General features: G+C 37.3%; 4 protein-coding genes across 6 annotated transcripts; 2 read left to right on the top strand and 2 right to left on the bottom strand.

The window, feature by feature from the left end:
• The first annotated feature begins 14,695 nt into the window (after positions 1-14,695).
• On the top strand, positions 14,696-24,545 carry LOC149811521 (ER lumen protein-retaining receptor). The gene is made up of 6 exons (XM_089993421.1): positions 14,696-14,922; positions 20,802-21,067; positions 21,287-21,402; positions 23,790-23,863; positions 23,953-24,016; positions 24,114-24,545. Exons 1-6 carry the CDS (start codon positions 14,832-14,834, stop codon positions 24,148-24,150), a joined length of 648 nt encoding a protein of 215 aa, XP_089849547.1. The 5' UTR covers positions 14,696-14,831; the 3' UTR covers positions 24,151-24,545.
• A 1,315-nt stretch (positions 24,546-25,860) lies between these two features.
• Positions 25,861-29,654, bottom strand: LOC149811520 (small ubiquitin-related modifier 1-like). Its single transcript, XM_089992820.1, has 3 exons — positions 29,475-29,654; positions 26,571-26,720; positions 25,861-26,155 (listed from the first exon to the last, which is right to left on the bottom strand). Exons 1-3 carry the CDS (start codon positions 29,556-29,558, stop codon positions 26,066-26,068), a joined length of 324 nt encoding a protein of 107 aa, XP_089848946.1. The 5' UTR covers positions 29,559-29,654; the 3' UTR covers positions 25,861-26,065.
• Positions 29,655-53,326: 23,672 nt separating this feature from the next.
• LOC149811519 (ubiquitin carboxyl-terminal hydrolase 5-like) lies at positions 53,327-125,074 on the top strand. 3 transcript variants are annotated; one of them, XR_016428610.1, is made up of 14 exons: positions 53,327-53,496; positions 65,089-65,349; positions 69,258-69,402; positions 72,397-72,456; positions 72,544-72,639; positions 73,356-73,766; positions 76,380-76,520; positions 76,601-76,771; positions 103,430-103,687; positions 103,792-103,940; positions 104,431-105,000; positions 124,040-124,313; positions 124,414-124,645; positions 124,739-125,074. XR_016428610.1 is itself a non-coding variant. In XM_089993808.1 (13 exons), the coding sequence occupies exons 1-13, from the start codon at positions 53,372-53,374 to the stop codon at positions 124,591-124,593; spliced, it is 2,841 nt and encodes a 946-aa protein (XP_089849934.1). In that variant the 5' UTR covers positions 53,327-53,371; the 3' UTR covers positions 124,594-125,074. The 3 variants fall into 3 exon arrangements, 2 of the variants coding, with proteins under 2 accessions (XP_089849934.1, XP_089849935.1); XM_089993808.1 differs by having other exon boundaries at positions 124,414-125,074; XM_089993809.1 differs by lacking the exons at positions 124,040-124,313; positions 124,414-124,645; positions 124,739-125,074 and having other exon boundaries at positions 104,431-104,542; positions 104,763-104,955.
• A 4,269-nt stretch (positions 125,075-129,343) lies between these two features.
• On the bottom strand, positions 129,344-134,778 carry LOC149811518 (uncharacterized). The gene is made up of 9 exons (XM_089993553.1): positions 134,686-134,778; positions 133,826-133,927; positions 132,925-133,066; positions 132,569-132,826; positions 131,376-132,498; positions 131,043-131,272; positions 130,879-130,952; positions 130,006-130,097; positions 129,344-129,778 (listed from the first exon to the last, which is right to left on the bottom strand). Exons 2-9 carry the CDS (start codon positions 133,867-133,869, stop codon positions 129,738-129,740), a joined length of 2,004 nt encoding a protein of 667 aa, XP_089849679.1. The 5' UTR covers positions 133,870-133,927; positions 134,686-134,778; the 3' UTR covers positions 129,344-129,737.
• Between the last annotated feature and the right edge of the window lie 9,401 nt (positions 134,779-144,179).

Here is a 144,179-nt window from a genome sequence, read left to right as displayed (position 1 = left end):
TTAGGCGGGTTCGGGTTTGGCTTAAACGGGTTTGTGTCGTAAACGGGTCGACCCGCCTAACACGTTTATTAAATGGGTCGGGTTCGTGTTAGGGGTATGCCAACCCGGCTGACCCGTTTAATAAAAGGGTTAGGCGGGCGGGTCAACCCGTTTACTCGAACCCGACCCGACAACCCGCCCACCAACCCATTTACCCGACCTTGACCCGCTTGCCAACCCATTTACCTGTTTACTCAAACCCGACCCGCCAACCCGTTTACCCTTGTGTGGGTCAACACCCTCTCCTCTCCTCTCCTCTCCTCTCCTCTCTCTCTCTTCTTAAAAAAAACACATCCTTCCACCCTCTCACGGTCTCACCCATGTTTTCTCCTTTTCTCTCTCATTCTTTTGGTTCACGAGGACACCCCACCGCCTCTCACACCTTCCTCCAACTACCGTCAGGACACCGGGACCCCTCCCTCTTTTTCTTACTTGTTGTTACTCCCTCATGTTTTCCCTTTCACGAGAGCCCTCTCTTCTGCCTGTGACGCCTAGCCACTATCGGACACCACAGGCCACCCTTCATGCCACCGGTCACCACTACACATTGCCGAACATTGGTCGCCACCCTCCAATAGGTCACCCTCGAGTATCCTCCTCTCTCTCCTTCTCCCCCTCGTTCTCTCTTTCACAAAACCCTGAACCAACCTCTATTGGCCACCCTCTTTTGTCGACATAGGCACCTGACCTTTGTCGGGTCAACCTTGTCAGCTGGGAGCACCAGCCGCCGCCGGACGCCATCCACCGACATCCCTCCTTGTTGGTTCTCCACCTTCCTTCTCTCTTTTCAATCCCTACGGTAGGCACTGGCCTTTCTCCCTTTTGCTTCCTTGTTTCGGGTATACTAGGGAACTAACAGGACCCACCAACCGGTTGGCGTTCACCGATCATCGGCATAGGCAACCGCTAATGCTCTGTTTCCCTTTTTATCGAACCTCGCGGTTGTTAGCCATGAGGAAGAGAAGGGAGGAAAGTGATCTGCCCCTTCCATCCGTCTGATCCCTCTTCTCTGTCTTGATTCAGGTTTCACTAAACCCTGAACCTGACCCGCCAACCTGTTTACCCGACCCGTTTATTAAACGGGTTAACCGTGTCGGGTTACCCATTTAATAAATGGGTTGGGTTCGTGTTTGCCACAGTCGACCCATTTAATAAACGGGTCGGGTTCATGTTGAGGTATGCTGACCCGCCAACCCACCGACATAACTCGATTGCCACCCCTACACGCAAATGTTCCCTGCAACACAAGAAAAAAAATAAAACCAAACAAAGAAACAATACCAAAATCTAATGTTAGTTAAATTCAAAACAAGAAACAAGAATCGAACAAACTCTAACAAACTTATAACAAATAAACTAACATGTAACAAACTACATAACAACTATGCTAACAAACTAACTAACTTGAAACAAAAAAATCTGACAGCACTAACTAATTTAACATCTCAATGAAATCTAACTAAGCATGAAATAACTAAAACAAATTGTTAATTCTAATTCAAAAAAAAAAGAGAACTTAAAAACTACCAATTAAAACTATGAACTAAATGAATCTAATCTAATTGATTAAGCTAAAAACAACTAAGTTTAACAAATCTGATTGGCCTAATGCTGAATTAACTAAATTAGCTAATTACTAACAAAACAAAACAAAACTACTAATGATAAAATTTGGTAGAACAAATCAACTATTCTTTCATGCAAACACTAATTAACCTCTAATTTAACCAAAGACACAAATTGCAATGACACTAAAACTATTGAACGAATAAAAAAAATATGCATTAGCCTGAGTAGTTAGAATATATTTGTTGAAAATAAAATAAATAAAATAAAAATTAACATAATAACAAAGTCAGCGTCAATCACGTTGGTTGTGTGTTTGACGTTAGGTGCCTGAATGTGAATAGTGGTTCACGCTGGTTCACGCTATTCTTGCTGGTGAATGATCTGCTAAAAGTCTAATATGAAACTTTTAATAACTTGTTCAGCAAATCGTAAAACACATATCTGAATCCAAACACTATGGATCTGCACCAAAATAATCATGCAAAGGCATGGAATATGATTGGCATGATTCAACTGAACTGCGTGATCAGAAAGTCACACAGCTCGATGCCCTTGACTGCAGATGTGATATCACGACCACGTTGGATCGTGATATCTTATTTTTGTGGTGGATGATCTGCTAGAAATTGTGGAAAAGCACGTCCACCTCAGTCTGAGTGCTTAAGGAGATCACGCAGACTAATGTTCTTTTAGGCAACCAAAAAAAATAATAATAATAATAAAATATTGAAAAGAAGAGAATAACTTAATTGTGCATCTACTTCTAACCGAAAACTAATGGATTAAAAGAATTGAATCTACGATGCAATATGCGTTTAATCTAATATGTTGAAAATAACACAAGAATCACACTATCCTAAATGTGATGTTGGTATCATGCATGTCATTCAAAGAAAAACAAAACAATAATATCTAATGTGCAAAAAAGCAATGAAAAAGGGAGAGAAGAAACGTACCTCACGATCTGTTTCTGACAGAGGGGTTGAGAAGAAGAAGCGATCTTTCTTTGGGCTGCACGTGCCTCCGATGATGGAGAAAAGAAGAAGTCGGCAATGGCAAGGGTTAGAAGTAAGACGAAATGAAGAAGAAGGAAGAACCAAGGGAGAAACCGACCAAGAGTGAGACGGGGGAAGAAGAAAGAAGAGAGGAAGGAAGGAAGAGGTTGGGCATGAATCTCTAGAGGAAAGACGCCCCCTCTTCTTGAAAATTTGATTTTATACTAAAAAAGTTAGGTCAAAATATTATTTTCTACAAACTCCAATTAAGTTTCAAAAATTCAAAAAACTACAATTCTAAAAATATATTTTTAAAAAATAATCAATCATAAACTAATTAAAACACTAATTAAAAACTCGTAAAACTACTGAAACACTGTAAAACACGCAGAAGAAGGTTTGAAATGTGCAGTTTTCCTAATTTTGATTTAAAAAAATCTCTTAAAAATATAGACAATAATAGGTTTTTAATGCATTTTTTCGACAAATCATGCATAAAAATATGTATAAAAAATGCAGAAATTATGCATAATCAAACTTTCTCATGCTTATCAGTTACTAGTCCTAGAACAAACTAGCCTTGAATAGGAAAAAGCAAAAGCAAACAAACAAAACAAAAACCTAACTCATTTTTGTAGGAATTACGGTTGCATTTAGCGTATGCAACAAGCCCTTTAAACCCCTGGGTTACTTCAGTGGATGGGTAATGTCTCGTGAGGGTTTGCAGTGATACTACCCACAAACATCTCTATCATGTACACAAATGATTCCAATTCAATAAGCATTAGGCAGGTAATGAGTTTGTTTTCATGAATATTTCATGTCATTATACTTTTAAAACATAATTAGAGTCTTTACATGCCACCATAGAGTAAAAGTTTTTTCTTTTACTTCTCTAAATATTGTAATCATTTATGCTTTATTCTCAGAAAATTGAATATACACGTCATTGTTTATTTATCCTCACTTATATGTTTTATGCACAGGTTTCTCAAGAATTATTTCTAAGCAGTGAACTTTATTTTTATGCTCTTGATTTTCTTTCTTTCTTTTTATTTTTTTATTTTTTTTATTTTTTTATTTTTTTATTTTTAATATTTTTTTCTTTTTTCTTTAATGAAGCACTATATCAAATTTCTAGTTTTTGTGACCCGTCTAATGAGCTTTGGGTCAATGACTCCCAAGCCAGACGACCTTAGGGCACTAAATATAAAGTATCCCTCGGACTTAATTACTCAAGTCGCTAGACCTTTAATTTTTATAGTTTTACGTATAGCTTGTTTCTTGTCATATGCAATGTCAACATCTATTAGGCTCTCTATAAAGTTCATGTAGCGAGCTTTTAGGTCGATGGCTCCCAAACCAGATGGCTTTAGAGCACCAGGTGTAAACACCCCTCGGGTTCTACTTGATCGAACCAAATAGGTCATAAATATTAACTTAGACAAAGAAGTGATTTCCTTCGTTCTCCTTTTTTACATGGAAATCAAACACTTCAACTTGTGTTTAAGCTCTGCTATTATGGAATACGAAGACATCAAAAAACTAAATGTATGCTCTTTTTTGCTTTTTTGAACTCTTATTTTCAATGTTGTTCATTTACTTAGTTTTTCAAAAATAAACTGTGCATATTCATACTTGTGATTCAAAATACAACTCTAACATGCATCTATCATCATTTCTTTAAAATCCACATAAGTGACCACGTTCTTCTATATTAGTGTCAGAAAATTTTTTTGTGGGGCTTAAAAAATCCTCTAAAATGTTAGATTATGTAAGGCATTCATATAGGTTAAAACTCATTCCTTAAAAGCCTAATTGTTATGAGTTTTCATCAGTGCAAATATATAGACAGAAAGAAAAAAATTGGGTGTGCAAACTACACCCTCCTTCATACTTGAATGGCATTGTCCTCAGTGGCACTCCCCCATGCTTACATGAAACTAGATGAATGCATACTATGAAACAAAAGGCATGCAAGGGAAGGAGTAGAAGTCACCTTATCCGTGCTATAAAATTTGTTATGTTACATGTAACTCCTAAATTATAGCCAAAAAGAATGAAATGTATACATGATCTATTATAAATGCTCAGAAATCAAAAAAGAAAGAAATATGCAAAAGACTCTAAAAAATTATGAAAGAAATCAGCCTAAATACTAATGGTATAACATACATACACTATGCACTGCCTTACACATCAACGATGTCAATGACCTCAATGTCCTTACTAGTAACGACCTCATAAATGTAGGGCTTCAGTTGTTGCCCATTGACCTAGAAATTGTTGCCCGTTCGTGGGTCCAAGATATAAATAGCACCATGCAAAAAAACTTCCTAGACTATAAACGGGTCATCCCATCTAGACTTCAACTTCCCTGAAAATAGTTGGAGTCGCGAATTAAAAAGCCAAACCTTCTGACCAAGCTCGAACTGTTTTCTTAAAATATGTTGATCATGAAAATGCTTAGATTGAGCCTTGTAGATTTTAGTGCTTACATACGTATCATTTTGCAACTCCTCGAGCTCACTCGATTGGAGTTTCCACTCTGCTCCAGCCTGGGCCATATCAAAATTAAACTTATTAATCGCCTAATATGCACTATGTTCCAATTCAACACGAAGTTGACATGGCTTCCCAAAAACCAATCGGTAAGGGGACATGCCAATCAGAGTCTTGAAAGCAGTCCTATATGCCCATAATGCATCGTCTAAGCGCTGGAACCAGTCCTTTCAGTTTGGCTGGACTATCTTTTCAAGAATCTGTTTGATCTTCATGTTGAAGACCTCGACCTGACCACTCATCTATGAATGGTATGACGTAGGAATCCGATGATGTATTGAATACTTCTTGAGTAAAGAAGCAACATGTACATTCTTAAAGTGCTTACCTCCATCACTAATCATGGCTCTTGGGATGCTGAACCTACTAAAGATGTCTTGATAAATCAAATCACCTCTTTGTGATCATTGGTTTGGGTGGACACAACCTCGACCTACTTGGACACATAGTCGACCGTCACCAAAATATAAACATAATCGAACGACGGTGAGAAGGGACCCATAAAATCGATGCCCCAAACATAAAAAATCTCAACTACAAGAATAGGGAGTAGGGGCATCATATCACGCTTATAAATACTCTTTTATCTACTGACAACGTAAACATCTCCTACAAAAATTATGAGAATCTTGATGTAGTGTCGGCCACCAAAATCCAGATTAGAGGACCTTTGTAGCAGTCTTTCGACTAGAAAAGTGGCCTCCACAGGCCTAGGAATAACAGAAATCTAAAATGGACTTGAACTCCTCTTTGGGGATGCACCTTTGAATCATTTGGTCGAGACATAATCTGGATAATTTTGGATCCTCCCATAAATAATGTTTCACCTGTGCCATAAAACGATCTCTCCCATTCTTGCTCCAATGCACAGGGAACTTCCCAATCACCAAAAAGTTGGTAATGTCCGCAAATCAGGACAGACACTTGACATGAAGGAGTTGCTCATCTGAAAATAAATCATCAATCTATCTCTGATCGGTGGATGTCTCTACCGTCAGTCTGGACAGATGATCTGCTATAAGATTCTCGCATCCACTCTTTTCTCGAATCTTGAGATCAAATTCTTATAGCAAAAGGATCTAGCGAATGAGATGTGGTTTGGTATCTTTTTTACTCATCAAATACCACAGGGTGACATGATCCAGAAAATGATAACCTTGAAGCCCAAAAAATATGATCAAAACTTCAGTAAGGCAAACACTACAACTACCAGTTCCTTTTCAGTAGTCATATAATTCATCTGAGCCACGAAAAGGGTCCTACTAGCGTAGTAAATGACATGAGATTTTTGTTTAATCTTTTGCCCAAGAATGGCTCCTACCATGTAATCGGATGTGTCGCACATGATTTCGAAGAGCACCGATCAATCGTGAGATCGGAGAATGGGAGTTGTGGTCAAGGCCTCCTTCAGAGATAAAAACGCCTTCAGACATGCATCATCAAAATAAAATGGTTGATCTTTCGATAGTAGGTTACATAACAGTCTAGAGATTTTGCTGAAATCTTTAATTCATCTGGGCCTCAGAAAGGGTCCTACTAGCGTAGTAAATGATATGAGATTTTTGTTCAATCTTTTGGCTAAGAATGGCTCCTACCGCATAATTAGAAACTTCACACATGATTTCAAAGAGCATCAACCAATCTTGAGATCGAATAGAAGTTGTGGTCAAGGCCTCCTTCAGATATAAAAATGCCTTTAGACAGGCATCATCAAAATAAAATGGTTGATCTTTCGATAGCAGGTTACATAACGGTCTAGCGATTTTACTGAAACCTTTAATGAATCACCGATAGAAACTTGCATGCCCTAAGAAGGATCAAATTTGTCGTACTGAGGTCAGTGGAGAAAGCTTCTCTATGGACTCCACTTTGGCCTTGTCGACCTCGATTCCTTTCTCGGACACAATATATTCAAGAATAATCTCTTGTCTAACTATGAAATGACTATTTTTTTCAGCTAAGTACGAGATTTGTCTCTATGCATCATTTCAGCACTCTCGCTAATTTTTAGAGACAATCATCAAATGAAAAACCATAAACTGAAAAATCATCTATGAATATCTCAAGGACATCATTCATCATGTGGAAGAAAATTGCCATCATACACCTCTAAACTGTGGTCGGGGCATTGCAGAGCCCGAACGACATTCTTTTAAATGCGAAGGTGTCATATGGACAGGTGAACGTAGTCTTCTCCTAGTCCTTGGGGTGAACGGCCACCTGATTATATCCTGAATAACCATCCAAGAAATAGAAATAATGCTAGCCGGTCAGTCTCTCTAGGATATGGTCAATGAACGGCAACGGGAAGCGATCCTTATGTGTTGTATTGTTCAACTTTCGATGATCAATGTATACTCGTCACCCTATGGTAGTCCTTGTGGGGACGCTCTCTCATTTATCATTGATGGTGACGGTGAACTCAAACTTCTTGGGGACAACCTGGGTTGGGCTCACCCACTGACTGTCGGAGATGGGATAGATGATCCCTGTTTCAAGACACTTGACTACCTCCTTCTTCACCACCTCCTTCATGTGGGGATTCAGCCTCCTTTGCTTCTCTCTAGAGGGTTTGGCGCCTTCTTCCATGATGATCCTATGCATGCAAAGACAAAGATCTATCTCCTTGAGATCTGTCACAGACCAACTGATCGCCTCTTTATGCTCATGCAAGACCTGCAGAAGCTGGCACTCCTGAGTGTCAGTCAGGTCTACTGAAATGATGACCGGTAGAGTTTGATCCTTTCTTAAGAAAGCGTACTTGAGCAAAGCTAGCAGAGGTTTTAGCTCAAGTTCAAAAGGGCTCTCAATAGAGAGTTTGGCAGGCTGGTCTACCAAATTTGGGAGGGGATCAAAGTGCCAGGTCTAATTCAGTTCACCTGACCCTATATCAATCAATTCAAAGTTATCTCCCTCGAGTGATTCATCATCATCATCCTAAGGTAGATCACTCAACGTCCATATTGCCTCTTCTTCCACCAGGTCCTAAACAAAATCGACCTGAAAAGAAGCATCTTCTTCTGCGAGACCCATTATTGCATTGAAGATGTTCAACCTCATATTCTTGTTACCAAACAAGACAGCCATTGCACCAGTACGGCAATTGATGCATGTGTTGGCAGTAGTCAGGAAGAGGCGACCTAAAATAATGGGTGTCTACCTCACATCATCCACTCCCTCCATATCCAAAATAATAAAGTCAATAGGAAAATAAAAGTCCTCCACCTTGACCAGAACATCTTCAAGAATTCCTCACAGAACCTTGATGGATCGGTCTGTCAGTTGTAGGGTCATCAGTATCGGCTTCATCTTCTTTAGACTGAATGTGTTATAAAAAAAATCCAACAAGATGTTCACACTTGCCCCGAGGTCAAGCAAAGCATGCTTGACTGTGATGTCTCCTATGATGCAAGAGATAATAGAAGCCCCTGGTTCCTTAAGCTTGGGTGGAGTTTGGTGTTATAACATCACACTCACCTGCTCAGTAAGATAGATCTTCTTTAGAATATTAGATTGTAACTTCTTTTTTTGCGTACAAAGCTCCTTTAAGAACTTTGTGTATGCAAAGACTTGCTCGATGACGTCAAGCAAGGGGAAGTTTATCTGAACGTGCTTGAAAATCTCTAGCATCTCTTGCATCTTCATCCCCTGCTTGCCAAATGACTTTGATTTTTCAAGTGCCTCGAGAAAGAGGGCTTTGGGTATGTAGGATTTGGAAGGCTCAGATGGTGGATCCCTCCCACTTTTCTGGGGCATCTTAGTAGGGACCGACTGCTTATCACTTGATCTTTCGCTTTCTTCAGCAGCCTCCCTCGCTCTATACTCCTTCCCACTCCTAAAGGTGATAACTACTTGAGCCTTCTCTTGATAGACATTTGTCATATGTCGGCCATGTATCAGCTCCTTACCCATAGGGTTAACTACTGACTGACTAGGCAGTGTCCTCTCGCTTCGCCTGCTTAGTGCCTCGATGAGTTATCCCATCTACATCTCTAATTTGGCAATGGATTGTGTATAGGAACTCATGTTTGCCTTGATATCTGAGAAACACTGAAGCATCTTATCCTCAAAGGACTAGATGAAAGTAGGCTCTTGGGATGAAGGCTGACTAAAGGAGGGATGGGCTGGAGGATAGCTGGGTCTCTGAAAATTTGATGGATATTCGTCTTGCCTGGGTTGGTTCTGGGAAGGGATGGGGGGTTGTTGTGGATTTCTTCATGAGAAATTTGGATGGTTTTGCCAACCCAGGTTGTAGATGTTAGAGAATAGATTGGGTACGGGTTTAGCAAAACCTTGCACCATCTAAGCTTGCTTCTAAAAAAACTTAGAATACTGTGATACTGCAAAACTGTCAAAACATGGTGTGCCGGGCTAGCACACAATGTACGTACCTGCATAGCTGGTGAGGAATTCAACAACAATTGATCCAATTTTTGGGTCAGCAGATCAACCTTGTTTTACAACTCAAGGTGTGTTCCTAACTCGAAAATATCAGCCTTATTCGCTCCAACAGAAGCAGGTGTTGCCCTTTCAGTGCGTGAGGTTGAAGCGTGGTGTATCAAGTTTTTGCTAAGGGTCTCAAACAGGGCCCACACTTCATCCTCACTCTTCAGAATGAAAGTTCCTCCATAGGCTGCATCAACCATATGACGATTCTTCTCAGTTAGCCCATTATAGCAATACTGCAGCAGTTTCCATCGAGGCACCTGTTGATGGGGACACTTTTGGAGAAAATATTTAATCTTTTCCCAAGTCTCATGCAATTGTTCTCCCTTAATCTGAAAGAAACTAGTAATAGCCTTTCGAAACTAGTTAATCTTACCAATTGAGAAGTATTTCTTGAGAAACTCTCTCTACATCTGTTCCCAAGGGATAATATGAATTGTATCTAAAGACTTAAGCTAGTGCTTGGCTTTATCTTTGAGGGAGAATGAAAACAAGGTTAACATCAACGCATCATCTTTGAAATTGTTGATCTGCACCATAGAGCAGATCTCAAGAAACTCATCGAGATGACAGTAGAGGTCCTCATTACTAAGGCCATAAAATGAGGGTAACATTTGTATAACACTCACCTTGATTTTGAATTGATTCGCTCATATATTAGGTCTCGCGATGCAAGAGGCAGGAGTATAAGCATTGAGAATAAAGTACTTCTTTAGGGGATGGGTCAACTGTTGATCCTCAATCATAGGGCCTGACCTACAAGCTCTCCTAATGATGGACTTGGGGTCTTCTATTGTCTCTACAAACTCGGGGTCAAGTGAGTGTCGCCCTTGCATACACCTGAAGTAGAGACCGGTCCTAGGAATTGGTTTTCTACCTACCTAGCTTGCAAACATGATCAAACCACACCATGAAAGCAAGCAAAAATAAAATAAAGACTAAAAGCAGTAAATAAACAACCACATACATGCACCCAAGCAGTTATTGTGCAGAAATCAAACTCTGTGCAAGGTATCAATCATGCACATTCACCTATGAAAGGATAAATTACTAGGTGGGTCAGGCAGAAAAAGTAAACTTGGCTCTAGGGCTTACAAGCAACATGGTTCTACAAATCCTAAATACAAAAGCAAACTAGCAATCCTAATTAATGAGCAAGAAAAAGAAACTAGCAATCTTAAATAATTTGCAGAAAATAAACTAACAATCCTAAATAAAGCGTAAACAAACAAGAAGCAATAAAGTGAATAATCATTTTTTGATCGCTATTCTCCGACAATGGCACAAAAAATTTGATATAAGTTTTTATGAAATAGATTTTTAAATGTATATTTTTTATAAAACATTTTGTAAAGGCCAGACACCAAATAATAAAAATTGGCTCGCACTAGGGTGATATTCAGGTTGAACTTAGGGAACGGAATGAACAACTTTATATTCCACAGAAATGCAGTCTTTATTACCTTAAAAAAAATAACTAATTACAATGAGTTACCCTCTTGCATAGGGCTAAAAAAATAATAATAATAAATGGCCTTATTACAAACCCAAATTAAAAATAAATAAACGTAAAGCTAGAAGAAAATAAAAAGAATAAAGGCAAGGATCTTGTTGCTTGAGCTCTAGTCCCTTGATATGCATTGCTTCGCTTGAATCCAAGAGAGCTTCTAGTATTTTATTCCTATTTAAATGTCTTGGCTCTTCTGAGGGCTCTCTTGAGGGGCCTTTAGGGGACCTTCTAAGGGCTCAAAAGGGCCTTTCTGAGGGCTTATCGCACACGCAAATATTTTCTACAGCACAAGAAAAAAACAAAAAAAAAATAAAAAAACTAACAAACAAAGAAACTATACCAAAATCTAATGTTAGTTAAATTCAAAACAAGAAACAAGAATCAAACAAACTCTAACAAACTTGGAACAAATAAACTAACATGTAACAAACTACATAACAACTATGCTAACAAACTAAATGACTTGAAACAAAAAAACATGATAGCACTAAATAATTTAACATCTCAATGAAATCTAACTAAGCATGAAATAACTAAAACAAATTGTTAATTCTAATTCAAGAAAAAAGAGAACTTAAAAACTACCAATTAAAACTATGAACTAAATGAATCTAATCTAATTGATTAAGCTAAAAACAACTAAGTTTAACAAATCTAATTGGCCTAATATTGAATTAACTAAATTAGCTAATTACTAACAAAACAAAATGAAACTACTAATGATAATATTTGGTAGAACAAATCAACTATTCTATCATGCAAACACTAATTAACCTCTAATTTAACCAAAGACACAAATTGCAATGACACTAAAACTATTGAACGAATAAAAAATATGCACTAACCTGAGTAGTTAGAATACATTTGCTGCAAATAAAATAAAAATTAACATAATAACAAAGTCAGTGTCAATCACGCTCGCTGCGTGTTTGATGTTGGGTGCCTGAATGTGAATATTGGTTCACGTTATTCTTGCTGGTGAATGCTATGAATCTGCACCAAAATAATTGTGCAAAAGCATGGAATGTGATTGGCATGATTCAACCGAACTGCGTGATCAGAAAGTCACATAGCTCGATGCCCTTGACTGCAGATGTGATATCACAATCATGTTGGATCGTGATATCTTATTTTTGTGGTGGTTGATCTGCTAGAAATCCTAGCATTGTAACACGGAAAAGCATGTCCACCTCAGTCTGCGTGCTTAAGGAGATCACACAGACTAATGTTCTTTCAGGCAACCAAGAAAAAAAAATAAAAAAAAAAATAATGAAACGAAAACAATAACTTAAATATGCATCTACTTCTAAACGAAAACTAATGGATTAAAAGAATTGAATCTACTATGCAATATGTGTTTAATCTAATATGATGAAAATAACACAAGAATCACACTATCCTAAATGAGATGTTGGTATGATGCATGTCATTCAAAGAAAAACAAAACAATAATATCTAATGTGCGGAAAAGTAATGAGAAAGGGAGAAAGGAAACGTACCTCACAATCCATTTTCGACGGAGGCATTGAGAAGAAGAAGTGATCTTTCTTCAGGCTGCACGTGCCTCCAATGATGGAGAAAAGAATAAACCGATGATAACAAGGGTTAGAAGTAAGAGGAAACGAAGAAGAAGAAGGAAGAACCGAGGGAGAAATTGACCAAGAGTGAGATGGGGGAAGAAGAAGGAAGAGAGGGAGGAAGGAGGAGGCTAGGTGTGAATCCCTAAAGGAAAGATGCCCCCCTTTTCTTTAAATTTTGATTTTATACTAAAAAAATTAGGTCAAAACACTATTTTCTAAGAACTCCAATTAAGTTTCAAAAATTCTAATGACTACACTTCTAGAAATATATTTTAAAAAATAATCAATCATGAACTAATTAGAACACTAATTAAAAACTACTGAAACACTATAAAACACGCATAAGAGGATTTGAAATGTGTTTTTTTTCTCATTTTGATTTTAAATCAATTTCTTGAAAAATGTAAATAAAAATGGGTTTTAATGCATTTTTTTATGGATCATGCATCAAAATATGTATAAAAAATACAAAAATTATGCATGATCATAGTTCTTATAAGGGTATGGTTTTTCTTATAGTGGACCCAATTAGACCAAGATCCGGACGGACATGATATCATACTAAAAAATCTGGTCCAAGTCTGGTTCCAAATCAAACTCGGCCCGTTGACACCCATAGTAGTGACTAGTGGCCGTCGTGAGTTGATGTCATGACTGGCCGAGCAACCACTTGATGTTGTTGATTGACGACCAAGAACATAGTTGATATGAGAACCCGTTTGAGTAGTCATAAATCATGACTGATTGATTGATATTGCTTTTCGAGTTGATCATTGGGTGAACGATGAATCCAACAAGATTGCTTATCGAGTTAAGGGTCGCTCCTCGAATTGATGATGATGACACTACCAAATGATGTAATTTACAGGGGAAAAAAATCTACTAACCACGAGACTAAGAAAAGCAAGAAATGTAAATGAAATTGTAGGAAAATAAATAAAAATTAAGGAAATAACAAGAAATTAATAGAAAATTGTAAATTAACTAATTCAATATCCCAATGAACTGTCTGACTAGATGCATCTCTCATCTATTTATAGATAAAGAGTTTGTAATCTTATATGATTGAGCTTCTTCTTTTGATAAAGATAAACTACTCAATTTGGATTTTAATCTAATTAAACTACTCAATTTGGATTTGGACCTATTACATAAATCCAATACCCATTACAAATGATCCAAAATAAAATATGTGAATCTAAAATGATCCAATGACCTGGTTCGTGATTTGTTCCTGGTCCTACGCCACCCAATGGCAGCATGGCACTTTCCTACCATAACGATTTGATGTTTGTTTCATTCATTGTTAGGGAAAGAAAAAAAAAAGGATTGTCAGGTTAGCATCCAATTATAATCGGATTCAGATATTTTTACATGTTAACATATTCAGATATTTTTTTTTAGTAAAAAAAATTAAAACTATATCTGCATCCAATTATAATCAGGTAGAGTTTTGGCTCACCAAATGCAACTAAACTAAATCCAATTCAGTCCGACATCAGATAAAATATGCTTCATTGACATCCCTGTCTCCATGTACTATCCGGACCATTGAGTCCGACCCGCATTTTTAATCAGACCTCTTTTATCACCGAGCTCGGATCCTACCAGATCTTATATGGTCGAGATCGGGTCAACTCTACCCGCCCCTGATTAATAAAATCTTATTCACAGGGACACGCCATTTTGGTGGCATGTCCTCGGTGACACGAGCAGATACGCTCGAACACGTGGACATGGTCAATGACGCATACAAATAATATTTTATTATTATTTTATTATTTTTATTGTTTAAAAGTTTATTTGAAATGCATTTTTAACATTATATGTAAAACAGTTAGTTTTGTATTGACTAAAAATTCGTGTCCTCGTGTCTTATTTTTGAAAATTTTGAAAAAAGTTTTCGAACTCGCTCATCGTGTCTTTGTGACATTCAGAGCCTATCTATACAACCCATTCTCTCTCTTCCGATGGAACTATTGCAGCAGCGCCTCTCTCTCTCTCTCTCTCTCATTTCCTTCGTTTCTTCCTCTTTACGGACTCCGGAAGCCCTAGAGAAGATATAGGCGGAGATCATCTCCGCCACAATTCTTTCGCCCTATCTTTTGTTGGTTTTTCGTCGGATTGAAGATGAATATATTCAGGTTAGCGGGCGATATGACGCATCTCATGAGCGTCCTCGTCTTGCTCCTCAAGATCCACACCATCAAATCTTGTGCAGGTACGTTTTTGTTATCTTGTTGTGTGTGTTTTGGTTGAATTGTTGGAATTATGCCGAGATATGGAAGAATGCGTGCCTGAGATTCGGCACATTCGTGTTTTGGATGGGTTTCGTTCGTCGAATCAGCGAGATCTGTGCGAATTTTGTGCCCGATCTTGCAAATTTTGGATCTTGATGCCGAGATCGTCGTAATTGTGGATCTACGTCGATCTTGATGGCGAGGGATGTGTTCTATTGTTCTCGTATTCGAAATGAGGGAATTTTAGTATCGATTTTTTTTTTGCGAATTGCTAGTCCTTACAGTGCAGGGTGAGGTGAAAGTAAGAGATTTGATCATACTGACCTCAACTGCGTCTCGTTTTCTTAGTTCTGTGGATTGGTGCATGGTGTCTGTTGTAGATGTGCTCGTTGAGAATGAGATATGCTCTAGATACACTGCCGGCGAAGAATTAAAAGGTGCTTTGTTTCATCCTAGTCGGGTTTTATATGAATAATCAACGTTGCATTGGGGAGATTTAGTATTAGAGCGTGTAAATTGCTAATACATGCAATATAGGCAAAAGATGAGAAAAGGAATTAGGAATGATGACCTGGGTGGTCCAATTTTCGTTCCTGTAAACTTTTACAGAGAATTGGAACACAAAATTCTTCTGTGAGTTTGTCGCCTTGTTGATTTGATTGATACTAATCGGATCTAACATCTTGTCGACAATGACATCTGCTATAGGCATGGTTTGGATGTAGATTTAGTTATATGTTCTGCGCAGGGGCGTAGCTAGGATTTATGTGAGGGGGGGGGGGGGGGGGACAAACAGGGGTGTAGCAAAAAAAATGGTGTGATAGTCTGGGGTTCGGGGGCAGCGCCCCCGAAAAAAAATTTTTTTGAGATAAAATAAAAAATGGCTACAATTATTAATAAAAATCTATTTCATATGGACAAATCAAACTATTTGCTGCAGTCAAGGCTGGGCTGGGCTGGGCTGGGCTGGGCTACAAAAATGGATAAAAATCTATTTCATATGGAATCAGGACTGGGCTTTTAAAAAAAAATTAACTGGGCCAGCCCAATTCTGCGGCGCCCCCCAGCTCCGCCTTTGGTTCTGCGTAGCAGGATGCTCCATTTTACTTCTATAAAGCATCCCCTTATACACGGCATTCGGGCAAACTCCATAAACGTTGCAGTATCCTGGCATCTACAGCCGTATCCATGTGAAACAGGTTATGTTTTAATCAGCTTTTACCCACCTGTCTTTGTAAGCCTTCTTCATCTTTGTTGTAGGTTAGATTTATTTCTGTTGTAGAGACAGTTTTGTTTTGGGTTCACGAGTTTTTTCAGTTGGTTGCTTTCCAATCTGGTAACGTGATTGGCAATGAGAAGGTTTACCAGCAGGAAATGTCCAACATTGTGTACTCTAGTCATTAAACACTAGGTTTTACACTAGAATAGGATGTTTGTTAGTATTTGCTACATAAGAGATTGGTTGTGTTTGATTTGCTAGCTAAAGACTCCACTGTCAAATGTAAATTCATTTCTTTCCAGTTCTGTCTTTTATCCTCATGGACGAGAGCCTGTGTTGAGAACTCTTCTGGAAGTCTGTGTACATTAGCTGGCTAAAAAAGACTGCATGGTGATCTTAACATGGAAAACATGCAAAAATCTGTTCAACCTTCATCTTGCTTGGAAAACGTGCAATACCTGGTTTTTTAACCTGGGTATGGATCCATAGAGCATATCAAGCTATGTCACATGGGTGCGGGTGCAGGTACAGGGGTGCAGCACTTTCAAAAACCTTGGGTGCGGGGGTGCGGCAATATATATATTATAATTTTTAAGTTTTATCAGTTAACAACCAGGTAGCATCCCTCGTAAATGTCGCAGCACTGGCCCGAAGGCCGCGCAACTGCGAAGCGTCATCCGTCGATTCCGACATTGAAAATATCAGTGCAGGAAGGAGAACTGTTTTGACTCCCCACCTGAGCCAACACATACCGAAAGCCCGCATAGTGGCAAGGGAACCAACAACTACAGAACGTTGCAGTGTGGCCTGCCAAACCGCATGTCCAAGCCCTCTAGCAAGATGCACAAGGAACCTTGCACTTGAGCCGTTAGCACCGAGTAGGGACACGATTCCTCTGCGACAAAGGGAAAGCAAACATAGAGACCCAAAAAAGCACAAGCCGTGCGCACAACCATGTGCACAATGGACATGTTGAGAAGCCGAGCACCCAAGCACCTCGTGGCAAATTAGCATTGCTCGTAGCCACGACGACGTCGGGACCCTCCCTGACATTCTAAGAGGGAGAGAGGGAAGACGAAGAGGAAGAGGAGACGAGGAGAGCAGAGGGAGTCGGGGGCATACCTGAAGAGGTCTGACGGAGCGGGCGGCGGCGGCAGCGGGGTCGACGGAGAGCAGAGGGAGTCAGAGAGGAGGCGAAGGGAGGATTAGGGCAAAAAAAAATTGCCCTAATCCTCCCCTCTGCAGCCCATTTCATCAGGCAGAATTTTTTTTTAAATCTAAAAACTGGACCAAAATGACCCTAGGTGTGTTGACCGCACCCAGGGTCGGGTTGACCGCACCAGGTGCCGCACCCACACGCACACCTGCATCGACGCGACGACGCAGGTGTGGCACCTGGTTGCTACATAAGAGATTGGTTGTGTTTGATTTGCTAGCTAAAGACTCCACTGTCAAATGTAAATTCATTTCTTTCCAGTTCTGTCTTTTATCCTCATGGACGAGAGCCTATGTTGAGAACTCTTCTGGAAGTCTGTGTACATTAGCTGGCTCAAAAAGACTGCATGGTGATCTTAACATGGAAAACATGCAAAAAGTTGTTCAACCTTCATCTTGCTTGGAAAGCGTGCAATACCTGGTTTTTTAACCTGGGTATGGATCCATAGAGCATATCAAGCTATGTCACATGGGTGCGGGTGCAGCACTTTCAAAAACCTTGGGTGCGGGGGTGCGGCAATATATATATTATAATTTTTAAGTTTTATCAGTTAACAACCAGGTAGCATCCCTCGTAAACGTCGCAGCACTGGCCCGAAGGCCGCGCAACTGCGAAGCGTCATCTGTTGATTCCGACATTGAAAATATCAGTGCAGGAAGGAGAGTTGTTTTGACTCCCCACCTGAGCCAACACATACCGAAAGCCAGCATAGCGGCAAGGGAACCAACAACTACAGAACGTTGCAGTGTGGCCTGCCAAACCGCATGTCCAAGCCCTCTAGCAAGATGCACAAGGAACCTTGCACTTGAGCCGTTAGCACCGAGTAGGGACACGATTCCTCTGCGACAAAGGGAAAGCAAACACAGAGACCCAAAAAAGCACAAGCCGTGCGCACAAGCCGTGCGCACAACCATGTGCATGATGGACATGTTGAGAAGCCGAGCACCCAAGCACCTCGTGGCAAATTAGCACTGCTCATAGCCACGACGACGTCGGGCCCCTCCCTGACATTCTAAGAGGGAGAGAGGGAAGACGAAGAGGAGAGCAGAGGGAGTCGGGGGCATACCTGAAGAGGTCCGACGGAGCGGTCGGCAGCGGCAGCGGGGTCGGCGGAGAGCAGAGGGAGTCAGAGAGGAGGCGAAGGGAGGATTAGGGCAAAAAAAAAATTGCCCTAATCCTCCCCTCTGCAGCCCATTTCATCAGGCAGAATTTTTTTTTTTTTAAATCTAAAAACTGGACCAAAATGACCCTAGGTGTGTTGACCGCACCCAAGGTCGGGTTGACCGCACCGGGTGCCGCACGCACACCTGCATCGACGCGACGACGCAGGTGCGGCACCTGGTTGGCCGAATCCCTGTGACATAGATATCAAGTAAAGGGCCCTTGATACAAATGCAATCTTGGCAGAAAGGGATTACCAAGGCAACTGCTACTGAATATTATCAAAATTTAATCATGAAGCAACCTTTGCTATGCAGGTAACAGCCTATAACCAATCTCTAATTGAACATGTATTAGTGTCATGCAAGTCAGTGTCATTACATGTCTGAGTATCATATGTCATTCCTTGAGTGAAGTAGCCTTCCATGCCCTCAGATTTAATCAAATCCCCATCCTTGTCCGAAATAATTGAAAACACAGTTGTTGGTCCAACATGTAGTCTTTTCATGTGTAATCTTTCACTGGTATTACCGTATCACAATGGGCATGGTGACTATGGATGATTTTGAAATATATGCTTCCAGGGCCTGAACCTTGCTCTGACAGTCTCCTACTCTTCACTCCCATCTGGCCCTCTCTGGTCAATATTTGTGTAAGTACACAGCTTTCCCAATGTAATTTATTAAGGTCTGTAATGATTCTTCATTATCTTTATTCAGCTGTCACAGTATATCAATGTGATAAGTGAATCCAATCACCATCTTGCTTACTAGTCTTTTTTTGCCTTTCTTTTTCCCAGAGGTCCATATATTAGTTTCAAGCAATGTTGTCCTATCGGTATCGACCCTGTATCGTTTGGCCAACGATTCAGGTGAATCGCCCGATACTGATACTCAAGTGAATCATTCTGATTCGGCCAATAAATAATTAAAAAAAATATTATGTGCCAATCACAACGTGACACATGTTAAAGTCATTTAAATAATATTAAAAAATAATTTTAAGTATTTTTTACATTTATTAAAAAATAGCCGATTCAGGGGTGAAGTGTATCGATTTTCTGCCAACACGATACGTATCGGCAGATACACACTGATACTGACAACATACTTTCAAGCCTTCAACTTCGGTTTCCATGACTTGAGCTAGCTTGCAGATGGACACAAAATACAAGTGTGCTAGATAAAACTGCTCAAATTGGGTACAGTTGCACTTCTTTGTTTAATAAGCATTTTTCTTTCTGGTTACAACAAGATGCTATTGTTTTTGGTAGTAGAGAAGGTAAGTTATCTAACATTAGCTTGGTCATTATGTTTTCATGTTTATTATGTTTCAATTATTATTCATTTTTTCAGTGTAAAGGTATTTCTGAGAATGTCCAGAAATTCCAATATAATCCTGACGATATTGGTTCTTGTTACCTCAGATTGCTGAAAACAAAAAGTCTGTATAGAGGCTGCTGACATCACCTCCCTTGCACGAGCACACTGTTGCAGCACCCTTAGATTACTGAATGAAGGCTGATGAGTCTCTCACACTGATCGTAATCCTCCCTTCTTGGCTGTGCTTCTATATGGAAGCCAAAGAAAGGAGAGGAAGAGCTCAAGAACGAAAAGAGGCACAATGAGAAAACCCTTGCTTTATTAGTTTGCAAAATGAGAGCAATACAACTTAAGGGTGACTACCCCTCTTGGTTACATAACAAGACAAAATTAGTTAACTACCTTAACTTCCTACAAAAATACAAAACCATCCCTCATAAATAATCATATGTACAAACATGAGTGAGGGTAGCATAAAAGGCTAAGAATACATATGGTACAACCCCATATCACCTACACTTCTCAACACAATATACATTTATGTTCATTCTAGGTGCTGCATTTTCAATACGTTACAAATGATTCCATGTTGCTCTTGTAATTAACTCTGTTGTATTCATCCTTGTTATATATTATCTTTTATTCTAATTCATATACTTGTGTTTCTGGCAGAAAACTAAGTAGGTTTCCTCAAATTTTTGTCACAAATTTAGCTTGGGTTATCTTCTCACAGAACCACTCACTGGTAGTTTGCACTTAGCAGCTGTATTTGGGCATATAAATAGAGAAAAAGGCTCCTTTTGCACTCAGAAATCAGAACTTTTGGATGTTCATTGTTTTACTGCATGATGTATATAGCCTTTTTTAATTTATATGTGCTAATCAATCCAGTCTGAAATTTGTTTTTACATGCTTAATGTAGAAGGTACTTTTTATGTGCAGGTATATCTTTGAAGACACAAGAGCTCTATTTTCTGGTTTTTGCTACTCGGTACTTGGATATATTTACAGATTACATCTCTCTATATAATACGGTGATGAAGTTGATTTTCCTGGGGAGCTCATTTTTAATTGTTTGGTACATGAGGCACCACAAGATTGTCCGAAGATCTTATGATAAGGATCAAGATACCTTTCGCCATTTTTTCCTCATCTTGCCATGCTTTATTTTGGCCCTTTTCATTAATGAGAAATTTACTTTCAAGGAGGTACTTTGACTCTTTTCTATTATGACCCCTTGGTCAATGCCTGTCAAAGGAAATTTGTCATTTTGTTCTGTGTATCTTACAATTGTACTTGAGGCAAGTTGCTTCATAGTAACTCTAGATGAAAGATGTCATCAACAAGCTTAAATTTTAGCTTTATGCTTTATGATTTGCTTCTATTTCTCGTTTATTGTACTAATTTCTAAGCAGCAATAATGACAGGTAATGTGGACTTTCTCCTTGTATTTAGAAGCTGTTGCCATACTCCCTCAGTTGGTATTGCTGCAGAGAACGCGAAACATTGACAATTTGACTGGAAAATATGTTTTCCTTCTTGGGTGAGCTTTTATACCTAGTGTACTGAACACCAATTTAAGTATTATTTGATCAGTGAGATGCATCTGACAGGACACTTTATGTTTTCCTTCTTCTGTGAACTTCCATGCATGATTAAGCCAAGGTTGCCTTGCACTTTTCTTTCTAGCTTGCTTTATATATTGTCCTATCTCCTCTGCATCCTTGAAGTTGGTGTGATTCCTTTTCTCACCCATTGATACATTTGCTTGGTTGAGAAGGTTGCTTAAGTTCTTTGTGTGGGGGCATAAGTATGGGATGTTGGTGCAGGTTGTTTCTTTTGTAACATTCTGTGTACATTGCTGAACATGTATATCATCCTTGCTCCCACGTTCTCTGACTGTTACATGCATGTTGATGCATAACCAAATATAATAACAAATTTTCCTAGTGTGTGCAATAGATCAATGTTTAGTTGATATTCATGTGTTACTAAAAAATGTTATCTTATTACTTTGAATTCTTAATCACATAACTAAAGATAGCTATGATACTGTCTAAAGAATCGATAACCTCTCTTGAAATTGCAATTTCCATCATATCATGCTTGGTGAAACTATATGCTTGCAGACAGATAGACTTAACCCACAATTTTGGTGGCACCGAGCAGAATCTCATATACTCGTGCACTTTAAATAAATTGGACCACATAGATGAGTTTGTCATGATTCCTTTGCCACTGAGCATGCTTTGAATCAATAACACCAAACATTAGTAGGAAAAGAATGTATTGCTCAGATTGCATACAAAGGTTGCTGTGAAGGAAAAGAGTCTTCACACACACACACACACACACATAGAGAGAGAGAGAGAATGGGGATTGTGCTGCCGCCTTTTTTGTTAGGTCACCCTTAGGATCCTCCAAAAATCGTAGTTTTAGGTGTTTTACTCTAGATCTGAACAGTTGGATGTGTTTATCATTGTTTATTCAATAGAATACATGTTTTTTATTAAGCATCTTTATGCTCAGATGTGTATTTTAAAGAGGTAAAAAAATCAATGGTTGATATTGTACTAAAATGTAATGATAAAATATTCACATATTTACATCAAATCAATTTGAAACAACGGTTGCTTCTTAATAAATAAGCCAACACATCCAGTAGTTCGGATCTAGCGTAAAACACTTACTAAAATATGATTTTTGGAGGGTCCTAACGGTGATCTAACGAAAAAGGGGGCAGCACAATCCTCATTCTTATATATATATAACATGGGTAGTTCTACTAGGCTTGTAAGTGCCGTACCATGTTGACATGGGTGCTGGTACCGAGTGCTTCTGATTATGGGTCAATTGGGTTTTGGACCTTCACTAACTTATTTTATTCATTTTATGATCCAATCAACCTGTGGGCAATGTGGGGGATCAAAAGTATCCAATATTATCTAATTTTTTTTTATATTACTGTTGATAAAGTGCGAACAAACAACTTTTTTATCTGGGGATTTTGTCTAATAATTTATATTATTATATATTAAACATAAGTACAAAACCAAGATTGATCGGTATAAGTACTACATCCCTTATTAATAGCTTTCTTTTTTTTGCTTGGGGATAATGGATTTTGAAAACATGGTTACATTATTGGAATGCCTTCCTGTGGACATCTATCTAGGTGGGTTTCACATCTACAATCTTTTGCCGTCATAATAAGATTATGGAATAAGGCTTCATTATTTGGTTGACCAGTGGGCCCAATAGCACTTAAGGCACCCATGGGGAACAATCTGTATTTTGGGTTAAACCTAATTCATCAAATTTCAAATTCAAGAGAAATTCTGCTCTATTCAATGTTCAGGCTAGACCTCATCTTGTTAACATCGGTATTGTGAAAGAAATAGTCCAGAGAATTCTTATGTCTTTTTGCTGTTCTCCTGTCTAGGATTAATAATACACGACCATGGGTTAACGAGACTATATCTATTTCCAATTAATATACATCAAAAAATGACAGATTAAGACCAGAGGCTCACAAGCATAAGCTGTTTTCAAGCTATAGATATAAAATGAACAGTCATGTCAGAAAGTTAGGTCATGTGTAGAAAAATAACACAACAGGTAAAGAAACGCACAAGTTTACTTCAGTATTTCCCCCATAAGGAGAGGTAGTGATTATTATGTTACACTTGATAACAAAGCCAAAGTTTAATCTTTGACAGCAAATGCTACTAAAGTCTTATCATTAAGTGCATATGAATGGCAGCTGTAGGCGTGGTCACTATAGATGATGTTGAACAAGGATATGATAACGCTCAAGGATACAGTTCAAGGCCTTTTTTATGCATATATCATGAGCGATACTATGTTATTATGATGTGTTATGCTTTTGATGCTCTCCTGAACACCTCGATTTCCATGTATTTTATGCAGTGGTTACAGAGCTCTATACATTCTCAACTGGATCTATCGCTATTTCACAGAAAAGCACTATGTGCACTGGATAAGTATGGCAGCTCTTAAGATTCTTATAATTTTCAAATTTTAATTGATTTTGTCTTTCTCATCTCCATTTTGGCAATCATCCTTCCTGCAGCTTGGATATCTGGACTGGTCCAGACAGCACTCTACGCAGACTTTTTCTATTATTACTTGCGGAGGTATGTCTTTGGTTTCGCTATCTTCTGCTAACATGTTAAATGCCAGTAATTTGATCTTACAGGTTGCGATCTTCCCTCGTCTCTTTTGTGCTTGCAGCTGGAAGAATAATGTCAAGCTCGAATTACCAGCCTAAATCAGTTTTTGCAACCATTCTCGTGGTGGCAATGAAAAAATCAGTAGCAAACATGCTGTCTGCTACAGGTGTAGTTTAGCATTCATTCTTTTTTTATTCATATTTACCCGTTCTGGCTTCTCTGCTTGGTTTATTGGATCAAAGAATCATGTCCCTTAAGGGGAAATCTCCATTAGGGAGCAAAGCGGAGGGCCATTTTCTTTTTCTTGGGAAAGAAAACTCACTGATTTAGAGCCAACTTAGATCGATTATGTTAAGGCAAGATGATATAGTTGTCAGAATTGTGAAGCCTAGGCATTCAAAAACTGGAAAGGGCATGTAAAAACTTCCACCTCTGTTTGAATGTCTTTGCTTTCATTATCTTAACAAGGAGCGCACATACTTTTTTTTTCTTCTATGGACAAGAGTACATATTTTTCATAGGCCTTTTTCTATAATCTTTGTGTAAAGCCTTGCACTTCTTGAAGTTACCACGTCCTTTCCTCTCTAGCTTTCGAGTTCCCGGCAGTTTTGAACTGCTACCCACTGTGGTCTACAGACTCTAAGACTAATTCAAAATTCAATGTGAGAGAGAGAGAGAGAGAGAAACTTTGTAGTTCACTCAAATCGTTCATCTATGGTGGACGGTCCCATCCGGTCCCTCGATAGGACCTTCTAGACTTGTGTTTCTCCTTGCGGCTAAAAATGCAGTGAAATTTGTAGGTCTTGATGGGTCAAGGCATTTTTCAAATTTCAATACCACCAAAAAAATTAAATCTCAGCGTTTTGGTACTCTTGTTGGCAATATTAATTCAAAATAATAGAGGGACACGATTTTGGATGGCATTAAATCGAGCACTGAGATAAGAAGCAAAAAAAAACACTAAAAAGGGTGTCTGGGAGAATTGGAGGCAATTTAACATTTTTTGGAGAATTGAAATTGTTCAAAAGAAAAGAATTGGGGAGAAATGGTAATGTGAGGGAGTTGCCAACTGCCAAAATCGTATTTTTTTCGTTATTTGATGTACTTCACAAACTAAGAGATAATTGTACATCCTTTCGCCAATAAAGGGTGATTTTTTTTAACACCGTCCCAATCAGATACTTATAGAAAATTCACTTCTGTTCACTCAATTCCTTCTGCTGCCCCATACTAGCTTTCATAACTCAAGACACCAACTGGGGCTCAGCTTGTTTGGTAGGAGCAGCTGCTAGTGCACTTCACCTTGTGTTAGGACGTTGCAAGTTTGAATCCCAATGGTATCTTAACCCCCAGCTTGCCATTCCAAAAAGAAAAACTACCCCCACCCCCAAGGGGTTGGTGCAGTGGGATGGAGCCTTGGCCACTAGACAGGTGGTCGGGGTTCCATTCTAATGGGGACTCCGTAGGGGGCGAAAGATGCACCCCAGTTTTCCGGACCGGAGAAGCAACCATAGGCTGGCAGGGTTGACCAGCACAGCCAGGTCTCTTAATCCGGGGGTGGGTTTCTCCAGTTCTCAAGGAAAAAGGAACCCACCCCCCTATCCCCACATGCCAGAAGAGTCCATACAGGCTTTGTGGGATGGCCGGAAGTCAATACATCACCACATTTTTATGCCACGGTATTAGGGGTTCTCCTTCTTTCGGAATAGCCAGGCCTGTAAGACAAATTAGCAACGATATCGGACTCCTTCATACTAGAGATCAACACAGTTATGTCCATACAATGTATTGCCAAGATAGATAACATGTTACCACTAAACCAGCCACCCTAATGGTAAGGCGCATATATTTTTCAAAAATCAGGAACAATGAGAACAGTAGCTAAAGGCACACCAAGGCCTTTCAGTGCCTAAGAGAGTCACTTGCATATGGACCGAGACATACAGGAAAATCCTTTACACAAAAGTCACCATGGATAATAACAAGAATGGAAAGAAGGGTTGATGATGGTATCTATTTCAACCCCCAGTTTGGTGCAGCGATTCCGCGACCCCCAGTTTGGTGCAGCATTGCATCTATTTCATCCCCATCCTCCATCTCAAGCTGCAATTTGCAATATGTAACGTCTTAATAGTTAATAACGGCTAAAACGCAAGTAGAAATCATAGCTACAAGTGCTATTCTTGAGATTTTCTTGGCAAGGGAAAACTCACAAGATTTTAAAAAATATAAAAGTACCAGGTAGCTTAAAAATAGGTAATAAACTGAATATTTATTAAACTTATCACAATTTACCAAAAAATAAAAATATCACCAATGCCTGTGACTATGGAACAGAACTGCATAATAAAAATAAGATGCAAATAAAAAAACACATGCAGGTGACAAGAGACAGACAGCCAAAAGCTGCAAGCTTTGTTTCATGAATATGCCCCTCCCCACAAATATTCACAAGGAGTCATCTGAAAATGTTGGCCGACCATTTTCCTCACCCTAACCAAAAAGTAGAATAAATTACCTCATCAGGGGTTTGTTCACCACGCAGCCTACGCCCATCGAATAAGAATGCAATGGAGTTGAAGTCCACAGATTGTCGATCACAGTATGCATTCATGAGCTTCCGCAGCTGAGTGCTGCGCTTGATCCTGAAAAACACTTCATTGCCATCCTATAAAATGAAAGTTTAGCAGGTTTAGAACTGTCTACATCAAATTTTCTTGACATTTAGCTTCACAGCTTTATTTATAAATTATTGCAAAAGAGTTGCAAAAGAATTTCAAAGAAGAGATTACAAGGTTAGGCATCAAATGCTGGGATGTAAATGCTGTCATGAAACCGGCAGAGATTCCATAACTAAAGGTTTCTGCAGGAACCAAACAAGAACTCTTTTTGCCTTTGCACATCAAGCATAAAAATTAAGTGAATTGAACACTTTGCATAGTAGTCATTTACCAAGCAACAAATCCTTATGTATGCAAAGGACAACCCTGATTGAAAATAGAGAGAACAAAAGATAGAGTTCAAGAGCACCCACATGATGCTTAACTTTCTTCCCAGGTCATATCAACAAAACCAAATAAAGAATAACGCATAATGTTCAACTGATTTATGGAGGTTCTCATTAAGCACTCAATCACACATCAAAAAACACTACAGACTTTGACAATAGATCAGACCACCTCTACAAAACGGTAACTATAATATAACAATCAAAAGACTATAAATAAGCCCGGATGGTGTTACAACAAATATGGGTTTGCTGGAATTTTTCTTTGGAGGAAAGATCGATAACAGCAGCAAATATGATTGGGAACAGTTGCAAAAAAAGAGTTAGATGCTGAAATAGGTATTTTAAGGAAGAAGAGGAAGAGAAACAACGGACAGAAATTGAGGAAAAACTGAAAATAGGCAAATAGGTAGATGAAAACCCAAGATCTCTTAGAACTTACCTTGATAGACGCAATCAGAGCAAATAGGTAGATGAAAACCCAAGATCTCTTAGAACTTGATAGACGCAATCAGACACGCTCCTGCTCTGATACCATAATAAATATGGTACCTATGTGTGTCCAGGACAGCTACAAAGAAGGGGAGACGGTGTAGTTTGGGATTGTTGTTTCTCTGTTCCTACGATTCCCAATGGGGAAATCATGTGATATGCTCCATTATTTATATAATATGAAATATAGACCTTCCAAAATACAATAACTCTCTACATAAGAGAGATACTCAAAAAGAAACCTTGTACAAGTAGGGAACCTACATAAGTAGGAAACCTTACAGAAATAGGAAACCTTATATAAATATGAAACCTAAACAAATATAAGGCATACATAAACAGGCATATTCTTGTATGCTAGATCTGAATATTGGATATGGATCTGGATCCAGTATCCAGATAGAGCTGATGTTATCTCTTAATACTATCATGCCAATCAACTTGATGCATGCAGATACCGGCATAAACAAAGGTCTAACGGATGAGACGAGCAATAAATAAGCAAACCAGTTTGGTTCCACAAAGGCCCATGAGGCTACAAATCCATTGCAACCAAAAACCATCAAAATCTTTATTGCATGTATTTCCACCATCTTATATAGATTGTAGACTAACACACAGAACATTGGGACCAAAATCACCAGAGCATTACGATATGTGTGTAAATACACACACGCAAACACGATGAGATTCAGCCTTTGCAAGCAATGATCGAAATCTAATAAACCATTAATGGGCAAGAGACTCAATAAACATTATAGAACTTGGTTTCGCTGAATGCTCTAAGGGTTACAAGCTATTTAGAAAATATCGGCAATATTTTGAGAATACCGCAATTTTACCATAATATCTCCAGAAAATAAAATCCTGAATTGTCATGATAATTCCAAAAATATTGTTTTTTAATATCAGTACAAGTGAATAAACAAGCTTTTAAATCTTTGCATGTTTTTTTACTGGGCATTCTCTTTTATTTTTATATTTTTTTGGATTTCCCAAGGTTCTAAATTTGCCAATATTTTTTAGAGAATTTCTCAAGGAAATTTTTTTAATTTATCGCAAGAATTTTATGACATTTATTTCTAAGACTGCAAGTCCATTAGAAAAAAAACATCCAAACTTGATTATGTCCACTTCCATGATCATTATACACTAGCATGTGGATGACATTAACAACAAAATCAGCAAGACCAGAAAAGTGACCTATACAATGCATTTCCATAGGAGTGACGACCCTTCTTGGTCTCTTCATTTGGAAGAAGGAATAAAAGTTTGCAATGAGGAGAAACCATGTCCTTTGTTTATGCTACTCAATCTTTGTATCAAAGGTCAGAGTACAACTCTTCCTTTGCCATAGCATTCATATGGCTTCTCCAACGTTGTACTTCAATCAAAATTTCCAAGGGTCATGAAACAATCGACACCCATCAGGTTGTAGGTAAAGAGCATATCCGTGGTCACTACACAAACAGATGCATGGAGAACAACAAGACCAGGATCACCGTCATATTATCAAAACTACAGAATCATATTCACGCTCATTTCCCAATAATCGAACAATATGCAGTAAAACCCAGTAAGACGAAAAGAAGGGGAAAAGCATTGAAAATGCAACGATCAAACCGTATACACACTAAAATTGAAACTACAACGAAACAAACAACAAAACGAGCATGATTCCTTATTTTCTAACGCATCTTCACAGTGAAAACAAACACAATTCATACTAAACCCCAATAAAACAGTTCTGAATTGAAACAAGAACCGCAAACATCTAGATCAAACTACAAACGCAGCAAGACCGAAGCTACACCAAAATAAACAACAAATCCTAACGCATCTAATCAGATATTTGGCAAGATGATAGATCGATTCATAAAGAAAGAGGCTAAAAGACCGAGGGAAGGAAGATCGACGACGAACCTGACCCTTCACTTTGAGATTGATATGGGCCGATTGATCCGTCGGCTTCTTGTCTTCCTCCTGAGTCACGGCAGCTCCAGACATGGCTAAAAACCCTAGACTGCTCCTCCTTCCTTCCCTTCCCTCTGAAGCAGAAAGAAAGATTCCGAAGAAGAAGACGAGTGAGGGACGACGACGAAGTAAACGAGAGAGGCAATAAAAAGGAGGAAAAATAGTGGGGCCCTTCCCCCTTTTATAGGGCGCGTCTGGTAAGGGAAAAAATAAACGGGATTTTGAATTTTCGAGCGAATCCGCCAGGGGAGCGATGCCCTTTCCGCCATCTCTTCATCTGACGGCCATGATTCGAAGGTACAAATCGTGTGGTCGTGAGGGCGTATCAGAAAAGGAGTAGGAGCATCGCGCAGATTCATAGTTATCTGATGAGTATCTTTCGTGTTGAAGGGAAATCCAACTTGGACAAATTCGGGTTGGTCGTGGTCCATGGACTGGCTGTCAACGGGTCGGGTTTGTGTGGGATCAGGGTTTACCCATTGTCGCGCAAATAACACTCAACGGGGTTCACGTAGGGCTGGGAACAAGCTGGGTTCAGCTTGACTTGTATAGGCTCATTTATATATATATATATATATATATATATATATATATATATATATATATATATATATATATATATATAATGCGCATATTATATATGTATTATACTTATATTATATTATATATATTAACAAGTTTTAAAAAATTGCTTAAAAACAAATTTTAAAAAACTCTTCAGCTCATAACAAGCTCGAGCCCAGCAAGAGCAATCCAAGCTCGGCTCATGTACCAGCCCTACGTCCAGATACCTAACTCAAATTATATTGAAGCATGAAAATGAATCTCAAACTCGACCTGTATAATTTAAAGAGTATTTGTAATGTGGATTATGCTAAAATGCATGAATAGTCAGGTCAGCTTGGTCAGGTCAAATATTCAAGAAAGTTTGTATCTCAAGCTATGCATGTAAGGTACTCATGTCAAAAAATCATAAAGGGGTAAGCAATAGTGGGTCATTTAGCAAACTTACCCGGTAAGACCCCAAATTTGTATCAAGAAATTTTTTGATAACAGCAAAAGTGCTATACAAAACATATGTAAACCCGATTAAACTTGAAAGTTACAATCAAACCACAACACATACAAACAATTGAAATAGATGTTTAAATAAAACCATTCATTCAAATTCAAAACATTAAATTGTTAATTAAATCAAAGTCTTAACAAAACATTAACATTTAAAATATCTTGATTGCCAATAACCAAAAAACAAGAGTTGTGTATTCGAGAATAGAGTTATAATGTTTGTCTTGGCACCACCCCAAGTATGCCACATCACTAGCTTACTCATTACCTTCAAAAATGATAAAAGTAGGGAGTCAAACTGTGTTTCCGTAGGTAATACTCTATCTTATAAATAAAAAAAGAAATCCAAATAACATGAAGCATACAATACATACACCACTCAACGCAATACATGATGTTCATGCCCATAACATATACCATTAATGTATCACTCGTGCAATTTATCATCACATATGGTTCGTCTCATTATAATATATCACATCAAGTAAGCATAGGATTCATCATAATCATTATGGATAAACATTTAGCATGCTAACATATACCAATTGCCTAAAAATTTTAATTTGTACACTGGTTTACACATTCATAACTTTCATATAAGCATGATATGTATCACATAGGATAGGTTCACAATCAATGCATAAAAATAGCAATTAACAGAAAATATACTTATGTTTTAGTTTATGCCATACTTCCTATAGATCCCAACATGACTATAAAAAATTTTAGGTGATACCTACATGGGTTCCCTAGTATCTCTAAGTGACACATCCAAAAAATCTATCATATTTTTACTATAGTAATTTCTGAATCAAAACTGGTTTTCTATCAACATACACAGTGCATAATGCACCCTTTCTTAAGGCCTCTTAATTCCTTCATTTTTTTGGAGATAGTCATATATATTACCTTTCAATAAATTTCACTCTTGTTGCAAAACCCTATGTTCATAATGTAAAACCCATGAATTTTTTATATTTTTATAAGAAATAAAAGTGAATTTAAGGCTAAAGTATTATTTGAACTTAAGATGAAATTTAATTATAATTTGAGCTTTAATTAGATTTGGAATGAATCTCAAACTATGAATTTATTTTAAATCGGGTTCTGAATTTTAATCAAATTTAATCTGAATTTGAATCAGATTTAAATTTAATTCAGATTTAATAAATATGTCTCAAATATTATAATTGGATTTGGGTTTGATTCATATCTAAATTAAGATTTAATTGAATGTCAATTCAAGTTTGAATTATGCAATAATTTGAATCTTTGTCGAAATTGAACACGGAATTTAAATTGAATTTGGATATAATACCTGTGATTTTTCAAGGTATTTTCAATAAATAAATAATATTATTAATAAATTTTACGAGAAAAAAGCACAAAAATTAAATTTAACGTAAGATGAATGATAAAAAATGTCTTATAAAAAATTAAAGTTGATTGAAGCTGGTTTTAGTGAAATTCGTATTCAGAATTAAATTTATGAAAAATAAAGAATTTAATAAAATAATTGATAAATTTTGTCAAAATAAAGTTGAATATGATTTCAGATGAATTTAGAATAATTTGATATGAATGTAATATAATTTCAATAAATTTTAATTTAGTTTTATGAATTTGAAATCCAAATTATAAAAATATGTTAATTAGTAAATTAAATTTGTATAGAATGAAAGATTATATTTAATCAAAACCCATAAACTAATAGAGGTCCATAGGTGGGGGTGTCCCTTATGGGGTCCATCCTATGTGGCACCTCAACTTAAATTCAACTTAAAGATTTAAAGTTTGAAAACACTAAAGAGGTTTTAAAAGTTTCCAAAAAATAAAACAAGTAAAGAAGAAGAATAAAATAAAAGAGAGCTAATTTAAAACTTGTCAAAAGCCAACACAAGGCAACTTGGGTTGATTTTTTACCAAGTAAATCCCTCCCAAACGGGGGGGGAGGACGTGTCTCATCCTAGAATCTTCTGGGTGGGGTTGTCAAACAAGAAAAAATTTGATAAATAATATATGAAGTATATGGTAAGTATAAAAAAGAAAGAAAGAAAGAGAGCAAGTCAATTTCTTGTTTAACAAATAAGTTTAGCTTGCCTTGGAGATTTAGTAAGTAAGCCAAGGGGGAATGACCCATGCTTGTGGGTCCCATGGGCTTACTTGAGCTCATATAATATATATAGTATATATGTCACGGGCCTATTTCCTTCAATGGGCTAGCGCGGCGCGACGGTCCTTCCTCACCACCGCAAGCCTACTCGTCAGCTCACTTGCCGATCGCGGAAGCTTGTAAATAGAGTGCAAGAGAGCAAGAGAGAATAGAGGGAGAGAAATTGCAATCACAAGAAGCAATCACAACGAGGGTGAACAAAAGAAAGCTCAACGCATTTACTTCATTCACAATTTTGCCCACAGGCTATTACAGTTCAAGTATACGGGCTGCCCCTTCGGGGTATTGATTCACCTGAACCGGGCAGCTTACATCAGACTCAACAAAAGCAAAACAGACTCTAAGCGCAACTGTACACTGTAAGTCGCAAGGGAACATGCTCCCCCCTTCAAATCATGCATCGTCCTCGGCGCCATCTGTTTCGTGGTAAGCCCTGACTTCAGCCGGGTAGCGGTTGTTCATTCGAAATGCAGGCTCCCACGTTGGTTCCGTTGTTTTCTCCCACTGCACCAAGTATTTCTTCGCTTGTCCCAAGTAGTTGACCTTGTGGCGAAGGATCTGACTGAGGTGCTTCTCAGCCCGTTGTGCTGCCGGGGCCCTCTGCATGATGGGAGCGCATTGTGGCACACTGTGTTCTGGGTCTCCATCATCTGGATGGAACTGCTTGAGGTTGCACACGTGGAACACCAGGTGCACCTTGAAGCCTGGGGGCAACTCCAGCTTGTATGCCAGCTTGCCCACCTTCTTTGTGATGGTGAAGGGTCCCTCATACTTTCTGAGTAGTCCGCGGTGCCGCCCACGGAAGATGCTTGTGCGACCAGGATATAACTTCACCAACACTTGGTCCCCAACTTGGAACCCTGCGGGCCGACGGTGTTTGTCCCCCCACTTCTTCATTCTCTTTGCCGCTTTGTGTAAGAATGTCTTCGCCAACTCATTTTGCCTGTGCCAGTCGCGAACAAACTGATAGGCGAATGATGGTCTTCCCTTTTCTTGTGTGACAAGAGTGTGCGGGGTCAGTGGCTGCTGCCCCGTGGCTATCTCGAACGGACTATGGCCTGAAGACTCGTTCTTCTGCAGATTATAACAAAACTGTGCCACATCAAGGAGCTTCACCCAATTTTTCGGATTGACACTAACAAAGTGCCTAAGGTACTGCTCTAATATCCCGTTGATACGCTGTGTCTGCCCATCTGTCTTCGGATGGAAGCTTGTTGAAAATAGCAACTCAGAGCCAAGTAGCCGAAATACTTCACGCCAGAACTTGCCCGTGAAGCGAGCATCGCGATCACTCACAATGCTCTTTGGTATGCCTCAGTGCTTCACCACATGCTTTACGAACAACTCTGCAGTATTTTCTGCAGGGCACTCCTTGGAAGCTGGGATGAAGGTGGCATACTTTAAGAAACGATCCACCACAACCAAAATAGAACTGAGGCCCTCTACCTTCGGCAAACTAACAATAAAGTCCATGGAGATGCTATCCCAAGGACGTTCTGGAATTGGTAGAGGCTCAAGGAGACCGGCAGTCTTCTGGTTTGTCCCCTTATCTTGTTGGCATATGAGGCATGTCCGCACATACCCCTCAATGTCGTTTCTCATATGCGGCTAATAGTAGCCGCGCTCAAGGAGTGCTAAGGTCCGCTCCTGACCAGGATGGTCGGCCCATAGTGTATCATGGCACTCCTTAAGTAGCTCTGGGCGAAGACTTTCCCACCGTTGTACAAAGATGTGTCCCCCTTTTGTTACGAGGAGGCCATCCTGTAGCCAAAATTGTCGAGTCTTCTCTGCCTGCGCCAGAGAAACAAGGTGTTGTGCGGTCGGATCCTGTTGCGTACCCTCGCGGATGCGGCTCAGCAATGCACCCTCCAAATGCACTTCAGAAGACTCCGCGCGCGCAGCTGCCAGTTCAGCCCTACGGCTCAGAGCATCCGCCATAACATTGGTCTTTCCAACCTTGTACTCCAAGGCAAAGTCGAACTCAGCAAAAAACATCTGTCATCGAGCTTGTTTAGGCGTCAACTTCTTTTGTGTCTGAAAATAGCTCGTGGCCACATTGTCCGTCTTGACGACGAACTCGGCACCCAAAAGGTAGTGCCGCCAGGTCCTGAGGCAATACACAATGGCGGTCATCTCACGTTCGTGCACTGTGTAACGCCTCTCTGCATCCTTTAGCTTGCGACTCTCATATGCGATCGGATGACCATCTTGCATAATAACTCCGCCAATGACAAAGTCTGAGGCATCAGTGTGGACTTCAAAGGGTCTCGAATGATCAGACAGTCGCAGTACTGGCTCCCTCACTAAGGCTTTCTTCAAGCCATCGAAGGCATCTTGGCACGCTCCTGTCCAGAGCCATACCTGATTCTTCTTTAACAAATCTGTGAGGGGCGCAGCAATGAGGGAATAACCTTTGATAAAATGTCGATAATAGTTTGCCAAACCGAGGAATGATCGCAATTCTGGCACTTTGTTTGGCGAAACTCATTCGTGGATGGCCCTTATTTTCTACCCATCCATACGCAGCACACCACGCCCCACAATGTGGCCAAGGAAGCTGATCTCCTCCTGCCCGAAGAGACACTTCTCTTGTTTGACACAGAGGTCATTCTCCTTCAGCACCTGAAACACTGTTCGCAAGTGCTCAACATGTTCTTTCATGTTGCTGCTGTAGATCACGATATCATCCAGGTAGACTACCACAAACTTGTCTAAGTAAAAGTAGAAGATCTGGTTCATTAAAGTCGTGAACGTGGTTGGAGCATTTGTCAACCCGAATGGCATTACTAGAAATTCGTAAGCACCATAGCGGGTGACGTAAGTTGTTTTCGGCTCATCACCTTCGGCAATCCTCACCTGCCAGTAACCCGATCGCAGATCTAGCTTGGAAAAGATACGGGCACTGCCTAGCTGATCGAACAAGTCCGCTATCAATGGCAATGGGTACTTATTCTTCACCGTGACCTTGTTCAAGGCACGATAATCCACACATAACCGTTTAGAGCCATCATGTTTCATCTGGAAAAGGACCGAGGCACCAAATGGGGCTTTTGATGGACGAACAATGCCTGCGTCCAACATCTCGTCTAGCTGCCTGCGCAGCTCCTTCAACTCAGCTGGCCTCATACAGTATGCAACCATTGCAGGAGGCTTCGCTCCTGGGGTCAACTCAATCTTGTGGCCGACCTCGCGTCTTGGCGGAAGACGCTTTGGCAATTCCGGAGGCATCACCCCCCGAAACTCTTCCATTAGTGGGGCTAGGGTTGGCGGCACTGCTGCTTCTACCTTCCCTTTATCTGCACGCACTGCAACTAAGAATGCCTGCTTCCCATGCTTGACACCCTTCTTCAGTTGCATTGCCGATAACACGGAAGACTTGCCTTTTTGCGTAATGCACTGCACTGTGTGTGACAGGTCTGACCCCATGATCGTCAACGTGTTAAACTTTGGGAGCATCATAACATTCTGGCTTCGCAGAAACTTCATACCCAGAATCACCTTCAAATCGTCCAGGGGTACTACAGAGAAGTTGGCTTTGCCGACCCAACTCCCCACTTGAGTAGCCACATCTCTTGCTTCACCGAGGATGGGCTTGGTCTCAGAGTTTACTGTTTTAATAGTCCTCTGCTTTGGCCCAGTTTTCAAGTCCAATCGCTCTGCCTCTTCCCGCGAGACAAAGTTGTGTGTGGCCCCCGAGTCTACCATTGCTGAAGTAGACTTTACATTCATAATGACTTCTACGTACATAAGTTCCTTACTGACCAATATGTTTTTAGCTGTGCAACTTCTAGCTGCGTTAATCGATCGCATGGCCCCCATCCTTGGTTGTATGGTCTCAGTGTCACTGCATTCAGTATCGCTGCATTCTTTTCGTGCAGCATTGGCTTGCCCGTCGTCCTTTACAAGGCACTTTGGACACTGTCTGGCGATATGTCTATCGCCGCAGAACCAACATGTCACAACTGCACCCTTGTTGTTGTTGTTATGCTTTGTGAAGTTCTGTTTCTTTTCGGATTGATGGCGTGTCGACGCCTCACCTTTATCATTGCGCTGCTCATCCTTCTTGCCTCCGTGGTCAGGCTTCTTCCCAACTTTGGTTGATGGGGTGAAAGGCTTGCGATGAGTGTCAACTAGGCGCTCAGCCGCCACATATGCATCTTCCAAAATACGGGGGTTGCTCCTTTCCACTTTAGACTGTGCCCATGGCTAAAGTCCCACAATGAATCAGTTGAGCATGTCGTCTTCTAGCATGTTAGGTATCTCTAGCATAAGCTTCTGGAACGTTCTGACATAGTCTTGCAACGAACCAGTATGTTTGAGCTCACGAACCATCCGGTAAGCCTGTCTCTGCGCATTTCTTGGCATGAAGTAGTTGCACAACTCTACTTTGAAGTCATCAAAGGTGTCTATCACACATTGACCCCTCTCTATGTCATTGCGCTTCTGCCTCCACCAAGCGATAGCATCCCCATCAAGTAAGGCCGTTGCAGCCTTGATCCTCAGATCTTCGAGGGTCACATTCTGGATATCCAAGTAATCTTCTACTTGGAACAAGAAGTTCTCAATGGCCTTGCTATCGCGAGAACCATTGAATTTTGCGGGTCTAGGTACATCAATCATTGATGGTCTCTCACCATTTCCGCCATTTAGGGTCATCGTCCGATGCAACGTACGATTCTTCAACTCAAGATCGGTCACTGTAGTCATCAATGAAGTGACCTGCCCCATTAGTAAGTTCACCTACTCTTGCAGGCTCGCCACCACATCATTCAATCCATTGAATGATTTGCATGCGCGTGAAATTGCTTGATCATGCGAAGCCACATCTTCCACCAGCTTGTTAACAGTTGCAACCAACTCTTCTTGGCCTCGAGGTGAACCCATCTCCTCAGCTTCGGCAACTGCCTTGCCTTTGGTGTTGTGCAAGTGTTGATAAGGCGCCACGATGTCTTGCTCATAAATCGCAGCATGTCGGCGTGTCTGTCGACACCGACTCCAGAGTCCCTTCCCCAGCACGATAACGGGCTCTGGTACCACTTGTCACGGGCCTATTTCCTTCAATGTGCCAGCGCGGCGCGACGGTCCTTCCTCACCGCCGCAAGCCTACTCGTCAGCTCGCTTGCCGATCGCAGAAGCTTGTAATCAGAGTGCAAGAGAGCAAGAGAGAATAGAGGGAGAAAAATTGCAATCACAAGAAGCAATCACAACGAGGGTGAACAAAAGAAAGCTCAACGCATTTACTTCATTCACAATTTTGCCCGCAGGCTATTGCAGTTCAAGTATACGGGCTGCCCCTTCGGGGTATTGATTCACCTGAACCGGGCAGCTTACATCAGACTCAACAAAAGCAAAACAGACTCTAAGCGCAACTGTACACTGTAAGTCGCAAGGGAACAATATATGTTATTCATATAGTTAATGTAACTATATTATGTAAAGTTATAAAGCATTATATATATATATATATTATAGTACATACGGTTAGAAAAAAAAGAGAAGGAAATAATTGCGAAAAGGAAAAACGGGATGGATACCTTGAATTAAAGGGGCTCATGCCCCCCTATTTGTTTTTTATGAAACTTCTCTCTCACCTCTTTATCTTTCTTCCTCTCTTTCTTCTTTCTTGAATTCTTCTCTTTCATAATGTAGGGAAGATTAAACCACAAGTTGGATTGAGGTTGAGCATAGGGTTGCAACCACCATACGAAAAAAAGAAGGTTGAACAATAGAAGAACCGCTTGTTCGACGATCGAATTTGTTATTTCACAAAAAAGTAGGGGGTTCTATTCTTTTCCCGTAGATCAGAACTCATATGCACAAGTTCATTCCAATTTGAAATAAATAAATCATATATTGAATGAGGATTTGATGTCGGATCTATCATATTTAGAGTAGAGATGGTTTTTGAGATCGAAAATTATTTTAAAAAATTGATTCTCACTTGAATTGGGTTTAACGATTTAGACTAAAGCTGGGTTTTATACACATATTTATGTATACATATTGAATCTAATATGTATACACACATATATGTATGAAACAGACTTTGGTCTAGAGTATTAGCCCACAAAAAAATAGATTTAATATATGTCTACACGTTTTAGCCAAATACGGACAAATCGGGTATAGCCAATTAGCCAAAATTCGATATATGAAGTGTTTTCGAATGAAAACCTTTCATGGATCAAAATGTGTGTTAGAAAAGTAGGGACTAATCAAATCCCACAATGGGGTCGGTTCACTCCCTAGGAAAAAAATTGTTGTTGGGAATGCATAGGATGGTGCAAAATGTGTATGTTAGCTTAAATAAAAAAAATAGCATTTGTATTCAATATGGGGATAGGCAATTATTTTTCGTAAAATAAATGAGCATTCTCGATTTTTCTCTCTCATTCGTGGTATATGTTGTCAATAAAATAAAATAAAAAATATACAATGTTTGTTGCAAAAAATATATATATAATGTAAATACATGAAATTAGGAAAAATACTAAAAACTTTTGCGAGGAAATTGTTTTTGAGAGAATGGATCGATTACCTAGTTTTATGGATGAGGAAATTAGATTTTTTGCAAGAAAATATATGTTGTTAGGATTTGAAATTTTTAGAATGATGTATGACATGTTGTTTGTGAAAAATTATGAAAAATTTAATTCAGCTTGCTTATTTCGCCTCACCATAATGCATATTTCACGTTATTGTGCATATCCGACCTCACATATGTGTGATAAAACATGTGTATCTCTCTTGCCCAAAGGCTTTCTTATTAATGATTTGTTGCATTGGAAAGCTAACAAAATTTTAAATAATATGTGAAATTGTGGGATTTGCTCTTAGAATGTGCCAGAAACAGTGATAGTCATAACAAAAAAATATAGGTAAACACTAAACTTGTTGTATTTCTTTTGTTTGAAAGAAATCTTATGCATAACTTGCGGCATGTGAAAGCCAACAAAATTTCTTATAATATATCAGAATTTGAGCTATGTTTGCATAATGTACATAGTTTTATAGCAGTTGTAACAGTAAGACAGTTTGAGGGTCTAACGAGTTCTGAACCAGCTAAGGACCGGGATAACAATTAATGCAATACCTTACCCGTATTCGAGTATAATCTTATTCTGAAATGAATGGTACTACTTATGTGATTACATCATTGATTTTATGCAGGTATTGAGTGTCCAAATAGAGGCACGATTTGAATATAGTGTTTGTTGCATAAAATGACTTTCATTGCAAATTGATATCGAAGTGGATGAAATGTGCATAGAATGTGAATGTTTATGGATGCATCTACTTGTGTATGACCATTGCCTATTGATGAATGAATGTTAGTTAAAGTAAAAAAATTATAAATGTATAATAATGCATGACTTAAATATGCATTTGAAGTATGTGCATCCATGAGCTTGGAAGGAGCCCAAATCTTTAAATTTGATTCATAGTGTGAATTTCATGAAATTAATGAGTTAAAAAGGTTAAACATGTGACACTAAAATATGATGCTTACAAGGAGTAGGCAAGTGTTTTGTATGACTTTGTGGATAAAGTTTTTGAGCACAGAAAGTTGTTCCTCTCCAGCCACGAAGATAGAAAAAGCATCCACAATATACTGTAGGGTGAATGGTAAGAAACTCATAACTGAAAGTTTGATACATCAGGATAATGGTGTTAGGGCCACTCTCTTGATATGGTCATCCCTCACCCAAGACTGGTGAAAGGTGTTTGACCAGGCAAAAGTTACAACTATATGAATACAATGCTTGCATCATAACCTTTATCTAGGTGTCTGCCTATGTTCATACCCATAGGGATAAGAAGTAAAACCTAAATTGACTAACATTTAGTTAGTAATGGCATGCATAATTTAAAAATAAAATATAATTAATGATAATAAAGTTTATCATGCATAAATGGTTACTCATTCTGCATTGGTAAGTACATGCATTATTAATTGTTTATGCATAATCGTGTAAAGCATTATATTATACATATCCTTAAATTAATGATTGATGTCTGCATGCGTGAGTATAGGAATATCTTTTTGTATACTTGTTTTAACTTACAAGTACTAAATAACATTTTCTACCAGGCTTTCATGAGTCTGACCCATTTTATGGGTTTCAGGTAAAGTACGATAGGCAACTACGGAGCAAATGTGGAATGCTTAAGCGACATTGAGAGTCAGTCTTTTTTATTTCCCATAGATAATTTTTAAAAAATAATTTTGTTATTTTGGATTGAAAAGACTTTGATATATATTTTAAACTATTGAAACTGGATTTAAATTTTGGTAGTAAATATGATTCAGTTTTTAATTCAATAAAGATGATTGATCTTACTGTAACCCACTAAGATGTTTAACTCTAAGAAAAATATAGTTTTTTCTATTTTAAAAAGAAAAAAATATATTAAAAATTTAGGTTAATTTTTGGGGTGTTACAAATTGGTATCAGAGCATGAATAAGATCATTTGGTGGTACCAATTTGTCTTTAGGTAAAGACAATTTGGTATTAGAGCGAGATAAAAATATTGGGTCATGACTCATCCAAAAGTTTGACATTGCTCGGTGAGTAGGTTATATTTGTTTATTTAATTTAACTATGGTGTTATTATTTGATGAAAAATTTATGTATGTTTACGAGCTTTTATGTATGTCTATGAGCTTTCGATAATATATGTATGAATTACATATATATTACTTGAATGACATATATAGAAAATACGCATGTGTAAGGTTTAGATGTTTCATATTATTAAATATACATATTTTAAATTATGAGATATAATTGATTTACTGAATCAAATACGCATGTTTCGAGGTTCAATTTATGAATATGTTGATTTTAAATAATATGAAATGTGATGTTGCATTGGCTATGTTATGATGTCAATGCATATAATGATGTGCCCCTATGTGATATTTAATGCCACATGAGTAGAGGTTATAAATGCATGCAATAAAAGTTTAAGTTCAATGATAGAGCTATTGGGTTGTAGAACCCTATTTATATGTTAACATGTGATTATATGTTGAAATGTCATATGATTATAACCTATGATGTGATGCATGTTGAATGTATATGCGCTTGTGCTGGTGTTGGTGGCTATTGACCCTAAGAGTGGTCAATTGTATTAATGCATATATGGCAATTGATCCATTGAAAAGCTGTCAAAAAAAAATAAATATTTGTGAGGGTGTGCATGACCAAGATCGAATGATTTGACTAGGTTGATAAATCATTGTAAGGAAGTGCATTGTTCAAGACCAGGTAATTTGACTAGGACGATAAATCATTGTGAGAAAGTATATTGTCCAAGACCAGGTAATTCGCCTAGAGCGAAGGCTCTATGAGGTTATACATTCCCAAGACCAGCAGATTCAGAGTAAAACTTATTTTTTCAAGATATGATGAATTTCTGAGGCTAAATACTCAAAGTAAATCCTGATATACCGGATTAAGGATGCATGATAGAAGGTTTAATATGAGATATTGCGTAGTAGGAGCATGATGATTTATATTTTAAATTTATCAGGTTCGATGATTTGATATTGAATTTCGAGGATGAATTTCCTTTTTTAGGAGAATAATGTAATACCCATAAAAAAATTATAGTTATTAAACAAATAAATAATAATAAATAAAATATCTAAAATTTTGTCGATAAATGTCTCTAATTAAATTTTGAGGATAACATTTCTTTAAGGGGAGAAGGTGTAAAACACTCAAATTTTTGATATTTTTATGAGGAATAAAAGCAAATTTGAGGATAAAATATTTTTTGAACTTAAGATAAGATTTGATTGTAATTTAAGTTTTAATTGGATTTGAAATGAATCTTAGATTGAGAATTTATTCTAAATCAGGTTTTGAGTTTTAATAGGATTTAATCTGAATTCGAATTTAATAAATATGTCTCAAATATTATAATTGGATTTGGTTTTGATTTAAATCCAAATTAAGATTTAATTTAATGTCAAATCGATATTGAATTATACAATAATTTGAATCCTTGTCGAAATTGAACTTGAATTTTAAATTAAATTTGGATTAATACCTACAATTCTTTAAGGTATTTTCAATATATAAAATAATATTAATGAAAGTTTTTATGAGAAAGGATTACAAAAAAAAATTAGCCTAAGATGAATGATTAAAAATATCTTATAAAAAATTAAAGTTGATTAAGTCGATTTTAGTGAAATTCACATTCATAATTGAATTTATGAAAATGTTAGAATTTAATAAAATAATTAGTAAAATTCATCAAAATAAAGACAAATATGATTTTAGATGAATTTAGAATAATTCGATACAAATGTAATGTAATTTCAATAAATTTGAATTTAATTTTATGAATTTAAAAAATAAGTTATAACAATATGTTAATTAATAAATTAATTTTTTATGTAATAAAAATAAGATTTAATCAAAGCCCATAAACTGGTAGAGGTCCATAGGTGGAGTGCCCCCTATAGGGTGCATTCTATGTGGCACCTTAAGTTAAATTCAACTTAAAGATTTAAAGTTTATAAACACTAAAGAGAATTTAAAAGTTTTCAAAAACAAAAAAAATAAAATAAGTAAAGAAGAATAAAATAAAAGCGAGTTAATTCAAAACTTGCCAAAAACCAACACAAGGCAACTTCTGTCGATTTTTGACCAAGTAAATCCATCTCAAAAGGGGGGGGGAGTCCCATCCTAGAATCTTCTAGGTGGGGTTGTCAAACGAGAAACTTTTTTGATAAATAACATATTAAGTATATGATAAGTATTAAGAGGAAAGAAAGAAAGACTAGAAAAAAGAAAAAGAAAGAGAGTAAGTCAATTTCTTGTTTAACAAGCAAGCTTAGCTTGCCTTGGAGATTTAATAAGTAAGCTTGGAGTGGGATATCCCATGTTTGTCGGCCCCCATGGGCTTACTTGAGCTCATATAATATATATAGTATGTTATTCATATAGTTAATGTAACTATATTATATAAGTTATAAAACATCATATATATTATATAGTGCATAAGGTTAGAAAAAAAAAAGAGAAAGAAGGAAAGAATTGCAAAAAGGTAAAATGGGATGGATATCTTGAATTAGGGTAACCATTATAAAAGGGTTGGGAGGGGCTCACGCCCCCCTATTTGATTTTTGTATGAATTTTCTCTTTGTCCTCTCTATCTCCCTCTTCATCTCTTTTTTCTTCTTCTTATTCATCGATTTATTCTCTTTCACAGCATAAGGAGGTCCAGACTATACGTTAGATCGAGGTTGAGTATAGGGGTGCAGTCACCATACGAAAGAGAAAAGGCGGATCAATAGAAGAACTGGTCTTTCGACGATCAGATTTGTTATTTTCGCAAAAAGGTAGGAGTTCTATTCTTTACCAATAGATCGAAACTCGTATGCACAAGTTTATTATGACTTGAAATAGATAAACTCTGCATCGAATGAAGATTCAATGTTGGATCTATCATATGTATAGTAGAGATGATTTTTGGGATCAATAATTGTTTCAAAAACTCAAATTTCACTCGAATCAGTTTTAAGGATTTAGAATAAAATTGGGATGTATACACATATGTGTATATACATATCATATCTTATATGTATACACACATATACGTGTGAGGAAAACTCTTGTCTAGAGTATTAGCCATTGAAAAAAAAAGATTTAATACATGTCTAGGCATTTTAGCTGAATATGAGAAATTCGATCATAGCCGATTAGCCTGAATTTGATATACGAAGGGTTTTTGAATGAAAACTTTTCATGGATTAGAATGTGTGTTAGAGAAGTAGGAACTGACCAGATCCCATAATGGGGGTCGGTTCAATTCCTAGAAAAAAATTGTTGTTAAGAATGCATAGGATGGTGCAAAACGTGTGTGTTAGCTTAAATAAAAAAAATGGCTTTCATATTCAATAGGAGGATATGTAATTATTTCTCACAAAATAAACTAGCATCCTTGTATTATTTCTCTCATTTGTGGTATATGTTATCAATAAAAGAATATTTAAAAGATACAATGTTTGTTGCGAAAAAAATAACGTAAATGCATGAAATTAGGAAAAATACTGAAAACTTTTATGAGGAAATAATTTTCAGAAGAACGTATCGATTGCCCAGTTTTATGACGGCGAAAATGAGATTTTTTTGCAAGAAAATATATATTGTTAGGATTTGAAATTTTTAGAATGGTGTATGACATGCTATTAGTATAAAATCATGAAAAAATTAATTTAGTTTGCTTATTTATGCTCATCCGAATGCATATTTTCCGTTATTGAGCATATTCAACCTGACATTTGTCTGGTAAATTGTTTGTATCTCCCTTATTCGAAAGAGTTTTTATGAACAATTTGTTGCATTGGAAATGTAACAAAATTTCACATACATTGTGAAATTTTGGACCCTGCTCTCGGAATGTGCCCAAAAGAGTGACAGTTGGATTAGAAAAATATAGGCTAACACAAAACCAATCGTATCTCTCTTGTTTGAGGGATTTTTATGCACAGTTTATGGTATCGAAAAGCTGACAAAATTTTCTACAATATATCAATTCTATCCATAGAATGTACATAGTTCTATGACAGTCATAATAGTAAGATAATTTGAGGGTCTGACGAGTCCCAAATCTGCTAAGGATCGAGATAGCAATTTATATGATACCTTAACCATATTCGAATATGATTTTTTTTTTGAAATGAATGGTATTGCTTATATGATTACATCATTGATTTTTTTCAGGTATTGAGTGTCCAAATAGAGATACAATTAGAACACGATCCTTGTTGCACAACATGATTTTCATTGCAAGTTGATATTGAAGTGAATGAAATGTGTATAGAATATGAATGTTTATAGATGCATCTACTTGTGTATGACCATTGCCTATTGATGAATGAATGTTAAAGTAAAAAATTTATAAATGTGTAATAATGCATGACTATTAAATGTGCATTTGAAGTATGTGCATCCATGAGCCTGAAAGAACCCTAATATTTAAATTGGATTCGTAGTGTGAATTTTATGGACTTAATGAGTTAAAAAGGTTAAACATGTAATACTAAAATATTATTCTTATAAGGAGAGAGCAAGTGGTATGTATGGCTTTATGGATAAAGTTTTTTAGCATAAAAGGTTGCTCCTCCCCAGCCACAAAGATTGGGAAAGCCTTCATAATAAATTGCAGGGTTGATGATAAGAAACTCATGAGTGGAAGTCTAATGCATGAGGATGATGGTGTTGAGAGCACTCTCGATACGGTTGTCCCTCACCCGAGACTCTTGAAAGGTGTTCAGCCAGATCGAAGCTATAATTATATGAATACACTACCTGCATCATGTCCTTGATATAGAATTTTGTATGTATTCATACTTACAGAGCTAAGAAGTGAAACCTAAATTGATTGTACATTTAGTTAGTCATTGTATGCATTATTTAAAAAAAATAATAATTAAAGATAATAAAGCCCCTCATGCATAAATGACCGCTCGTTTTGTAATGGTAAGTGCATGCATTATGAAATTCTCATGCACATTTAAATGTTCATGGATATGTAACTGCTTATGGTTGAAAAAAACATGCAAGTGTATATGATTGATAATCGTGTAAAGCATTGCATTATATGTATCCTTAAATTAATGATTGATGTTTGCATGTGTGAGTGTAGGAATATCCTTTTGTATACTTATTTTAATTTATGAGTACTGAATAACATTTCCTACTAGGTTGGGTTTCAGGTGAAGTATGATATGCAACTTCAGAGCGGATGTGTAATGCTTGGGCGACATTGATAGCCACTATTTTCATTTCCTACAGAGAGTTTTGGAAAAAAGAATTTTGTTATTTTGGATTGAAAGGTCTCTAATATAATTTTTAAATGATTGGAAGTGAATTGAAACTTTAGTAGTGAATATTATTTGTATTTTAATTTAGTAAAAGTGGTTGATCGTATTGTAACTCGCCGTGAATGTTTAACTTAAATAAAAATGTTGTTTTCACAGTTTTAAATAGGAAAAAATAATATCTTGAAATTTTGACTTAAAATTTTGGTGTGTTACACGTAATTTAAAAAATAATCTGAACAGAACCCCTGTCAGGAGACTGCACAGGTCTTTTTTTCTATATTCCACAAAAATTCACCAACTTGGATGGAATTTTGGCAATTATGGCAAGAGTTCTGGTTTTTAAAATATTTTTTCTGGATTCTATCGGATGTTTAGCACAACATATAAAAAATTCAACTAAAAAATCCGTATAACCGAATTACTGGATTTTTTATGACAAAATCTATCGGATCTTGCTCTGCACATCGGCCAAAATTTCTGACACCCATTATAACAGTTACATACCTTAGATTTTTGCCACCACTGAGCCCTCTTTTATTTTTTTTAAGGTCTTATTAGGTGTCTAAAAGACCCACATAAAAAGAATTGGTCAGAATCTTTGTGGTTTAGGCGTTATAATTTTTCTACAGATGGCAATTGGGTGGAAAAATCGCAAACAACACATACTATTTACATGGTTCATGCTCTACATGGGAACACATGCACTAAGACATATATCATGAATTTCTAAGTATGATACATACATGAACAATCAAGCATGATTTTTAAATTTGAAAAATAAATTAGTGCATGCATTTAAATCACTAATCAACACACATTTTTGCCAATATCTCAAAACTACATATTTAGAAAAACACATTTTCACTCATAAATGTGAGATTTAATATAACCAGATTTTTATAACTATTAAACCCTCATACACATCATGATCAACATCATTCATACATTTAAACATGTACACAAACAATAAATACACATTAAAATTGGTTTTAGGAAACCAATTTTAACCAAAAGGTGTGGGCCCACCTGGGAGGGGCATCCCACCCTCTTGGATTGGCTTACCACATTAAAATAATTAATACATTTTATTAGTTTTGATTAATTCTAAAAAATTTATTTTAGATTTTATATCTAGTTTAGGTTTTGCATTTCGTACCTAATTCAAACCCAATTAATTTTCAAACCTAATTTGGATCTAAACCCACTTACCAAATCCAAACTTAATTGAAATTTAATCTAAACCCAATTTCATGGTAAATTCTATTTAAGTTCTAATTTACATGAAATTAACCCTGAGTTAAATTCAAATTTCATTTTAACTTTAGTTAAAAGTCTAATTCACTTGAGATTTAAGTTTGAATTAATGTACACAATCAATTCTAACTCACATGCATATTTAAATAAATAAAAATCTATATTTAATACATAAAATGTGTCTTTATTTATTTAAATAATTGCTAAATTTTTCATGGGTATTACATACCCATATTGGAGAAAACAAAGGTACCAAACAATTTCCCATATGAAAATATTCTTACCATAGAAGAGAAACCACCATCTTTGAAGATATTTTTTTATGGATCTAAATGTTTAGGGAGCTGGCATTGAAATTGTGTTGGTCACTTCGAAAGGGATTAAGATACCTTATTCTTTGAGACTATAATTTATATGAACCAACAACATTATTGAATATGAAACTTTAGCTTGGGGAATGAAGGTATTGATAGAAAGAGTCAAATAAATGAATATTGTAAGTGATTCCTTATTAATCATCAACCAAGACAATGATAAATGACAAACCAAGCAAAAAATACTAGTCACCTAAAACTACCTAACATTGGACCTATATAGGAATTTTCATAGCTGTCAATCGACTGTGGATGGTAACCATTTTGTCGATAGCCTAGTCAATCTATCCTCCAATATACCAATGAACTCATGCCAAATGTAAATGATTGATATAGTAGAAAGGCTTAGAAAGCTCACGTTCAAAGATAAACAAAACCCTGTAGAACTGGTCAACTCGATAGCACCCAAAGAAGAAAAACCTTGGTATTATAATATCAAGAACTTTCTTGAAAATAGTAAGTACCATGAAAATGCATTTTTCATAGACAATAAAGCTCTTAAGAGTGTGACATCACAATTTGTCATCATAAGAGGAGTACTATACAAGAAAGAGTTTACCCAACAACTTTTAAGGTGTGTAGTTTGGAAGAAAATCCAACAAATTCTTAGCAAGTGTCATGAGGGTGTGTGTGAATGACATATTAGAGCTCAAACAATTGTTAGGAGGATCTTGAGAGCCGGGTACTAATGACTAACCATGGGTCTAGACTGTCATGAGCATGTCAAAAGGTGTAAGGCATGTCAGCGTCATAGGCGAGTAAATCGCTTCATCTTTAACATTGTGTTATGTTGTTTAATCTTTAAAATGCTATGTATGTGTGTGTGAAGCATGTATATAAGATCACTATTTAGAATAAGTAATTTATTATATCTGTGTGAAACATGTTTTTAGGATAACCAGTATGAGTTTAGGTATTGATTCATTAAATTGTCATTGTATGTGTGTGTGTTAAGCATGTTTATAAGACAAGTAATTTGATTATTTTAATTCAATTTTTAAAATGTTATGGATGTGTGTGAAATCTGCTTGTAAGATGACTAGTTTGAATATTACTATTCATTGATTAAGTTTTATGTGAATTTGAGTTTGAGTTTGAATTTTAAATTATTTTTATATTATAAGTTTTAATAACATTTTAATGTGGGTATAGAGTTTCATATAAATTTAAATTTATATTTATATTTGTTAAACTAAGTTTGAATTTCAAATTGATTTTTTTTAAATGCATAGTGTAAGAGTCATTTTTTATTTCAAAATCAGTGTATCTACTTCTTTGTTATAAATCAAACTTCACACAGTTGACAAAAAAGATGAGCATATGGGAAGCGGATCAGGTCATGCTGAACATGAGCGTTTTTGCTCATGCTGACATCGTGGCCATCCGATTTGCATTTTAAAAAGCTCAAAAGTCAACAAAACCACATGGCATTCATCCAAAATGCCAACAGACGGCCACGATGTCAGCATGAGCAAAAACGCGCATGTTCAGCATGACCTGATCTGCGCCCGAGCATATGTATACACCCCAAATTGACATAATAGTTTTCCAAAAAAATCTTATGAAAATAAGGTGTTTCAGATTATTTTTCATGTAAAAAATAGGTTAAAGTGCATTATTGACCTTCAAAGCAATATATTATAAGGCCTTGACCAAAAGATGAATTGAACTATAAAGGACAAAAAATGAGGTCAATCCAAACATTGGAATAAAAAGTTATGAGAAAATAAGGTGACTTGTTTGACCAAAATTCTGATTTTATGTAGGCCTCACTTTGAGTGCATTTCTTACTACAAAAACTACACAATTTGGTTTTGAATTTAAAATATAAATTAAAGTAGAAGATATTAGTTTTTCAACACATTAAATTGTGTATCAACCTGACACTCAGATAGATAGTTAAATTTCTTCTTATTTTAATTATTTTGTTTTATTTATAGTGTGTTTATCTTTGATTTTCATATATTTGTTTTTGTACATGTTTTTTTGAAAGTTAGTGGTGTCTCACACTATTAAACTCGCCTTTTTTATAGGATTCAAGTACAAAGTATGAGCCACTTTGCAAGCCACAACCTAGTTATCAAGGATTTCGAATCCTTGGTGCGGTTGATCCATGCTTAGCAGAGGAGTAAACACCTATAGCTTAAAGTGCAAAACCCGCATATGTCTCTTTGTTTTCAAATTTCGGATTAATTTTGAATCAAAATCTATTTTCTAATTTACCTTATTTTTCATTTTAAAAATTTGGGGATCCATAATTAGAAAATCATATTGTTTACAAATAAAAAATACAATCATAGACTTGATACATAGGAAACAAATAATGTTGAATGCATATCCATGGTCAGATTGAGTTGACATAGATTGCACCTATGATTTACAACTCAATAGTTCTATACTTTCAATAGTACCAAACACGTGCCCTTAAGAGAAAAAAGGTGGTCCGTGTGATTGTTCATTTGGTCTAACTTGGCCGATCGAGTCCAGGTGCAACCACATTGCACAAAAAATAGATGTGATTTACCATTTGTTGTACGTTACATGACATGTCAGGAACCTGTTAATGTTTATGAAGCCTATAATGTGAAGTGGAGCAAAGCTCAACTCTCTTAAGGCTCTGTTTGAGAGGCCACTGCTGTAGGATATGCTGAACAAGATATGCGGATTCCTACAAATTTTTTTTTTAAAGGCAAGCTTGGGTTAGGCAGACTCCTATCAGATATCTCTTAAGCCCCATGTGGCAGAGGGATTCGAACCTGAGCCTTCAGCTTGGTACAAGACCCTGCTTACAACACGGTATACCACCTTGGTGGTGAGGATTCCTACAACTACCAAGACAGTTTGGGAGGAAGGTGTTATAAGAATCATGGTAACAGGCATGGCATTCCACGCAATCAAAACCCACTAATTTCCTCAAATTGACTGCTTTAATGAGGTGTCCATTACCAACGGGGGCGCCGCGTGGTTGGTCGGAGTTATATGTGCCCGTCTCCTTGTGGTGGGACGTTGTAGGTTCAAAACCCAATGGTACATTGAATAATAACTGATGGGGTCTACCTAACCCCAGCTCGCCTTTAAAAAAATAAATAAAATTTCAATGTTCATTCCAATCCTCCCACTGCCTCCAAAATTATCCTTTGTTTAATTGGCAACAACCACTTAAGTTATTTTGATGTTTCAAATGTGTCACCCAAGCCAGATTATTGAGGGCACTCTCAAACAAGCATGTGGAAATACTAATTCCAGAAGGTTCAACTGGTGTCTTTACAATTTTGTTGATTCATTATTTCCTATCCCAACTATCCTCTCCCAAACAAAGCCTAAAAAGAAAACCTCTACTCGAGCTAAGACTATTGTCAATAAACTAGTAGTTATAAGTTTTTGAGGGAGTGGGATTCAACCCCACCAACTCTTAAGCTATGTTTGGGAATTGACATTACCGTGGGCACTATTACTGGTACACCAGAGGTGCGTCCTTCTCGGTCCTCTTATACTAAGGAAAGGTCCTCTTAATGATTAAGAAATAACGAAAAAAGTAAAAGTGACCGATGTTCGACGAATCCTCTTCCTCCTCCTCTTCTTCAAAATCAGAATCGACACTCCCATAGTATAATAGATCTATGCATCAATGAGTAAAATCTCCTTGTCAAAGAGAGTTTATGCATTTAGAAAAGTAGTGGTAGTTATCAAATCCATGTATTAGTGCAAATACAAACAGTCACTATAATATGAGAATTGGAAAAAATGAGAACTAATGTGAATCGTGATTTGTATGATTTTTTTGTTCTTTTCTCTTGAATCTAACTACGTAGATGCGATCTACTTGCTTGGTTTTATAAAACCTGCTCTTGAATCATCCAATTTTGATTCATAAACAAGATTTTTTTAAGGCTTTAAAATCAATGGCTCATAATCTTCGTAATTATTCAAGTATTAAAAAATCAGTAGGTTTTCACGGAAAATACACAAGTAGGTTTTCACGGAAAATACACAATCCAATCGTTTGATTCCTAGCAAATTCATCATGCCAAGCACATCCACACCGTTGGATTTGAAAAAAACGTGTTAGAAATGCTCACATTTCTAGTTATCATGTTCTACTCACTCAAATGTAAATCATTCCGAGCTACCGGTCCCCAAACAAGTTTAAGTTTTTGTTTTATGTTTTGTGATTCCTTTTTCTCCTACCTTTCGTGTAGGATATGCAATGTTCTCAGTATCCGTATCGGCCCTGAATTGATTTTCAAAATGGTTGCCGATTCTGATTCTGATCTTGACTGATTTTCAATCATGGGATGACACGTGTCAGAAAAATATTAAAATATTATTTAACGTTTTTTAAAAGCATACTTGAAAAATAAACCGAATCAAACCTGTTTCATATCGATTTTGGACCGATACGATAGAAATCAGCCGATTCAATGTTGAGGACCCGTATGTGGTGACTTTGTTCGGTCTTTCCTAGGGGTGGCAATAGGGTCGGGTTGGTGGGTCAACATACCTCAACCCGAACCGACCCGTTTAATAAACAGTTCGGCTGTGGCAAACACGAACCCGATCCGTTTATTAAACGGGTAACCCAGCACGACCTGCCAACCCGTTTAATAAACGGGTTGGGTCGGGTAAACGGATTGACCCGCCCGCCTAACCCGTTTATTAAACGGGTCAGCCGGATTGACATACTCCTAACACAAACCCGACCCCTTTAATAAACAGGTTAGGCGGGTTGACCGGTTTATTAAACGGGTTAGTTTAAGCCAAACCAGAACCCGCCTAAGAGTTGGCAGGGCGTGTCAGGTTTTGCCACCCCTAGTCTTTCCACATACTCGATCAAGCATATCATTTATGAGCCGAAACTGGGCTTCGTCCCTTGGGCTAGGCTCGTTGACACTCTTCGACGATCCCAGGCCAGGCTCAAATGAATCGAGCCTGGTCTTGCCGGACTCGTTGTGCAGGCCTAGGGCCAACACTTGATACACCCAAACCAACCGAACCGGTCACCTCATTCTCAATCCTCATCCTTCGGTGTATTCCGCTTCCTCTCACTATAAAAGGGGAGCCATCGCCCGCTCGAAACTCGGGGAGAACGAATTGCAGAGAGAGAGAGAGAGAGAGAGAGAGAGAGAGGCAATGGAGAGCTCATCGTGCGGCTCGGAGCTGTCGCCGGAGGAGGAGATGATGATGATCAGGGAGATCATCGACTCGTCGGAGCCTCAGATCAAAGAGGGCGACTCTTTCTACCTCATTACCCTAAGGCAATCCTTCTCTCTCTCTCTCTCTCGCTTCCTCTCTGTATCGATTCCGCTTCTGTATGCCCTAATTGGTTATCGAGTTGGAAACAGAGAGGAAAAGGTTTTTGGACCATTTAATTGTTTAGTTTTTCTACATGTGTTTATTTTATAATTTGATCGGTAATGTGTGGTATCTTGTTGTGCAAATCGTCTCTTTTAATGATTTTTTTTTTATTTTTCGACGCATTAAAAGCGTTTGTAGTATCTTGTTATTAGGAAAGGGTGTATCCACAGTATCTAAATGGGATCCGTGGTGGTTTCGGTAGTTTAAGCTATTGTTGATTGGAGGAGAACTTCCGTTTTATATGTTTGCTCAAATGCTGTGAATGACCGGCTGTTTTTTCGTTCGAAGGGGCTCTGGTATCTTTAATTTAATCTGTTCCTAGAGGCTTTTTAGTGGCAGGCTTGCGTCGGCGCTTCTGTGCGGGTGTGGAAGTGCTCAAATTGCATGTTTGAGCATGTTAAAGGGTGAAGAGTCTCTTGGAGGAAGAGTCGTTTGGGGTGTAAGAGACAGGGAGGATAGGAAGTTGTCCAGCAAAAAGGAGAAGCTGAAGGGGTCTAAAAGCATTACCAAACAAAGGCGGCTCTTTGCATAATGTTTGCGCTCACAGTTAATTATTCAACCTTTCACTGTTAGGCCTATTCTAATGAAAGGAAAAGAATCTTTGATTGGAGTCCTCTAACCTTGAATCTACATCTTACTGCTAACATGCGCATACACAACAAAAGGTTGGTTTACTGTGAAAGGAAAAGGGTCATTGGTTGGCCGAACTTGCTCAATGGAATGTTTGGGCATTGGGGACCACTGTTTTCTCAGCTGACTAAGTGCCGAATGCCACTCCATCTATGCTGAAAAATATGTATATCTTGTGTGCATGTTTATATGTATGTATATATTTATGGGATTATTTTTGGTGCCATTAATTCGACCATACATCTGGAAGCCTCACTATTTTTTCTAATCTTTGCATTTCTTGCAGATTGATCTCCATAGTTTTTAGGTGGAGAACATGCATGACATAGGGCGATTTTGATGTTCAAACTTCAGACAGGTTTTTAGAAGCATATGAATAATTTAACTGCTCATAATGTACCAAAATTTTCCAACATAAAGAAGAGCAAGTTCTATGTCAGAACCTATGTAACACTGACTCTTCTAACAGGGCAACACACCCGCACTGATGCGGGTGCGACACTTGGACATGGCTTCTTTTGTGTTTGGTGAAGTTAACCACACTGCGGTCTATTTCTGTCCAAAAGTAGATTCCGTTAACCTTAACCAAGTCCAGTTTTATCTATATTATATATATATATATCCACACCCCCACACCCAAGTTTTTTGAAATTGCCGTGTCACACCCTTCCCACCCGCATCTATCTGACATAGGTTAGAACAAATTAGAACCAAAGCATGTTTCACAGCAAACAAACCACGGTAAGCACATCAGCAAAATGGAGGTTGTGTTACTGAGAAAGATCTCTGCACGCGCGTGTGTGTGTATAGGGCCACTAGAATATGTTAACTGAAAATATGTGAAGTAGATTGTGAACTAGACATTTCTGACACATTTTTTTTGCAAATCCTACCATGCAGATGTGTTCGACATGGTGCATTTGTTAAAAATAAACCATTGGATTGTGTGTTTTCAATGAAAAAACACAATTCAGAGCCATTGATTTTCAATCTTTAAAAAATCTTGCTTATGAATCATAATCGGATGATCCAAGAGCCTGTTCCTATAAAACCAAGCATGTAGATTACATCTGTATGGTGAAATTTAAGAAAAAAAAACAATAAAACTCATAAAAATCTCGGTTCACACTCTAGTTCACATAAACCATCTTGCTTTTCTCCACAACATGGTTCTTTGCTACTTCCTCAGGGATTCACGTGAATAGAAATTTCTCCTGAAATTTACACACCATGGCAGATATCGTGTATTTGTATTTAAGTTTTGGATCCGGATCCGGATCCAAACTACCTTTATATAACATGTCCAACATATATTGGACATACTTGTAAATACTTGTAACTTATTAGGGTTACTTGTAAAAACCATGTATTAGGTTTTGTTTCACATATTAAAAGGAAGAGATCACAATTTTTCCATTAAGGAAAAACGTGATTAGTTGCAACCTCATTCTCTTTCATCTCTACAGTTTCCTGTTCATCGATTTTGGAGAAGTCTAACATGGTATCAGAGCAAGTCTGATCCGAGGGCTGAAAGTTTTTCCAACAGGTGTGTCTCTAAGAGGTTTTATTCCCTTTCTTATCTTCTCTCTAATCTTCTACTGTTCTGCGTCTTTTCCTTTCTGTTTCCATTCTTAATATTCTGTTTTCTATTTCTTCTTCTCTAGATTCTTGCTCTCATTTCAGATCTGACGTCTGACCTCCCTTTTTTCATTCAGATCTTATACACATATCAGATTTGACGTCTGATCATTATCTTGCGTCAAACTAATTTGCATCAAATTGATTTCAGTCTTCTGGTTTGCGTCCAAATCAGTTTCACAACATTCCTTTTCCAGATTTGCGTCAAACTGATTTGGGTCAACCTCTTTTTTTTACCCAAATCAGTTTCGCGATAATATTTTTCTTCCCCAAATCAATTTCACAATATTTTTTTTCTCAGACTTGCGTCAAACTGATTTGGGTCGAGTCACTTTCATTCTTGTTGATCTCTTCATATCGGGTTTGTTCACCAGATCGGGTCTGTTCACCGGATCTGTGTGACTGATCTGACACCTCATGGTATTTCCCAGATCTATGCATCAGATCTGACGGCTGTTCTTCTTCCTTAATTCTCTTTTTCACTTGTTACTCTTCGTATTCATTACTGCTGTGTGCAATTTTACATATAAAACTTTTTCATAATTTTCACTTCCTTGATGAAATCAGATTAGATCTTTGTATCAGATCTGCCTTTTCACATTCACGTTGAATACTCGAGCTTTCTCCTTTAAAAAAGAAGAAGAAGAAAGGAGACGAGTCTTATTTGTTGCATCGTGATCTGTGAAAATTTTTCATCCTGATTGCACACGCCAAACATTTTTAAGTCATGGATTCTTCCTCTTAGTCATTTCTCTCATCTAATTTTCTTGGCCAACTCATTTATGAAAAACTTACCAATTCAAATTTTTTGATCTGGAAAAGACAAATTCTTCCATTCATTAAAAGTCAAGGTCTCTCTGGACATCTAAATGGATCAATTTCAGCTCCTCCAGAATTTATCATACAAGAAACTAAGGATGAAAATGAGGATGATTTTATACAACAAATTTTAAATCCTCAATACGAGAATTGGATAAAGCGTGATCAAGCTGCAATTGCTTTTATTATTTCTACTATCTCTCAAGAAGTATTGGTGGGAATTCCAAACGAGTGTTCAACAAAAGAATTGTGGGACAGGCTAGTGAAGACATACTCTCAGATATCAGAGGCTAGAATTTCCTTTTTTCAGCGTGAATTTCAACTCCTGACTAAAGGATCCATGTCCGTCATGGAGTACTTGAACAAGGTTAAGAGCATCAGTGATCAACCAACCGTTGTAGGGTATGAAGTGACCAATAAAGACAAAGTCAGGCAAACCTTGAATGGATTGGCACCGGAATTTCATGTCCTTTCGACTTCATTGCTATGTCTACCCGACTTACCGTCATTTGAGGACTTGCAAGCAAAACTACTTCAATATGAGATGACTTTGAAGGGGATGTCACGTGAGATTGGTGGACAACTATGTCACATGGGTGTGGGTGCGGGGATGCGACACTTCCAAAAAACCCATGTGCGGGGGTGCGGCAGGGGCAAAAATGTAAAAAAATTTATATATATATATATAATTTTGAAGTTTTAACATTTAACAATAAACATTGTCATAATATGATTCATCATTCATGCAATATATCAACCTAAATATCAATCAAATAAGTAAAGCAATTACATAAATCAACCTAAATATCAATCAAATAAGTAAAGCAGAAAAGAACTAAATTACATACCAAAGTATATCCTGGTGAAGTAATTGATGTTAAAAATTTTCTTCATCATCATCAAATGCATCATTAAAAGGAATATTGGGCTCAGCTAAATCCATGTTTATGTTGAAATCATTCTCTCCCTCAAAGTCACACTCTTCTGAGTTTACATCCCAAAATTTGGATGTTTCTTGTTTGCGTTACAAACCCAATTTGAAAATGTTAAATACAATACAAGTATATTTAAATGAAAAACTAAGAAATAATCAAATAACTAAGAGGGCAAATTAATACCTGTATTCATCATTGGTTCGCGAAAGTAATCGAAGATTTGAATGAACATAGACTAAATCCTCTGCACGCTTGCTGGTGAGTTTGTTTCTCTTTATGTTGTGGATTTGAGAATATGTGCTCTAATTTCTTTTACAACAAGATGAACTAGCAGACTGCGATAACAATCTTAATGCAAGACGTTGGAGAAGAGGTGTTTCTGATCCAAATGTTGACCACCATGGGATAGGATCTATATTATCCTCTTCTCTCGCGAATAATGTCGGTCCATATAATCTCGAAGATAAAATTTTTTCAAACTCTTGTGTGACTTGATGTAGAAGATATGCTTCTGGAAAAAGTCTTGTCATACACATGTTTCTATGTCTTGATAGCTCTGGGTCTAAATTTGGAGGGACACGACCAATACCACCAGCCTGTCACTTATTTGCATAATATTTTGGATTAAGAGAATGTGCCATGCAATGCAAATGAGTGTTGCTCTTATCCCATATTCTGACTAAAATTGAATGAATATGATTAAAAAAATCTGAATCATCCAATGCAAAATTTTTTTCTTCATGCTTGAAAACTATAGCTTGTATTTCTTCAATCATATTATCCCACATTTCATAAACTCTGTGAAGCATAAACTCATCCTTATCAACTTCTCTTAACATTTCTCAAATAGGTTGCGTAAATTGAAGGAAGTATACCACTCTGTCCCAAAACTCATCATCAAGAATGAATTTCTTAATTTCCTGAGCCTTGATATCATCATCAACACGATAGAATGTCCAATTTTCATCAGTCATCATGTTAATCAAAGCATTCTTTACTTTTTTAATCCTCTTCATCATCACAATGATAGACGCAAAACGTGTTTCAACGACCTTCAACAATTTCAAATCAGAATGCCTATTAAATATACCATTAGCACGATGGTGGTTAACAACAAAATTCCTAATGCTTTTGACATTTCTTTCTAAATCTTCAATCCATGAACATAAAACATATGCTTGTGAATTTTTTTCTTCTTTGGGTTTGCAGATGCTCTTTAGGGCTAGATTTAAGCTGTGTGCTACACAGGGAGTCCAAAAAACATGAGGGTACTCACTCTCCAAACTCAATGTTGCACTTTTACAAACTGGAGCGTTGTTTGTAATGATTTGTACCACTTTTTGATCACCCACTTCTTTTATCACTTCTATAAACAATCCCTTCAAATACTATGCATTTTTATATTCCCAGATGCATCAACTGCTTTCAAGAATATTGAGCCACTAAGTGAATAAGCAATGAAATTGATTAATGGACGCCTTTGAATATCTGTCCATCTATCAAACACAATAAAAACTCCATTTTGCTCCCATGAATATTTTTTAATCTCTAGCAACCTCTCCACATTTGCCCTCTCTTCTGCAAGAAGTGTGGTTCGTATTTTTTCTGAACTTGGAGACACATAACCACTCAAATTACAATTTGCCAAGGATGTTACTAAATCCTTCTAATAAGGATTTCTAGTCGCATTAAATGGGAGTGAACCAGAATAAAAATACCTCCCAACTTTTCTATCAAATTCTTCTCTTCCATATGTATTGAATGCTGCTTGTATTGTTCCTCTACCTCCTACATTGACTTTTCTTTTTTTTTTCTGCATCTTCTTGGTGGCTTGCAAATGGCACACTGACTGCAGAAGAATCGGCCATTGCCTTTCTCTTCTCATATTCTTGTATTGTCTTCGCATTGCCTCATCAACTTTTTTGCAAGCTGAAATGCTATGTCCTGGTATCTTTAACAAATGAGCCTTCACTCTTGTGTAAGACCTAACAAAATCTCTTTCGCAGAGCTTGCATCGAAATCTCTTGTTTTCACCACCTCCTTCTCCAATTTTTGCAAGTTTATCTACATGTACCCATAGTGGCCCCACATCATCAATCCCACTGCAACTATCAACAAAACTAGCAGCAGAACTCACATGTTGGGATGAGGATGACGCAAGTCCTTTCCCTTTATACGTCATTTTATCCTGAAAACACAAAAAAAATACATTAAAATTTTCAAATCAATTATACTCGACCCTTTCCCCCTGTCGAAAACACAGGGAGAAGGGGGGGGCTCAGCCCCTCCCCTGCCAACCCAACAAGAGAGCGAGAGCGAGGGGGGCTCGACCCCTCTCCTGCTGAAAACAGAGGGAGCAGGGGGGGGGCTCAGCCCCTCTCCTGGCGACCCAAAAAGAGAGCCAAAGGGGGAGGGGCTCGACCCCTCCCCTGTCGACCCAAAAAAAGAACCGGGGGGGGGGGGCTCGACCCCTCCTTTGTCGACCCAAAAAGAGAGCCAGAGGGGGGAGGGGCTCGGTCCCTCCCCTGTCGACCCAAAAAAAAGAGCCAGAGGGGGGGGGGGGGTTGGCCCCTTCCCTGTCGACCCATCAAGAGAGCGAGAAGGGAAGGGGGTGCTCGACCCCTCCCCTGCCGACTCAAGAAGAGAGTGAGAGAGGGTACATGCCTGCGAAAGGAGAGGAGGAGCCGAGAGGAGGAGCTGGGGCGGCGATGGGAGAGAGCTCAAGCTCAAGGGGAGAGGAGAGATTAGGGATTATTTTTTTTGCCCTAATCCTCCTTTTCATCGGGGATTTTTTTTTTTGGTTTTTTTAACGCCCAAACAGTGGACAAAAATGAGGGTCGTGTTGACTGCACCCGGTGCCGCACGCGCACCCGCGTCGCGTCGACGCGGGTGCGACATCTGTTTTGCCGAGTCCCTATGACATAGGTGGACAAGTTCATGCTACTGACATTTCTTTTGGTCAGGGACGTGGGGATAGTAATTTTGGGGGAGGTAGAGGACGAGGGCGAGATACTCCAGGGGGCGTGGGTTACTGCCTACCCCGAATGCTACACTTGTTTATAATGTGAAAAATGTACCCACATGTTATCTCTGCAACAAGCGAGGTCACATCAAAGCCAATTGTTGGCATAATCCACAGAACAAAGGAAAGTTCCAAAAGCGTGAGAGTTTGTCATGATGAAAAGAGAACTCTTCAAAGTTTGGTGGAGATGTGAAAGACCTCTTGGCCACGTTGTCTGAACTTGATCTGAAGCGCAATGATAAAGGGGCGTGGTACATTGATTCAGGGGCAACTACTCATGTCACAGGTAATGCGGGTAAATTCTCTACTTTAACCTCCTATTTTGGAAAATGTAACATCGTCACTGTAGATGGGTCACACCATCCCATCACTCACATTGGAAATGTTTCTATTCCCTTGTCTAAATCCCCACTTCATCTTTCCAAAGTCCTTCATGCCCCAGATATTAAAAAAAATATAGTTTCTGTTTTTAAGCTTGTTGATCATGCCAATTCTTTCGTTGAATTTACTCCGTCTTTTGTTTATGTCAAGGATCTACAAACGAAGAGACGTTCGTTAGAGGGGAACGTCGGAGAAATATGTATGTCTTCCAAGAGGATCCTTCTACTTGTGTCCGACCTACCTTGAAGTCCTCTCCTTAGTTTATGTCGTCAAAGAGTATTCGTGTGTTTAGTTTGCAACCTTCAAATAAATGTAATAAACCTGATTTTTGGCATTCTCGTCTTGGTCATTGTGGTCGAGTCTTTGTTGAACGACTAGTATCTAATGGGCTTATTCCTGAATCTAGCTTGAATTCTAGATCAGATAATAAAATATGTTATAGTTGTCAACTGTGTAAGAGTCATGTTCTTCCTTTCCATTCAATAAATGATAGAGCTTCAAGGCCTTTTGAAATCGTTTGTTCTGATGCGTGGGGACCAACTCCTGATTCCTCTAATTCTGGCAGCAGATATGTTATTTTTATCGATAACTTCTCTCGTTTCACTTAGATATATTTCATGAAGAATAAATCAGAAGTCTTCTCTATTTTCCGTCGTTTTCATGCGTTTATTAAAACTCATTTTTCTTGTAATATTTTACATTTTCAATGTGATGGTGGTGAGAATACTCCTCAAGGAAATTTATCAATTACCTCCAAGATAGTGGAATAAATCGTAGAGTATCTTGCTCACATACACCTCAACAGAATGAAGTTGCAGAACGGAAACACCGTCACATTGTGGAGAGCACCATAAGCATGATGCATGAAAGTCGTGTTCCCGTAGGATTATGAACAAAGGCTTTTCATTCTGCTGTTTACATTATTAATCACCTGCCCATGAAGATTTTAGAAAATAAATCCCCTTATTTCATTTTATTTGGGAAGCATCCTAATTATGATGAACTAAAATTTTTTGGCTGCATGTGTTATGTTCATATTGACTCCTCTCTGCGAAACAATTTTCAGGCTAAGGCATCAAAGTGCAGATTTGTTGGATATGCAAATCATCATAAAAGGGTACAAATGTTATGATCCTGATAGCTGGCGAATCAAGATATCTAGAAATGTAGTTTTTGATGAAAATGATCTTGGAAATGGAGAATATGTTTCTGCCCAAACCAATATGAATGCGCTCTTTTATGATCCATGGCTCGGTGGAAAACTTTTTCCTGAAACAAACAATGAGTGCTCTTCCTTTTATGCTCAAGGGATATCCTGTCAAGATGAAAACAATGGAATGCAAGAACTTGAAATAGAAAATCCTCTAGAGATTAATAAGTTTGCTGGGCAGGTTTATAGGAGAAGAGAAAGGGGCTCCCTCTTGACTCCGAATGATATTGAACAAGAAGTTCTTACATTTCATTCGTCCAATGACACCACTACTTCTCCAGTTTCTAATATTGTGGCACTCCCGATCAGACGATCAGAAAGGGCCCGACATCCCATTGAAAGGTGGGTTAGTTATGAGAATTTCACCATGGATTTTCAGTTATTTTTATCACAGATTGAGAAAGAGACCGAGCGTAGACATTTTCATCAAGCTATTAACTCCAAGAAATGAATTCAAGCCATGAATGAAGAGATGAAAGCTTTGTATCAATGTCAAACATGGACAGTTGTTCCTCGACCTTCAGATAAGAATGTTGTTGGGTCGCGATGGGTTTACAAGATCAAATACAAATCGGATGGGAGTGTTGAGCGATACAAAACTCGTCTCGTAGCAAAGGGATTCACCCAAGAATTTGTACAGGATTATGATGAAACTTTTAGTTCATTCGTAAAATTGGGCACAATTCACATTGTTCTTTCATTGGCGGTAGATTATGGTTGAAGAATAAGTCAGCTAGATGTGAATAATGCTTTTATTTATGGGATTTGAAGAAAGAAGTATACATGGAACAACCGTCGGGATATACAGAAGGTGATTCAAAAGAGTATGTATGCAGATTAAATTGAGCACTCTCTGGCCTGAAACAAGCGTCTCAATCTTGGTTTGAGAGTTTCTCCCTAGAAATTCAAAAACATGGTTTTTATCGATCGCAATTAGATCATTCTCTTTTTATTCTTCGAGGTAAGGAGTTTACTACCTTCTTATTGATATATGTTCATGATATAATTATTACAGGAAGTAGTGAGAACCATGTTCAAGAGACTAAAGATCTTCTGAGCCAATGATTCAAAATGAACGACCTTGGAAACCTTCGGTATTTTCTTGGAGTAGAGATGGATAATCAAGGAAATAAGCTTACTTTGACCCAACATAAATACACCCTGGATCTGTTAGAAAAGGCTGGAATGAAGGACTGCAAACTTCTTGCTACTCCTAGTGTGCTTAACCAGAAATTAAGTACGCAAGACGGAGACTTGTATCATGATCCCACCAAATATCAGAGTTTAGTGGGGATGCTTCAATACCTTACTTTTACCAGGCCTGATATCACATATTCAGTCAATCAAGTTTCTTAATTCGTGCATGAGCTAAGAACGGGACACATGGATGCAGTAAAAAAGATACTAATATACTTGAAGAATACTTCTGGAGATGGACTTTTGTATACCAAAAGCAGATCCATAAATACTGCTCATGACATCATTGCTTATTCAGATGCAGACTGGGCCGAAGATCATGATGATAAAAAGTCAGTTTCAGGATAGAGGGTTTTCATTGGTGCCAATATTGTTTCCTGGAGTAGTAGAAAACAGAAGGCAATGACTAGACCTAGCACGAAAGCTGAATACAGGGCGATGGCTGCTGCTACGACAGAAGTAACATGGACTAGACATGTGTTAACAGAGTTAAAGGAGCTCATTGCTAGTGACTTTCTCCTTTGTGACAACCAAAGTGCTATTCAAATATCTCTTAATCCTATTCATCAGAGCAAGACCATGCACATTGAGATTGATCATTATTTTATCAGGCAGAAGATTGAGGAAAAAGAGATTGAGCCTCATTATGTTAGAACTGAAGACCAAGTTGCCGATTTGTTCACTAAGGGACTCACAAAGTGCCGTTTTTGGTTCCTAAAGAGCAAGTTGTCCATGATTTAAAATCATGCACAACTTGAGGGGGACTATTAGACAGGGCAGATATCGTGTATTTGTATTTGTATTTGTATCTAAGTTTTGGATCTGGATCCAGATCCAAACTACCTTTGTATAACATGTCCAGCATATATTGGACATACTTGTAACTTATTAGGGTTACTTGTAAAAACCATGTATTAGGTTTTGTTTCACATATTAAAAGGAAGAGATCACGATTTTTTCATTAAGGAAAAACATGATTAGTTGTAGCCTCATTCTCTTTCCTCTCTACAGTTTCCTGTTCATCGATTTTGGAGAAGTCTAACACATTATGCACTCCAACATCTCTCTGATCTTGGGGAAATGATATGCTGCATATGGAAAGATAACCAGATATACCATGTTTCAGGCACTTACACACAAAAAAAGAAAAGAAAATAAAGAATATGACAAAAAACAGAAGATCAAAGAGACAATGAATTGCCTAGCCAAGAAAAGAGAAAAAGAGAAAAAGGGAAACACCAACACTTTAAGAAAAATGGAAAATAATAGCTTTTGATCCAAGTTCCAACATTTAGGTGGGAAATTGGAGGGTACGTTATCTAGAGCACGCTGCATCTTTAAGGGTATAAGTGTTTACTTCATGTCTGTTATGGTGGCACTATTATTAATGCATTACCCAACAAAATACCTATAGAGTGATACTGTCCACTGCCCATCATCTTTACACATATATATCTCATTTAAAGCTTCCCATTGCTTCTCACTACCAATGGCATTTATTAGCACAATTCAAGATATGCTGTTGCATACTTCTTAGTTGCAGATTTGTTTGGGATTTAGATGGTGTTTGATTGTAGAAAATTTTGCTATTGTAAGTCAGTATTTTATGTTATTTTTTGGAGTTTTGCTCCTAACTTTTGATTGGTGTTGATGGTCACAGGTGGTGGCAGGAGTGGCTTGACTATGTTCAGCACGATATGCTGAGTGTCACAAACAATGGCTCCTCTTTGTATGCTGATGATTGTAAGTTGGAAGGGTCTACTACTTGGAAGAGGCCTTCATGCATTGATAATTCAGATTTAATTTACGACATGGCATGTGAAGAGGACACCGAAATAGGTGCAGAATTGCAAGATAGCCTAATAGAAGGGCGTGACTATATACTGCTGCCTGAAGAAGTTTGGAAGCAATTATATATTTGGTGAGTGTAGACACTGCTTATGAGAATCAGTGACATCTATTCCAAATGCATATGTTCAAATTACTATAGTTAAACATTTCATTCTGGAAAAGTGCTGATGTCTTCAATATCTTATTCGGTTGCTAGCATGTTGTGGCATATTCTTGGTGTCTAAAATGCAGATATGTTTTACAAATTTGGATTGCTTGTATTTGTGGCTGATAATGAAGTTCTGTTGGTTGCTTGTTGTGATTCATTATTGCTGATAATGAACCCTTGCTAGTTGCATAATGTTCATTTTCATATAGATTATGATGTAGTGTTCCTGTACATATGATGTATGATCAACTATGTCGCATGGACTATTCTAACAGGGCACCACACCCGCGTCACACCCTTACCCAGGCGGGTGTGGACACAACTTCCTTTGTGTTAGGTGAAGTCAACCACACTGAGGTCCATTTCTATCCAAAAGTAGATTCAGTTAACCCTAATCAAATCCATTTTTATCTATATTATATATCTAAATACATAAATGCACACAAGTACATGTAGTGTTAACTTAAAACCGTCATATATATATATATATATATATAATTGCAGAGGCTTTGGAGAAATATATGATAGCAAAGAAGGAAGCTAAAAAAGTAGTTCGGAACGTGAGAGATAAGGTATATAAGGAGGTTTATGACAAGTTGGATACCAAAGAGGGTGAGAAGGATATTTATAGGCTTGCAAAGATGAGAGATAGGAAATCGAGGGATCTGAGTATGGTTAGATGTAGTCAAAGATGAAGAGATTAAGGAGAGATGAAAAGATTATTTTGATAAGCTATTTAATGAAAGTCATGCTCAGGATCTTGGAGACTTTTCAATTCCTTTTCATGAGATGAATCGTGACTTTATGCGCAAGATTCAAAAGAAAGAAATTGCAGAGGCTTTGAAGAAAATGAAATCAAGAAGGGCAGTTGGCCCAGATGGTATACCTATCGAGGCTTGAAAATGCTTGGGAGAGAAAGGTTTAGAATGGTTGACAAATCTTTTTAACAAGATTTGGCGGACAAATAAGATGCCTAATGAGTGGAGGAAGAGTACTTTGGTGCCTCTATATAAGAATAAGGGTGATATACAAGATTGCACAAACTATCGTGATATAAAACTCATGAGTCATACTATGAAACTTTGGGAGAGGGTGATTGAGTCTAGGTTGAAGTAGATTGTCATGATATTGGAGAATCAATTTGGTTTTATGCCTGGAAGATCAACTATGGAAGCTATACATCTTCTTAGACAACTTATTGAGAGAAATAGAGAGAGGAACAAAGATTTGCATATGGTTTTTATTGATTTGGAGAAGGCTTACGATAGAGTACCTAGGGACGTTCTCTGGTGGACAATGATGAAGAAAGGTGTTTGTCTCAAGTACATTAGTATAATTAAAGATATGTATGAAGGAGTAGTAACCAATGTCCGCACTTGTGGAGGGGTGACAACCAATTTTCCTATAACGGTTGGGTTACATCAAGGATCTGCTTTAAGCCCTTTCCTATTTGCTATAGTGATGGATGAGCTTACGAGATCAATTCAAGAAAATGTGCCGTGGTGTATGTTGTTTGCTGATGATATTGTTTTGATTGATGAGTCTAGAGTTGGGGTTAATGCTAAGTTAGAATTATGGAGACAGACATTGGAAGCAAGAGGTTTTAAGTTGAGTAAGAGTAAGACAAAATACATGGAATAGTCGATTTAGTAAGCAACGAAGTAGTGATGGGAGTGTAGTGAAGCTTGGTGAGCACGAAATACCGGTGGATGATTCTTTCAAATATTTGGGATCTATCATTCAAAAGTATGGAGAAATTGATGGAGATGTAAATCATAGGATAAAGGTTGGGTGGATGAAATGAAAGAGTGCAACTGGAGTGTTGTGCGATCGTAGAATGCCATTGCGGTTGAAGGGAAAGTTTTATAGGACGACTATTAGGCCCGCTTTACTATATAATACGGAATGTTGGGCTGCCAAGAGACATCCTATTCAAAAAATGAGTGTAGCTGAGATGCGTATGCTGAGATGGATGTGTGGAAATACAATAAAAGATAAGATTCAGAACGAGGAGATACGTAAGAAGGTAGGCGTTGCACCCATTGAAAATAAGATGAGAGAGAATCGTTTACGGTGGTTTGGACATATTTGACGAAGGCCTAATGATGCTCCGGTTAGAAGGATGGAGAAATGGGAAAATATATTAGTTAAAAGAGGTCGGAGTAGGCCTAGGAAGACATGGATGGAGGTGATAAGAAAGGATATGAATGCTTTGAACCTCACCGAGGACATGGCATTGGATAGAAATGAATGGAGGAGAAGGATTCATGTGGAAGACCCATAATGATTTTCTTTGTTGGTTCATATCGCCAACCCCAATTGTTTTGGGATGAAGGCGTAGTTGTTGTTGTTGTGTATATATATATATATATATATATATATATATATATATATATATATCCTCCCCGCACCCAAGTTTTTTTAAAGTGTCGCATTTACGTCCGCATCCTCATCCGCACCTATGTGACATAGATGATCAATCATTTATGCTTTTTAACTCAAAACCCATTGTTAACCAATGCCGCAAGTAATAACAAAATGTCAAGGAGAACAAAATTGTGACCTCTACCAACACCGCTTCCAACAAGTAGCCAATCATACCATTTACATTTTTTGTTAAATGTTGTGAATGAAAAATGTCTCTGTAATATGTAGAATAATGTATTATTTATGGTACTTAAAGATCTTTAAGCATGTTTTGTGTGCATGTGCATATGAGTGTGCATCTAAAATCTAAATCCTTTTGAAGGCTTAGAAACAAGATCAATCATTTACAAAGTATCTCTTGTGATATCAACATTTTTACGTGGGTGTAGGTGACATAGCATGTCACGGACAGAGAGTCTTATTTCGCCCATTTTTGCCCCAGAAAATAACTGATCAAGATATACCAGATTGTGAGTTTCAAATAGGGTTACCGGAAACGCTATATGACTTGGGTGCGAGGAAGCGACCCTTTTAAATGGGAAGCACGCTTCCCATTATTGGGAAGCTCACTTCCCACACACTTTCCACACTCGTTTCCCAATATCGGGAAGTGAGTTTTATTTTTTTGACGGTTTGGAGCCTTTAACAAATTTTTTGCCCAATATCGGGGAAACTCGATTCCTATTCGCTTTCCACTCGAATCTTATGTTGCTTCCTTCTTCATTTCCTCTTCGCTTCCCTTCTTGCTTCCGAGACGATTCCCGGTTTGCTTCTAAGTCGTCCCGCGCTTCCCGCTTCTTAAAATTTTAGAAGTGCCTCACTTCTCGCTTCCCGCTTCCCGCTCCTGCATCCTTGACTTACAACTCTAGTTTCAAACACCAAATAAGCCACATTTCATCAAACCACTAATAATCTGGGAGACATAAAGTTATAGCAGATCATTGGATCAGGATATGGTTGTAGATGGATGCAATTAGGAATAGGCTGTCTTCTTAGCAACTTACCCATTCTTGTTTATATTGTTGTTTTGAGAACAGCAGTGTTGTCGTGGCCTTGATTTATGTACTTCATGTGTATCTGTGTAAACTTTGGGTGTTAAATGTTCCAACTTCTATTAATTTTTTTTTGGGTTGCTCTTTCAAAATAAAAAACTAGTCTTAACAATTAAGATGTTTTGTTGCTTCTATGAGGGATTTGGAAGTTATATGCTAGATTCTGTTGCATTTTCTTCCCTTTCCTGAGAAACAGTATGTTGCAAAATGGTATGATTAGAAATTTAGAAGCGATGAAGTTCCTGATATGGAGAACTAGAAAGATATTTCAGAAAAGAAAGGGTTAGCGGGTTCATGGAACATTTTTGAAAACTAATTCTTCTCAAACTTTCTTTTGTCACATTCTTGCAGGTATGGTGGGGGGCCAACTTTGTCTAGAAAGGTGATTGGTTCAGGTTCACCTCAGAAGGGATTGTATGTAGAAGTCTATCATCTTCGTCTTCAGCTAATTCTTATGCCAAAAGGTGAACAGGAATTCATAAGAATAAGCAAACAGGTAAGTCCTGTTCATTCATTTTTTTTTCGCTTTTTATCATTTTATTTTATTCTGCATGGTCATAGTTATTAAAAGTCTTTTTTCAAAACCCTGCAAACACCTTAAAAATTGAGGCCTATTAGTTAAATGAAGTTCAGCAAGTCTTTGAATTAGCAGTCAACTTTAAGGGAAAGAATGCCAGATGGTAGTGGGGCTTCACTGGAATTCACTAGCATTGCAGAGGGTTTCAGGAAGCATCATAATAAGTGAAGCAGATGATTAGTTTTAGAAAATTTTAACATCACCATGTATAGATTGTATGCTATTATTCAGGTGCTCTAGAGTTTATAATCTTATCATCAATTGCATTGGAGCAAGAAACCAAATTGGCAACAAAGTCCATGTTGCATTAGAAGCAGCCCATTCAAGAGTTAGTGAAATTGGTCCCACTAAAGTTCTTGAAGAGTTGAAGTGACTCATCTTTCATCTCAAACTATAAATGAATATGCAAGCTTGTCAGGTTAATGATGAAATCATATATATGATGGCTGCATGCCACTTATGGGACTAGATTAGCAACATGTCCAAAGGATGAGCAGCCATCATGAGAAACTGTATTCCTATAGTTATGAAAGCATAAAAAAGGGGACTCTGATTGGTCCTGTTTCCAAGTGAAATAGCGAGTTCAAATGAAAAAAGGTCCTACAAGTTGCAATTCCAAGAGGTTTCACTAGCGACAAGAGGGAAATTGGAAAGTCCCCTTCTATGTCATAAGGACTCTTCAGAGTTGCCAGGTTCGGGGCCATTTCGTAACTGAGGAAATCAATCCCTACAAATACAAAGTCACAATAAATATCTAATTGCAAATAATACAACAAGAAAAGTTGAAACAGAAAGAGTCTCCATCATACATAACACACTCTTAAAAACGTAATTCTTAGGCAAAAAATTGTTTGATTAGATGCGAGGAATGTCAAAGTGATGCATGAAAGTGTATTTAAAAAAGTAAAAGCTAAACTTGCCAGTGTAGCATTTGGTTAGAACCTACAAATGCATGTTAGAGTCAAATTAATGAAAAAATCAAGGAAAAAATGATTAGTCAATGATTTTACTAAAGGTTGATCTAATTGAGTGCACAAACGTTTAGGCAATGCATGAAGTCCTAGGCAACTAGCTTTAATGTCATATTGTCAAATTGAATGCTTTGAATCACGTAATGATTCCCATTGGTTGAGTTTGGTTTCTTCTGAGTGTATGGCTTTTGTGATCCTGGTCATAATGGAGTGGATTGAGCTATGAGGACTCATGCAAATCTATATTTCAACTCAGAGTTAGGGGTCCAATTAGCAAATTACAACTTAACTCTTGTAATTAGGCCTTGAACCATATTATGGGACCAATCTTGTAATTTGGGGTGAACAACATCATGGGATCCATTTTGTAGAGCTACAATCCACTTATGGGTTAAAATGGATTTGGAGAATCGATATATTATTGGGAGGATTAATAGGATATTGGGAACCAAATGAGTCAAGAACAATGACTGACGGTCTTTGACAAAGCATTGGAGACTCTGGAGTCTGGACACAACAAGATCAGTGAAGATCCTCTCTTGGCAAAGGCCAAACAATATGGAGCGACTTTAGGATCCATACAAGGTCCAAAAATCTAGTTTGTGGTTGGTCTAGGGGACTTGGAAGATTTTTGGGGGAAAAGGAGATTATGGGTCTTAGATCGAATTGCTACACTCGATCCATAGTAATCCCAAGGGTCACCATGGTTGGGTATGATGTATGAGAGGACACATGGCATGCTACAGGTGTACTCGGGGAGCTCTGAGAGACACTCGGATGTTAAGGGCTATCTATAAGGACCCCACTCACCCTAGAAGGACATGTTCATGAATAAACTCATAGAGATGTGGGAAAACCCAAGGCGTGCCTAAGTAAGGTCAAAGGGTGCGTAGGGTTCCTAATGAGCCTTGCATCATTATGACTTGGGGTCTACATATAAAGGAAGGGCTGAGCCCTTTGTAACCTTGCTTGAGAACGAAACGGAAAGCCTTAATTGGCGTGGAGGTTGGACCCACCTTGAATCCGGTCACATCTGTCTCCTTTTCTCTCTCTCTATGTGTGTGTTGTATCGCCTAGTCACAGCATGTGTAGTACATGTTTTGTCTAGCCCATCTCTCCCTTTTACTCCCCCCCTCTCTTGTCCCACAGTACCACCTCCTCTCTCATCTTCCCCTTCACTTCCCCACCACCCTTCTCATCTCTCTACCCCCTTGTCCCTCTCTTCTCATACCTTCCATCTCTCTCTCTCTCTCACACACACACCTCCACACTTCCTTTCTCCTTATTATCCTTGTCCCTCTCTATCTCGTCTCCCACCTCATCTCTCTCTTCGCTAATCCCCCACTCTTTGTATATCTCGTGCGTCATTCCTCTCTCTACTTACCCTCTCACTTCCTCTCAAATGACACTGAGCGCCACTCCAACTCTCTCTCTTTCCCTTCATCTGGCCATCTCTCTCTCTTTCTCTCTCTCAGTTTTCCCCTTAGTATAGTGAGTTCCCGTCTAGTTGACCATCACCCCTTCCCACTGTCTTCCTAGCCAATCTGGGCACATCTAGTGGACCAGACACCTCTTTCTTCTCGCTCTATAACCTAATCGGGCCATCAAGTGGACTGATCATAGCCCCCAAAAGTACGGGTTGGACTGAGCCTTGATCAACGTAGATCATAAGTTGGATTGGACCCAAGTAGCAGACCCATAACAATGGGTTTTTATAAAAACCGATTGCTTGTGCTTGAAGTCCATAGAGAGAAAGGCAAAGACAAAGATACTTGGCCGCATTTGCATGGTAACATGTTAATAACAAAGCCATTTGCATATTGTCCCCCTTGTTGGATAGACTTGCTTATTTGTTTATTGTGGTCTGGGATGAGTGCATGTTGCTGGTTTGTTGGGTATCATTGGCAATTGCTGATGTTATGACACGTATACTTTTTTGCAGGAGACCGTGGGAGAACTCTGTAGAAGGGCTTGTGACATATTTGATCTCACAGCAGACCAAGTAATAGTTAACTTTCTGAAAAAACATAAAAAAGAGAACAGCCAATTGCTATTTGATGTTTTTGAACTGATATTATCTTTGTTGCAGATATGCATTTGGAACTATTACGGGCATAAGAAGCAAGCCTTGATGAATGACATGGATACAACTCTCAATGATGCTAATATAAAGATGGACCAGGAGGTAAGTCTCCCCTCTTTATTGGGTATGACTATATCTTGCTAGCTTCCAACGTTCTAGGTTGTTTAAGATTTGAGATTTTATGGTGGACTATTTCCTTTTTTTTTCTTTTTTAAATATATCAGAATATCATACGGAACAAAGTTCTGTCAGTTCAGCCTGAGCCCATGACAAAGCCCAAAAACTCATAACGTTGGCTGAAGCATGACCAATCATTGCCTCTAACCATATTATTGTACTTCTTAGCACTTGTCTCACATTTATTAATAGCCATATATTGTATTAAATGCATGGCTTGCATTCATTTGCTTGAGTGTGAGTTTTATCCTGATGGTATTTGAGGATTTTGTCTTCTTGGATCTGTAATTTTTTTTGGATAGGCATTCATATCATTGTTTATCTACATATCTAAGCCACAAATCTATTGCCAGACATTCTTTTACCTTTTCTGTTCAAGTTATATCTCTTTGTTGAGTTTATTTTCTAATTTCCTAATGGAATCATGTTTTTGGTTGTTCATTTCAAGTTTAAAGCTGCAGACTGATCTTATGAAAGCTGGTTAAATCCATGTATTCTAATTGGCAATCGTAATTTTGTTGCATATTTTCCGTGCTAGAAAATTTTGGTTAAATATCTGTAATTTAATTACAGTTTGCAGCTTTGGAATCATTCAGCCCTTATAAGTATTGGTTATCTGTTAACATTTTCACTTGTTGCAGATTCTGTTGGAGTTGCACGGTGATGGTGTGACTTGTGGTGGCATGAGTTCTGTACAGGAGAATGGCTCTGGTGGGAAAGAATCTGCTTCTCTCTTGGTGGAACCTTGCAGATCAAGTGTATCTATTGCTGGAGGTTTGTCCACAAGCAAAGGTGTTACCAGAAGTTGCAGTTCAGAGTTATCACAAAGTCAGTTTCTAGCTTCCCCAGTGAGAGAAGTTGATTGTTCAGATGGAACAAATGGCGTGGTAGTGAGAGGGGGCACATGCGGTTTGACTGGGTTGCTGAACCTTGGGAACACTTGTTTCATGAATAGTGCAATTCAGTGTCTTGTACACACACCAGAGTTTGCTAGATACTTTCGGGAAGATTACCATCAAGAAATAAATTGGCAGAACCCGTTGGGAATGGTTGTAAGTGACCACTGGACAAGTCATCTAGACTTTATGCGTATTTTATTGTCCATCAAGCCTGTTTTTTGAAGAATTAAGAGTTCTGTCCTGGAAGTCCCAATCTGCTAGCTGATAGATCATTCACTCGATTGGATAATCAAGTTCCAAATAAGTCGGCTGCTATTTTACTTGGGGGTAATCTGTCATTGTTGGATATGTTGTACATCTTGAAGTATAGTTGTGTACTGTGTGATAAAGTTTTGTTGAGTCAAAATGTTTCTCTTGGTCTTTTGTTGTTTATGGGCATATTTATATATTTTCTCATTATTATCTGATTTAATCTGCATCAAAATGTTTAAAATGGATCCTTCTTTTTTCTAAGTATGTAATGTTGAAAATTGCTGCCTTTAGTCTGTAAAAGTTAACTCAATTCTAAGGTAAAGCACTGAGACCATCAATATTGCTGCTGAACAAAAAGACATTCAGCAAGTAGGTTCTAATGCCGAGTGAAGTAAAACCAACTGTCTGCATGTCCTCATTGATAGAAATGCTATTGAAATGCAACAATGTTCCAAAAGACTACAGTGCATTCTAGGACACATTTCATTTGAAGAGTTTGAATGTGTAAACGTTCTGATGGAATGAAGCTCTCCACTTTTCTTTTTCTGTCATCTTTGATCAGTATGCAAGTAATACATGCCTTTGAAATGCTGAACTAAATTCATTAGCAGAGCTAGGGAGAGACATTGGTCTTTGTCCTGGAAATTTGGTTGGAGCAATAAAAGAGTATGGAATTGTAATTCTATGTGGTGAGCAATTGTCTCCTGGTGGGAAAAAAAGCATATGGGTACTTGCTGTTACTGTAGAAGTGATGAATTCCTAGAAATTTTGCATCTGATGCGGTCCATTATTAAAAAAATTAGTAAACCATTCTCTGGATCTTGTGGTTCTCAAAATGCTAGTGAAGGCAACCTTTTTGTCATCTCATTACCCTTTTAGATACACTTCTGGTTTTGTGGTTATAGTAATTGTGAGCTATGTCACATGGATAGGGCCTTTTTTCTGAAGTTTTCAATATGACTAGTATATAAGGGGACATAATATGGTGGCCAAAATGGTGTATCTGTGTGATATAGATTGTGAGGGAACAATTGGATGTTATCTTATTCATGGTCACAAATATCGGTATCTGCTATATATCAGCAAGGCTATTTCTTGCGTAGGTTTGGTGATAAATCTCAGGGCTTAAAAAATAATAAAAATAAGTAAGAAAATATCATGTTTAGACAAAAAATACATAAATAATAAAATAAATAAGTAAAAAATGTAGAAGAAAGAAGAAAAACATATTTAAAATGTAAAAAATAAATAAAAAAATAAAACTAATTGATAATATGTAAAACTAATTGATAATATCGTGATAATATCTCAAGAATAATATTCTATTGATAATTTCGTGATATTGTCAATTTGGCGATATTTTTACCTATATTATCGTTTGCTGAATTTACAGCGATAATATCACAATATTTTGAAAATATCACTGATATCTGTGACTACGATCTTATTACATTAATGCCGATGAGCTAATTATCCTAATATATGGCATTGTAGTGGAATTACCATATTTTGTTAATAAGGCAAGTGTGATGTATAAATAACCAGCATGGAGGAGATGCACGGAACACCTGCTATGATAAGGTACAGGTTAGAAACTAGAGATGCCCATGATATGCATATCCATCCGCTAACTCATTCTTTAAATTCAGGATCATTGAAATGATACTGAACATTGGTGTAAGCTCACAAAATAACTAAGGCTGCTACTTGGTAAATAAGGTATCTGTTTGCAACTCCAATGGGATGAATGAAAGGGGTTGGTGTTTGCAAACTGATGACTGCAATGCATGGTAATATGGTTCCTCTTCCTCAGAAACTTTTCTTTAGTGTTAATACGGCTTAGCTTTTATTGTGACAAAGTAATGAAGTGTGTGAATCAAGAGAGATGCACTTAAAATTTTAAACATTTCAACTGCAGCATGAAAAGTTTTTCATGTGATATTTCTAATTTCTAATATTGTTTCAACTTTTCAGGAAAATGTGGGAATAAAGTATGTCACATGGTTCTATAATCTAACTAGTGCAAATTGTGCCACACTTTTATAAATTGATCTAAGCTCTGGCTTATATAATACACGTTAAATTCTGCATTAGGCAGTCCAATTGGATGACTGTTGTAATAAATGTAGTCAAGTTCCATTCTATGGATACCTAGTCCTATGTTCTTAGAGTAATGTGCTTGATGAAGATATCATTTGTGAAGGGCCTTTTTGGACAAAAATTCAAGTCTTCTAGTTTTTTTATCATGTTATCAGAAATCTTTGCATTTTTACCGATGAGATCATCAGTGTAGGGGGGCTTCTATTAAAATTGATCTATCAGTGATTTTCAATTGGTTTCTGTATTTTGCTTGTACTGTATTTTACTGCAATATACATTCACTTACAGGTCATATTTTGCTTGCACTTTATGTTGGGCATTTTATTTTGGCAGAAATTAATAGTTTTGAATTAATAGAATGCCTTAGAACAATTGCCGTTGTTTATTCTGTGATCCTGCTTGGTTACTGTATAGGGTGAACTTGCCATGGCATTTGGGGAGTTACTGAGAAAATTGTGGTCTCCTGGACGAGCACCTGTCTCTCCTCGGCCTTTTAAAACAAAACTAGCTCGCTTTGCACCTCAATTCAGTGGGTACAACCAACATGATTCACAGGTACAGTTTCATGCTATGAATTTTCTTAGCAACTCTCAATTTCTTTGACAAGTGGTGTGGCTGACTGAAATCCATTTCAGGAGCTTTTGGCCTTTCTGTTAGATGGACTCCATGAAGATTTGAATCGTGTAAAATTCAAGCCTTATATAAAGTCAAAGGATGCTGATGGTAGGCCAGATGAGGAAGTTGCTGATGAATATTGGGCAAATCATATTGCTCGAAATGATTCTATAATTGTTGATGTTTGTCAAGTGAGTATATTATATGCCTTGGTTGTGGGATCCAAGTGCACTTGTCTTCAATTTAGCAGCAACTGTTACTGCAACCATTTAGCGCAGGGAGGGTTGTACACTTTTCTCATACACCTGCCAGTATTGGTTAAAAATCATGCTTGTGGTGCAGGAGTTTAATCACTCTTACAAGTACAAATTCACATATTAATGAGTTGTATTAGTTTAAAATTTTAAATAGAGTTATGAATGTTGAGTTGAATAGTCAATAGAGCTGTTGGAACAGTCCAACAACTCTACGGAGACTACCTCTTGTGTATAAATAGGGGTAAAACCCCTACATTTGTTTCCAATGCTTTTCCTAAGCATTCTACTCAATAAAGATTATATTTTTATGTTCTTGTGTTATTGTTTTGACTCTTTGAAGTCTTGTATATGCACTTTGTGCTTGTATAGTGCCTTAGTGCTTTTGTAATGTTCTTTATTGGTCTTGTGACAGTGTTTGTGTACTTTGTATCTGTTTTTTCGCATATTTCATTACACGGTATTAGAGCCAAGTATTTTTTCTTTGTATTTTGCCTTTTGGGTCTTGGAATTCTTTGGTTCGGGTTTGTGCTTTGTGAAAGAATTGAGATCGATGTATGGCTTGGATTCAAGGGAGATCTTGACCTGATGTCTTAAATCTTTATTTTTACTTGAGTTGTCTATCTTATGCATTATTCTTGAGAAAACACTATTTTTTCTTATCTTTGAAAAATTATTCGTTAATTTTGTTAAAACTAAATCTTTACATGCTTTTCAAATTTATTTTTGGATTTGTTTTTATTAAATGTTTTATAAGGTTTATAATAAATCTTTACATGATTTATGTGTATGCTTTTATGAGATATAGTTTGAATCTTAGGTTTTTGAACTTTCTTTATTTAATATATACATATATGTTCTAGTATTCTTGTGCATGTGTTTTTTTGCACTTAGATGCTTTATTCGAGCACTTCATGGTTATAAATGTTGAAACATGTTCTTATGTATGACTTTAAACTTATTGTGTTTTTTATTGGACTTTGTTTTGTTTTTTAATATGATTTGAAATATTTATTTTAAAATGGTTTTGTGTGTCATTCGCAAGTATGCTTTTATGAGATTTTGCTTAACTTGTGTTTGAATTTCTTTCTTTTCTCTTTGATGTATTCTTATGTGAAACATAAAATACTTTACTTAGTATTAAAGATTATATGTGGTTAGGGTCTTAGTGATCATGGATATCTTGTTATTTTGAAATTTGAATAAATGATTTTTCATATTGTTATATGATCCTTGTTCACTTATGATTGTCTTACATACATATTGATGAATGAGTTTGTCTATTCATGCATAAGGAATTGAACATGATTTCTTCGTGCAAAACTTGTTCTTTTATGAGAAATATGCACTCATCCTTGTGGAATTTATGCTAACTCTTCTATGAGGTTTATGAATGCTTTTTAATTGTGCTTTTTAAAATTATCAAAATTATTTATGTTATTGTGTGTTCTCTTATTGGCCCTTTTTGTGGCCCTTGTGATTGTACTCATTTGGGAGGTAGTTTTATTGCACTTGAATGGTTTGTGCGTTGTGATTGTGATACTTTTTAGACTCATGGCTCCTTGTTATCTTACATGTTTTTTTCATGTTACCTCACATGCGTTTTAAGTATTATGTTTCTTCATGCTTGTGATACTCAATAAAATATTATTTTTTATATTGTGAGTCTTCTTGTGTGTACTTTTTGTGGGTTTTGTGAGTGTGTTCCTTAGGCGTTGTTTGATGGTGCGTCTTGCGTGATGCGCAGGACGGAAAGAAAAAAAAACAGGCTTTGTGACAAACATTAGACGCAGCGGACGCGCGGAACGCCGTTTGCCGCATTCATAAAATCATGTGAAAATTGTTCTACCCCCTACCCTGTTACAAAAATTACAGGAACAAAAAGAACATATTTACTGTTTCTTGACGGGTGCACCCGGCCCCTCTCTTGTGCATCAGGCGGACGAATGGAGGAAGACCCAATAAAAATAAAGAAAAGATCGAGGGTCATGGAGGTGCTGCTCGTGGTTGCCTCAGCAGGTACACCAGGTTTCGGTGGTGCACCCTGCCAATTATCTCCACCTCTGTCTGGAACTGCCTCTCACAGTGACTTTCTTCCCATCTGGCAGCTGCCCCCTGTAGAGGAACCAGAACCCTCCCTCTTTGATAAGGTTCTGCGCTGCAAACCCGCTTGGCGAGCTCCCGGTAACTGAACATATACCTCCATATCCACAAGTCCGCCGGAGACAACACCGCTCTTTCCGGCCGCAACACCGCGATGGTTGAAATGAACCATTAGGGCGACAATGGTGAACATCTCCCCAATTTCCAACAAGATGTGGGACAGTAGAGCCAACACCCTTCTAAACACCTTCTTAATGAACCCCAACATCAGAATTCCATAGGTCTGCTTATGTTTGGAGCCCAATTCTCCATCTCCGCCGCTGGTTTTTGATACTGAAGGCATCGACGACGGCGAATTCTTGAGGTTTATCTTGGTGGTGGCCTGACTTTTTGTTGCTTGGCCAGTTTCTTTGGGAGTTTTGAGTTGGGACCATGTTTGAGAGGGGGCATGGTGGCGTTGGCCTCTGGTTATGGTGGTAGCCCAAATGGGTGGTTGGTTTGAGGGTGGATGGGAGAAGGGGAAGGGCGGTTTGGGTCCTGAGGATGTAGGGGGGCTTTGAAGGGTTGAAGAGGGCTGCCATTAACGAACTTGGAGGACCATTCAGTTGGAGTTCTCTCCCAGGGGATTGAATGAGAAGAGAGGGAGAGATAAGGTTGGTGGATATTTTGGTGCCCAAGCTGGTAGGGGATGGGATTCAAAACTGAGGCCTCGAGGTAGGACGTATATGGTCGGGCTCGAGTCAGATCTGGGTATTACCAAATCTGACCTAATCAGTTCTAGCATAATCGGTTCTGGATTTGGATTTGGATTTGGAGCCAGATGGAGATATGCTAAAAACATATTCAAATTCGACATTTACATGTATTTGGGTCTGGATGTTACTTGGATTCGGATGCAACATTGGGTTGTACCTAGTCTGACCTAATTAATTCTAGCATAATCGGATCCGGATCCTAATTCAGATAGAGATATGAGCATAGTTTTGGTTGTGGGGAGGAGGTTTTCAGGGGAGGCAATAGACGAGGGGCTTGTGGTAGATTGGGGGCCTAGAGAAGGTGAAACTTTTGGGGTGGAATCAAGGGAGAGGAGAAGGAGAGGGTGAATTGTGGACGGACAAAATTAAATTGGGTCATACAATCCAAATGAAGTAATTCAACCCATTATTCATGACTGTTCAAGTTGTTCGCACATCGTCATCAAACAACAAACATTTGGAACATAGCATCTGAGTACGGTTCAAACAAACGTTGGACTTGAAACAATTGTTATAGAATGAACATAACCGATGTTCTGTTCTGTCTTTTTTGTTCATTTCGTCCAACCCTGGACAAGCCATCAAACATACCCTTAGAGAACACTTTTGTGTTTGTTCACTTGATATGGGTGAACATTTTGGTCTGTGATTGAAGGCTTGTTGGTTCTTTACTTGGTATTAATAAAATTTGTATTTTTTTTATAACCTTTCTCGTGTTTGCTCTTTGTGGGTTTTGTAAGTGTACCTTTTGTGGTTCACTTTTGATCTTGTCCATTTTGTATCTATTGTTGTTTTTGCTCTATGTGGGTTTTGTAAGTGTACCCTTTGTGGTTCACTTTTGATCCTGTCTATTTTGTATTTATTGATGGACATTCATGTTAAAGACTCTCATTGGTGGACATTTTATCTTGTCATATGATTGCATTTATTACATGTTTTTTCTAAACTTATCTGAGGGTTTCACTTAAATTGGTTCCTGTTCCTTGGAATGTGTCTTTCAAGGTTTTCCTTTTTGCCTCTTTATATGGCTTGGTCCATCACTCTTATTTCGATGCATCCATTATTATTTGTTTGGCCTTATCGAGTGTGTTGTGGAGCCAGAGTTAGTTGTTGAGGTGAGTTATGTTTGCACCTTTGTCTTGTGAGTATAGATTGCCAATGTTTTGGCTTTGATTGATAGTTGATTGACCTCTGGTTCTATGAGTGAGTTGTATCATTTAATTGTTTTGGCACCTTGGTGTTGTGAAAGAATTAGTTGTTGGGGCGAGTTATGTGTGCACCTCTGTCTTCTTATCAATATAGATTGCCAATGTTTTGGCTCCTAATGATAGTTGATTGACCTCTGGTTCTATGAGTGAGTTGTATTACTCATTTGTCTTTTTGATATTTGTTGTTTATTGGATGCTCGTATCGATTTTTTGTTAGTGATGGCTTTTATGTTATTTGCTTGCGACCATTTTGGTTTTTATGAATTAAATCTCATATTATTGCAAAAGTTATTGCTTTGATTTGAATATTGTTTCTCAAATCTTCTTCTTTATTGACAGTATTATTACCTTTCTAGCTTTCTCAACTCTTTATTCTTATTTGAATAATTTTTTCCTTTGGATAAAATATTTTGTTTTATCAGTGTGGTGAGTTATGTGCACTCTATGAAATTGATGTTGTTTGCAATTTTACAATCATTTGTGAGGTGAGGGATGTGCACCTCTTGTGGTTGTAGCTGGTTTATATTGTCAGATAGCCAATATTGCTGGTGCATGGTCCTTGGTATGGTTATTGCTGACATTTGTGTTTGATCGTTTGTCCTATGCACCGATACACTTGAATTTTGAGTTGGAGGTCTAAGAGGGGATTGCTTGTGGTGAGCAAATTGGTGTTGGGATTTGCAAATATCATTCCTTTTGTTATGTGATATTTTTAAAAATCTCTCCATGAACTTTTAAATTCTTTCCGCTGCTCATTTTTTTCTTGTATGGAAAATGGTTATTCATTGAAAAATTTTCATGCATTATTATGTGCATTGAATATGCTTTAATTGCATGTTGAATATATATGTTGAGAATATTGAGATTTGTTCCATGTTTGTTGTCTTGCATGTTTTGTACGTATTTTGCTTAGTATAATTAATGAGCGATATTTTATTTGAAATGTTTACCCAAGCCTTTAAGACATTATTGCAAAATTGTTTATATCTTAATCTTATTGATATTTTATGTCTAAATATTTGTTTTTCTAAACATTTTGTGAATGAGAACATTTTATATTTTGTGCTTGTGACTCTTAATGAGTTGTGTATCTTCAATGTGAGGGTGTTTGTGGTTCACAAGTGACCACTTTGCTTTGTATCTCATTGTAGCTTTTAAAACTCTCTCTTGTGTTTCTAATATGCACTTGTTATTTATTTATAGTGATCAAAATTCTACTATGATCAGAATTTATGAAAAATATGTTGCTTTTATAGTTATAATTGTCTAAACAAGAAATTCTTAAAAATTGATTTTGAAGTATATTTCTTGTGTTTTCGTTAATTGCTATTGGTATCTTTCTTGAATTGTTACTAATGTTTGTAAAATCTTAAAACTATTGCTTAAGGTGCTTATCTGATTCACTTTTAAAATGATTTAAGTTTATAGTATCTCTATGTTTTGTTGAGGAACTTAACAATCCTCGCTTCATATATACAAATTAATCAGAGTTATTCTTGTTCAAAATATATACATTTGTTTTGAATCTAAATACATGTTTTTATATCTATTTTTTAAACTATTGGGTTAAAATGTTTTTTGTTTAATAACTATTTGGTAAGAATATCTTTCTTTGTGTAGTTGAAACCTTTGTTTTGTTCTATCTGTAGGCATCTTAATGATGCTATGAGTTGAGAAAGAAATTATATCTTTGATGCATCTTGAAGATGGAGATAGCGGATGCAGGCATTTGGAGAAGATTATCATTGAAGACTTGGATCTTTCTCTTTGTTTTCTTTTTGTATTTTCAAACTTTTGGTGTTTACACCGTAAGTTTGAGGGGGTGTTAAAATATGTATATATATTCGTAATATAATGAATATATATAATTTTTGTTGTAATAAGTAATGCCCATCAAAGGCATTTTAGTCTTTTTATTTTTTGTATATAGGTCTGTCCTATAGGGACAGTTTTGTATTTATTTTTGTTTTTTATATTTTTGTAATTGTTTTGGTTTTGAGGGGCTCTTTTAAGTTAGGTTCTTTTTGGACTAGTCAACATGTAGTTGATTAGTCAATAAAGCTGTTGGAACAGTCCAACGACTCTATTTCTAGCTGTTGGAATGTTAACAGCTCTATTGAGACTACCTCTTGTGTATAAATGGGGGTAAAAACCTTCATTTGTTTCCAATGCTTTTCCTAAGCATTCTACTTAATAAAAATTATATTTTTTTATGTTCTTGTATTATTGCTTTGACTCTTTGAAGTCTTGTGTATGCACTTTGTGCTTGTGTTAATGCCTTACTGCTTTTGTAATGTATTTTATTGGACTTGTATTAGTGCTTGTGCATTTTGTATTTGTTTTTTCTCATATTTCATTACAGGTTGCTCATCTAAACTGCCTTGATTGCCATTAGGACCAAACTTTAGTTTTTGAACTGGAAGTCATTGTGGTCTTATCTTTATGGTTTTTCATAATGTTAGAGCAACATATGCTGGGATCTTAGTGTGATCTGGTACATAATGACCTCTCCTCTTCAATCGAATTTAAGTTGATTTGGAAAAGATCATTCAAATTATTATTATTATTATTTTTTTTTTGGTGTAAGAATATTTGTTTTCAAAACATTTAAGTGAATAGGTCACTGCTACCTTACAAAGAGACCGAAACAGGTGACACCCTGAAGATAGAAGTGAATAACCATGGGATCCAATTCTCGACCCTCAAAATCCTGCTGTTTTCTCCTTCCATATCTTGCACCAGGCTGAGAATAGCCACCAACTCCATACAATCAAGCAATTCTTAGCCATTGTCCCTACTCGCCACAATTAGATCTCTAATAGTGGAAACTGCCTGGAGACCTATGTGCAAATCTGACCTGGAGACCTATGTGTTAAAATATGTGTATTATCGACATTTGTAATCTCGTATATATTTATATTCATATATATATAGATATATATACATATATATATATATGTATATATATATCTATATATATATATATGAATATAAATATATATACTTTATTTCACCCAAAAGGGTATTTCTGTAAATTCCTGTTTTACGCATATTTCATTTTGGAATAATGCTTGTAATTTTTATTTTTATTTTTCTTCTTTATTTTTTCTTCTTTTTCCCTTTTTATTTTTTGGCTTTTGCGCCACATAGGGAGGCTCCCCAAAGAGTCGTTGGGGAGCCTCCAACGGTCACATATGTGACCGTTGGGGGCTCCCAACGACTCTCTTGGGAGCCCCCTTTGTGGCTCCTTCTTATGCTTATAAATAGGGGCTCTCCCCTTTGTATTTTTGTATTCTTGAGGGCGCTTATGCTCCATTGTAATGGGGTTTTTACCCCTTGTCCATTGTTTCTTCAATGATATGCAACTTATGACTTTATGTCATATTTTTCCCTTTTTATGGGTTTTATGGGTTAGCACATTATGTGCTTGTGTTGTTTCCCTTTAATGGGTATATTTGCACTTCACGTGCATAAGTATGGGTTCATTATTGAACCCAATGTATTCCAACTCACTTTCTAACATGGTATCAAAGCAAGGTTGAGATCGAGTTGCTCTTTGGTGCATCGGGAAGCGTGGTATTTAAGAATTTGTTAAAGAAAAATGGTGAAGTATTCGTTTCTCTCTATTGTCTTTCTTATAGTTATTCGGTATGCATTCTATTTCTTTGAGTATTGTATGAAGAATGTAATATGTTCTTTTCTTTATGTGTGCTTTTTGTCATTATGTCTTTTTTAAGTTACTTGCTACTCTATTGAATCGTTTTCGTATGTTTTTCTTTGAAAAACTTTAAATGATAACTTGTTTGGCGAAAAATTAGATATATGATTGCTCAAAACTTGCTTTAATGGGTCGATAAAAACTTTGAATTTACATTTTAAACCTAACCTTGTTTATGAAAATACCTTTATATGAATGTTTAGTCTTTAAAGAAAGGTATGTTAAGATTAAAATGCTTGTGAAATGTAGTTTTTTGAAAAATGTTTGGCATATATGAAAAATTCCATATTATGTGTCCGTTTTATATGAGCAACATTTAATTAAGAAAGTTTTTTTTTATAATACCGGTTGAATTAAGTTTTAAAATGGTCTTATGGAATATGGTGATTTTCTTTCCATCTCTACACTCTTAAGGATGTTTTCAACATTTAGAGAGTTCTCTCTCTTTTCAATAAGAGACATTTATATTTTTATGTTGTGATTGTCTCTTGTGGGTTTTGGTGTTTTCCCTTTTGTTTGTTCATTAGTGAATGTTGTAAGTGCTTAATGCAGTCTTTTGCTTTTCCGCATATTTCATTACAAAAGTTATGGTCTTCACTAATGTTTATTGTGTACTTATTTCATTAGGAGTAGGTAATAATCTATTAAGTCATGTTTTTTGATAAAACTTAAGAGTGTTAAATTTTTCCTCAATAAATGTTTACTTTTTATTTAAGCCATAGTACAATCTTATTTATCATAAGGTTTTGTTAATGAATCTATTTTGTTGGGATTTCTTCCACTTTAATGGAGTTTTCTCCTTCTTTGGGAGTTGTATATGTTTTTTTGTTCCAACTCTCCTTAAGGAGCCTTTCGGTCCTTATAATCTTCTTGTGAGTATATACTCTTTTATGAAGATTTCATGATTGTTTATCATTTTTAAGTTGCAATAGTAGATTTCATAAGTTTTTCGAAGTTCACCATCTTTAAGAATGCCTATATTGGCCTAAGTTTGTTATTTTTTCACCAACTTCACCGTTTAATTGCACCTTATGTCTTTCATAGTTAAGGCTTGTTTGTTCCAAATCGGTTCATACACATGATGTTGCTTAATATTTCATGTTATGTTGCATAGTAAGCCTTTTTTTTTGGTGTACAAGACTTCTTTTGAAGATTAAGCATAATTCGTGTTTATGCAAAATTGTTTTGATGGATTATATTGGACCTTTGATTCAATTTTTTAATCGGTCCTCTTTGTAAAAACTTTTATTTGGAAAATGATTCCTTATGTGCTTATTGCCCTTTTGTGGCATTTATGTTTGTCCATCACATGTTATTTAATGCATCATTTATTTGGCCTTAGTATTGTTATATTAGAGATGTTTGTCGAGGTGAGTTATGGGCACCTCGTGTTGTATCATTTTTAGATTGTCCACCTTCCATATTATAGATGGTTGTTGAGGTGAGTTATGGGCACCTTGGGACTCTAAAATGATTTGTTATTTGATCTCTAATTATGAGTGTGACACTCATTTTTTCTCTTGTGCCATTGATATTATGGATGCTTCTTTGTAAATGTGATGGACATGTGGTATTTGAAACCTTAAATGTTTTAAGGTACTTTTAAAATCAAGATGTTTTGGGATTATAGCCCAACCTTTTATTTGTTTATGAATTTTATGAGTGCATTTGCACATTTGTGATTCCGTATGTTGTGCTTGTTGTGCACATGTGTTCTTGTGTTTTTTCACAAGTGTTCTTGGTGTGTATGTTCACACATTTGTTCTAAAGAATATTATTTTATCGGTTGTAGTATCTTGTTGAAGATACGTTTTACTTGCATTTATTCCAAAATGTTATTATGAGTATTCTTTTTTAAAAGGAATATTGTTTCATTCGAGGTTTATTCTCATTACAAGTTTATTGCCTTAAAAGTCTTTTCCTTTTATGCCCATTATCTAAGTGTCATCATATGTAGACAAGAATTTTATTACACCTTCGTGTGTTTTTAGCCCTTTGTTGGCTTTTGCTCTCTTGGTCTAGTAGCTGAACACACTTGTCTTGAGTGTTTTTATATGTAGACAAGGCACGTTGATTCACACCATGGTGTGTGATTTTTAGCCTATGTTGGCATTTGTGTCCTTGTTCTAGTCGCTTTAGATGTATGCCCATGGTTGGCTTATTTCACTCATTTCAAGTGCTGTCATATGTAGACAAGAGATGTATTATGTTTTAGCCCATGGTTGGCTTATTACTCTTGTTCTAGTAGCTGAACATACTTGGTTTTAAGTGTATTTTTTACGTAGACAAGAGATACCTTTTAGTCCATGTTGACATGTATTCTCTTGTTCTTGTCGTAGATGCACTTATTTCAAGTATTATTATATGTAGACAAGAGGTTCTTTTACACACCTTTGTGTGTGTCTTTGGCCTTTAATGGCTTTATATTCTTGATCTAGTAGCTTATACACTTGATTTATGGGTTTTGGAGGACTAATGAGGAAGATGTTTGTAATGGATAAACTATTGTTGAAATTTGCAAAATTTCATTCATGACTTGTGTTTTTCAAGCAAATCATATTTTTGATAAGCATATCAAGTTGATTTCTTAGCATTTAATCTATATATTAAGTGCTTATGGTTTTTGCCACCCTTATATGCAAAATGTGTATTAAGTATGTCTTTCATAAGTGATTTTAAAACCTTGTGAACTCTTGGGTTTATTTTGCCTAAAGTATGTTTGGAGACTTTGTTTCTCTTGTTTGGCACTTCATTACATGATTGAAGCATGTTCTTTAATGAGTTCTTTGAGTATTAATTCATTTCATGATAAGTATATGCATATGCTCTTTATGCCTTTTTGGGCCCTCATTCAATAATGTTTATGTATATCATGCCTCTTCGTAGGCTTATTGTGGTGTCCCTTAGTGGACCATTTTGTTATTCCCCATTATGGGGTTATATTTGTCCAATATTGGACCTTATGAATGCATTATGCATTCTTGCAATTTATTTCTGCATAATTTGCTTCCGCTCACTTTATTTTAACATGATGTATGATTTTGAAACTTTGGTGTTATTTCTGCATAATTTGCATAACTTCTAACATGTGTCATCCATAATTATGCTAGTTAGAAATGTTTCATTTGAGTAAAAGTGCAAAGATATGTTTTACTTGTTTCTTTGTTGTTTTTCTACAGGATCGCTAAGATGTGGAACGTTAGGTACATCATGGATTCGATCGATGGTGAATTGGATTTGAAGACCTAGCTCAACTGTCATGAAGATAGAGCTTTTTCCTTAAAGATTTTTTGAAGAATTGGACTTTGTTTCAAGACTTCCCTCTGTTTTGAAGAAATGTTTTTCCAAACTTTCGGGTTTTTCCCCGCAAAGTTTGAGGGGGGATGTTAAAATATGTGTATTATCGACATTTGTAATCTCGTATATATTTATATTCATATATATATAGATATATATACATATATATATATATATGTATATATATATCTATATATATATGAATATAAATATATATACTTTATTTCACCCAAAAGGGTATTTCTGTAAATTCCTGTTTTACGCATATTCCATTTTGGAATAATGCTTGTAATTTTTATTTTTATTTTTCTTCTTTATTTTTTCTTCTTTTTCCCTTTTTATTTTTTGGCTTTTGCGCCACATAGGGAGGCTCCCCAAAGAGTCGTTGGGGAGCCTCCAACGGTCACATATGTGACCGTTGGGGGCTCCCAACGACTCTCTTGGGAGCCCCCTTTGTGGCTCCTTCTTATGCTTATAAATAGGGGCTCTCCCCTTTGTATTTTTGTATTCTTGAGGGCGCTTATGCTCCATTGTAATGGGGTTTTTACCCCTTGTCCATTGTTTCTTCAATGATATGCAACTTATGACTTTATGTCATATTTTTCCCTTTTTATGGGTTTTATGGGTTAGCACATTATGTGCTTGTGTTGTTTCCCTTTAATGGGTATATTTGCACTTCACGTGCATAAGTATGGGTTCATTATTGAACCCAATGTATTCCAACTCACTTTCTAACACTATGTGCAAATCTGACCATGCCATCTGATAAATTCACTGGAAGAATGTGCACCTCCAAAAAAATATGTAGCCTGTCTTTCTCAGCTGCATAGCATCACTTATATCTATTAACCAAGTTAAACCCTCTGACTTTCAAGTTGCTGGGCAAGGTTCTAATTTGTGCTACCAAGTACTTACCACAGAACCTGCCCTTGGTGACAAATGTAATGAAATGGTAGTCTTCCACGAATGCACTTGAATCTCTCAAAAGAAAGTATCTCAAAGATACTTTATACAAGACCCAAAAAAGGGTATAAATGGAAAAACAAGAAATAAATGATAAGCTTTATTTATGAGAACAAATGCCTAAAAAGCATTTTTAGTGAATGAATTTACAAAGGGGGATGCACCCCTATTTATAAGAGAAAAGGAGGAGAGCTCGTAAGGAGCTCTCCTTTTAGCCATTGGAACTAGTTCCAACGGCTAGAATTCTAGCATATGCTTGGTCAAGTTTCAACCAGAACTTGACCAAAAGCAAACTATCTATGAACTAGATAGTTAAAAGATAAAAAAGAAAAAAAATATATATACAAATTTATATAATAATAATATAATAATAATATTATTATATAAATATGTATTTTACATTTTAACACTTCCTCTCAAACTTACGGTACAATGAACGAAAGTTTGTCTAAGAGGAAGTGAAATCAGGGAGCCGCAAGAGGTTTGGTGAAGAAGTCTGCTAACTGGTATTCTGACGTAACATATGGCAGATCAATGGTTCCATTCAAGTACTTCTTTCTAACATAGTGACAATCCATTTCAATGTGTTTGGTGCGTTCATTGAACATCCAGTTGCTTGCAATGTAGATTGCACTCTTGTTGTCACAACACATTCGTGAAGCTTGCGTTGCTTCAGCTCCCATATCAGCAAGAAGTCGCCCGAGCCATACGACTTTCATTATAGTGGTTGCCATGGCTCTATATTCAGCTTCAGTGGAGGAAAGAGAAATTCTGCTGCTTCTTGCACCTCCACGATATTAGAGATTCATCTAAAAACACAAAAACCAATGGTTGAGTGCCTATTATTAGGATCACCTCCTAAATCAACATCAGTATAAGCAATTAGATCTAATGAGGATGATGCAAACAAGAAGAGTCCTCGTGAGAGAGAGCTCTTTAAATATCTAATAATACATAAAACCGCTCCCATGTGAATAGAAGTGGGAGCATGCTGAAACTGGCTAGCTGTGTATACAACATGTGCGTCTGGCCGAGTGATGGAGAGATAGGAAAGTGCTCCAACAAGCTGTCTAAATGAAGTAGGATAATCAAGACGCTCTCCATCATCAATTTTCATTTTAACATTGACCACTTTTGGGGTGTCCACCTTCTTATCGCCCGTAATGCCCGACCTGAAAACAATATCAAGGGCAAATTTAGATTGAGACATTAAGTATCCACAAGGAGAATAAGAAACTTCAATTCCTAAAAAATATCTCAATAATCCTAAGTCAGACATTTGAAAATGAGTTTTAAGAAGAGTTTTGATATTGACAACTCCCTGTTTGTCGTCACCAGTGATGATCATATCATCCACACAAAGAAGAAGAATGATGATACCTGCATCAGATTTCTTAATAAACAGGGTAATGTCAGTCAAGCAAGAGTGAAATCCAATATTAGTCATAACATAACTAAATCTGTCATATCAGGCTGTTGGGGTTTGTTTGAGGCCATAAAGGGCCTTCTCAAGACGAAGAGTTTTGCCCTTAGGGATACAAATACCAGGCGAAGCGTCCATGTAGACTTCTTCAACGAGACTCCCATTTAAGAAAGCATTTTTGACATCCATTTGAAATGTAAGCTATTTTTTAATAGAAGCCAAGGCGATTAAAGTTCTAACAGTGGTCATGCGGGCCACAAGAGCAAAGGTTTCTTCGTAGTCAATGCCATACTCTTGAGCATAACCTTTGGCTACGATTCGTGCCTTATATCTTTCTAGGGTCCAATTACTTTTGGTTTTGACTGTATAGACCCATCTACAACCCATAGGTTTCTTTCTGAGGGGTAGATCTTGAATGGACCAAGTGTTGACCTTTTCTAATGCATCCAATTCTGTTTTCATGGCTACAATCCATTCTTCACGATTTTTGGCTTCAGAATAGGAGGAAGGTTCAACATATAATTGGATTAATGCAAGGGCTGCTCTACATGATGGTGAAAAAGATTCGTAAGAGACAAATTTTTTGGGAGGTCTAGAAATTCTAGAAGTCCTTCGAGGGAGAACTTCAGAAAACCTTTCTAATGCACATGGAGGGTGTTGCTCTCCAACTCTTCGTCTTGAATATTGCAAACCAACATCCCTACTGGTTTGGTCTTCACTATCATTTTCAAAGATAGTAAGACTTTGATCATTGTCAAAGTTACATTCAAAATTTTCTTCATTGAATTTTGAAGTTAAATCGATTAAAAAAGAATATTCAATAATATCCTTGGATTTTTCACTTTCAAAAGAACTTTCTTTTTCTAGAAAAGACACATTTCTTGATACATATAATTTGTTATTTTGAAGATCATAGCACCTGTAGCCTTTTTTGATTTTCAGCATATCTTAAAAAGGCACATGGGACTGCACGAGGGGAGAATTTATCATTTTTGTTTGCAAATACAAAACATTTGCATCCAAAAACTCTTAATCTAGAGTAGTCTGGAGCTAAATCATAAAGTTTTTCAATTGGAGATATATTTTTTAATAAAGAAGATGGCATTCTATTGATGAGATAGCTGACAGTGAGAGTTGCTTCAGCCCAAAAACCTTTCGGAACTTGACTGGCAATTAGCAAAGTTCGAGTGGTTTCCATAATGTGGCGATGCTTGCGTTCTGCAACACCATTTTTTGAGGGGTGTGTGAGAATGATCGTTGATGAGTAATGCCATATAGATTAAGATAGTTTTTAAATTCTCCAGACAAAAATTCTCCCCCTGAATCGGTGAGAAAAATAAAAATATTACTTTGAAATTTATTTGTGACCATCTTATGAAATATTTGAAAGTGAGCAAAAACTTTGGATTTATGTTTAAAAAAATAAATCCAAGTGTGTCTAGAAAAGTCATCAACAAATATGACATAATATGCATAACCGCCCTTAGAGATAATTGCTGTGGGTCCCCAACCGTCCGAATGTATTAACCTAAGAGGTTTTATAGAGACAAATGTTCTATTAGAAAAAGGTAATCTTTTCATTTTACCAAGAATGCAGTCTTTACAAGCAAAATTTTCAGGATTACAAAATTTTTCCACACTTGGGAAGTATTGGATTTTAGACATACGAGGATAGAAGTCTTTTGTGCCACAACTTTGTTTTTAATTTATAAACATTTAAACAAAATACATTCTTTGGTAGTTTCAAAAAGTCCATGTAATATAATCCTCCTTCTCTATGACCTTCCCCAACAAACTTTCTTGACTGACGATCCTGTATCCAGCAACCATCAGAAGAGAATGATATATTACATCCATAATAAGAAATTTGTGACACGGATAAAAGATTCAAATTTAATTTTGGGATATATCTAACTTTTGGAATACAAAATTTTTTGGATTTTTAAAAACTTTCAAAATATCCTACTTCTTTTATTTCAAGAGATGTTCCATCTGCTGTAAAGACTATTGATATACTTGAGTTATTTTTAAAACATTTTGACAACATTTATCATTTGGGGTCATATGAAATGAGGCACCAGAATCTAAAAGCCAAGGAAAGTTACCTGGACCGGATAAAGATGCAACTGCCGCTCCAGTTGAAGAGGATACCCCTTTGAGAAGAGGTTGAAGTATCTCCATCAGTTTAGCCATGGAAATAAGTGCATCTATATCTTTTGGCTCAGTTTCAATAGATGCAACCCTCTTTTTGTCTCTCCTTTTTAGCTTCGAACATTGAGGCCTATAGTGCTCCGGTTCATGACAATGGTGACAAATAACTTTTATTTTGTCAAACTCATCACTCTGTCTCCCAAAATGAGGCGGCCTATAAGTGCGAGTATGATTCCTTGGTCTAGACACAGCTAGAACGGAATCATCATCAACCTTTGGAGTAATCTTTCTAAGGCGGTTTCCTCCATAGTTAGTTCTTCAATATTATCCACAATAGTAGGGATTTTACCACGATAAAGAAGAGTCGATTTGGTGGATTCAAATTTCGGCCTTAATCCATTTACAAATTGGTAAAAGTGTTCCATATCGAGTTGTTTTTGGAGCTCGATGTCCTTGGCACAATGCCATTTTGGCTCTAAGAGAGTCAATTCTTCCCAAAGTTCGGATAACTCATTATAATATTCACGAATAGATTTGTTACTTTGAGTCATCGTCCGAACTTTCTCTTAAAGATTGCACACATGTGCAATATCTTTAAGGGAATACATATTTTTAAGGCATTTCCATGCCTTATCGGCATGTTCAAACTTAGCAAGGCTAGAACATTTTTTAATGTCTACGCTATTAATAAGCCATGATATTATTTTAACATGTCCCATCCTTCACTCTTTTCATTTTTTTTCATATGAGGCTAGAGCCTTGATTTTCTCCTCTTCTGTTAGAGGAACATCCTTATCACTCTCTTGCTTGGTGATGGATAGTTTGGGTTCTGAATCAGAACCATCTACGATTCCCCATAAACCTTTTCCTCATATTTGGTGCTTCATAATTGAAGCCCACATCACATAATTAGTATCATTCAATTTCGTGGGAATGATGGTGACATTATCATGGTCATCCATCTTTTACAAGAGTGTAAAGTAGAAAGATAGACGAGAGAACAAGAAAAGAATAGAGAAACAAGAAGAAATACAATACAATGTTGTTCAAGTCTTCTCCAAATGAATCATCTTGTAGCCGATAGATAAGTGGTAAAACACCTTTTTCGGCAAGTGATAAATACTTCTTTCCAAGTGACAACACTTTTTGTAAGAACAAGGTGGTAAAACACCTTTGCACAAGCATGGAAATCGAGGCAGAAGCTTTTCAAGATCCAACAATTTCGTAGCTCTGATACCATGTAATGAAATAGTAGTCTTCCACGAGTGTACTTGAATCCAGTGTTGTGAGAGGCGTACGCCTCAGTACCTGAAGCGTACGCCTCAGAGGCGAGGCGCACGCTCAAGGTACTGAGGCGTGCTGTGATGCGCAAATTGCCGGTGGATCCACCTACTGAAGCCTTCCTTCATCCCCAAGTCTTCCTCCTCCGCCCGATTTGTCGGCTGTGCTAACCCCAAGTGCCGGTGGATCCACCGCCAGGTGCCGGCCAGCTGCTCCACCACCGCTCCCTGCCTCCCCTCCCACCGCTTCACTTTCATACCAGTTGTGAGAGGCGTACGCCTCAGTACCTGAGGCGTACGCCTCAGAGGCGAGGCGCAGGCTCAACGCCTCGCTTCGCCTCATCGCATTTAACAACCTTGCTTGAATCTCTCAAAAGAAAGTATCTAAAAGATACTTTATACAAGACCCCAAAAAGGGTATAAATGGAAAAACAAGAAATAAATGACAACTTTTATTTATGAGAACAAATGCTTAAAAAGCATTTTTAGTGAATGAATTTACAAAGGGGGATGCACCCCTATTTATAAGAGAAAAGGAGGAGAGCTCATAAGGAGCTCTCCTCTTAGCCATTGGAACTAGTTCCAACGGCTAGAATTCTAGCCTAGTTCCAACAGCTAGATGCTTGGTCAAGTTTCAACCGGAACTTGACCAAAAACAAACTATCTAGTTCAAAATGAACTAGATAGTTAAAAGACAAAAAATAAAATATAAAAAAATATATACAAATTTATATAATAATATAATAATATTATTATTATATAAATATGTATTTTACATTTTAACAACAAACTGTCCAAAGGGAAGGGGCATTACCTGGCTCCATTAAAACCAAATTACAAGAAGATAAAGAGCATTCTCTGGATGTCGAGTGTCTCCTGAACAGCATGTCCTGGGAATTAGATAAACAGTATGATTGGAGTAGGGCTCAAAGTTTCTCTGCTTCCACTCATGCAGCTCATCTCATTTCACGGGTTCTACCTATCTGCCATTCTGCTCTGTCCATCTGACAATCAGCAATCTTTCTATCCTTATGATGATCTCTCACAGAAAGTCATGGAAATCTGCTAGAAAAATGCACTTCTAACAGCCAGTGATCCTTCCAAAAAGTCATGGCCTGATCATTACCATTCCTCTCTATCCATTCAAATTGTGAATTGTGATGTATATGATTGTGATGGTTTGCCTCAAATACTGTAGTGATGAGTGGAACTTTTCCCATGACTTAAGGACATGATCTGTGTTTTAAAATTTTACTTGTCGATGAAGACCATCCCATTCTTTCTGCATTTTAGACATTGTCTTGCCTTTAAACTAAACCATTGCATATGCAAGGATTCATTTCTTATATCCTGTCCTACATTCTTGTTGATATGTTTAACCTTACCAGTGTGGTTATTGAATTGCAAGCTGCAAAATCCCAAAAACTTCAACAATAATGGCATATCTGTGATAACATCAATCTACATGTTCATAGTAGATTGCCTTTCTTTTTCCCTAATGCGTCTTTGATTTTCAACTTAGGAATGTTTTGTAATGAAATGTTATAGCCATATATTTGCTGTCTTTGGTTAGTTGCCTGGATCAAGGTTGTATCATATCATTACCCGTATCAGTCGGGCACAAAATGAGATATGTATCGTATTGTAAAAAATCATAATTTTTAATATTTTTCCCAAAAATTCTAAAAAAATAATAAAAAATCATAAAAAATTAGCAAAAAATAAAAAAAAATCAGAACACATGGAACAATGACAAATTACACAAAATACAACCATAAAATCACATATGAAGCATTTATGTCTCTACGAGTTGCGTAAGACATCATCAAACATGTCTCACAAGAACAATGCAAAATATTAAATATCTTGTAATTGAGAATATGCCACAAGACTTGTACTTTCATACAATTGTTGCACTCAATTTTCAATAGGTTTTCACTCATTACTTGAGTGCTTCATTGCCAATTGATGCAATCTTTATTGGACGAGTGTAGAGTCTAATTTCTACCTTGATATAAATCCTTATTTTTTGCAAAAATTTTTGGGGGTAGTTTTGTAATTTTACTCATAATAAATATTTTTTACCTTAACCCACTTTCTTGAATGAAAAATGGTGAAAATGCACTCTTAAGAAAACTGCAAAATCCTTCTCTTGCGTACATATCGGCCTCCAAATCGCTCTCACGACTCGTCCGTGGATACTCCTCCAATAGCCCCTATACAAATGAGGAAGTCGGCCCTAAAGAGGTCTTTAAAACCTAAAAAATAAAAAACAAGTTTCGGCAATTTTTAAAGTGTGTTGTATTGTTACGATACATCATGATACAAGGCTTTATCGTACGATACATATGATACATATACAATACACATATGAGTGTATATTGTATCGCATTTGCCCATAGTAACGATACGTAATGTACGATACAATACGATACTTACAACGTTGGGCTGGATAAGAAGTGGAAGCTTCCTCCCTTATGCTGAGGAACTTCTCTTCATACTATGTTTTGAGAACATTTTCAACTGAATCATGTGAATAAGTTCTTCTTTTGGGGCCAAGTGACAAATGTCTACGAAATTGACTTCATGTGGATCTCTTATGATATTCTTCATAAACATATTGTGAACACCTTTCAAGATCTTCTTTTACTGTATCAAAGTTAAAACTTCTGCAAAAAAATATTGCCAAATTTTAATGAGAACTCCTTTTTTAACCCTTTATTTTGTTCACATTATTTTCATTTTCCAAATTGTTTCTATTTTTAAGAAAAAAATTGATGCAGGGCAGGATGGACCCAGACCCATACAGCATGACCCGAGAGTCGAGACTTGGATCCAGATGAGGCTTTTAAAAGCCCCTAGGGTTGCGTGCGGGGTACACAAAAATTTTGAGAGGAGCAACAATCTTTTATTTTTTCCTGTTTTGTTTTCTTCCAGCCGTCCTTTCCTTTGCTTTCTTTATTCCAGTCTATTGTTGATCCTTTAGTTACAGTCTTTAATGTTCATTTGAAATTTCTATTGAATAAAATTTAAGCCTCATCATTTACGGTGGGCATTCTTTTTTTCATTTCGGCTCAACGCACGACCGTGAGGGTCGTGCCCTTTTCTCCAGTCGACGTCAAGAACGAGCAAGCTGACATTCCCCACTGCATCAATTTGGTATCAAAGTCAGCGCCTCCTCCTTCGTCAGCGATATGGTTTTAGAGGTGAGGGGCGATCTGGCGACGAAAAACGAGCAGGAGGATGCCTGCAAGCGGATGATGGAGATGATAACCAAACTGCAAGAGAACATGCTGCGCGTCCAGCATGTCAAGGCGCCTAGATGGGGTCGAGAATCGGCTTGCGGCCATCGAGTCGACCGGGGAGGCGCGTGCGGTGGCTGTGTTGAGTACAGGGGCGGGATCGGGTGATGGCATCGACCGTCAAACATATGCTATCGTAGCCGACGCCGGTCGGTTGGTTTCTGCTGATCGCACCCCTGCCCCGAGCATGGGGCCTTGTCATCCCGATCCGGTAGCTGGTGGCACCCAGGCGAACTCGACGCTCCTGGAAGGTACCCCATTGCACTCGGGTGCGCCCCAGCCCAGGCTTCAATTTCCTGTGGGTCTGCCGCAGGTCTGGTCTGGTCCGCAGGACCCCAGCAGCACGCGGAGCCCTGCTGCAGTCCCGAGTGCAGCAACCCGACCCGGGAAGGAGCTTGCCCTTCTCTCTGATCCCGCGCGTGGAGGCCCTATGGCAACAAACCAACGGGCGGGAGCAGGGGGACCCGTGTGGGTGGGTCCGAACCCGAGAGGGTCCGGACCGATTTTTTTTTCATGGGACCCAGGCTCGGGTCTCGGGGGCCATCCTTTGGGTTCCCGGGAGCGGGCTCGAGTTCCGAACCCCCTTACCCGACCTATTCCGTTGGGTTTGGTTCGCGGGTCGTCCCGAATCAAATCCAACCCATTATGTTTGACCCCCCAAAATGGATCTAATGCCGACCCAAACTTGTATTGGACCCGGGCGGACCTCCAGTTCGATTTTGAGCCAAGTCAAAACCAGACCCATAATCATATGGATCGTGGATCGAGTTCAAACCAAGCCTTTTATCCCCACAACTCAATCCCCGATCCCACCTATCCAAATCTGGGTCCGACGAGTAGCTTAGGATTAGACCCGATCCATATCCAATTGGGCGAATCAACCCAATATTATACGAACCGAAACCTTTACCCGAACCCGAACCAACCCATTAACCCAACCCCAATCCAGAACCTAATACCGTATCCGACCCAACACCACTATCCTAGCCCGACCCATAACCCAAACCCATACTATCCCATTCCTACCCACCTAGAGCCCGAGACCCGACCAGTCTTTCCACCTGTAGCAGGACCTCCTGTCATACCGGTGCCACAACGCCGCCCACAGATGGCTCCCGCCCACGGGCAAGCTAGACCGAGGCAAGTTCAGCAGGGACCGACGCGACCTGAGCGCCGACCCTCCGTCTGAGTACGACAGCACCAGCCGCCAGGCGAGCAGGACCGCAACGATGAAGCAGTGTGGAACGATGATACTTTTTGGAATGTGTACCCCACAGGCATGGTGGAGGCCCATCAGCAGAGAGCACCAGAGTGTCCCTCCATGTACGGGGTGAAGCTGGAGCTTCCGGAGTTCGCAGGTCGGTTCGATGCCGAGTAGTTCTTCGATTGGTCATATGCCGTCTGGTTCTTCTTCGACTACCACGATGTCGTTGAGCACCGTCGTGTCTCCCTAGCCAAGGTTTTAAAACTCGTGACTCGGGACTCGACTCGTGACTCGGCGGGTCAACTCGGTGACTCAAACCGGGTTTTGTTAACTTTTGATTTTAAAAGAAAAACAATTTATAATTTGTCTCAAACCATGTTTTTCAGTAAACAAGAGATCCTTGGGTTGTGTTAAGGCATGTAATAACTGAAACTGGGAGAGAGATGTGACTCTTTCTTAGGTTGCTTTTGAATTGATAACAATTGGCATCGACTAAATTAGCTTGGTTTTTGCTTGTATTACTTCCTGGGTTTGTCATTTTCTAGTTAAACCATTCATAGAGAGCAGTAGCATTGAAAAATGCATAGGCTGATCGCTGCCAGACTATCTCACAGGAATATTCCCAACTTACCAGTTACCCTTGTGTCATGCCCCCTTATACAATATTCTTAATGAAAAATTGAACAACAATGGCATGCCATGTGTCCTTTTTGTTTGTTGTCCATGTGACCATATATAAATGTACATCCTTGACAAATGAACAAAGGTCATTAAAAGCAACTAATGCTGTAGCAAAAAACTCTAGGATAGCCTTCTAAATAGCCTTTAAATTTCTTTTTCAGACAAAGGACTATGGAGTAAGTTGAAGAATAACTATGGTGTAAGTTGAAAAATATGAAATTAAGTGGCATGACCAAAATTCTCGAAAGAGATGCAGCATATAAAATCCTGGTTGTTCACTCCCAAACAGAGCTAAAACTCTTTTCCCTATGAACACTGGCTCCTAATGTTGTTTCTTATTAATTAGTGGGATTTTTGTATTTTGACGGTTCTGTGCATTGTCAAGCAATCAAGAACTTATGTGAAGCTCTGTTGACATTTGTCTTATTGGTAGAAATTTATGGAAACGTTACGAATCCTCTCTTGAGTGACTTCTAGCTACTGGCTACCACAAGGCCAATTACCAGTTTCCAACATATACTTAGTTCCTTAATTTTATGCTTCTGATAATACATGATGAATATTATAGTTGATTATGCTAATATAGTGATACCTAGTACCTGTTACGAAGTTAACATACACACACAGGGAAGATCCAAGCGCACACATACCACAAATCCAATGAGCACATCAATCCACCAAATCAGCCAACACAAGGACCACTAAGGACACACTCACAAGAGACCCTAAGGGTCTGTCTGATTGCTTGTCCAAGATTGGACAGACCCTTATAACATAAGAGACAAAACATATGTTCTGTCTGTAACAACCGTACTTCATCCCATGTTTGTTTCAACTCAAATAAAAAATCAAATTTCAAATATCCCAGAACTCGCTTGAGTCAAGCCCGAGTCTTGGCAAGCTGAGTTTGCCTTGCTGGGTTGACTCGTTGGAGGGTCGAGCCGAGTCAACGAGTTGACTCGGCGAGTTTTAAAACCATGTCCCTAGCCTCTACTCGGTTGAGAGGCCTAGCACAGACATGGTGGGTTGAGTTGCAGAGATCAAAGGAGTGGTAGGGATTGGAGCACATACAGACTTGGGAGGAGATGCATCAGTTGATGCAGTCTAAGTTCGTGTCGTCAAATCACGCCGAGAGAGCTTACAAGGAGTACCTGACTCTATGTCAAGGCACAAATACTGTGGCGGATTACACTGCTGAGTTCCATCGTCTTTCCCTACGAGTGCAGATCGAGAAGACCGCCCGCCAGCAGGTCACGAGGTATATTTCTGGTCTCCGTCCTACTATTTTTGACGACTTCAGTTGTATCACAACCGAGTCATTAGATCAGACAAGTAGTTATGCCATGAATGTGAAGGAAAAACTGAAAAGGAGGCACGGACATAAGACATCCCGTAGTGATCAGTCCAGTCAACTCAATTCGAGTTTCCCAACCAGGGGAGCGAGCTCCCCTAGGAAAGAAGACTCAAAGTCCACCCCTGGAGTCGATCCTAGCAAACCCGATCAGTCTGGATCTGCGTACCACACCCGATTCAAAGGTAAGCCCGGTGAGTCCACAGTTCGTTGTTTTAGGTGTCAAGAGTTAGATTATATTGCGTCTAAGTGTCTCAGCATGAGTAAGAACACCCATCTAGCAGAGGGCATTGTTGAGTCTGCGTCCGATAGTGAGAGTGAGGGTGAATCGCCTGTTGGGGGAGATGACGAGATGAAAGTCGAGTTCGATGGCAGCATCGAAAATTTGTTAACCATCCGTCATGTTTTGACCACATCTCGAGAGTCGGCACCAACAAAATGGTTGCGAAATAATATTTTTAGAACTCGGTGCAACTGTGAGGGGCGTGCATGTGATGTTATCATTGATACCGGGGCGTGCGAGAATATGGTGTCCGAGAGTGTCGTGTCCACCTTGAACCTAAAAACGGAAAAATTGTCCCAACCTTATAAAATGGCATGGTTCAAGAAAGGGAACAAGGTGCCCATCACCTTCCGTTGTTTAGTTCGGTTCTCCATGGGGGAGCATTACCACGATTAAGTGTGGTGTGATGTGGCCCCTATGAGTGCGTGTCACATCCTATTGGGACGTCCCTGACAGTTTGACCGTAAGACCATCCATGATGGCCGTAGGAACACATACACATTTGTCTTTAAGGGTCATAAGATAATAGTTCTCCTTCCCACCAAGGAGACCGGGTTTCCCCGGCTAGCGGGCCTATCTGATCGATCTTACCTCCTTGGGCTGCCCGAAAATTGGCACCTTTCTCCTACATTTAATGTGTCTGATCTATATGCTTACTGTGGAGACAACAAGTCGTTAGAGCCGACTTCTTTCCCACCAGGGGAGAATGATGCAGGGCAGGATGGATCCAGACCCATACAGCATGACCCGAGACCCGGATCTAGATGAGGCTTTTAAAAGCCCCCCTAGTGTTACGTGCGGGGTACACAAAAATTTTGAGAGGAGTAGCAGTCTTTTATTTTTTCCCAAGGTTTTAAAACCCGTGACTCGGGACTCGACTCGTTTACTGACTCGTGACTCGGCGGGCCAACTCGGTGACTCAGACCGGGTTTTGTTAACTTTTGATTTTAAAAGAAAAACAATTTATAATTTGTCTCAAACCATGTTTTTTGGTAAACAAGAGATCCTTGGGTTGTGTTAAGGCATGTAATCACTGAAACTGGGAGAGAGATGTGACTCTTTCTTAGGTTGCTTTTGAACTGATAACAATTGGCATCAACTAAATTAGCTTGGTTTTTGCTTGTATTACTTCTTGGGTTTGTCATTTTCTAGTTAAACCATTCATAGAGAGCAGTAGCATTGAAAAATGCATAGGCTGATCTCTGCCAGACTATCTCACAGGAATATTCCCAACTTACCAGTTACCCTTGTGTCATGCCCCCTTATACACTTAATGAAAAATTGAACAACAATGGCATGCCATGTGTCCTTTTTGTTGTCCATGTGACCATATATAAATGTACATCCTTGACAAATGAACAAAGGTCATTAAAAGCAACTAATGCTGTAGCAAAAAACTCTAGGATAGCATGCTAAATAGCCTTTAAATTTCTTTTTTAGACAAAGGACTATGGAGTAAGTTGAAGAATAACTATGGTGTAAGTTGAAAAATATGAAATTAAGTGGCATGACAGAAATTCTCGAAAGAGATGCAACATATAAAATCCTGGTTGTTCACTCCCAAACAGAGTTAAAACTCTTTTCCCTATGAACACTGGCTCCTAATGTTGTTTCTTATGAATTAGCGGGATTTTTGTATTTTGATGGTTCTGTGCATTGTCAAGCAATCAAGAACTTATGTGAAGCTCTGTTGACATTTGTCTTATTGGTAGAAATTTATTGAAACGTTACGAATCCTCTCTTGAGTGACTTCTAGCTACTGGCTACCACAAGGCCAATTACCAGTTTCCAACATATACTTAGTTCCTTAATTTTATGCTTCTGATAATACATGATGAATATTATAGTTGATTATGCTAATATAGTGATACCTAACACCTGTTACGAAGTTAACACACACACACACAGGGAAGATCCAAGAGCACACATACCACAAATCCAATGAGTACATCAGTCCACCAAATCAGCCAACACAAGGACTACTAAGGACACACTCACAAGAGACCCTAAGGGTCTGTCTGATTGTTTGTCCAAGATTGGACAGACCCTTATAACATAAGAGACAAAACATATGTTATGTCTGTAACAACTGTACTTCATCCCATGTTTGTTTCAACTCAAATAAAAAATCAAATTTCAAACATCCCAGAACTCGCCCGAGTCAAGCCGAGTCAGGCCCGAGTCAAGCCCGAGTCTTGGCAATCCGAGTTTGCCTTGCCGGGTTTACTCGTTGGAGGGCCGAGTCGAGCCGAGTCAACGAGTTGACTCGGCGAGTTTTAAAACCTTGTTTTTTCCTGTTTTGTTTTCTTCCAGCCGTCCTTTCCTTTGCTTTCTTTATTTCAGTCTATTGTTGATCCTTTAGTTACGGTCTTTAATGTTCGTTTGAAATTTCCATTGAATAAAATTTAAGCCCCATCATTTACGATGGGCATTTTTTTTTTCATTTCTGCTCAACGCACGACCGTGAGGTTTTGCCCTTTTCTCCAGTCGACGTCAAGAACGAGCAAGCCGACATTCCCCACTATATCAAAATTGCATTTTGATATTTCCTGAACATATCCCTAATGAGGTTATTTTAGAAATGAGATTTGTCACTATGATTGGAAATGTTATGTAGCACTTGAAATTATTCACATATTGTTCCATGAATGCTGAATAGCATCACTAACATGTTGCTTATAGAATTTTGGATAATATTGGAAGTATATGAAATTTTGCCTGTTGGATATCATTCTCAATAGTTGGATGTCGTAGAGAACTTGTCATTTCTCGTTAATTACAATTGGAGATGCACCCTTTCCAATTTTTCTCTTGGATAGTAGCAGCTAAAGTGGTTTACTGCCTTAACATTCTCCTGATTAATGTGAATTTTGCAGGGTCAATACAAGTCAACATTGGTTTGCCCTCTTTGTGGGAAAGTTTCTATTACTTTTGATCCTTTCATGTACCTCTCATTGCCATTACCATCAACAAAAACTCGGTCAATGACCCTTATGGTCTTCAGTAGTGATGGAAGTGCCCTGCCAACACCATGCACTGTAACTGTGCCCAAGCATGGTAAATGCAGGGATCTAATTCAAGCTGTTAGCAGTGCTTGCTCATTGAAGACAGGGGAGAAGCTCTTGCTTGCAGAGGTTTGTAGTTGACAAGTTCTTGATCTAATGTGATGTATTTTAAGTGTTGGTTTGATTAGTTTTTGTTGTTCAGTTGATTATCACTGACATTATGCTACCTGCAGATACGCAGTCATTTGATTCACCGTTTCCTAGATGACATTTTAGTTTCCCTATCCACCATAAAGGATGATGACCACCTTGCTGCATATAAGCTTCCAAAGTTTGTGAAGAATACAACTTTTCTGCAGTTGATACACCGTCAGCAGGATGTGTAAGTTGAAAGGCTTTTCTGAGTTGTTGCATTACTTGAGTGGTCTTTCCTGTGTGTATGTTATTGTCAGTAAACTAAGGAATATATTGACAAACTCTAGACTAAGGTTGCTTTTCTTCCCGTAGAAAATTTTGTGGAATTGTCCTTCCCATGGGCCTTATTCCCTTGGAATTTGGATGCAAACTGAACCAAGTTAACCAACACCCCTCCCTCCTCCACTCCTTGAATTCCCTGGAAGGAAAATTTGCTCAGAGCCTCCTTTAATGGGAGGCAAATGTGCCCTAATGTATTTCACTTATGAAGCCATGTGACATGAACTGATCTTGCTACAACACATGTACACTATATAAATAAGACAAGGGCTTGGTGGTATTTATGTTTGAATGTACATAGCTGTTTTTAACATTTACGGCTTTAGTGAATGTAACAAGTGCACCATATTGTTGTTGCCCTAAAGTTCACTAAATTGTTCCATGGAAATGAATCTCAGGGAGCCTAATAATGCTCACAGCAAGATGGTCTGGAAACCTTATGGCACACCTCTTGTAGCACCGATCTCACAGGATGTTAACACAAGAGGGGATGTTCAAGCAATTGTCCAGGTAATGCTTGCTCCCATGCTAAGAACTGAAATATCAGAGCCTTCTGAACCAGGCAAAACAAAAGTTACAGCAGAGCAAGTCTCTGAAGGGCTTGATGTGAGAGATTCATGTTCAGATTCTTCACTAGAAAAAGAGCAAAATGGTCAGAAAGTGGCTGCTTCCTTCAAATTGCCCCTTCAATTGGTAGATGAGAACAATGTCTGCATTGATTTAACTGTAGGAGAAGACAAACCAATCCGGCTGCCATCTTCTTCATCATCCATTTTAGTCTTTATTGATTGGTCGGAGAAAGATTTGGAGAAGTATGATACCCATTATCTTGATAACCTACCAGAAGTGTTCAAGTATGGAAGTGTGAATAAGAAATCGCGCACAGAGCCACGCACAGAATCATTGTCACTGTATACATGCTTGGAAGCTTTTCTGCGAGAAGAGCCTTTGGTACCTGAAGATATGTGGTTAGCTTCTCTCTCTCTCTCTGCATGTCTCCTTCACGTTGTATAGTCATGTAGCAAAATAACCTTGTTAGGACACCATAACATAACTGACCTGCCCCAAATGTTATTCTTCATTTTCACCATGATATTTGTCTTTCAAATTTAATAGGAAATGCCCATTGAGAAATCCTAAAATCATTGAAGATTATACAATAACTGTTACATCTTATGTTTACAATTCTTTTGTTAGATTTTATTCCATAGGTGGATTCTTATCTGCTTTTCAAAGAGATGCACTTCCAGTATCAGATCTGTGGTTATTGCAATGGACCTTTTCTTCCCAATAACTGGATAATGAGCAACCTGCCCTAAGGAATTCCGAGTTGATTGATCTTGGGTAGCCTTGCCACCTAGAATTTTCGTGGAGATTTAACATTAGTAAAGTTGATTTTATTCTTGTTTTCCTGTGGCTAAAGTGTCGGTTGAATTATTGGAAAGAAAACTTCCATGTATTTGCTGTTTTTTCAACTGAGTGACGGAGGCCAAGTTCCAACCTATGTCACCTGGGTACAGGTACAACACAGAAATTTTAAAAAGTGAGGGTACGGGGACATGGCTATATATATATATATATATATATATATATATATATATATATATAGAGAGAGAGAGAGAGAGAGAGAGAGAGAGAGTCACGAGTCACTATAATATGAGAACTAATGTGTGAACCACGATTTTCATGGATTTTTTGTTTTTTTTCTCTTGAATCTGACAGTAAGGATGTGATCTACATGCTTGGTTTTATAAGATACCGCTCTTGAATCATTCGATTTTGATGCATAAACGAGATTTTTTTTAAGGCTAAATCAATGGCTCCTAATCTTCATAAATATTCAAGCATTCAAAAATCATATTTTTCATCGAAAATACACGATCCAATGGTTGATTCCTCACCACATGGTTGGATTTGCAAAAAAATGTGTTGGAAATGCCCATATTTCTAGGAATCAACCATTGGATCGTGTATTTTCGATGAAAAATATGATTTTTGAATGCTTGAATATTTATGAAGATTACGAGCCATTGATTTAGCCTTAAAAAAATCTCGTTTATGCATCAAAATCGGATGATTCAAGAGCGGGTTCTTATAAAACCAATCATGTAGATCACATCCTTACTGTTATATTCAAGAGAAAAAAACAAAAAATCCATGAAAATCGCGGTTCACACATTAGTTCTCATATTATAGTGACTCTCTCTCTCTCTCTCTCTCTCTCTATATATATATATATATATATATATATATATAAAGTCAGTCTTGAGTTTGACTCAGACCTCAAAACAGATCCAGGTCTAGTCCAAATATGGGTTGCTTTGACCCAAGTCTGAATCAGTCCTGGGTCTAAACATATCCAGGTCATTTATACCCGGCCTGAATCAGACCAGTGTTAGTCTCAGGTCAGAATCAGACCTGGATCAAACACAGCCCTGATTCATACCTGGATCAGACCCAGGCCCTATGTCATATGGGTGCGGGTGCGGTGATTGCGGCACTTTAAAAGAACTTGGGTGCGGGGGCGCGGGAGGGTGTGTATGTATATATATATATATATTTTAAGTTTTATATATAATTTTAAAGTTTCTCAGCCCATTTCAACGGGCTCTTTCTTTTTAAGTTCAAAATTTGGACATTTATGACCTTGGGTGTGTTGACCGCACCGAGTGCCACACCCGCACGCGCACCCGGGTCACGTCGCGTCGATTCGGGTGCAGCACCTGGTTGGTCGAAACCCTGTGACATAGCCCAGATCTAATTAAGATCTGGGTCAGATTAGGCTTGACCTAGACCTGGATCAGAACCAGGTTTGGATTAGAGTCAGGTCTGAATCTGACCTGGATCGGACTCAGGTAACATCTGGCTTCTTCTTGAGCCAGGTGTTTTAAAAGTTGGAAAGGAGAATAGAAGAGAGAGAGAGAGAGAGAGAGAGAGAGAGAGAGAGAGAGAGAGAGAGAGAGAGAGAGAGAGAGAGAGAGACCCAACCCGAGGAAAAGGGGAAATAGGGGGTTAGGCCAGGTTTTCGCAACCCCACCCCCTTCCGAGTCTCTTCCTTCCTGCTCTCCTCCTTCACTCACTGGGCAGCAACACCACGAGGCGCATGACCCCTTCCTGTAAGGTACCTCTCTCTTTCTTCTTTTTCTTCTTCCTCTTCTGTTGCTCCCCCTTCTTCCTTCTCTTCCCTCACCCTCTTCTCCACATCGAGACCCTTTCTCGATCTTCTTTTCTCTTTCTCTTTCTTCTTCTTCCTTCTCCTCTTTCTTTCTTTTTTTCTTCTTCTTCCTCCTCCTCCTCCTTCCTCCCTGCCTTTCACCGACATCAAACAAATAAATAAAGTTTGGGTCAGGGTTGGACCTGACCCAGAGCAGTATGGGACCTGACCCACGGCGTACCCACACTGCGTCTGGTACCCGCTCCCGTGTCGATGTGTGTCGACATGGGTACGCCGACCATTTTGGCGTGTCCACATGGGTATGCCGACCATTTTGGCATGTCCAGGTTACATAGGTTCCAACAATGTGATAGTGAGAAGTGTAATTTTGTAGTAATTTTTGTTTACATGTTCACTCCAAATGAAGGGTTTGCTAACATGGGTTCCATTGGAAACCATGCTCTTAGACCAGCTTTAGGGTGATAAAACTGACGTATGTAATGCTTTACTTGTATTTGGTTGTCTCACCAGAAAGGTACTTTTGATCTTCATCCAGGACTAGATACACTGCCTGTCCTGACGGACGGGGTGATCTGTGGTAAATAAATAGTTAAAATAATGAAGAAAAACATTTTTGTTTTGTCACTGATGGGCACCTATACAACTTTGTCATTATAAACAAAAAGAACGAATCCTGAAATGAACTCTCAGAAGCAGTTCAGTGAATGAAATATAATCAAAGTTATGCATCTAATGAGCACTTTTGTATCACATGCATAATAAATGACGTTTCAGATCATCTGATTTAACACTTATTTAAACATAATTTACATAAATCTGCTGAGAAAGATCTGCTTTTATCTTGTACAAGGGAACAACCGACATTCATCATAGTTTATGCCTTCTAGTATCCAATGTGTTCAAGTACATTTCTGATGACAACTTACATTTCAAGTACTAAACGCTAAAGCCAACTTGATAAATCACGGGGACAACACTTGTAGAAGCATGCCATGTTCAGAGTAGCAATAGTGAGCACCTTGGCATTACCTGCATAATAAACATACAAGAAAGGTAAGAAAGTGACCCCAAAATCTATTTTACAGTAGGAAATAATAAAGTCTATCAGAAGCTCCAATAGATAGATCAAGATAATTGGAACAACCATGAAGAATTTAATCATGTGGTCCAGCAAAGAATTGCCAAAAGTTTAATGCTGAGGAATTGTAATATCTATCAAGTAAACATATTGCAAAGCTAAATTCAATATTCTAATAGCAGGTAAAAAAATATTGTTCTTGATGAAACAAAAAATACCACACTGATAAAAAATGGATTCTTTATGATTAGAGAGTGTGTATATTGCTCAGTTACCTTGGTACATTTCTACTGAATGTCACCTATTATGTAACAAAACTTTGACTTCAGCATCACATCTGTAATATTTCCTAAATAAGCCTATGTTCAGGAATTTTTTTTTTTCAAACATCATTATTGTTTGCACAATGTTCATGCTTGCTCAGTTGTACAGCTTCTTTCATTATGAAACTAAAAAAAAGTCTTTCCTTATACCTTGATAAATAAAAAGCTAACAAAATGCAAGCATTATCTCTCACTACCTTAGAATAGAAAACTTTTGAAATTCATAAAAAAGTTGGATAAAGACAAAAAAACTACAAAACTTTTTTTAGTGAAGAATTACCCAAAATACGTAATATCTCAAGACAAAAGCTTAAGAACATTATCAAATGCATAAAGTTGAGTCACATCGGCTATTCTAGAAAATATAAAAAGAAATTGGATTTTTTTAAAAATCATAATAGTCTAACCTCTGTTCAAGAATTACCCCTAATAGGTAACAAGCTAAGCCCAACCAACAAAAAAAGTTGAACAAATAGAACCAACCCAGTGAGTAGAATCGGTATCACCAAACAAAGAGCTAAGAACAAATGAGCCAACTCAACAATAAAGCCACTACAAGAAATATACGAAGCAGGAGGGGGGGGGAGGAGGAAGAATAGACAAAATACTTATCACAGAGCATCAACATTCCACACAGATCAGAAGATAAATCAAGGCAAACTCATACTTAATCACAAGGAACATAGAAAAAAGCGAAACCCTAAAAACATAACAAAGGATTCAAAATCATAGCACAAACAAACCAAGAACCATATAGAGGGTGTGTTAAAATGTAATATAGATATATATAATAATAATATATTATTATTATTATATTTTTTATTTTGTTTAAATTTATTGTACAATAAATATTATCTAGTTCGTATCGAACTAGATAATATCTAGTTTGGTTAAGTTCCACTTGGAACTTAACCAAATACTAGCTGTTGGAACTAGTCCAACAACTAGAAGGGAGAGCTCTTTATGAGCTCTCCCATTAGCTCTTGTATAAATAGGGGTGCAGCCCCCTTGTAAACTTCACTTCTTGTAATGCTTTTCAAGCATCCTTTTTACATAAATAAAATTATTTATTTATGTGTGTGTTGTTCCTATTTTACCCTTTTTAAGGGCTTTGCTTAAAGTGTCTTTTAGACACTTCGTTCGATCATTCCAAGGGCGTTCGTGGAAGACCACCATTTCATTACATGGTATCAGAGCTACAAGAATATTGTATCTTGGAGAAAAGCTGCCTCGGTTTCCATGCCCTTTGCAAAAGTGTTTCGCCGCTTGAAGGGAAGTGGTTTATCACTTCATTTGAAGAGCTCCCACATCTTGTATCCCTATTCTTTCTCTCCCCTTGTAATCGATGGATGTCAATGATAAAGTCATCATCATTCCCATGAAGTTAAGTGATACGAATTATGTAACATGGGCTTCTATCATGAAGCACCATATATGGGGAAAATGTTTATGGGGGATTGTGGATGGTTCCGACTCGGAACCTAAACTATCTCTTACCAAAAAAGAGGGAGATAAAGAGGTTCCTCTATCAGAAGAAGAGAAAATCAAAGCCCTAGCCTCTTATGAGAAAAAATGGAAAGAGTGGAGAATGGCTCATGCAAAAATAATGTCATGGCTTATCAATAGCATTGACATTAAAAAATGTTCAAGCCTTGCCAAATTTGATCATGCCGATAAGGCATGAGAATACCTTAAAAATATGTATTCCCTTAAAGATATTGCACATGTGTGCAACCTCCAAGAAAATGTTCGAATAATTACTCAATGTGATAAAACGATTCGTGAATATTACAATGGGTTGTCGGAACTTTGAGAGGAACTTTCTCTCTTAGAACCAAAGTGGCATTGTGCCGAAGACATTGAGCTTCGCCAAAAGCAACTTGATGCTAAACACTTTTACCAATTTATAACTGGGTTAATGCCGGAATTTGAAACCACCAAATTGGCCCTCCTTCACCGGGGAAAAGTTCTCTCCATTGTTGAAACTATTGAAGAACTAACAATGGAGGAAAATCGTCTCCGAAAAGGTTTCTCTAAAACTGATGATGATTCCGTCCTAGCTGTATCTAGGACTGGGAATCACACTCGCACTTACAAGCCACCTCAATTTTGGGAGGCAAAATGGTGAGTTTGATAAAAGAAAGGTGATTTGTCATCACTGTCATGAACCGGGGCATTATAAGCCTCAATGTCCAAAATAAAAAAAAAAAGAGATGAAAAGAAGGTTGCATCAGTTGAAGAATCAAAAGATCAAGATGCACCTGTTTCTATGGCTCAACTTATGGAGATCCTTCAGCCTTTTCTTCAAGGGGTCTCTTCTTTCGCTGAAGCCTCAACTGGAGCGACATTTGCATCTGTTTCCGGTCCAGGTAACTTTCCTTGGCTTTTAGATTCTGGTGTCTCATTTCATATGACCTCACATTATAAATGCTTATCCGAATGTCTTAAAAATAACTCAAGTATTTCAAAAGTCTTTACAACAGATGGAACATTTCTTGAAATAAAGGGAATTGGGTGTTTTGAAAAACACAACTTTTTGTGTTCCAGAAGTTGGATATCCCAAAACTTAATTTGAATCTCTTATCTGTTTCTCAATTTTTTTATTATGGATGTAATATATCATTCTCTTTTGATGGTTGCTGGATACATGATCGTCAGTCAGGGAAGCTGATTGGGGAATGCCACAGAGAAGGAGAACTATATTACATGGATTTTTTGGAGCTACCCAAGAATGTTTTTTGCTTAAATGTTCAGAAATTGGAAACAGACTTAGCACAAAAGACTTGGCCATCCTCATATGTCTAAAATCCAATATTTTCCAAATTTGTGAAAGTTTTGTAAATCTGAAAATTTTGCTTGTAAAGATTGCATTCTTGGAAAAAATGAAAAGATTACCTTTCTCTAGTATAACTTTTGTTTCTTCAAAACCACTTGAGTTAATACATTCTGATGTTTGGGGACCCGCACAAGTAATTTCTAAAGGTGGTTTTGCATATTATATCATCTTTATAGATGATTTTACTAGACATACTTGGATTTATTTTCTTAAACATAAATCCGAAGTTTTTACTTTTAAATATTTCATAAAATGGTCACAAACAAATTTCAAAGTAATGTCTCTATTTTTCGCACTGATTCAGGGGGAGAATTTATGTCTAGAGAGTTTAAAAACTATCTTATTTCATATGGCATTATTCATCGATGATCTTGCCCAAACATCCCGCAACAGAATGGTCTTGCAGAACGCAAACATCATCATATTATGGAGACCACTCGGACTTTGCTAATAGCAAGCCAAGTGCCAAAGGGGTTTTGGGCAGAAGCAACTTTAACTGCTACTTTATCTCATAAACCGAATGCCGTCTTCTTCTTTAGAAAACATATCTTCGGTTGAAAAACTTTATACCTTAGCTCCAGACTACTCCAGACTAAGAGTATTTGGTTGCAAATGTTTTGTATTTACAAACAAAAACGATAAATTCTCCCCTCGTGCAATCCCATGTGCCTTTTTAGGATATGCCGAAAACAAAAACGGGTACAGATGTTATGATGTTCAAAATAATAAATTATATGTGTCAAGGAATGTGACCTTTCTTGTTTAAGAGAATTTTTTTGAAAGTGAAAAACACAAGGATATTACTGAATATTCCTTTTCAATTGACTTAACTTCCAAATTCGATGAAGAGGATTTTGAATGTAGTTTTGACAATGACCAAAGCCCTGCTAGCTTTGATCTTGATACTGAAGATCAAACTAGTAGGGATGTTAGTCTTCAGTATTCAAGAAGAAGAATTGGAGAGCAACGCTCTCCATGCGCGTTAGAAAGATTTTCTGAAGTTCCTCCTCGTAGGACTTCTAGAATCTCTAGACCCCCTGGGAAGTTTGTGTCCTATGAATCTTTTTCACCCTCTTATAGGGCAGCTCTTGCTTTAATTCAATCCTATGTTGAACCTTCCTCATATTTTGAAGCCAAAAATCATGCAGAATGGATTGAAGCTATGAAATTAGAGCTAGATGCTTTAGAAAAAACCAATACTTGGTCCATCCAAGACCTACCGCTTGGAAAGAAACCTATAGGTTGTCGATGGGTCTATAAAGTCAAAACCAAAAGTGATGGGACCCTAGAAAGATGCAAGGTGCGTCTTGTAGCCAAAGGCTACGCTCAAGAGTATGACATTGATTACGAGGAAACCTTTGCTCCTGTAGCTCAAATGACCACAGTTCGAACTTTAATTGCCTTAGCCTCTATTAAAAAATGACCTATATTTCAAATGGACGTTAAAAATGCATTCTTAAATGGGAGCCTTGTTGAAGAAGTATACATGGAAGCTCCTCCTGGCATTAGTCTTCCGAAGGGTAAAATTCTTCGTTTTGAGAAAGCGCTTTATGGTCTTAAACAGGCACCAAAAGCCTGGTATGACAGGTTTAGTCATGTTATGACTAATATTGGTTTTCGTTCTTGTTTGAACACTGTCTTGTTTATTAAGCAATCTGATGAAGGTATCATTATCCTTCTTCTTTATGTGGATGATATGATCATCACTGGATGTGACAAATAGGGAATTGTTAATATCAAAATTCTTCTTAAAACTCATTTTGAGATGTCTGACCTATGACTATTACGATATTTCCTCGACATAGAAGTTGCTTATTCCCCTAGAAGGTATTTGATTTCTCAAACTAAATTTGCTTTTGACATTGTTTGCAGGTCTGGCATCTCAGATGAAAAGAAAGTATATACTCCATAAGTAGTTAATGTTAAGATGAAAATTGATGATGGAGAAAGACTTAAGATCCTACTCCATTTAGACAAATTGTTGGAGCTCTTTCCTACCTTTCTATCACTCGGTCAGACATTGCACATGATGTCCACACAGTTAGTCAATTTCAACATGCTCCTACCCCATGTTCACATGTGAGCAGTCTTATGCATTATTAGATATTTAAAGAGTTCTCTTTCACGAGGACTTTTCTTGTCTACATCATCTTCTTTAGATTTAATTGCTTATACTGATGTTGACTGGGGAGGTGATTTTAATGATAGACACTCAACCACTGTTTTTGTGTGTTCTTAGGTGAATCTCTCATATCGTGGAGGTGCAAGAAGCAGCAGAAGGTCTCTCTTTCCTCTACTGAAGCCGAATATAGAGCCATGACAACCACCACAATGAAAGTTGTTTGGCTTCGAAGACTGTTAGCTAATATGGGAGCTGAAGCAACACAGGCCTCGCGCATGTGCTGTGACAATAAGAGTGCAATCTACATCGCAAGCAACCAGACCTTTCATAAACGCACCAAACACATAGAGATGGATTGTCACTATGTTCGAGAGGAGTACCTACACAACACCATTGATCTGCCATATGTTACATCTGAGTACCAACTAGCAGATTTTTTCACCAAACCTCTTGCGGCTCCTAGATTTCACTTCATCTTAGACAAACTTTCTATCATTGTACCGTAAGTTTGAGGGGGAGTGTTAAAATGTAATATAGATATATATAATAATAATAATATATTATTATATATATTTATTATTTTTATTTATTATTTTCTTTTAATTTATTGAACTAGATAATATCTAGTTTGGTTAAGTTCCACTTGTTACTTAACCAAATACTAGCTGTTGGAACTAGTCCAACAACTAGATTTCTATCCGTTGGACTAGTCCAACAGCTAGAAGGGAGAGCTCTTTATGAGCTCTCCCATTAGCTCTTGTATAAATAGGGGTGCAGCCCCCTTGTAAACTTCACTTCTTGTAATGCTTTTCAAGCATCCTTTTTACATAAATAAAATTATTTATTTATGTGTGTGTTGTTCCTATTTTACCCTTTTTAAGGGCTTTGCTTAAAGTGTCTTTTAGACACTTCGTTCGATCATTCCAAGGGCGTTCGTGGAAGACCACCATTTCATTATAGGGTGTCCAAGCCAGCGAGATAGGAGGCGGTCAACAACACTTAGTTTTCACAAAGATATTACATACAGAAAGCACCCCTTCCACCAACCGACAATGGAAAATAGACACCACACAGACTATATCCATCCCTGCAGCAATATGTTAAACATGTCTTAGTTTTCAACATGCAAGTTTCAAGAAGAATAAGAAACAATATGCATAAGAGATACATTAATTAGATGTTTTTCAACAAGCAAGTATCAAGAAGGAAGAATAAGAAACAATATGCACAAGAGATACATTAATTAGATGGGATTTGGGATTTCCAATAAGGGACCCCATACATTAATTAGATGGAAATGGGAGTGCTCTTAATAAGGGTTGTAAAGGAAAAGAGGGTCTATGGTTGAGAAAGTGTGCATATGCAGAAGAACCCACCTCGAATAGTGTGGTTGACATTTTCCTTAATTCATTCCTCTCTTTTCCACCTTCTCTCGATTCTTTTTATCCATTTTACATTTGCACAATCACCATCGACTCCCATCATTTCACACTGAGGTATGATTGGGCTTGACACTCACTTTGTCTCTGTCTCATCTGATCTTTGCTTACTCATTCTTTTCAGTTGTCATCAGGGTGGATTCAGTAGGTAGCCAGACACAGGATCCACTCTTTCCAATTGTCATCGGGTTGCACTCACTAGGAATCACGAAGAGGAACACACCAAATAGAGATGTCATCCTCGTTTAATCACCACATCATTTACAGTTATGAATATCCTTGCAATAACACAAAAAGATATAGAAAGAAAGCTGGAAAAATATTGACACACAAAAGCACAACCTCCACCAAAACCATAACCTGCCTTAAAAAGAACACAATAATAAGGAAGATGAAAACATAAGCATACATTCCACCCAAACCCTAACCTGCATCGGAGAGAGATAGAGAGAATGAAAAAAAAAAACAGATCCAACCTCCACATCTTGCCAGAAAATAATCCAAAAGAAGCCACGAGCACCGGCCTTGAGAACCAGATAGAAAGGTAGAATGAAAGAACAAATGCAACCTCCCTGCCATCTCGCTGCAAAAATATCATCTTGCCATCTTGCCAAGCACCACTCAACACCCAAACCCTAATATTGAGAGAGGAAGACAAAGAAACAGAGCAACAAAGGTCATTTCTAATCTCAAAATGGTAGAACCCCCTAGAAATAGCCCCACCTAGACACCCCACTTTGAAAGTCTCTTAATATTCTATCCAAGTCTTATACCCCTCAAATCTTAAAACTTATGAGGGCATAAAGTAAACCAACAAGGTCATACGATCATACCCACAACAAATTAAAAAATTATCATAATAATCACTATGAGGCAGGTCATTTCTTGAAAGCTTGTAAAACACATTTTGCTTTACCCTCACCTCGACCTTTACAAACTACCAAACTTTTCCCTCCTTTTACACCTCTGCCACCTGCAGTACACCCCTAAAATACCGAAAACACCAACAAATACCAAAGTGACTGGACTTCCAATATAGCTGATGTGTCATTTTGAAAAAGATTGTGAAGAACAGTTTTTTGTCCCACAGCTGCCCCTCATCCATTCTTAAGTATAGAGAAGATGGATGCCAAAGAAAGGTGAATGTTTAATTTTTCTTGATGTTGACTCCCCTTGTCTTTTTAATGTGTGAGCCCCCTTAATCACACAGTGAAAACATACTTTCTAGCAAAAGTCAGGTTTTCAGGTGCGTTTTACTTGTTTTAACTTTATAAATGTGTCTATCATTGCTTGTTTGCTGGAAAACATGTTTTGGACACACTATTTGGCTAAAAAAGAAGCTTGACTTATTGATTTTTAGATTTCTTTAGAACTCGTCCAGACATCAAAACTTCCTAATTTAGTGCATATTGTTCACTCAAATTGTACAGATCACATCTTTAGTGGTTGATCTATAAAATATGCAGTCTACTAGATAGTGTGTTACTATAAATAATACCAAATATATTACACACACGTGCTCTCACATGCATAGATATGCTTGCGTGTGAGTACAAAGCTTCACACCATACAGTGGATGCCTCAGGAGTCTGGATTCAACCTTTTTTGGTTTTTCCATAATGGCATAGTTTGTCCATTGGCCATAAAATTTCTCGCTTTGTCCGACTTGCCTTCATCACATTTCCTGTTCTCATTCTCATGTAGAAAGCTATGTTACCAGTATTTCACCCTGCAGTCTACTTTTACTGCACACTACAAAAGACATTTTAGGTTTTAAAACGATGATGTCTTCTGAGAAGGCTTTGTAAATGGTTAAATAACAAGTTCTTTATGTGAAACAAGGAAGGAAACTTAGTGTTAAAGTTGTATATATACATAGCTATATACATATATAATGTATATATATATAGTTATGTGTATATATATTTATATAATGTTGTTTTGTATTTGTAATAGGTAATACCCATTAGGGGTATTTTAGTCCTTTCCTTTTATGTAATAGGTTGTGCCAATGTTGTGAATAGCGTTGAGGCATAGCGTGGCATAAGATCCGCTCATAAAGCAAGGCGTAAGCATAAAGGCGTAAGGCGTAAGCTTCAAAAAAATTATTAAAAAATCGGTCAAATAAAAAACAAAAATAAAGATGTATCATTTATGTGCTATTAATGAATAATTGAATATTTTAATAGACAATCTTCAAGAAAATCACAATAACTAGCAAGAAACACTCTACATAGTATAAAAGACAGCATAATGCTATACACCACACATAGTTATACATAGTAAACACATTTACATAATACAAATAGCATGCCACTCGTATAAATCTTAAATAAGCAACAAATCAATGAATTACTAAATCAATATATAATTAATTAACAAAAACAAATTAATTCTTTTATTAACAAACCCGATTGTTCAAGAAGAGCAAGGGAAGAAAAACAGAGAGAGACGAGAATATCTCCTTCTTCCTCCTTTAGAGAGAGAGAGAGAGAGAGAGAGAGAGAGACCTAATCGGGGCCTCCCCTAATTTGGGTCAAATGGGGGCTTTAACCCCCATTTGACCCAACATCAATGAGGTGCACACCTCGCCATGAGGTGGGGGGGGGGGGGGGCTCATAGCCTATGAGGAGCACGCCTCATGGCATTTACTCATTTTTTGTGCACCTCGAGGCACCACAGGCAATGCCTTGCCTCGAGGTGCGCCTTGAGGCACACTTTTAACAACACTAGTTGTGCCCATTAGTGACACTTTTGTCCTTTTTATTTTTATGTTTTCTGTTGTTATAGCCGTTGACGGCTAGTTGGCTAGCCCCTCAAGTCATTTGTAATCTCTATAAATATGGGAGTCTTTCCCATATTTCTTAAACATTTTCAATAATATTTATATTGATTTTCTTGAGTATATTGGCCCATAAGAGGCTTGTTTCTTTTGGGCATGTTCTTGTAAGCCTATAGTGGTATATATTTGTGCACTTTTTATATTTCATTACATGGTATTAGAGCCTTTGGGATTTTGAAGTTGAGGATCACGTGAACAGAGATCTCGTGGAGGTGGTTCGAGTGATTGAGGGTTCGTTGCTTCAGAAAGCTCTCCATCTTCTTCTTCTCCTTTATACTCTTTCTTATTCTCTTCTTCATCATGGCCGATAAAGAAATTGTAGCGATTGTTCCCATCAAGTTCAATGGGACCAACTACAATATGTGGGCCACCACGGTGAAAATAATATTGGTTAGAAAGGACTTATGGCAATATGTTGATGGTTCCACACCGGAGCCTCAACCTATTCTCACTAAATCTATTGTGGGAGAAGATGGGTTGTCCAAAGAAGAAACTCTTAAATAAAGTGAGAGAGAAAAGGCTCTCTTAGAATACAAGAAATCCTACAAAGAGTGAGAAGTTGGTCATGCCAAAGTTCTTTCCCTTTTTATGGGATGTGTGAAGAACCTTGTGCCAATATACTTGAATATGAAAGAGCCGATTATACATAGGTCTTCATAAAACAAACCTACACCCAAAAGGATGCTGCACACAAGTGAGACTTGGGTGATCACATCCATAATTGTAAACAAGGGGATACGACCGTTATAGAGTATTATGACACTCTCAAAAGATTGTGGGATCAAATGGCAAAAATGAAACCTATATGGGATTCATCCAATGATGCTCTTCAAAGGAAAAACCAAATCCTTGAAAAAACAAAATTTTCAATTTATGAAGGGTCTTAAGCCCGAGTATGAACACATTTGGGTCACCATCATCCATCGTAAGAAGATTCTACCTTTGCATGAGTTATTAGCCAAAGTATGCATAGAAGAAACTAGATTGAAGACTATGTCTGAATCAAAAGAGACCAAGGATAATGTTTTGGCTGTCTCTAGGCTTGGTGCCAATACAAATGCATATAGGCCTCTACACTTCTCTAAACCTAATTTCGGGAGGCCACAATATGATGATGGGAGGAAAAAGATTATTTGCATAATTGTGGGGGATCGCGGCACATCAAGCTCTATTGCCCTAAATTCAAAGGAAAATATGAGAAGAGGGTGGTGACGGTAGACGCTTCTCGAGAGGACAAGAGTGAAACCAATGAAGATTCCAAATCCGTTGGAACCATGACGTTGTCCCAATTGGTGGAGGCCCTACAACCGCTTCTCAAAGGCTAGTCTTCTTCCTTCATGGGTTCCGCGATATCCTCCTCACCTCTCGATAAGATTTTTTGGTTCTTAGATTTCAGTGTTTTTTTTGTGTCTCCAATTATTATTTATTTTTTGGTTGTGGGGTTAATTCAAGTAGATCTAATGTTTATACAACCGATGGTTCCTCTCTTGACATAAAAATAATTGAAAATTTCAAAATTTTCTATTTCTAAAGTTAGAATTTTTTGAAAACTTAATTTGTACCTTCTTTTCATTTCTCAAATAGCCGACCATGGTTGTAGTATCTCCTCATCAGACCGACGTTTAGTGCAGGATCTCTAGTCCGGGAAACAGATTGGGGAAGGCCGTATGAAAATAAATCTTTATTACATGGATCAATTCATTATTCCCAAGGATACTTTTTGTTACAATGTACAAAAAATGGATATACTTTTGTGGCATCAAAAGCTAGGACATCCTAGCACATTTAAATTATCCAATGATATAATAAAAGTTTTTATTGCACCGATTGCATCTTGGAAAGATGAAAGCCATTTCCTTTAAAGAGAGGTCCGTTTTCACTATTAGACCACTTGAATTAGTACACTCGGATGTGTGGGGTCTGACGCTAATTACCTAGGTGGTTATATTTATTATATGATTTTTGTGGATAATTACTCCTGATTTACTTGGATTTACTTTCTTAGGCACAAATATGAAGTATTTGAAACTTTCAAAACTTTGTACAACCTTGTTAAAAACTTATTCAAAACCAATATTTCTATTTTTTGCTCTGATTTAGGGGCGAATTTATGTCAAATGACTTCAAAAATATTTAGAGACCAATGGTATTTTTCACCAATGATCTTGTGCACAAAATGGATTGGCCAAGAGTAAACATAGGTACATAGTAGAAACCACTAGAACTCTACTTATTTCTAAACATGTTCTAAAAGAATTTTGGGTTGAGGTCTCGCTTACCGATGTATATCTCATAAATAGGGTCCCTTCCACCAAACTTCAAAATGTCTCTTGTTATGAAAAACTTTACAAAATCTCTCCCGATTATTCTAGAGTAAGGACTTTTTGGATTCAAATGTTTTGTGCTTACCAACAAAAAATGACAAACTATCACCTAGGGAGATACCTTGTGTTTTTCTTGGTTACGGTGAAAACCAAAATTGATTTAAAAAATGATAAACTTTATATTTTAAAGAATGTATTATTTATAGAAAAGAAAAGTTTCTTTGATCAAAAACTATGTCACAGGGATTCGGCTAGTAGGGTGCCGCACCTGCGTCGACGCGACGCAGGTTGTGGGTGCGACACCGGGTGCGGTCAACCTGACCCTGGGTGCGGCCAACCCAGAGTCATTTTGGTCCAATTTTCGAACTTAACAAAAATTTGCCAAGAATTTTTTTTGCCCTATATGTCACAGGGATTCTCCAACTAGGTGCCGCACCCGATGCGATCAACCTGACCCTGGGTGCAGTCAATGCACCCAGGGTCATTTATGTCCAACTTTTGGACTTTATATATATATATATATATATATATATATATATATATATATATTTATTTATATTTTTGCCGCACCCCCGCACCCAGGTTTTTTGAAAGTGCCGCACCCATGTGACATAGATCAAAATATGCTTAAGAAAGCTAATGAGTATTCTTTTTTGTAATTGCTTACTAAAAGCGGTGATGAATATTTGAGTATTGATGATATTGAAGAAAAACCTCAATCCAATATCCAAGGTGGTGTACATAATGACATAAAAGGTAGTGAACCTATAGTTATCCAATATAGGAGAAGAGGAGATGATATGCAACTCGATGCACTCAAAAGATACTCTAATATAGAAGATAAAAAACTAAGTACCCTTAGAAGGTCTGATAGTCCCTAGACCATCGAATAAATTTGTATCATATGAATCCTTTTCTCCTCAATATAGAGATATTTTTCTATTTTGAACTTACCTCATACAACCAAGCCAAAAATTATCCTGAATGGACATGTGCCATGAAAAATAAATTACAAGTCTTAAGGAAATCCAAAGCCTGGAAAATAGGAGACCTACCTAAAGGGAAGACAACCATAGGTTGTAGATGGATTTTTAAAGTAAAACCAAAAGTGATGGTACCTTAGAAAGATACAAAGCTAGGTTAGTAGCAAGAGTATGACACAAATTACGATGAAACCTTTGAGTCAGTAACTGCTATTAAGAATTGACCCATCTATCAAATGGATGTCAATAATGCCTTTTTAAATGATGAATTAAAGGAAAAGTGTATATGGACCCACCACCTAGATACAAAACTCTCTCACTACTATGCACATAAGTGTTGTGATGATAATTATTAGATATCTGCAAAATTCTGTTTCTAAGGGACTTTTATTATCTTCTTCCTCTCTACTTGAATTAATTGCATATTTTGATTTTGACTAGGGAGATCCCAATGATAGATGCTCAACTACTTATTTCTATGTTTTTATAGGAGACTTGCTGGTGTCTTGAAAGTGTAAAAAGCAACAAAAAATATCTTTATCATCAACAGAAGTTGAGTACCATGCCATGGCTACCACGCTATAAAAAATCGTGTCGTTGAGAAGACTGTTAGAAGACATGGGGGTGTACATGTAATCACTTTCGAAGTTATGTTGTGACAACAAAAGCGCCATCTACATACCTGACCATCATACGTTTCATGAAAGAACTAAGCACATCAAAATAGATTGCCACTATGTTTGTGAAGGGTACTTAAAGAAGACTATTACATTGCCCTATGTAGCATCGGAGTTTCAGTTGGCTGACTTCTTCATGAAAGCGTTTCATCTTCTCCGGTTTCATTTCTTACTTGACAAACTTTCAGTGTTATCACCGTAAGTTTGAGGGGGAGTGTTAAAGTTGTATATATATATGTGTATATACATAGCTATATACATATATAATGTGTATGTATATATATACATATAGTTATGTGTATATATATATATATATATATATATATATATAATTTTTTGTATTTGTAATAGGTAATACCCTATGTCACATGGGTGCGGGTATGGGTACGAAGCGTACAACATGGAAAATTCGAAAAATATGGATACGGGACATGACTGTAATATATATATATATATATATATATATATCATGAAAGAAGAGAATATGTCATTTTAAATATATGAAAAGGTAAAATGAATATTTAAAACAAAATGGAAGAAGTTTGAGATTTTTCATTCTCCTTTTATTATAAAATGTTTTATGTATATATAACATTTTTCAATAAAAGAATGAATATATCATTTTAAATATATGAAATAATAAAATAATTAAAAAAAATAGAAAAGAAAAAAGAGGATATTTTCCCCCTTTTATTATAAAAGGGGAAGGGTACCTCGTAACTCCCATCCCCACCGTTTCTCTCTCTCTCTCTCTCTCTCTCTCTCTCTCTCTCTCTCTCTCTCTCTCTACGAAGAAGGAGAATGGGGATGAGAAGAAAACGAAGACGGAGGAGGTAAGTACCTCTTCCTCTCTCTCTCTCTCTCCACCGTTCTGTAATGAAATATGCGGAAAAGCAAAGAGTGCACTAAGCACTTACAACATTTACTAATGAACAAACAAAGAAGGGATAATACCCAAACCCACAAGAGACAACACAACATAAAAATATAAATGCCTCTTATTGAAAGAGAGAGAGCTCTCAAGAGTGAAAAATACAAGAGGGGTTCACCCCTATTTATACACAAGAGAAGGAGAGGGAGAGGGCCAAGAGGCCTTAAAAGGAGAGCCACCTAGGGGGCTCCCCATGTAGTCGTTGGGAGCCCCCAACGGTCACAAATGTGACCGTTGGGGGCCCCATCGACTACATGGTGGGGCCCCTTTTGTGTGAGCAAAAAAACAAAAAATAAAAAATATATTTTACAAAAATTAAAGAGAAAAATAAAATAAGAAAAACAAGTACCCCTATCGGGTACTTGTGAAATGACAGAAATACCCCTATCGGGTATTATATATATATATATATAAATATATATATATATATATGAATTACATATATTTTAACACGTTCCTCCTCCTCTTGCTGCCAAGGGTGGGAAGGGGGCGGGTTTCGACAGAAAAAAAAAGAGACTTGGGGTGTCAGGTTGGGTCTTAGTTGGACCCGACCCAACCCACAAGCCCAACACGTACCAGGCACACGGTACCCGTACCCATATCGGGCCATGTTGACACGGGTGCATGGGCTGTTTTGCCGTGTTTATGTGACATAGGTAATACCCATTAGGGGTATTTTAGTCCTTTCCTTTTATGTAATAGGTTGTGCCCATTAGGGGCACTTATTTTTTTTATTCCTTTTTTATTTTTTATATTTTCTGCTGTTATAGCCATTGGGGCTAGTCCAACGGCTAGTCAAACTATTCACTGGACTAACTAGTCCAACGGCTAGTTCGCTAGCCTCTCAAGTCCTTTGTAATCTCTATAAATATGTGAGTCTTTCCCATATTTTTTTAATGCTTAATCTTTTTCAATAATATTTATATTTATTATTAGTTGTGCTCTTGCCCATAAGTGGCTTATGTTCTAAAGTGTATTGTTGGCCCATAAGTGGCTTATGTTCTAAAGTGTATTGTTGGCCCATAAGTGGCTTGTTTCTTTTGTGCACATTCTTGTAATCTTGTAAGCCCATAGTGGCATATGTTTGTGCACTTTTTATATTTCATTACAAAATAGAACTTTGTATGGTTGACTAGAGATAATAGCTACATGTGTGTTTTTTTTTTTTGCATGCAAGCTGAAAGTGAGAACATGCCCCAACATGCTTCAATATACTATATTCTAAAAGATTTGAATTGGTTTATCATGCCCAAAGTCTTTCTTCTTTTCTCCTGAAGGTACTGTCCGCAGTGCAAGGAAAGGAGGCAGGCAAGAAAAAAGCTGGATCTATGGAGACTTCCTGAAGTGCTAGTGATTCATTTGAAGAGGTTCTCTTATAGCAGATCGGTGAAACATAAATTGGAAAACTTTGTCAACTTCCCGATTCACGACCTTGACTTGACAAACTACGTAGCTAACAAGAACAGCGGTCGCCGCCAGCTTTACGAGCTCTATGCATTGAGCAATCACTACGGTGGCATGGGAAGTGGTCATTATACTGCACACATTAAGGTGGTTCAAAATCATTTCTCAGCATGCTAATGGCTTGGTTTAACAAAAGATTCTCTACTGATTCTTATGTTTATGTTTTGTTTGGCCTTTCATTGTGAAGCTTCTTGACGAAAACAGGTGGTATAACTTTGATGACAGTCATATTTCTCCGATAACCGAGGCAGAGGTGAAGTCTGCTGCTGCTTATGTGCTTTTCTACAGAAGAGTGAAGGGAGAAGCCGGGTCTATCTGTAATGGAGCCCAGTCTTGCGCCGGGCAGGAGAACGTTTCTTGCAAGTAGAGCAATGCAGAATGACTGAGAATCCTTAAAAGGGAAGGAAAAAGTTAATCTGGTATCTACCTGCTACATCTTTCTGGCTGTGGAAGGCATTATTATTCTGCTGTTCTGACATCCATTGTGATTATAAGGTTGGTGTTCCATGCAGAGCCATCAGCAAGAGTTCATGCCTGTTGATCATGCTCGGCACATGTGGATGCATATGTTGTTTAGCTGATGCATACCAGAGGTTGCACATGCCAATTACCAAGGCAGGAGGCGTGTGCATGTGTCTTCTGAAGGATTGTGGATCTTTAAAAGCATGGTGAGGGTTCAGTTTTTCTACTATTCTTTGTAGCTTATGTGATGTATCTCTATCTTGTAGATTAGCAGAAAAAAGAAGAGGTTGTTTGTTACGTTGTTCTCTGATGGTTTACCGTTTATCACATACTGCAAAGACCTCAAATTATTTATATGGAAAACTTATCTAGCCTCTGTTAGTTGATATGGTGTTAATGTGCCATTGGTGAAGCCACACGGGAGCTGTTTATAATGAATGTCTTTATTCATCTATAACATGAAGAAATAGCACCAGGGTGCAGAGACATAGTTGCTGTCCCGGTGGCGTAAAACTCCGAGGCTAGGACCCTTGCCCCCAGCACCCACAGGAATCGAACTCTGACTGACCGTATGACAGCCAGAGGCCTGCTCCAACTATGCTAAACCCCTTTGGGGCTATAATGAATTTCTTTGGAACTTGGAATTCATGCTAAAAGCATGAAAACCTGCCGAGGTCATTGTAGGTGTCGGAACTGATAGTACGAGGTGGGCACTAGATAGGTGGGAAAATTCAGTTGGATCTATCAGGCCCAAGGGTCCAGGCCTTTAACCAGGCTATATATTCCGCCCTCCACCGAAACTGCGCAGAACACTGTGTAGTGGCCAGACAGAAGAATGTGCATTAAGGCCGTGATCCAGACAGAAATATAAATGTGCCATGGCTTCCGGCAAGCCCTCGGTAGAACACACTTGACTGAATATATAGTCTTTGCTTGCTTTGATCATAAAAGCTTCATCTGGTTCTTCCAAATTTTATATATGGGTTAATATTGGTGCCATTGAAGGCACATAATTATTGAGTATAAAAAAAATTCATTCTTATTTTTAGTTTTTTTTTGTTTGTAAATAGGACCTTATGAATGTGAGCTACAAGGTTTGTTTAGTAGAATATGAGATTTGAATAATGTGATTGTGATATGTAAGAAGGTTCTTAAAGGGCTTAAAAAACCAACAGTTACAATTTGCTAAAAGTACAAAAAACATTTTTATATCAAAATAACACAATTGAAGGTTTAATCCTGAGCAAAAAAACCATGCTTAACACATAAATCTGTTCAGATTGAGCAATTAAACTTAACTTATGATTTCTAACACAATAGTTTGTGTTATGAATAGCACCAATTATTATATACATGACAAAAGGGAGATGGTCCTACCCCTTTTTGTTAGGTCCCATTAGGACATTCTAAAAATCTTATTTACAAGTATGTTTTCCTTGATCTGAACCGTTTGGTGTAGTTATCATTGCTTATTTACTATTGAATACTTTTTTTAAAATTGATTTGATGTAAAAATGTAAATATTTTATTGTCAAATTTTAGAATAATATCAACCATATTTTTTTACCTCTTTAAAATATACATCTGAGCATAAAAAATCTCAATAAAATACATTTTCTCTATTGAGCAAACAATAATAAACACATCTAATGATACATATTGAGCAAAAAATACTTGAAAGTATGGTTTTCTGAAGGTGCTAACGGGACTTGATGAAAAAGGGGTAGGACCATCCCCTTCTTTCACACATTCTCTCTCTATCTATCTATATATATAAATTCTGACCGTACAAATGTCATACATGTACTTGATTTTATAGGGATCAACTCTTGAAGCGTTTGATTATGACTCATGGGTGGGTTTTTATAAGGTTTGAAAAATCGAGGGTCCAAATCTTTGAGGCTTCAAATATCATTTTTTTATCGAAAACATATGATCCAGGTGTGGATTCCTCGTAAATCGGCCATGCCCAATGCATTTATGGGGTCAGAACTGCGAAAAAAAAACAAAAAGGCAGAAAAATCCATTTAACATGTATCATTTAGCACCTAACATGTGAGCAGCTACCAATTTCTCTCTCCATATATATATATATATATATGTGTGTGTGTGTGTGTGCGCACACGCGTGCGCTTCTACAATGGTTCTTTATCACCGTAGCTTACGGTACATGATTGATTTACATAGTTCTAATCTCCAAAATGAAAATTTAACCATTGGATCATGCTTAGCACAATCAAATTATTATTTTCATGTGCCAAAGTCTACTCAAATATGATGTTTTATACCATTTTTAAACCACCTTTATTATTTTCATGAATTGTGCAGATGATTTTCACCATCTGAAATCTTATGGTGTATTAAACACTATAGAACCTAATAATATACTAAAATAAATCACGCTAAACACATCTTTATGGTTAGATTTACCATTTGGTGGCTGGATCTACGGAAACAAAGGTGAGTATGCACCATAAGGCGTAGTTGTTGTTGTTGTATATATATATATATATATAAGGGGGATTATGCTCCCACCTCTCTTCTGTCACTTTAAGGACATGCAGGCCATTGAGTAGAAACCCATCCAATGGTCACGTTCGCATTTGACTTTTGAAGTGATTTCTTTAAAAAGTCTTCAAATTTTTGAACAGCTGGAATATGATTTGCGGCCTGACATCAAGTTGAAAATGTTGCTTCCCCTGCATCCCCTCTCCAAAGTCTGGCATTTGTTCCTCTTCATGCTCTCATGCCATTAAGTTCACAAAGGCATCTTGTGGAGTACGCTCTTGGACAAGAAGCTCTTGAAGTAGACACTGATGTTCAGGCTTCAGTGCAAGATTCTATCATGTCTTTTCTGCAGTTTCTTTAGCTTACCACAGAAAGGAGTTGAATCTTATGGTTATTTCATAACGTCAACGTATGCTTGGTCTATTTTCTTGCATTAAATTCTTTGAGGGTGGTCTTTCATGTAGAAAATTTCCAAGGGTGCTTAAAGATTCATACTTGGCTTGAAAATTTTCTTGCCTTTTGTTGCTGTCTGTCTTTGTGGATGGTGTCAGGGGTGCACAACCAACTGAGCTAGCTTGAACACGGCTCGAGCTTGTCCGTGAAAGTAAATGAGCCGAGCTTGCTCAAGCCGTTAAACTTGAGAAAACTTGAAAAGGCCGATTAAGCTTGTTAGAAATAGTATATATAAAATGCTTGCCAAAACAAAGTCTCCTTAATGGGTAGGTGTTGGTTTCTTTTTACACAGGTGCAGGATCGGATCTCCCATCAACACTTTTCACGTTTTACAATAACCTAGTTTTTTTCGAATATGTACCTTTTTTTTGTGTTAGAATAGACAAAACTAGGGCCAAGCTCGGCTCGAGCTGAGCTTGAACAGAGTTGTTTCTGAACGAGCCAAGTTCAAACAGCCTAAGCACGGCTAGTGTGTCAATTTTTAATTTGGGTTTTTTTTATAAGAAAGAGTGGAGGGTTTTTATAAGCACAAAGATCTCAAGCATATAGTGATCAATAGCTGCGAAATCCATCGGTACTAAATTCGTGGTCAAACGCACTCACCATCCATCCTGCGCATTGATTGATGACCAGCACAAAACAAAACAAAAAATCATGTTTTTGATGAATTTTTCCACCAAAGGCGCATTAGCACAAAATTGTCGCTACTAATGCTCTGGGTAGAAAAATAAACATTAACGGCAACAAAAACGCTAATGCTCTTTTGATCATTAGCGACCATTTTGTGGCTGCTAATGCCCTTTTGGGAGAAAAACTTGCCCTTTTGGCACTATTTTTTTTTGCACGTGGCCATCCTTATGCGTGATGGACGGCCAACGGGATTGACCACCAATTTAGTACCTAAGCATTTCGCAGCTACCAATATATATATATATATATATATATATATATATATATATATATATATATAGTAATGCTACGATACTGCAGGAGCACCTATTCCTAGGTATTAGAAATCAATGTTGGGACCAACAGGGGTTCGGCGTGGTTGGTAGGAGCTGTAGGAAGTTGCAGGTTCAAAATCCCAGTGGTACTATTGAATAATAACTTGTGGGGATCTGCCTAACCCCAGCTTGCCTTTAAAAAAAACACCCTTCTCAATAAGACCTTAAGATGTATTCAACATAGTTTATTTGATAGGAATCATGCTTTGGATCATATTTCTTGGACATAAAAATATGATTTTTTAAGTCATAAAATTTTGATACGTTGTGAGCCATTGATTTTTAAAGGTCTTAAGACCTGCATGCTATAATCACGACACAAAACTTGTTTTTCTACTAAATAATGCTTATAGATCATATCTATAGGGTCTGATTAACAAAAAAAGTTAATAAAAGTTGAAAATCTAAAGCTTCTATTAAGTGGGAGTTCATTACTAATATAGAGCAATTCTACAGCACACCAGGAACACCTACTCCCACATATTTAGTTGGTAAACATATTTTAGTTAAAGAAAAATATTGCAGGCAATGTGTGGTTGAAGGGTTTATTACACCTTGGACTATCCAAAAAAACCCATGATTTAGATTAAATTAATTTAATAAAAAACTTAAATTTTATTTCATCAAGCTTTAGTGCAATATGTCCTACTGGTCACGAGAGAGAGAGAGATCAGCCATATCTTGTCTTAAAAAATGCAACATTTGACAACTATCCGAGTTTACACTATCCTTTTTGTGATGGTCTAGCCAGAGCCTAGCCAGATCTTTAATTTACTTTACACGATTTTATAAGCAGCATGGAACATCTTTGTTCCTCTTCTAAATCGACTGCACAAGCATTACAAAAGAATATGAAACATTTGGGGGAGGAAGAAATTTTGACCTAGAGGAGGAAGAATATACACTTCTTTCTGCATCAAAGACTGGGAAGCAGGCTTGCAGGATGCTCGGCCCTCAAGCTTTTGCAAGATTTGAACCTGTAATCGGCCAGCGGGACATGGCTGGTCTCTTTGGTAATGTACATGATTACGCATCAGGCAGAAACTCCAACACAACTCTTCACTTCAAGAAAAATTTCCCATCATCATTTTAATTTGCAAGCATGGTCTTCTCCATGACACCATCCTAAAACATCAGGCCAAGTTCCAGCTGGTAAGCTTGTATATGTTGCTGCCTGCTAGAGTCATAATGACTCTGAGCAAGCTGACTAACACAAAGCTACTCAAGAAACAAACTGAATCAAAAGAATACAATGCAGATCGTCTCTTCAAACTCTCGTTTAAACATATCCCATCTAGTTTTAAAGAAAACAAGAAAAAAGCAATTACCAAAAGGGAAAGAGAAAGGCATACCACATGTCTTTCCTTGATGTTGACAAGAGTGTGGATCCATTTGGAGCATTCTTGAAAGCTGAAGGACAAACCTTTGCATAAGGTTGTAGATACTGCAGAGAGAAACCAGCAAATGTAAGCACTGTGTGTTATCTGCTGTTGCTACAAGCAGTGTTATCATTAAAACAGTAAATGAGAACGGGAACTGTGTCCAACGCATGATCATTTCAACTAACTCAATCCCATATACAACAAGATGGTTGATAAGAGAAATCCTTCACATAGTTATCCTTGGTAAAAAAAATCTCACTCGTATAACCTTGCATATTTTCAAGTAATTTTCCTCAAAAATTAGCAGAGATACTGAAAGTATAGAATACGTCAAATTGCAGAAATATCAGGCTATCATTTCACACGGGAAGTGAGGAGATTCCAAGGAGAAACATCAAACTAACATTTCTCATGGTAATTGGCAACCTATAAGACACATCTGAAGTGCTTGACTATGAAAAAGTTTCATCCATATCTGTGCAATTAAAAGATTCTCCTAATTTCTTCTGAAACTTTTCTTTACATATTTGCATGCCTAGCGTTCTCTTAACTTGGGCTCTAAATAAGAACACTAGATCAGCCACTTGAACTAATATTTAAAAAGAACACTACATGCTACTAGCCAGAAAACAATATCTGCCCTAATGCTAACCAATTATGTTCGTTGATGAATTAAGCAACAAATGAGGGGGCTGGAGAAGCAGTTGCTGGTACTACTGGAACTTGATTTCAGATGACTAAAGTAGAAAGAGAAGTATGTTGCCTCCAAACATGAGAATGGTAACATGACAATTTACAATTTGAACTCTATTTAACACTTGTGAAGGACAAGATCATGCATACCTTAGCCTATGGCGATTACATGATGCGAAAAATGCAACAAGACCATTTAATATACTCCGAACAGCACGAAAGATCTGTAGATGGTAAACACATTCAACTTTAATTTGCTGTAAAATATGTCATCCAAAGACTGAGTAAACGAATAAACAAAAAAAATTGGCAACCTGTGAGTAAAGGACATCCCAAAGAGCCTGCAAAATTGAGACCTCATATGAGGCTGCCTTTGCCTGTGATACAGATGAAGTGCTGGAAGCAAATGAAGAGATATCTACCAGCAATTGGAAAAGGTTGGTGAATAGCAACATTGTATAATTTGCCAATGCAAGAAGCAGACGGATGGGTGTCGTTAAGACCTCCCACAATGAGCAGAACAAAGGATATATAAAAGAAGTTGCTGCAGGGATAAACAACCATGTTACGATCAATATATACAACAAAGCTATCAGAAACACAAAAGTTTTCAAACAACAAGAGAGGAACCAAAATTCAAGGCATACCGATGGTCCAAATCATGGAAAGAAGTGACTGGATTGGCCAGAGTAAAAGCCCTACCATATCGGCCACTGTGACATATATTACCTCCAGAATCATCCAAGCAGAAGAAAATGTATCCTCTAATGTCTCAACAATGGTACTCCAAACAGGGAAGAGAAAATCTACAGCCTCAAGTAGTGGATCCATAAAAGGCTTTGTTAATGATGACACAAACGGTCTGACAGAATTCACTGTTGATAAAAAACGCTCAATAGCTTTACCAAGATGATGCAAGAAAAGCATTGTAGCAACATACTTAATCCTTGAAATCATGTCCCAGGATTCTATCCAGTCAAAAAGTGGCTTAAACAACAGAGCTGCAGTTGCCCTGAAAACAGGAACATTCTTGTACAGATCATAGGATGCAATGAGGACGGTCACGAGAGACATCAGAACATAAAGAGTCCTCACTAAAGGCTTCATCCATGGGCGGTAAAACTTCCGGAACACTGGATAGGACTGAAAGAAAATAACCCAAGCAGGAAGCCCCAGCTCTAGCAAAGTAAGAAGCCTCAGATTTGGAGTAATTATCTGATTTAGCTTGAACGGAAGGTCATGGTCAGTGAATCTAAATTGGAGTAAAGAATTCCCATAAAGAGTTGCATCAAAACCTACATCTGATTTTATAGAGTCTATGCCACATTGGTTGCTAGTTCCAACAGATTTTTGGACTGAATCAATGTCCAAGTTCACCCTAGAATCTTGAGTGAGGTGGTCTGCCATGCATCCGCAACCGTTCCGCTTGACCAATGTATGATTTCGGTAGCAAAGTTTCTCATTAAATATTTGTCCTCTATTAGAAGATTTAGTTGTCGCTGTAAGGTGTTCACAGAAATCAGGACCAACATCCTGTCTGAGAGATCCTGATGATGCTCTGACGTGAAATAATGAACCTTGACAGGGCCCTACAGAATGGCAGCTAAGACAAGCAGCTTGATCGGATAGCTGCTCTAGATTAAAAGCAAATGAGCTAGTCTCCGGGTCAGTTCCTGAGAACCATGAAGAGATGCAAGAAGATGCTTGTTCAACCGTGTGGAATTCCCATTTTTTCATGCATTTTACTTCCAAAGCAAGATTTGTGTCCGTCTGCAGGAAAGAGAAATTTATTAGCATAAAGTTAACTCTGAAAACACCAAGCATCTTGCACAACATATACCTGAAGCTCATTCAGGTAATTAATCCCACAGACATCCTTCCATGCCACTTCAAAAACTATAAATCCATGCAAAGTTTGACATAGCTCCATCTGAGGGAACAAGGATGCCTTGCGCCATTTTGCTGCATCAATGACAGGGGACCATCTGTATGGCTTCTTCAGTTCAACCACATTAATAAGTTCAGGACTACTGTTGCTTCTTGATTCCAGATTGCTATTATGCCTTGCCCTAGTATTGGAAAAAGGAGATTCCCGGTACTGTAGATAGCAAATAGAGAAAAATAAGATAGTTCATGTTTCTGACCATGACAAAAGATAAAAGAAGCACAAGAAAGAGATATTTAAAAATATCAGACCTTAGCAACCAAGTATTGCCACACATATTTTGGTTTTGATAGTCTAGTCGTCAACCATGGATGGTTGTCAACCAAGATAAAAAGTTTATCGCTCTCAGTGGCAAAGTATAAGAAGGTTCTAGAAAGATGAGATTGTATATCCCTGCAATGGAGAAAGTGAGAAAGGGTGACATGTTAGAATACTGGAAAAGATGGAAACACAGAACACATGCACGCACAAACACACGAAGAGAGAAAAAATACAGATGGATGTGCTATAATACACGAAAAGATGAACACTGCACGCACACACACAGAGAGAAGGAAATAAACAGAAAGGATGGATGATAGATAAGCGCATATCACCCAAAAGAGAGAGAGAGAGAGAGAGAGAGACCTCTCAAAGGGAAACTCAAGGAAAATTTGTAGCAACAATACAAGCTACAGGATTCCCTTTTTCTCTCTCTAAAAAGAATACAAATAAGGAACCAAGAAATGATGTACAGTACACCACCACACATTATCAAACATGCATACTCCCATAAGTTCAACTGGATATAAAATATCACGCAAGTCAACCGTCGGTAGGTTAACTTCCACAAGAAAGATGCCAGGTTCTATTTGCAGTTGCAACATGAATCACGAACCGATGCAATAAAAAATAGGGTACGCATAGAGTCTCCACAGTTATCAACATACTTTCAACTATTATTACATATGGGAAAAAAATAACAAAATAACAGAGAAACTATGAAAACATCAACATAATGGTCATCTGGTACCAACAGTCTTAGTCAAAATCTAAAAGATCCCAATACGAATTACATGTAAATCAGGGGCTACAAACTAAAATAGCGTCTAATTGACAAAGATATCACAGCGGCAAAGTTAGAACTATTTCACAATAAGACTAATTAATTACCCGATCTGTAATGATGTTAAGGGAAAGATTTCACGATTCTGCATCCTTTACCACTCACCACCATTTTCTATAAATGTGACTCCAACGGTGAGACCATATAATCTGAAATATATGAACTTTAATTATTCAGATAATACTTCACTATAAAAAAAGGACAAAAAATACAAGAAGTACAAGGTAGAAAGCGAAACAAGGAGCGCGGAAGAAGCCAATTAAAGCTCTGCTGATCACAACGATCCCACACTTCATTGCACAAAGAAATCTAAAACTAGAGGCACATGAATTCCCTATTTCTCTCCGATAAAAAACAGAATTTGACAAGAAAAAAGGGAGAAAGACAAAGAAAAATATCCAATTATTCCACCTAATTCCCTAAAACGAGAACCTTTCAATCCAACTCCGCAACGATCATAAAGAACAAACCCGGAGCGAAAAATTCCAACACGATTACGAAAACAAACTTCAATTCCAAAAAAATCCGAACTATTGCCCAAAAAAACCACCGCAAAAGGACACGACACGCGAATGCATAACAAGTTGATAAAAAAGACGAGAAAACCTAATTCTAAAAAAAACGACGGATACAAAACGGATAAAACGAGAACAAGACATAAAAAACAGATTTTAAGACCAAAAAACCAACAATCTGACAATATTCTCGACTCTAGCTCCCAAAAAACTCCATCAAAATGGCAAGAATAAAACTCCAACCAAAAAACAAGCCAGCGAAACCCCAAACCAAACCAAACGATCTCATCGGTCGAAAAAAAAAAGAATAAAAAACGGAAAAATAGGAAACTTGCCTAAATATTCTCAAGAGACGAAAACCCGAGGATTCAGGACCGAACGCGGATCCTTACCGGCCTATCCGAAGCCCTAAATTGGGTTAAACGCCAAAAAAAACAAGATTTCGATCTCTCCCGAACGGCGCCTCAACGAACATCCCGGCGAAGATCCACCGCTCTTTCCCCCTCCGTTATTCTTCCTCGCACGTTAGTTCACCGAAAAGCTAGGGTTTTGCCTTCTCCCTTCCACGAACTAATCGGAATTGCAGAGAGAGAGAGGAAGAGAGGAAGAGTTCCATGAGACTCTCAGGCTGGGGCGTCATTTAAAAGGCTTCCTCCAAAACAGGCATCTTTACCGCCTTTCTTTTTAACGGAGTAAGAAAATGACGACAATACCCCTTTGTTTGGGGTAGTATTAGTAATTGATCTGGGCCTGTGGGCCGGGTCCGAACCGGTTAGCATCTTTAGTAGATGTAGATCCGAACACGTACGGTGGGCTGGTCACTGGTCTTTATGTTGTCTTCCGTTAGGGCTCAACATGAGAGACCCTACTGTTTACTGCATCACAAACCAAGCTAAACCGAAAGGAGCCGAGCTGAATAATGCTAATCAATTATGAAAATAAAAAAATAACTAAGAAAATACTTTTTCTCAATTATAATCCAAGTAAACTTATTGATAACTCTTTAAAAAACAAAACTTAGTTTAATTTAATAAAAACTGTATTTAAATCTAATACATAAGTTCAATTTCTATTACAAAAGAACCAAATACAAAGGAAGCAGAGCAGGTCATGATGAACATGAGTGTTTTTTCTCACAGCCACGATGTCGGCGTCGGCATGAGCAAAAACGCTCATGTTCAGCATGACCTGATCTGCTTCCAATACAAAAGATTCAAATGATAAAAATATCCAAAATATGAATATAAATCAAATAGATCCTTAGAGGTTGTCCATCTCAACATTCTCGAGATGGACAATGCACTAATCTCGATAAATGCTAAGATGGGTGGTTGTCCGATAGGCCGCCATTTCAATGGACCTGAGTTATTTATTAATTTTACAATGATATAAAAATTTTAAAAATTAACTATTGCATAATAACTTGATAACTATTACTATTTATCTAATTAATTATATTAATTTTATAAAAACTAAAAAGATAATTACTTGGGTGCATAGAAAGGTGAGAACTTGTTAATTATTACTATTTACAAATAGATTTGGGCTGGGTCCGGTTAGACTCGGACCGCTTCACATTATTTCTGATCCATTTTACATTTTTTCCATGAAAATCATTGGATCCAGTGCCTCAGGAACTTGAATCATGGTTGGATCTTGGACTCTATTGTAAGATCTAAGTTTGGTCTAGACTCAGACCTGGCCCATTGTCCAAAAGGAGTATCCATTGCTGGGTCAAGCATGATGTGATCCATATTCAACTCATTTTCTCCCCACACTCAATGCAATTGCTGGACTTAGGGACCCGTCAAGGTATCGGATTTGGAACCGACCTGGGCAACACTCAGGCATCCTTGATGAGTAAGGTCCTAACGGTTCTGGTTTAGATGGTTATGGTTTTTATCCGGGTTTGATTGGCAACGGATTGTGAATGGATCCTCATATTCTTGGGTGAAACTCCCAACCAAAATTAATCAAGAAAGTTGGATTTTGTATAGAACTCAGCTTGGATCTGAGTCCATACAGCGAGAAATGCACAAATGGATCAGGGTCTAAAAGCTATTTGAATCTTCCTATCCAGAGGATAAGCTTATTTGATCTTCTTAACTGGATATAGGTCCATTTAACATCGGGTCAGAATTGGTTTGGATCTGCAAATTAAACCCAGCCTGTTGTCTAGGGCTGTCAAATTTTCAGAATTGGCCCAACGGATTCCTTTTAGTCTGATCAGGATCCGGCCTTAGGATACCTTTAATGGGTCCAGCTCCGGTTCTAGCAATAGTTGGTCTAATCCAAATATTACCATTCAATCATATGATATTTTCTAAAGCCGATATATTATAACCAAAAGTGTTTTTCTTTCAAAAGATCACCTATCTTGAAAAAATCGTGTTTTTATCATGAAATTAACATGATGCAAATGCTTTTTCAATATCTTATAATCTTCTTTACAATTATGTGTCTTTATACTTTACTTATATACAATGTTATTTGCAAGGTTTTTGTCTTAATTTTTTTAATTTATCACGACAATTTCTTCATTTCGTCAAAGACACAATTGAGATAGATTAAATAAATGTAATAGCTACATTAAAATGATTTCCTTCAAAATTTAAACTAAATTTTTTCCTCTAAAAATTGCCCATAAAATAGAAAATACTGAATATTTCACAATACATAAAATTTAGTGCTAAAATAATAATATTTTCAATATATCGTGATTTAATTGATGCCTTTAATTTTCTAAAAACTTAATTTTTTAACCTTATGGCGATATTTGTCCCCATGATTGGCGGATCATATCAGCATCTGTGGGTTCAAATTTGATAATATCAAGTCGGGATAAAAAATGAACCAGTTATAACAAGTCATATCAATAGCAATTCCACAATCCGAATACACTAGATCCAAATGGACCGGAATGGGAACTGTTAACTCTTTCTCAGGTTCGGACATGGACCTGGTATAGGTCCGGCCCGTTTCCAGCCACTTGCAGCCGCAGATCGGGTTTGGGCGCTTGGGTTTAGGGATGCATGGGTTGTTATGTAATTTTGCTCGAACATGTTGTAAGTGTTTGGTAATCATCACATCGTAAAAGAAGTAGTTTATTTTTTTTTCATGGTAATCCGGAGTGGGTAAGGAGCCGTTATTTATTTATTTATTTATTTATTTACAAAATCCGGAGCATAGTGTTCACTTCTCGAGATATTCCCGGGGTATGATTGTAGATTATGTTCTATAAAGTAATTTTCCAATGTGCCATTATCTTTATTTTAATAGACAATCATGTCCTCGTAATTTGTTTATTTTTACTATGCCAAAAAACCCTCTAAACCGTCGGCATATTGGCAGGCTTAGTGTTGGTAAAATCTCTCTCTCTCTCTCACACACATATATATATATATATATATATATATATATATATATATATATATATATATATATATATATATCCAACACATTTATGGGGTTGAAACTGCAAAAAAAAAATACTAAAAGAGTAGAAAATTTTATTTTAGCATATTTTATTTAGCACATACCTATTACTCTTTCTTTGTGCTAAACCTAGTGCTAAATGGGTTTTTCAGCTTCTTCAGTGCTTTTTTATGCTGTTTCAGCCCTATAAATGTGTTGGGCATGTTCTATTTACTAAGAAACAACACTTGGATCATGTGTTTTTGATGAAAAAAATGATATTTGGAGCTTCAAAAATTTACAAAGATTTTGAACCATTGTTTTTTTTAACTTATAAAAGCCCACCCATATGCTGGAATCAAAGGTTTCAAGAGCTGATCCCTAGAAAATCAAGTACATAGATTACAGCTGTATGTCCAAATTTAAAAATAAAATAAGCCCTAAAAACCTATTTAGCATGCCGTTTAGCACCAAATGGATTTAGCACCGACCCATTACTCTCTCTCTCTCTCTCTCTCTCTCTCTCTCTCTCTCTCTCTCTCTCTCTATATATATATATATATATATATATATATATATATATATATATATATATATATATATATATATATATATATATATATATATATATATATATATATATATAACCGATATTTTCATAAGTTTTTTTTTTAAATTTTACTGTACAGATGTGATCTACACTCTTAGTTTTATAGACACAATCTCTTGAAACATACGATTACAAAGTATAAGAAGGTTCTTTTAAGGCTTGAAAATCAACTGTTCATAATTTTTATAAATATTTAAGCATAAAAAATCATATATTTTTTATCCAAATGCATTGATCCAATAGTCAATCCCTAGCAAATGAACCATGCCAAATGCATTTGCTTGGTTAGATTTGCGGAAAAAAAAACCTATGAAAAAAATTGATTATCTCAACTAACATATTGTATCGTCAAACACCCAAAATGTCTGATGCTAAATTGGACTAATTTTGCGTACGCAATCAGTAATGCAAATTGTTCTTGTGCAAAAACAGTTTTTAGCGCAGTTTAGAACAGTTGATAAAAACTGTGTTTTTGAATATATATATATATACACACACGCTTCATCTATGAAATTCTTAAAGTCAATTTACATATAAGCACATCACGCATGGCAAATTGCATTTAGTACTATAGATTTTAAATAATTAAAATAAACTTGCATTTTAGGAAATTGCTAAATAACTGCTTTAGTTGGCTTTACCAGTTTTTTTCTTATACTTACATGATGAATCACTCTCAAGATCAGAGACATAGCCTCACTGGCTCTACCTGCTGTACTTATGGTTGTTGTTCCGAGAGCGTAAAACTCCGTGGGCTTAACGCTTGCATCAAGGGAGTTGGTTTTACCAATTGAAGTCTAATTTTTTTTTTTTTGGTGCTAGGCCAAGAAAAAATCTCTCATTATCCACAACACATTAGCAGGCTTCCAATTGGTAAAACCTTTGAGGTCTTACATTCAATCATTTAAAGAAAAAGGAAAGGTGGTTTAAAAACTTATGAGCTGCGACTTGTTTGGTAGGAGCTGTTAGTGCACATCACCATGTGTTGGGACGTTGCAAGTTCAAAACCCAATGGTATATTGTGCAACTGCTGAGGTCTGCCTAACCCTTAAAAAAAAAAAGTAACTTAGGCAGTTATCCAAGCAATTTCTTGAAAAAGACAAGGCAGCTAAACCCAAATTTGTCATATATCATGGCACTCAAATTTAAACTACCCAAAAACAGTGGTTGTGGGGGCCTCACCCTGGGTTTTTCTCACTTTGAGAAGGGTGTTTTTGTCATATAAAAAAATCATGTGAGAAAACCTTCAGTCTTTTGTCTTTAGTTATGACAATACATTCTCTCAATATTATATGAAAGAAATGCCATGTCTGATCCTCTAATGAAACCTCATGTAGTGAGTTTTATATAGAGAAAGGCCCATCTCTGGGTCCAGCTGATTTCAACAATTCTGTTGATAAAGTCTTGCTACCAAACAAGTATGTTGCTGCAAAAAGGTCAGCTGGCAGGTTATTGTATTCAGGGCACCATGTGTATCTCACATTGGCTTGATGGTGATAGCTGGATTTGGTAGAATTGAGTTGTTTCCTATTAGGGTTATTCACCAACTTGCCAATAAAGAAACACCAATCATTCATATCTAGGCCTAGTTCACCCTAACCATTGAACCCAAACCCAAACCCTTTTTTTTTTACTAGAAGAAACCACCACAGGTGCAGAGACCTAGCTGTGTTTGGTTAAGCCTGTTATACTTACGGTCGCTATCCTGTCAGCATAAAACTCCGAGGGCTTACCCCTCGACCTTAGAGAGTCGCCAAGCTTCGTCTTACGCAGGGAATGACGCCCATGAGTTTTGAACCTAGGCTGCCCATCAAACGGCCTAGGCGTAGGCCCCATCCCACTGCACCAAACCCCTTGGGTTCATTGAGCAAAAACTTGCTCAATAGTGAAGGAACATGACTCATCCTTTCACCGTGACAGGAACACATATGAGCCAATCTGTGGGTGGTCTTTGATTGAAACGTCTGTGTCAGAACTCATTTTCTTTTTTAGGTGTGTTCCTTTTTTCTCTTTCACCTCCCTTCCTTCATTCTCAGACACACATTTCATTTATTCCATAATTGGGGATGCAAATGGGCCAGATCCACGATAGAGGCTTTGCAAATTTTGGTTGTTCTGGATCCAACTTTTTTATATATTTAGCTGTTCTGGATCCGAACTGTTTGCATTCCCATTCATCATCCTAAATTCTTTGCCTCACGTTTGAGTGGCCAAATTACCAAGGACACGTTTGAATGATTTGGGCCTTAGACAGAAGGATCTGAGCTGGCATGGGGCATGCTGATGTGGTGTGAGCCTCGCTCTAAGATCTGAGAACATTCATACGCAATGTTGCCAGCTCTGTAACAAATATCGTGAGATTTATTAAAAAATCTCGCTATAATATCACGAGAAATTGCCTGAAAGTTTAAAACGGTAATTTCTCGCAAGATTTTCAAATCATGACAAATATCTCGATATTTACCATTTTAGCATATATTTGTCACGAGATTTTCATTTTTAATTGTATTTTATTTATACCTTTTTATAAAACTTATTTTTTTATATTTTTTTAATTTTTTTTTTAATGCCGAGATTTTGCCAAAAAATGCGAGATTTATGAAAATTTTCAAAATCTCCCGAGTTTTTGACTCCCAAGATTTTGCCGTTTTAAACTTTTGTCACTATGGTTGCCAGTATTGGTGCGTATTGGCCTGTATCGGCTGATGCATATTGTATCGACAAAAAATCGATACGCTTCACCCCTGAATTGGCTATTTTTTTTTTAAATATAAAAATACTTAAAATTATTTTTAATATTTTCTTAATATTATTTCAATATCTTTAACACGTGTCACCTTCTGATTGACATACAATATTTTTTGACCGATTCAGAACGATTCACTTGAATATCACTATCGGCCAATTCACTTGAATGGTTGGTCAAACGATACAGGGCCGATACTGATACCGATACCGACAACATTGTTTATACGGTGATTTTAAGATCAATGAACTTAAATCCTTCAAACAAAAAGAGGGAGGAGATCTGAGGATCTCTCTTCCTCAGGTCCCCCTGTGTTTGACTCAAATGTGCCTTAATTGTCTCCCATTTTGAACATCCAATAAAGCTATTAAGACTTGTAGATGTAAAACAAAGTTTGTGTGGGAATTATTTGTATGATCTTGCTCTTAAGGCATGTTTGGAAGTGGGAAAATAATAGGAAGGATGTGACTGAAAAATGAAAAAAATACAGTTTTTACAATTGTTCTAAACAAGCGAAAACATTTTGCATGAAAATTTTTAGCAATTTAATTTTGTCATGTGAAAAATTTCTCCAATTGTGAAGATAGAGAAACTTCCTCTCTCTCTCTCCCTCTCTCTCTCTCTCTCTCTCTGCTGCTCTCTCTCTCTCTCAATTTGATTTTTAAATCACACAAACATGTAAGAAACAAGTTTCACATCTAAAGCTTTTCATAGGAGAACTTCTCATATAGTAATACGTAAATTTTTCTTTTAATATGAGATTGTTTTTCTCACCTTCAAATGTGGGCTTAACGATTTTTTAGCACAATTCTAATATGTCATTGGCCAAAAATACATAAAACCAATAAAAAGAGATACCTGTCAAAAAAACAAATGAGTTTCCAAGGTGAGAAAAGGTATAAAAATTGATTCATCTGCTGCTGGGAAGGGTATCCATGTAAATATAGAAGCATGCAATCGTCAGTTTATGTCAGATTTTGGTAAAAGGGATATTACGCCCTTCAAGACGGCAATAACTTGAGAAGCTTCTGGCCTCACTGTCATGGGAAACTGTTAAAAAGAGTACATTTACTTGCCTGTGCACTCAAATATACGAAATCAGACACCTCTATGTGCGTGCCGCTCTCTGTAACTTGTCAGCCTAACAAGGTGTGCAGCTGATCAAATTCCCAAGAGAGCAGTGATATATATATATATATATATATATATATATATATATATATATATATATATATATATATATATAAAGAGAGTAATTGGTTGGTGCTAAAGAGCATGCTAAATAGGATTTTCAGCCTTTTTATTTTTAAATTCTGACCATACAGATGTATGTACTTGATTTTATAGGGATCAGCTCTTGACGCGATTGATTTCAATGGGTGGGTTTTTATAAAGTTCAAAAAATCAATGGTCCAAAATCTTTGTAAATTTTTGAGGCTCCAAACATCATTTTTTTTCATCCAAAACACATGATCTAGGTATGGATTCTTATATAGTAAATCGATCATGTCCAATACATTTATGGGGCCGGAGCCGCATAAAAAGCATCAAAGAACCCCGAAAAACCCATTTAGCATGAGGTTTTGCACCAAAAGGGTTTAGCACCGACCCATTACTATATATATATATATATATATATATATATATGTGTGTGTGAGCATTTTCAACTTTTTTTTTTTTTGCAAATTCAACCCTGTGGATGCCCTTGGCATGGTGAATTTGTTAAAAATCAATAATAATTGGATAGTGTATTTTCAATGAAAAATATGATTTTTGAATGGTTGAATATTTATAAAGATTATAAGCCATTCATTTTAAAGCCTTAAAAAATATAGTTTATAAATCAAAATCAAATGACTCAAGAGAGGGTTCTTATAAAATCAAGTATGTAGATCACATTTCTATGGTTAGATTCAAGAGAAAAAAAAAATCTATAAAAATCGAGGATCACACATTAGTTCTCATATTTCTGATTCTGAAAACTATAAATATGGGCATTTCTAACACCGTTTTTGCAAATCCAACCATGTGGATGTGCTTGGCATGGTGAATTTGATAGGAATCAACCATTGGATCGTATATTTTTTTATGAAAAACTATGATTTTTTAATGCTTGAATATTTATGAAGATTATGAATCATTGATTTCAAAGCAATAAAAAAATCTCATTTATGCATCAAAATCAAATGATTCAAGAGCGTGTTCTTATAAAACCAAACATGTAGATAACATCTGTATGGTTTAGATTCAAGAGGAAAGAACAAAAATTTCATGATTCTTCTCATATTCTAATATATATATATATATATATATACACACAAAAATAGTAGTAGCTGCCTGATGCTCTTTGTGCCCGACGAAATGGAAGCGTGTGTGATTGACGCTCAGCATATGTCTGTGTATAAAAGGGCTTTTAGCGGAGCTTTTGAAGTGTCACTAAAGATCAAAAAGCAATTGAAGCCTTTAGCATCGCTTCAAAAGCGCCCTAAAAAGCCTTTTATACACAAGAGTGTGTTGAGCGTCCATCACAGGCACGATGGATGCTCGGTGTGCATCTGTTTGCGTCAAGCAGCTACCACACATATATATATATCACATTATTTTCAATATAATAAATATCAACCATTGAAAATGTTACATTAAAATAAAGAGAGTTTAAAAATATCAGCGATATTTGTGACAGTAGTCCAGATCCATAATCTTAGCATTTCAAGATATGATACAAATTTTAGTTAGGAATATAAACGAGCAATGCAAAGTGCAAGCGGGTCATTCCCTAGGGTGTCCGCATCTCTAAGACTCTAACCGAGTCTAGGTATGCATAGAACCAGGACCCTGAATGCCGGATCCAAGTGGGTCCAGTTGACCATGGGGTTGAGATGTATCCGGTACAGGTAAAACCATGGTTGATCTAAATCCAATTTTTAAACTTAATCAGCAAGTCCATATTCTTGCCTGAACTAGATTTTTATATGATAATACTAGATCCAGCGAAAAAAAAATAAAAAGCACAAACAGATTAGCATGATCTGAACGACCTAAATATATATATCCAACAAAATGTCCATATCAATCTGGATCTAATTCTGAAAGTCCAAATCTATTTCAAAAATGTG

The sequence above is a fragment of the Nuphar pumila genome, chromosome 17 (genome assembly GCF_984573655.1).
Source record: "Nuphar pumila chromosome 17, dmNupPumi1.hap1.1, whole genome shotgun sequence".
NCBI lineage: Eukaryota > Viridiplantae > Streptophyta > Magnoliopsida > Nymphaeales > Nymphaeaceae > Nuphar > Nuphar pumila.
This window is presented reverse-complemented; position numbering and strand designations above follow the sequence as displayed.

Bases quoted from the DNA above. Each gene is read 5' to 3' on its own strand.
- LOC149811521 (XM_089993421.1), top strand. From the start codon at position 14,832: ATGAATATATTCAGGTTAGCGGGCGATATGACGCATCTCATGAGCGTC. The intron at 23,864-23,952 runs GTATGGCAGCTC...TCCTTCCTGCAG, and splicing joins GCACTATGTGCACTGGATAA to CTTGGATATCTGGACTGGTC. The intron at 24,017-24,113 runs GTATGTCTTTGG...TTGTGCTTGCAG, and splicing joins TTCTATTATTACTTGCGGAG to CTGGAAGAATAATGTCAAGC.
- LOC149811520 (XM_089992820.1), bottom strand. From the start codon at position 29,558: ATGTCTGGAGCTGCCGTGACTCAGGAGGAAGACAAGAAGCCGACGGAT. The intron at 26,721-29,474 runs GTTCGTCGTCGA...TTCATTTTATAG, and splicing joins ATCTCAAAGTGAAGGGTCAG to GATGGCAATGAAGTGTTTTT. The intron at 26,156-26,570 runs GTAATTTATTCT...TGCAAATTGCAG, and splicing joins GTGAACAAACCCCTGATGAG to CTTGAGATGGAGGATGGGGA.
- LOC149811519 (XM_089993808.1), top strand. From the start codon at position 53,372: ATGGAGAGCTCATCGTGCGGCTCGGAGCTGTCGCCGGAGGAGGAGATG. The intron at 65,350-69,257 runs GTGAGTGTAGAC...ACATTCTTGCAG, and splicing joins TGGAAGCAATTATATATTTG to GTATGGTGGGGGGCCAACTT. The intron at 103,688-103,791 runs GTTTGTAGTTGA...TGCTACCTGCAG, and splicing joins AGAAGCTCTTGCTTGCAGAG to ATACGCAGTCATTTGATTCA.
- LOC149811518 (XM_089993553.1), bottom strand. From the start codon at position 133,869: ATGCAGAATCGTGAAATCTTTCCCTTAACATCATTACAGATCGG. The intron at 131,273-131,375 runs GTATGCCTTGAA...TTATCCCTGCAG, and splicing joins TTCCATGATTTGGACCATCG to CAACTTCTTTTATATATCCT. The intron at 129,779-130,005 runs GTATGCCTTTCT...CTGATGTTTTAG, and splicing joins ACATCAAGGAAAGACATGTG to GATGGTGTCATGGAGAAGAC.